The following is a 121896-nucleotide window of genomic DNA, read 5'->3' as shown; positions in this document are numbered from 1 at the left end:
AGCCCGATGCGGGGCTCGATCCCAGGACTCTGGGATCATGACCTGAGCCAAAAGCAGAGGCTTTGACCCACTGAGCCACCCAGGCGCCCCTGTAAACCACTTTTTAAAAAAGAGAATTAAATACATTAAACAGGCAAACAAAAGCAGAGCAGATTCATCACCAGCAACGTGATGCTGGTGTTTGGAGGGAAGATTAGAGGTCATGAAGGTGGGGTCCCCACAGATTGGGGCTGCGCACCCACGAGGGGGTGGTCACGGGAGCACACAGCCTGCAGCCACCCACGCGCCCAGAGAGGAGCCCCGGAAGGAAGCCGGTCTTGTTGGCACCTTCATCTTGCCCTTGCCAGCCTCCGGAACCGGCGTCTGCAAGCCCCGTGAGCACCCACGGTACTTGGTCACGGCCGCCGGACCGGAGACAAGTGAGTGTGTCAAACAGTGGCTTTGTGTGTCGGGTGGCTCGCGGGTGTAGAAATCTGGCACGAAGCCTGGGGGTGTGAATGGGACATCGGCTACCTCTGCCGTTCTTTCAAACTCCCTGGATGTTGTGTGTTCATAAACTAAGTATTTTGTGGTTATCACTCACGAGCGACACGCGTTCTCAGCCCGACAGTCCCTGCTCTGTGTGGGCCACTTGCTCGTTCACAATTATGGTGACTAGTGCTGGGTCGGGGCGGAAATCCACTATGTTATTTTCTTTTCATTTTCCCAGCCTCGTCTAGATTGATTTTTTCTCTTTTCTTGCGTTTTGGGTTGTTTAAAATCATGCTCTAATTTTCACCCTTGATTAGCTTAATCATAGACCCTTCTACTCTCCAAGTGGTGACTCTAGAGAAAACTCTGGAGTCTCACACGGCTTCGTCGTCCTGGTCCTAGGCCACGCGAGGGTCGAGGGAACGGAGCACCTCGTGGGCTGCCACCTGCTTGGCCTCCGGCGCGCCCCGTCCCCGCCGCTCCTCGGACCTGCCTTCTGCCCACCTGAACCACCTTTAGTGCTGGTCTGCGGTGATGCATCATTTCCCACGTTTGCCTGAAAACGTCACTTTCGTTCTCAAAAGGTGAGCTTGTGGCATTCCGCCTTCTAGGTTGGCGGCTCCTTTCCTTCCCCGCGTCAGCGCCTGCTGCCTTCGCACCGAGCCATTGCCTTCGGAAAGTCCTCCTCGGGGTCTGACTACGCCTCCTTGCAAGGGAACCTTTTTTTTGGCTTATGAGTTTTCTCTTTGCCCTCGGCTTCGGGCAGTTTTACTACTACTCCGAGCCCCGTTGCTTGGTTGCTCATCCTGTTCTGGGTCCCGCTCTCCTGGGGGCTCCCGCAGGACAGTTACGGGGACGTCCCCGCAGAAGCCCCGGGGCACCACTTCACGTAGGACCTCTTCGCCAGACACGATTTAAGGGACACCTTTGAGAACACGAGGCTTAACATGCTACTGACCCTCTACTGATTCCTTCCCTCACATTCCTCGTCCCTCGTTCTGGAAGAAACCCAAGGCCCACAGCCCTGACTGGTGGAGTCGCCCCTGGCCGCCGTCCTCACGTCTGTAGCTCCTTCCACCCCCGCTGCTCAGGTCTGGGCCTTACTTGCCTTCGCTGCTGACGGTGTCGGCCCTAAGGTGGTTTCTAAACTTCGCTACGAACCATGTGAACCTGATAAGAGATGCAAATAATATGCAAACAACTGTTATTTATTTTGAGTAAAAAAGTGGCCAAGAGGATACCAGTGGCTCCACATACAAACACGACAGATGCGAGGTCACCCCGTGATTACAGAACACGTTGCTAAGGGTGCGGCGCTGGAGGCCCACAGAGACGGGACTGGACTCAGCGCTAGAACCGGACGAGCCACGGAGGGGTCCGAAGTGGGGAAAAGCGAATGCCCGCGGTCTCTCCTTAACTGGGCAACCGGCCGACCAGCCACCTGCTGCAGCACCTGAGCACCTGTTACTTTCTCTTTGGTGGAAACTCGGGAGAGACTGCCCCGCGGCGCTGTCCGGTCACAGACACCCCCCTCCGAAGTCTCCATTTCATTTTTTCTATGATCTTCACTTGGAATGTTTTCCAGCAACCTCCGTCCTAGTATTAAAAGCTCACGACACCGGTGCGGGACCTTCAGGAGAAGAAGGCTAGGTCGTGCGAAGGCTATGGCACGGTCCGGTTCGACCCGGGACCCTCCGCTCAAACCCAGGAAGGACCCTGGCCCTCCTCAGGTCCTTAGTCTTTGCGGTTCCGAATGTGCTAGAAAAGGGAACCACGCGCCATGTTAGAGGTGGCAGGAGTGTCTCACTGTGTGAGTCGGGAGCACCCGCTCTGCCAGGCACTTTGCAGCGGGTGCTGCAGAGCGACCCAGACGACGCTGACAGCTTCCGCCCTCGAGGAGTAACGGCCGCTCTGTACAGACGCGCGACAGCGCAGGGAAGCGGCCGACTCCTCTGGATGCGGGATATTCCAGCAGAAGGTGCTCTTATTCCTAAAAGTTTTATTTAAACACCAAAAGTCTGAAACACACCACCTAATCCGATGGTGAGAATAAGAAACTCTCTCCTTTCTATAACCTTAAGTTTTCAGACGCCCGTTCTTTTTATTTAAAAAAATGTCCTATGTAAACATACATGTAATTCAAAGATTAGCACAGGTATCGGGTGAACATAAAATATCACTATACACAACACACACTTAGTTTTCTCTACAGTCTCATTTCTGTAGAAACAGGTTTAATATTCAGGCTCCTTTCATGAAGTACAAATCTGAGTCAAAGTCTTTAAAAAGACCCAATAATGCATTTTTGCTTTTAATTTTGAATTCGTACCAAAAACGATCTACCCGAGCCCCCAGCAGCCTGTTTGGCAAATGTGAAACGGAGGAAGCAGGAGGTGCCTCCAAGCCATCGCCGCCTCCTACACCCTCCAGTCCGGCCGCCTGACAGGACCTTTCCGTGACAGCGACAGGAGTTCACGGCGAGGCGAGCACGTTTTGGCTGCGAAATAACCGGATTTGGAGTTCTGCCACGTCCGTCCCCCCAAACCCGCCGACAGCGTCTCGCCCAGACGGCCTGTACCTTTATGCCGGCAGGAGACTGTCATCTTCCCTTTCAACTGTGGGCAAGCCTGGAAGGAAGGGCGCCCCTAAGTTGGAAAATCATATAATGCTCCGTGTACATGTTAGGACCCCCCCCACCAGGTGTAATTATAAAAAAAAACGCAAGGTAAGAAAAGCTGAATCACCTAACCAGATACAGAGACTGGAAGTCCGACAACAAAAGGACTAACTTCTTTACGGGACGTTTCTATAGCCATTGCCCCGTTAAACTGATCGGTCTCCCGCCAGTTTTCAGGAAGAGCCCGGCTCTAAAACAGAGGACACGGGCAGCTGGGAGGCTTCATCCTGTCTACGGACTCCGCTGACCGGTCTCGTCAGCGCCTTGGAGCCGAGCTCCCCATCTTCAGAAAAACCCCGCTGTCATCAGGATAGAGACGCTATAGGACCGTCAGGAGCAACTCCAGAGTCAGCAAACTGGACTCAACGCAAGGAGAGTCGGGTTTCACCGGCTCCGTGATCATTTTAAATAGCAGGCATCAGGTGAGCAGACGGGAAGCTCTTAACTCCAGAAGCCTTTTTAGCTTCAAGAAAGAGCAGTTCCAAGTTTACTAGGAGACCCGAGACACAGCTCACTCTGCCTGAGCTGCCGGCTGATGCGCACACGAGTAAGGGAAATGGGAACCATGGAGTCGGGCCTTCTAGACGTTTTTAAAACGGACAGCCGTGAGGAGAAAGGTTAGACGCTCCGTGGTCTCACTGAACGGCTCGCGTCCACCCCAGGGGAAGAAGCATCTGACGTAAAGGTGTATTCGTGATCCTTCACGGAAGCCGCGCAGAGGCCCGCCACGTCCACGGTGGGCTCGCTGAACACACTCACGATTGCTCTGGCTGTTCGTGCTCCCAACGCCTAATAAGAAAAAACGCAGAACCTACCTTTCCCTTAAAAAACAGGCCGGCTGGGGCCCCCGCGTGGCTCAGTGGGTTAAGCTTCTGCCTTCAGCTCAGGTCATGATCTCAGGGTGCTGGGATCAAACCCCCCATCGGGCTCTCTCCTCAGCAGGGAGCCTGCTTCCCCCCCCGCCCCGCCTGCCTCTCTGCCTACTTGTGATCTCTCTGTCAAATAAATTTTTAAAAAATCTAAAAAAAGAAAAGAAAACAAAACAAAACAAAACAAAACAGGCCAGCTGACTTAGCCAGCATTTCTGTCCGTCAGGAACAAGTTGGCATAGGGCAGCGGGTAGTGGCAAGGGGCTAAAATTCAGCAGACTCTAGCCCCAAAGGCCAGCCAAGAGTTACTCAGCACTCCGCCAGGGAAATAATGAAGTCTTGAAGAAAACCAGATATAATTTACCAAGTTAAAAGCTAACACTATTACCGTTAGAGAGAAAAATCACTGTGTGATCGTCTCTTCTAGGAAGGAGACCTACTGTGTGAGGTAATTTTTAGAAAATTTATCACTGATCTATTGTCCTTTCAAACGTGAAACCTGCTGGCTCTGGGCGTGTCCTGAAGCTGAGAAAACAAGAGGAAGGGAAAGTAGGAGGACTCACCAGGAAGGAAAAGCGCGAGAGCAGAGGGGCCAGGGGCGAGCAGGCTGAGCAGAGCCCGCAGGCGGGGGCCGGAGATCCGGGTTTCATTCCCGGAGCCTCGGCAGCTCAGCAAAGCGGGGCAGCTCCTCTTCAGCTGCGAGGGGGCTGCTGGGGAGCAGGGGTTTTGTGAAACCCGCGCGCGCCCCGACAAGCGCCAATAAGCACCAACTTCTGCTTCTTAGCTGACAGAGGTGTAATTACAACAGAAAATACCTTTCTATTTAGTTATCACCTTTTAACGTTCCTTTCACCTAATTAACCCCTGGCACTCGCGAATAGGTCCAACCCACATGCTTCCACGTCCTCTTAGAAGCAGAAAGATGTCACACTCAGCCACAAGCTTCGCCAGCGGTTCTAACAACTCCTGACACTGAAAAATAATTGGTAGCTTTGGCAGATGTGATAGTAGGCAGAGACGGCTTGAAGTCTGGGTGCTGGGCACATGAGGGTTTCAGAATGAGTATCAAGCGCAACAAGCTATCCATTTCTTATCTGGAGTAATGGGGACAAATTAAGCGCAGGCAGAGAGCGCGGGATACAGGTGTGGGTATCAGGCCCCCGGCACGCAAGCGTGTTGTAGCTGGAAAGGTCTAATTGCATCCGGTCTTCGCGCCTGACTCCCGGGCAGCGCGGCAACACGGCCTCCCCCATCTCTGCCGCTTCTCACCCAGTTCTTAGGGTGACAGCCGAGATAAACCTGAAATCCGCGAAACGGATCGGGCCATTCTAGGAAGCATGGAGAGCACGACAGGTGTAAGCCAGGAGAGCCAGTGGGCTGGAAGATTCTGGGTGTCAGCACTGCTTTCCCCAAGTCCCACTGACCGGCTCTCTGTGGGCAGGCACACCGACCCTTCGTGCAAGCAGAAGCCGGCTGTGCGCGCGACGTGGCCATGCACGAGGGGGGCGTGCGGGGGCGGGCGGGGGGGCGCCTCCCTGCTCCAGGCACGGAAATTCAGGCTGAGGTGGTGGGTGGATTTTAGAGTCTGCAGAATGCCCACCCCCGGGCAGAGAGAAGTCACGTTCTAGTAAAACAGTTGCCGTGTTTATTCCTACAGAGAATACACAGTAATTCAGGAGACCCTTTTAGTTAACTCCCAAGAGGTCCATCTCCCCCAAAACGTACAACTGCTTTAAATAAAAACTTAATGTAAGTTTTAAATGGCAGCGGCACAAAATTCCCCGTAAGAACAACTCAAACACTGACTCTGATAAGGAACAAAGAGTAAGTGAAACTAAGCAGCCATGGTCCCCAGGACTTGAGACAGCGACGGGCCACGTGACGTCTGAGCTGTGCAGCTCGCGATCCCCGTGCCGCCTGCTTCTCTTTCCGGAAAACCAATTCAACGTGCGGGCCCCCGTATCTGGATCAACACTATTCTTGAAATGACCAAGAAGAGAAAGCGAAGCAGAAGACTCCAGCAAAGACAGAATTAAACAGAGGAGACAAGACACAATCTGAACAGGAAACAGAAGCCATTTCAGGGCAGGCCGCTTGGAGGCGCCTCTGAAGGGCTCTGGGCGCCGGTGCCTGTGGCGGGGAGGCGGGGGGGAGGTGCCGGGGAGGGGGGGGCCCACAGCGGTCTATGGCTGTGTGTCTTGCCCACAGAGCAAGTGTTTCTAAAGCAAGGGCAAGCAGTCCTTCACTGAGGAATCACGACAGAGGCAGGAGCAAGTGTTAGAATAAAGGCGAAACAGCCATCATGTAAGCGGAGTGAGAATCTCCCATTTTGTACTTCCTTCCTACTTCCCAGAAGGACGTACCATTTCCACACGCGGGCAGCACGGTCCTGTTGCTTAGCACCGAGCTCTAGGACGCTATTTTCGCAATCCAAGAACACTGTAATTCCCGAATGTCCATTTTTAATTTTAGATTTTAAGACCAATTAATGCCTAACGTCTCCTCTAAACAGCCCACAGGAAAAAGAGCTACATTCTAAGTATCAGGGACCCTTGCTGGGAAGAAATTCCCGGGCTCTCATCCACAAAGCCACACGAGCACAAGCACTGGAGCACAAGCACCTGCACGCCGGGGCTGCCCGTCGCTTTCTGTGAGTTTTCTGGAAGTCTCTAGATGGCCTGCACATTCTTATGGTGGATACAACTGAAATGTCTGGACATGTCAACATTAAAAACACTAGAAGTTTAAAGGAGAAAATATTCTTTTTCTTCTGTGTACAAATATCTCATCTGGGCTACGACAGTCAGAAGCAGGAAGGTGACCTGGGTGGAGAGGAATTCCCGACCTCCTTGACCTGTTAAGAAGTCAGGACTGGGGATCCATCACGCGGGAGCTCGTCAAAAATAAGTCGCCATTATTTACTTCCAGGAATCACCTGATCTTCTGACACATCAAAACCAACTTTAGTCTTGGCCTCGACCTCTTAAAAATACCGTTTTATGACCATGTGTTCAGTACGCAGCAGAGACGAGAATCCGTGGGATACAGATCTGTGGCTGTTTGTGGGAACAAAGGATCGGGGTCAAGCGCCGTTTCGGACACGCGCCGCGTCTGCTGGCGCACGACACCCCGGGCCAGTGGTCCACGCTCTGTGGGGCCGCGGGGCGGTTCCCGTCCAAGGCAGGCATTAAAGCCCAACTCGGTCCAGCAAGGCCCTTACCCCAACTCTCCAGAAGAGATCATTCTGTTCCCAGAAATGACAGGGCGTTCTTTCCGTTCAAGTTGCTTCAGTCAAAACACTTGAACAATAAGTGTTCCTCACCGGGTGAGGAGTGGGGGCCGGCGCTCCTCTCACAGTGACTCACAGCCTCTGCGCTCGGCCGTTTCAGAGCTATCCCGTAGTCCCTGGAGACGAGATGGTACTTCAGAAAGGAGCTCCCAGGGCCCTGGTTCCGCTCCCGAAGAGGCCGGCCCGCGCGAAGCCCAGGCTCAGCCAGCACATCCCACGTCCTCAGCCCGAGGGTGTTGTCCGCGACCGAGCGCGCCCGTCCCAGTGCCCCCGCCGCCGCTCAGAAGACCGGAGAATCGCAGAAAGGGCAGGGGCTCTGCAGTAACCTCTTAATCCAGTCCGGATCTGCGAGAGAAACACAAGCGGCGCCAGCGTGAGCTTCAGAGGGCAGGCGGCCGGGCTGAGCCCTGGCCGGGCTGCCGAGGACAGGGACGCTCCCCCCCCCCCGCCCCCGCGCCCGGCTCTGTGTCCCCAGACAGCGCCTCCCTCCCACGCTCCAGACGAGGCTAGACGAAATCGTGCTTCACGAAGCTACATGTGTGAGGGCATTTTCATCCCTCTGCGAGGGAACGGAACGCAAGGACCACGAATGAGTGATTCACAAAGCTGTTTCTTTTGCTGAAAGGACTGCGCTCCGAGGAGACATCCTTCCTACGCTGTTCCCGTGCAAATCCTCTTTGATAAAATGATAGTGACGTCATCTTCTAAATGCATGACTCGGAGCCAGGCGTGACTATACTGGGTCAACACCTTCTCCCCGTCACCGTGACCGCCCTGCTCTCTGACCTCCCTCCAGGCCCCGCAGGTTCTCTTCTCTCCCAGAACTGCACGCAGCGCGACGCCGTGTCCGCCGACAGCGGTTTCTCTGACCCGTTTCGATCTCTTCCCGATTTCCCGTCTCATCAGCACAGCGACTCTCAGCTGCACGGAGTGTTTGTGCGTTTCCCGAATTTGTTTCAAAATAATGCAGTGAGAGGAGGGAAAGGAGTGGGGGACTACCGAAGAGATCTAAAAGGCCACGAGCTGACAAGAGCGGAGACCGAGTGACGGGCATGTAAGGGTTCTTACACGCTCCTGTCTGCCTCAGTACGGGATCGCGTGCTCCGTTAACAAGTCAGAACAAAAGCGGCCAACGCACCGCCTTCTCAGAGAGAGACCGTTCTGGAGTAAAGATAAAACGGCAGAGTTTCATGTGGAATGCTTTCTGTTTTAGTTCATCGAGACCACAAATCTTCCCCAAACACGTACATAACCGTGTGACGCTCACATCTAGTTAGCTCATTTGGTGGGGGTGTGATGTGACTGAGCCTCAGGTCATGAATCTGATGTTCATGAGACAATTTCAGTCACTAAGTCTTGGGTCATGTCTGTGATCTTATTTCCAACTCATCGTCTCGGAAACGGGGGCTTTGTCACCAGGGCTATCAGAAAGGACAATACAGACCAACCTGAAAAATCCCATCGTGGCTACTGGAAGAATGACTCCAAGTGCGTATGTGGCCACTCTGCCTTAGCAACTGTGTCTTTGTGTACCTTACCATTCGCAGAACTTCCGTCCAAATATAACCTCTGTCTGCCATCTGAAACAAGCTCTGGCATTTTCTTGAACGCACGCTCTGTCTGCAGGGACAGAAGAGCCCACTGCAGCCCTCCTTATGCACTAAAATGCATACGACCTACTCCAATTCTCATCTTTTAATGAGTCGTTGCTTCATGATCATCCCGTCAAGAGCAGAACGAGCCTGCTGCCCCCCGCATGGCCTTAGGCGAAGCCAGGTGAAGCTCGAAGCTGGGAAAGCACTCACCGTCCGGAGCTGGATGGCGGGCGATGCTGTCGTGGAGCAAACACCTTCTGTATATCAAGCTCTGGCAGGACTGGTAGGTTAAAAAGCACCTGAGAGAAGACAGACCCCATCATCAGGAGGAAGCCACAGACGACGGTTACTGTCAACCCATACACTAACCAGGAAAGCGCAGAAAGAGCTCCCAAGCCCGTGGCAACAGTGTGTCCCTCTGCACGAAGCTGGCCAGCCTAGCCCACATTTAGCAAGGGTCTGGATGCTGAGCCAGGAGATATAAAGCTTCCAGTCCGGTCGGGCGGCTGCTTTTTGGCCAACTGCAAGTCTGAGAAAGAGTTTATTCTGTCCATACTTTGCATTTTTGACATGTTAAAAAAGAGGAACATGTATTATACAGAAAATTATTCTTGTATGTGATGTTTAAGATTAGGTAAAAGCACTGTCTTTAAGAATCTGACAGTACAGTGGGGAAAACCTGAAAGATACAAAATTAATGGTGCAAACAACGAGACGGGACATGAACAAATGTTCACAGGCTCAGCTCTATGCTGTGACCACTCCCTGGGCATCCACGGGGACCAGGCTAGTGAGGGAAGGGGAGACGCTAGGCAATGGCAGAGTGCATGGTGGGTTGCATAGGTCAGGCTTCCCCACAGATCAGTTCTTCAGCCGAGTAACTAAGGAGCAGAGAAACAGAGAGGAAGAGGTTGAGGGGAAAGAGTCCAAGTAGGGGTACCTCGAGAAAAGACTTGGGTATTACAGGAAGAAAGGCTACACCTGAGTGAGAGCAAGCACCCATTCTCACATGGAGAAATTACGCCGAGACCTTCCGGCATTAACTCCATCCAGCAAATGTGAAGAGAATTTCTGTGAAAGAACCCATCGAGAGACAACGATGCACAGTGGTGACACATGTGAACTCTGGAGCCGGACTGCCAGGCTCTCAGTTCTGCGGTCACCAGCTGGGTGACCCTGGGCAAATTATTCATCTCCCCCAGGCCCCCCTTTCCTCACCTGTAAAAACAGAAACGACCGCAGTGCCCCCATGCATGCTTGCTGTGCTCAACAGATGTGTTAGGTGTTACTACTACAAGCCTACTACTATTACAAACTTGCTTCCCATTCGTCCCCTAAAAATCAAATTAGAAAAAAGCATAAGAACACAGTAAAATTCCGAAGAAATCCAAGTATCTATCAACAAGGAAGTAAATAACAGAACATCTGTACTATGAAACCCTCTACAGCCATTGGAAATGGGATCTGGGGGCGCTTGGGTGACTTGGTTGAGTCCGACTTGATTTTGGCTCAGGTCATGATCTTAGGCTCAGGGAGCACAGCCCTGCATCGGCTCCATGCTCAGCAGGCAGCCTGCTTGACATGCTTTCTCTCTCCCTGTGCCCCCCGACCCTGCTCACACCAGCCCCCTCTAAAGTAAATCTATCTTAAAAAAAAAAAAAAAAAAAAAGGGATCTATGTAGTAATGTGAAAAAAATGTCCACAATATTTTGAGAAGAGAATTGTCAAGTTGATAAGATAGGATGTATAGCAGGGTGCCTGGGTGGCTCTTGATTTTGGCTCAGGTCATGATCTCAGGGTCCGGAGGCTCTGCAAGCAGCACAAAATCTGCTTGAGGATTCTCTCTCTCTCTCCGCAACCCCCCCACCACCTCTCCTCCTGCTCACATGCTCACTCCCTCTTTTGAATAAATAAATCTTCAAAAAAAAAAAAAAGAAAAGATAAGATGTGTAGCACAATCCTGTTTCTGTTAAAAATAAATTAAAAAAATTAACTGGGTGGGGGCCCCGGGCTGGCGCAGCTGGCTGGGCGTCCAGCTTTTGGTTTTAGCTCAGGTTGTGATCTCAGGGGCGTGACACCGAGCTGAGTCTGCTTGGGCTTCTCTCTCCCTCTACCCCTCCCCACTAAGAGCACACATTCTTAAATAAATAAATAAATAAATAAATAAATAAATTTAAAAGATTAAATGGGTGCCTATCATGGACCAGGCATTGTTCTAGGAACAGCTGTGGACAAAACAACAAGCTTCTCTGTTCTCCTGGCGCTTTCTACTCCAGAGGAGAGGGAGAACCAAAAAGTAAAGCATCTATGAAGTGGTGATGGCCGCTTGGGAGGCCAATAAGGCAAGGAAGAGCAACGAGAAACACTAGGGCATGCCAGGGGGCGCTGGCGGGGCACGCCGGCCGGGTGCTATAGTGCTGGCAGTGTGGCCACGAAGGCAGGCTAACTGATAAAGGGGCACTTGAGGAAGCCTCGCGACCACCCGCTGGGAGAGCAATCCAGGCAGACTCCCTGAAGTAGGAGAGGCACCTTGTGCACGTGCAGAACCATGAGGCCGGTGCGCAGAGAGTAAAGTAAGCAAGGCAGGGAAATGGGAGATGAGGTCAGAGTGGGGCTGGGCCGGGTTGTGCAGCTCTGATCACTAAAGGGATTCAGGCTTTTACTCATCAGGAATGGGCGGCCTCCAGAGCGTTCTGAGCAGAGAGGGGTGGAGTGGGTGAATCTTAGCAGGCTCGCAGCCGTGGCCACGCGGCACCCGGGCTGGAGGGCAAGGGAGGCAGTGGGAACCCCTGCGGGGAGGGAACCATATAAATCTGGGCAAGAGAGTGTCTCACGCGAGGACTACCGAGGTGGAGGCAGTGAGGAAAGGCTGGATTCATATTTGGAACGCCTCTGAATCTTCCAAGCAGAGACAGTGAATAGGGGTCCAGCAGAAAAGCCTGGTTTGCCTGGGGGACAGAGTCAGGCTACAGATGTCCATTCAAGCCACCGGTGCGCAGACGGTCCACGACTGCCAAGGAGTGTTGACAAAAGAGAAGCAGGTCCACGACAGACATCAAGGAGACTGAACAGAATCAGGAAAGACAACGGAGAAAGAGGGAGAGGCAAGGAGAAAACCGGGGGGACTGTGTGTGGGAAAGCCAGGAGATGAAGGGGCCGCGGGGAGGAAGGGGGGAGCAAACACGGTGTCAAACGCAACTCACGGGTCTATAAAACCCGAACACAACTGAGCTGCCCTCTTACAGTGACATGGGACGGTAAGAGAAGGAAGACCTCCACCTTCAGTATAAAGTTAAACCAAAAGAAGTGCATTCGCTCTTCTTTTGTATTCCATTAGCTTATACAGGTACTACTTTTGTAGCAATTTTTAAAAATTTAATGCTACTTAAAAGGAAAACAGTATTATCAAAATAAAGAAATCCCTCTTGGGGTGCCTCAGTGGCTCAGGCGGTTAAGCCTCTGGCTTCAGCTCGGGTCCTGATCTCAGGGTCCTGGGATCAGGCCCCGCATTGAGCTCTCTGCTTAGTGGGGAGTCTGCTTTTCCCTCTCCCCGCTCATGATCTCTCTCTCTCTCAAATAAAATCTTAAAAACAAAAACAAAAAAAACCCCTATCTCAAGCAGTAAAAAAAAATCCCCTAAAAGAGTGTCCTCCTTACTCAGACTGATAAAGTCTACATCTTGTTTTCTAACAGCAGCATTTCTCCAACCCAGTGGCACAGGCAACATTATTCTGGACACACACTTCCCAGGGGCTTGCACTATACAAAAGTGGAAAATGAGCGAAAGCACGGGCTGGCTGAAAATGAACGGCTTACCGGAGCCAGATGTGGCCATTGGAGCAGACGGCCTGTTTGCGATCTGTGAATGGCAAGATCTCTTTGCACAGACTACAGTGCTCAGGGAAAGTCTGTTTGTTCATCTTCTTCGAGATGTGTCCAATCAGCACCTAGTAAGACAAAGCAGTAGCAACACTGAGCGGCGTTGAGTGCAAGACTTCCCGGAAGCAGACGGACGGACGACAGCAAACGCTGCGCGAACACGAGCTCAGAGGCCTGCATTTCCACGCAGGCTGGTCATACTGTCTGGACGCAGCAGAGTCGGACCCTCAACGTGTGTGGACCGGCTGAGTAGGATAAATTCATTTGGTGACCCTGTGACAACAGGGTGAACCCCAACAACTAAAGAAAAAACTTCTGAAAACCAAAACCTTATCACTTGCCTTGCTTTAGCAGCTCCTGAAACAAGGAGTTCAGAGTTCTACTGGAAGACAAAGTATTTAGGTCTTCTGTAACATGACTTTAAGAAGGAAAAGCATCATCTCTATGGGCCAAGTATTATGTGAAATTCTAACTTTGTAGAATTGTACAAATGTCCATTCTTATATAAAATTGTACAAAATGCTCATTCTAAGACAAGCTTGCAAATATAACCAGGATTTTAAAAGGTAATTCCCCTTTCTCACAGCCCCAAGACCCACGAGCAATCTAGTCCAGCAGCCCGCAGCTTGCGATCCACTGGGCCCCATCGCAGAGGCAGGGTGGGCCCCGTGTAGCGCTGGGACTGGCAGAGAGAGGTCGACAGGACAGGCTCTAGACCCTGGCCCTACTTCAGCATCGCTTTTCTCTGCCTTGTTTATTAGGATTATACCACTTTAAAAATGAAAGTATAAAACACGCTGCTCTACTTCATTATTTGGTTGAAAAAACCTTCACTGGCTACATCATTCGGAGGCACGGGGTACACCAAGCCTTAAGGAATCTCATCTTACGAGGAGACAACGTCCTTCGGGGTTCTTAAACCATTTATACGTAAGTTCTCGCAGAGGAACTCTCTACTACAACCATTCACTGAAATTAGTTCACTGAAGTTTTGAGAGTATCTTAATAGCTCAAACTAGTGTCTTAACTACGCTGTATATAATTTACAAACGTAAAGCCCATTGGCTTTGGCCTTCTGTTTTTTCAGCCTTAAGAATTCTAATTTATGATCCCTTCCAGCAGGAACAACCACCCTCCCTTCTCTTCCAGACAGCCCAAATATCCTGGTACTGGTGCCAGGACAAAATCTGTTCAGAACTGCTCTAGGAGAGATGCACTCAAACTTTACATGAGGAAGAACCGCTTCTATGTGCTCTTACCAGCCTCGACCAGCAGGCCCACCTGTGTCAGTGCAACTCACACATCCCCAGAGGGGGAGACATTCCTTCCAACAGGGCAAATACTGGTTCTTGGGGGGACAAAAATTCTTACCCTTTTTATGCAGAAAGTACACTTAGGCAGTATCTACCACAAATATATACAAAATATAGCTGTGGAACTATTAAAATGTCGCAGGCAGGAACAATTAGGAAAAAAAAGGTCTAAAAAGGCCGGGGGGGTGGCGGCGGCGGTAATAAACACCGCTGGTCTAGCGGCACTGACACACCAGGCAGAGAATCTCACAAACAGCGCGTAATCACTAGCATGTCCGTGCACTAGGTGTGAAAAGGTTCATTTCATGCACATGGTGGGATTTTTTTAAGACATGAAATGCAGTGTTTCTAATCAAAACTCGGTTCTATCGATAAGCAGAGGCACCATCTTCCCTTCTTCAAACTGGCTCTGCTGGCGCCCTGGGACTGCTGGCCGTCCCCGCACTCACGCCACACGTGGACAACTGCCTAAGCCATCACCGCCAACTCCCACCACCTATTTCCTAAAATGTTTTGTCAGTCTTTCACAGCCTCTTGTGATACTCCCTCTAGGTCCTGTGAAACAGTGATCACCAGGAAACTCTTCGCAATGGTCTGCTGTGTGTGGTCTGCACAATTGAGACCACAATGAAACAATTTTTAAAAGCTTTCAAAGATGGAAAATCAGTTACATGAAAAGTACCTCGTAACTATTCTTGCCATTACTCCAAATCTCCTGTGTGTAATGATTTTAGGGGTGGGGACACACACACACACACACACACACACACTTTCCAATAAGAAAATGCAACAAGGAATTTGTGAGTGGTTTAACGTTAGGCAGGAAGATATTTTCATTTATTACCTTCAATTTTAAGCAAGACTTTAGGCAGTGAGAATAAGTGTCAATCTTAACAGTAGTAGGGAACACAGGCTTTTGTGGTTTTGAATATTTTAGTATAAAATAAAGTATGTTCCTTGAAACACAAGTTCTTCAGGATTTTTTTGTTGTTGTTATTGTTGTACTTGAGAATTTTAGCGGCTGTTAGTTCACAAAGAAAGGTTCCCTGATACCAGGATAACAATGAGCTACATAAAGTTAAGTGGTTTCTTTTCTGCAGGAATTCTCAGAATCCTTAGAAGGATAAGGTACACTGGGACCCTCTAAGAGGAGGACAGAGTATATGGCATTTCCTCAAGCTTGGAACCCTGGTGTTCTATCAGGGAACTTGAATTCTGTGGAATACATTTTGGATAAGACTCCAAGATGCTTCTAAATCAAAATCAAGATTATGCCGTTTTTGTAAAAATAAACATTGTGAGTAATAATTTGCTTACTTGAACATGCCCTCCCTGACTGTATCAAAGATCTCAAGTCCTCCCAAGTGTGACCAGTCCCTGTGCTGCCGCCAGTGCTGACCCCCATGCCCCCAGAACCTTTGCAAACAGGAAGGAAAGAAAGCAGAATGTCACCCTTCCCCTGCTGTGACCGCCCAGTCACATACTACTCGCTAACTGAAGCCTCCGCCAGCTCATCCCGGCCTGGGGATCTCGGCCCGCCCGCAAGCCTTGCCTATCAGTGAAGGCTGCGGTGAACGGAAATATTCGTTGTGGGATCTGAATGTGTGCTCTGCATTAATCCGTGTTTCCTATTTATTCTCCTGCACTTCATGCCAATCAACTACCTACAAAATATCAAAGCGAAAGCTGGGTTAGGAATGCCACGTAGACCTTTTCTCCCTCATGAAGAAAGCAGACCTTTTACGGTTTCAGCGTTTCTGCTGAGAAAACACCTACCCGTGCCGTTCGGTCATCACACTCCTCGTCAGACATCAGGAAGTTACAGAGGCCTCGAGTGGGGATGCTAGTGTTTTCTGTGATCCAGGTATGCAGGTACACCTCCCCTAAGACCCGCTTCATGTGCTCCCTGGTCAAGTGCATTTCCACAGCTTCGATCTTCCCTTGGATCTCCAGGAGCTTCTCTTCCATCGGCTCACGGCCCCCAGTGTCTCCGGCCTGGGTCAGGGGGTCGTCGGCGGGGTCCTCCGCGTCGCCCTCTCTGCTCCTGTCCTGCAGGCCCTGCCGGTTCGCCTGTTTGGAAGACGTGCCTTCCTCCTGCTGTTCTTCCTCGGCATTGCCCGTCCCGGGGGAGTCAACCAATGAGATCTTGGAGTCCTCGTGGGTGGGCTTCCATAATGCTTCTGAAGGGGTTTTTTGCATGGACTGATATAAAATCCTCAGGAGGAAGAGTTTGAAACGCCAAAAATAGGTGGCTCCGCTGCTTTCAATCTTTTTTTCCAAAGCTTCTTGTAAAAACTGAGGGATATGTTTATCCTTTAAAATCTTCCAGCGCACAAGATCTATTAAATCCACCTGCTTGAAAAGATTTTGAACGGAAGATTCCAAGAGCTGAGCAGCTGCCTCTTCAAAGGTTTTGAGAGTAACAAACTGGACCTGGTGGTTCTTGTTCACGGGGTGGAGGCCGTTGACCATGCCCTCGGTGGTGAGGACAGCCAGGTATGCGCCGCAGGGGCTCACTGCTATCCCGTGTGTCCTCACCGAGCCGAACACATCCGAGAGTTTAATTAACTGGTGTTCAAACTTTAATGCGACATCGGTGAAAATGGGAATCAGCTGCCTCACCTTCCCGTCGCTGGAACAGGTATATACGGTTCCATTCTGCTTGTCTGCGGTCATGGAGACGATCGGCAGTGAATGAAGGCCCGTGACGTGGGAATTGTGGACATTGAGACCTGCTTTGGAGATCAGGAGAAGACACCAAAACACGTAGGATCCCCTCGCAGCCACCACTAAGCTACAGCTGCACTTCTGGTACGGGTGGTAGAGCGGAACACATTTAATGCTGTGCACGGGCAACTGGTCCATTTCTTTCCACAAGACAACGGGCTGCCTTAAGGTGAAATAGCCTTTAACTGCTTTGAGATTGACAGGAAGGATTTTCACAGGTCCGAAAGCGCTCCCCACGATAAGGCCGCTCATTTTCCGATTATTGTGCTCATATTCCCACCAAAACAAAACACTAGGAGAGTTGATTCCTGACTCAATCGTGTTGCACGAAGAGATGGATTCCTTCCCTACAAAGGGCAGCTGAAACTGCCACACAGCAATGTTGCCGTTCTCAAAGAGGACCGCCAGGAGCACACTGCCCACATCCCGGCACTCGTTGTTGTGCTTGACCTGCTGCGTGGTGCAGACGCCCGACCACTCCATCCGGACGGGTGTCTGCATGCTGTGCCTCCTCTGGAACTCCGCGAAGTCCCCGAGATTCCCCTCTGGAGCCTCATTTTTAGAGAGCCTGTAACTGGTCTCATAGAGTCGCTCTCCGTAAATCTCAGTCAGATCAACCAGCTGGACCCACTGCAGTCTGTTGAGGTTAGCCTGGATGGTCAGGCGGTTGTCCATGGTCAGTGCTGCCAAGAGGCACCGGCCATTTGCATCGCAACCCATGGGGGACCAGCTGGTGTACTTGAATCCTCTCATCGGTGGCAAGGCCTTCCCCTCAGGGTTGAACACCCTATCCAACATGAAAGTCTGACTGACGGTGGGGTCTTTGGAGGTGGCAAATTTCTCCTTACACTCAGCAACCTCTGCTTTTGAGCCGACCTGAAAAGAAGAGATACAAAAACTCTGAGATAAATACTGCACTCTAGGAGGAATACATTGACATTACTTAGGGTACTAACTGATTAATCAGTTTTAACTGGGCCACATTAATATACACAGAATTTTGTATCAATTCCGTTAATTTTGAAAGACATACATTTAAAAGATCAAGTACATGTCTGAAAGTAAACGAGTACTTACTCGGAAAGTAAAAATTTTTTCAAGGATTAGAATAAATCTCGCCATTATTCAAAGCCTGGCTCCCACACTCTTCTTAGAACTGCCATGAGCAACAGCCATCACAAGGATGTACTTGATCCTTAAGAGTCAACACAGCACTTAGCTGAACTAGTCACAAAGCCATAAATATGTGACATAGTCATGAAAACATATCTCTGTATACATCGTTGATACAACTGGGTATCTGGGTTTTTACAACGTCTTTGTGATACAAATGTGAGTTTTAAGTCTCTATTTAAAATTTCACTTAGCGATCGTGCTGAAAGCCTACTTCCAACTGCTCTGTCCACTGTTTCTATAGAATAATGTCCACTCCGATTAAACTACTTGCCATTCCTTGAGTACTCCCTCCTCGGCCTCCCTTGGGCCCCTTGTCTGGGATGCCATTTTCCTATCTAAATCCCATCCATCCTACCAGACCTAATTCTCTCTCTGAAGCCTTCGGAGATCTTTCTGGCTTTCTCCCATTTCTCCTTCTCCAATTTTGTGCCACACGCCAGCGCTGCTGTTTATTTAGTGCCTGGCTGTATGATGGCAAGCTCTTTAAAAGAATTTTAAAGGAACATTAAAGACAAAGGAAGAGACAAATGACCAAAAGAAAGTGATCTGGAGCCAGCAAGGCTAAGGCCAAAATAAAGTGTTAAGTCAACTGAACCATGTCTTCTGATATGTGCGAAGCAGGAAGAGAAAAACACTTGACCCTACTGTCCTTAGGGAAATTGACCCAGAGCAAGAAAGCAGAATCATACAGATTTAGTGACAACCTCCTTTTATGTAGAAGCTGATCTTCAAACTGGAAAGGGTAGTTATTACACAATTACAAAGGAATTCAAGCCTAAGACATATATGGATATAATGAAAATCACGTTAAATGAGTTTAAGTCCCCAAGCCCAGAGGAATTACACTCTAGGACATACAGGATAAACCTGGAAGATACTGAACTCCAAATGACTGACTAGTCCTTAATAAAGCTTGGATAACTGGGAATGTGTCAGGAAACCAGAGTACAATAAACACTTTTAAAATATCTCCTAAATGAAAAATAGGTAACAAATATTACAGACCATAAAACCTGCTAGGGAATGAAATCCCTCAGTTGTTAACAAAAGAAAGGTTTGTGAGGCGCCTGGGTCGCTCAGTTGGTTAGGTGTTTGACTCTTAGTTTGGGCTCAGGTCATGACCTCTGGGCTGTAGGATGGAGCCCTGTGCTAGGCTCTGTGCTCAGTGGGGAGTCTGCTTGGGATTCTCTCTCCCGCTCCCTGCTCCCTCATGGTCGTGTATGCTTTCTCTCTCTCTCTCTCTCAAGTAATTATCTTTTTTTAAAAAAAAGATTTACTTATTTGATAGAGAGAGAGTGCATGCACAAGCAAGACGGTTCAAGCGGGGGTGGGGGGATTCAGTGGGAAAGAGATATACAGACTCCCACTGAGTAGGGAGCCAAGACACCAGGCTGGATCCCAGGATCATGACCTGAGCCGAAGACAGATGCTTAACTGTCAGAGGCACCCAGGTGCCCCTAAACAAATAAATCTTAAAACAAACAAACAAACAAACAAACAAAAAAAGTTTGTGTGGACAGAAGTGATCATTAGAAACCAGCATAGGATAACTGGAAAAATCTAATCTTATTCTCTTTTCTGCTGGAATTGCTAAATGACATAAGAAGTACAGAAAGGCAGATATAAAGGTATCCAACAAATGAGTCAGATGACTAACTTTTCCTAAAGTGTGTTACGTAGAACATTACTCCCCTAATTTGTCTCTTGAAAAAGAGTTCTGTGGCCACCTAAGTCTTGGGAACATCGTATGTTACACATCATTTCTCCGTGAAGGTTCTCAGGAGCACATTAAATGCTTTGGCCAGGGAGCTGCTGACTTAACCAGAGTTTTCCAAACTTTTTAAAATTTTTATTTATTTATTTTTAAAGATTTTATTTACTTATTTGGCAGACAGAGATCACAAGCAGGCAGAGAGAGAGGCAGGCAGTGAGAGAGGAAGGGAAGCAGGCTTCCTGCCAAGCAGAGAGCTCGATGCAGGGCTTGATCCCAGGACCCTGGGATCATGACCTGAGCCAAAAGCAGAGGCTTTAACCCACTGAGCCATCCAGGCACACCCCCCAAACTTTTTTTTAAACAATAAAACTTTGTCAGGTGGTATCATCCTATATTTTCCTAAAGAATACTCTGGAAATGGTGTCTTAGGCAGTATATCTTGATTTAGAAAGGCATTTAAGATAGCCTCTTGGATACACCTATGGACATGCCAGTGAAATAGACTGGAAATCCCAATTAAACAGAGGTGCAGCTGGCTAGCCTGTTAATAAAATAATGCTAATCAAAGCCCAGAGCTTTGTATGGGTAGATAAAATCTGAAGTACTACAGAGAAGCACAGCATAACGACTAAAAATGCCAGACTACCTGGGTTCAAATCCTGGCTCTATCACACATGAGCTCTGTAACCCTGCACAAATTACTTAAACCTTCTGGCCCTAATTTTCTCATTCATAAAAAGAACACAATAATGTATGTGTCACAGAGTTAGGAAAGTTATATAAGTCAATATACATAAAGCATCTTTTACGAAGGCTTCATGCCCAACTTGGGACTTGAACTCACCACCCTGAGATCAAAGAGTCCCTACAGGCTAAGCCGCCCGATGCCTGTACAGCATCTATTAATAAGTGTCAGTAACTGTTACTGAGGAGGAGGAGAAGCAGGAGGAGGAAGATGGACACTCTCTGGGGATTAAGTACAAGTTAATGAGCCCTAATAAAGTATGTAAAATGCAGAGTAGACATGAAATTGTCCACCAGATAAAGGGTAGATACAAAATCACCAAATCTTATGACACCGAACGCCAAGCAATAATCCTTAGGACAGGTAAATGTCCTACAAATAAAAGTTACTCTAGAACTAGGAGTAAACTTGACAGGACCTATACCCCAGAACAGCAGCAGAGGATGACATAAAAGAAACGCTTGGTCCCGCTCATTGTAGGAAGAATCCTTGAAGGATAGAATCTTGGATCTCTACAGCAGGGAAAATGGTTTTGTGTAGCAACTGCTGATGTATTAGTTTGAAGGAGTACAGCGCCCCTCCTTTTAAGTCTCCATGTCACAAAACCAGCCATCAATTAAAACATGTACTCAGACGGCCAAGGAGTACACCACATAGCAGTCCAGTTCCCAGAGGACCACACCCAGCCAGTCATTTAATTACAGACTCCTGTTTCCAACTGGCCACTATTACTACTAATAGTTAACTCCTTCATAAGCACCTAATGAACAGAAATTCACTTGAAGCTATTCTACAGGAAGCTTCTTGAAGGTAGGAGTAAGATTCCAAAGATAGCCAATAGTTATTTAACTTAATGTGGATGGAGTTAATGCTTTCTAACAAGCCTAAAAATTCATGCAAAGTAAAATTAGTCACTCAAATTTTTTTTTTAATTTATTTATTTGAGAGAGAGAGAGAGAGAGATCACAAGTAGGCAGGGAGGCAGGCAGAGAGAGAGGGGGAAGCAGGCTCCCTGCTGAGCAGAGAGCCCGATGCGGGGCTCGATCCCAGGACCCTGAGATCATGACCCGGGCCGAAGGCAGAGGCTTAACCCACTGAGCCACCCAGGCGCCCCAGTCACTCAAATTTTATTAGAATTTGGAACTGTATCCAATTAGATGAGTCACTAAATCAGCAGTCCAATGGGCAGAAAAATTGCAAATTACTCTTAAATCACAATTTCACTGCTTTTTTGTATCATTCGCTTACATCATTCTCCTTGGTATCATGTAACTTCAGTGTCCAGGGCAGTAACTTGCAAATAGCAGATATATGAACTACTGTGAAACGGCACATTTTCCTGAAACTCATAATCTAAATAATGGGATCACAGAGCAAAAGCTTCAGAGGAGCTGAGCATCTGGCCTTCTAGCGGGCCCTACAGTGAACTGATCCAGGCTGCAGAATGGCCACCTATGTTTCATGTCGGAGCAAGGGCAAGCTGGACAGTACAGAGCAGCTGAAATCCCTAGGCACTGCCAAAGGGTAAAGTCACCAAAGTACTGATACAGACTTCTTTACATTCCTACCACTGCAGCCCTGATTTACCCGACAGAGGCCTCTTCCAGAACCGCAGGGCCAGCTCGGCATTCACTCACCAAACGCTCCTATTCTGGTGAGACTGCTAACTGATGGACGGTTTGTGTGACGCGCATACCGAAGAACGGTACACGAGGGGAAGGTGCCACTCATTAACTTCCAAGCGATCCACTAATTACAAGCAGCATATGAAAGATTTCCTATTACTTATTAGACAGTTGCACAACCAACGAGTCCAGTTTTTACCAGAGTATTATGGCCATCTTCATATCCACAGCTACAGTATTGACCGAGACCCTGCTTTCTTCATACCTGTGTGACCGAGTTTATTACTTCGAGTATCGACAGCCTGCAGGTGCACTCCCTCTGCCCCTCCACCCCCTTGTGCACACACATTCTCTTTCTCTTAAAAAAAAAAAAAAAAAGAAGTCTAAACAACACAGGTTTTATCATCCCCCTTGTACAGACAAGCCTATATTGCTATTTTGTGCCAAAGCCCAAATTTGTACCCTCTATTTTATACTAACCCTAATCATCGTCTTCTTGCCATTAGGCCCCCCAGATTCATATTCCTGAACCATTCCAGGCCAGTCCATGCTCATGAAACTGTTACAGCACCTTTGGGCTTCCTAGATTAAAGCCAACTTCTTCAGACCGACATTCGGAGTTCCTAAGTTGGCCTCACCTCACTTTCCCTCTCTAGAAGAGATTGTCTGTTGACCCATCATTACTCACACAAACAATAAAGTATGTCTACGACTTAATCATGTACGTGAGTCAGACGGATACCTCGTTCCTGCTACCCAGATGCCCCTCTGCTCCTCTTACAGGACAAATCCAAAGTTCTCTCGGGTCTCCTTCAGATTCACCACCAGATAACACTCCCTGATTAAGGGCCTCCCCTCACTATTCCTGCTATTCTTTAAATTCTCTCTGCTAGGGGCGCCTGGGTGGCTCAGTCGGTTAGGCATCCTGACTCTGTTTCAGCTCAGATCGTGATCTCAGGGTCGTGGGATTGAGCCCTGTGACAGGCTCTGCACTGAGTACGGAGCCTACTTAAGAGTCTCTCCCTCTCCCTCTGCTCTTTCCCCCACTTGAGAAATCCTCTCTGCTGGGACACCTGGGTAGCTCAATCAGTTAAGTGTCTGCCTTTGGCTCGAGTTATGATCGAGCCCCAGATCCTTGTCTCTGCTCAGCAGGGAGCCTGATTCTCTCCCTGTCACTCTGCCTACTTGTCTTTCTCTGTCAAGTAAATAAACAAAATCTTTTAAAAAAAATTAAATTGAAAAAATTCTCCTTGCTAAATCATTAAATCTGGACCACGTTGGACACACACACTTAAAGTTTTCTCTAGTTCGTGTACACATGAACATCCTTAGAAATGGTAAGGCTATACCTTTTAAGCCACTTTCTTCTGCCTCCATCTGTTTCTCAATTTCACAGTATTAACAATATCTGTCTACCTGATGTGGTTATACTCGAGCCAATTTGTTCATATTTTCTCCAAGAAGATTTTCAGGTTTTAGTCCTATCAGTCTACCAGTGATTGAATGCAACAAACTGTTTGTTTAAAACGTTTAAGTGTGAGACGCCTGGGTGGCTCAGTTTGTTAAGCGGCTGCCTTCGGCTCAGGTCATGATCCCAGCATCCTGGGTTCAAGTCCCACATCGGGCTCCTTGCTCGGCGGAGAGCCTGCTTCTCCCTCTGCCCCTGCCTGCCTCTCTGCCTCCCTGTGCTCGCTCGCTCTCTGACAAATAAATAAAAATAAAATCTTAAAAAAAAATAAATATAAAACATTTAAGTGTGCTAAAAAAATTAAAAGGTGGTGTGGGCTCCCTGCTCCCTAGCCACAGCTAATGATTCGTGTCTAAAATGGCAGTGCAAAAAAAAGTTTTAAAACCTTCCACTTTCGGGGCGCCTGGGTGGCTCAGTGGGTTAAGCCGCTGCCTTCGGCTCAGGTCATGATCTCAGAGTCCTGGGATCGAGCCCCATATCGGGCTTTCTGCTCAGCAGGGAGCCTGCTTCCTCCTCTCTCTCTGCCTGCCTCTCTGCCTGCTTGTGATCTCTGTCAAATAAATAAATAAAATCTTAAAAAAAAAAAAAAAACCTTCCACTTTCACATAAATACATTTGCTGGGCATAGATATACACCTTTACAGTGCTTATCACCGCCTGATATTACAGTCGTACTTGTTCATGACTTGCCAAAGAATGTACGCTCCATGAAGGCAGGCACTTGGCTTGGTACGCTGCTTTATTTCCAGAACCGAGGTCAGCACCTAGCTCATATACGGTGCTATTCAAGTATCCGGGGAACGAATAAATACACACTCCTTATAGATCACATACACGCATAAAGATTTATAAAGGAGACAGGAAACGTTTTTATACTTTAAAACCACTAATGAATGATATGACTTACTATCTGGGGAAAAAAATAAATTTGAAGATAGTGATACTAAAACAGTAAAACTAGGAACCCTAAAGTTGTGAAGGCAAACTTGGCTTATATGAAGCTGAAAGCACTAAATGTCCACAAAGGCCCTGAAATCCGAGAACCGCATTTATCTCCGGAAGCTTTCCTGTCCATGCCAATCCCAAAGATTTCCCGCTGTGAAAGGAAAACCCTGGAGCACCCAGCTGCTCAAGGTGAGAAGGAACATTGATATACTAAAGTCGCTAAGATAGCTGAGGCAACGAGAAGGACCAAATTGTCTTCTCCAAAGCAGAAGCGGCACAGGAGGAGGGTACGTCACGGTAAACAAAGCCAGACAAGGGCCCAGGGAGTCGGTTCCAAACAATGGGAGCAACTGTAGAGGCGAGGTCTGGGGTTGGGTCAAAGGGGGTGGAGTCTCAGAAGGCACCACCGAGAGGCATCAGCGCCAGCAGTGGGGCCGGCGCCGGGGCCAAGGAAGGACCTGGCTCCGACGAAAGCTCCGGGGATACCTGTGTGCATCGGAAGGGGGTGGGTGATCTGGAAAACTGGGCGCGAACGGCTGCGAGGTTTTCTGTTTTTAAATACGGCGACCCCGGCCCTCAGCCCCAAGCGCGGGATGCGACGAGGGGAATCCCCGGAGTGGGAGCAGGCCAAGACTCCCCAGGGACGGGTAACGCGGCCGTGGGAGGGAGGCAGAAGGACCCCCTGGACCTGCTGGGGTCCGGGGGATGACTTACTTTGAGGAGGCAGCTGTTGAGAGGAGCGGGCACCGAGGTGCGGTGGATAACCAGGTCCTGGCCCGGGTTGTGCACGTCGCAGATGAGCTCCAGCACAGCGATGCTCCGGGCCGTGGACACGGACACGCGGTGGTCCTCGGACCAGGCCAGCGGCTCCAAGCCGCTCACCGCATACTGCAGCTTCACGGCCGGCTCCCGCCGACTCACCAGGAACCGGAACGCGGCACTGGGCCCGGGGGCCGCGTCTGCCGCTGGCTCCTTCCCGCCCGCCTCGCCGCCCCCCTCGCCCTCCTCCTCCTCCGGCGGCGCAAGCCCGTCGGCCGCGGGCCCCACCCGGGCCTTGTCGGCCGAGCTCATCTCCTCTCAAGTGCAGAGGCCGGATTCCGGGGCGCGCCAACCCCGCGCCGCCGTCCGGTTGCCGCCTCTTGCGCCGCCGCCGCCACCGGGCCCCGGCGCCCTCCGCGGCCGCTTTCTCCCCTCAGGCCCCGAGCGCCGCCGAGCCAGGAAGGACCCCGCCGTTGCTAGGCGACCCAGCCCTGCCAGGTGGCCAAGGCGCTGCCTGTCTAGAAAACGCGCCTCCTCGGCGGGCGGGACGGAGGAGCGACAGGGGTGGGCGACGGGAAGGGGGCCGCGAGGGCTCCCTCTCCGGGCGACCGAGCCCCAGTCCCCTGTGGAGACCTCCCGGGCAAGTAAAGTGCCGAGGCAGCGGTGGCCCGGCAGCAAACGAAGGAAACGTTGGCTGGGCGGCACACGGCCCCTTGTTTCTCAGAGGCACTCAGAGAACTTCACCAGCATGAACCCCAGGGCTGGGTGTCATGTGGCATCGCCCGCCGCGGGGCGAGCCGCGAGGGACGCCGAGCGGAGCAGCCACCCTGTCCCGAGGCCCCCGGCGCCGTGGCCCCTGGGCTCTAGGGACCCGGAAGGGGCGCGGCCGCAGGAGCCGGCGGGGCAGCTACGCGGGGTCCTCGCGCGCCGCCCACGTGGGGCCAAGGCGAGCTCCGGGCCGGGTTCCGGAGGTCTGGCCGCGCCAGCGGGTGCCGGCGCCCGCCCGTGTCCGCCTGTGCCAGCGCGTCGCCGTGCGCCATGGCAGCCGCCGGCGGGCCGCTCCTCCACGTTGCGGAGTCCCCGGCCGGCGGCCCCGGGACGCTCTCCGGACCCCGCTGGGCCCAGGCGAGGCGGGTGAGTTCTGACCCGGCTTCCGAGCCGTCCGCCGCCGCGGCCCAGCCTGCCGCACGACACGAGCTGCCGCCTCGCCTCTGGGCAGGGTTCCGAGCTACCGACCGAGTTACGGGGGGAGGTGGGCTGTCTAGCAGCTTCTGGAGAAGTCGCTGAACGGCACGTGTCTGGGCTCGGAGCACTGCCCCGCCGGGACGTTCTGGGCGGCCGCGGAGCCGGGGTGGAGGGGCGTCTGCCGGCTCGGGCTGCTGGTCGGAGGGCCCCGAAGGTCGCGTAGGGGATGGGAGCTGATTCCCGCCCAAGTTAGGGACTGCCGCAGGGGGGTGCCAGCCGGGGGTGCCAGCCCGGCGCCTGCTAGCCACACCTCCTAACTTCTCTCACCGCCGGTGCCTCGATGGAAGGTCGTTCGGTGCAGGAACGGGGACCGGAGCCTAGAGGCCTCCTTCGAGAGCTTTCAGAAATGGCATAGATTCTCACCCACGTGCAGTGGGGAAGAACACGGAGCGCCCGTATAACCCGCTTCCTGGGGAGGGGAAAGATGCTTTAAATTTCAACCGAGCCAGAGCTGGGAACGGGTTTGATGGTTGACTTCTCGCCTGGAAGAGAGCAGGGCTGCAGGGCAGAAAATCTGTTGTAGAATCCCGAGTTACCACAGAGGCCAGAAATTATACCACCTCGTGCGGAGGAAGGTGTGTGTTTTCTCCAGAAAGCAACAGCTAATCCCAGCGTGTTGAAGCTGATACTCCTCGAGTGTGTAGAAGGATTGTCTTTGGTGACTTTTCAGTGATAATCAAGCTTTAGGATATAGAGGTTTGGGAGTAGGAGTTTTCAGCTAAGCACTGGGGTTGCTGCTTCTCTGGGAGGAGGAAACGGAAGTACCGAAGAGCCTCTGGGAGCCTGGGATTTGGAGTAGCAGACCTGGGGTTAGATGCCCACCTTGCAACTCGCTGGTTCTGTGAACTTGGGGAAGTTATTTCACCTCTCTGGACCTTACTTTTCCAATCTGTAAAACGATTGTAAAATGCAGGGTAGACATAAAATTGTCCACCAAATAAAGAGTAGATATAAACAAGTTTCTATTTTATACGAAGTTATTGTGAGGAGTAAATAAAATATACGAAGACTCTATTTTCTGGCCCATAGAAGCACTTAGTAAATGCCAATGGTAAGTAAAGTCGTGTTGGTTCCATTTTGAGTAACGGAATCGCTGTGTCCAGGGGTTATTGGGGTGCTTTTGCTGCGGAGGTGCCTGGTAACACAGGGGAAGCATTAACACCTCCTTGAGTGAGCTGAAGGGATAAAAACAGGATGTCTGGCTTCTTGATCGCTTGAACCGCCGCGTCAAAAGGTTGTGTGTTAGTGAGATGATGACGGGGGTCTACATTGCCTTCGTCTGCATCCACATTTTTTGTCTTGAATGGGAATTACAGTATGCCAGTCTCATTTGCCAGGGGCCTGAATTTGGGGCGGTTAACTAATACACCACATTTGGAAAGGCCTCGACAACTTAAGTGATGCTGTGCGTAAGAGTATATAGTGTTTTCATTCTAAAAAAATTTTTTTGATTATTCAGGTAATACAAGTTTATTGTAGGAAATAGGGAAATAAGGACCTTAAAGGAAAAAAACCCATAACTGCTATACTCAGAGGTAACTCTGGTTAACATTTTGGTGTATATCCTCATAGAAAGCAAACAAGAGATCAAGTTACACATGCTGTTTTCCAACCAAACAGGATACAGTTAATAAATAGTATTACAGCGTAACCATCCGGAACCCTGGCCGTAGAATCAGGGCCTGAGCAAAGCCTGGATCCCTCAGCGATCCTGGGACAAATTACCTCCTATCTCTGCCTCCGTGTTCTCATCTTAAAATGGGATGATATATTAGCTAATTCACATAAGTACTTAGCATATTTCCGGGGCTCTAGTGTATTTATTAATATCAGAAGCTTAGTATTTAGACTTTTAGGGCTGGATGGGCCATAGAGGTCATCTGCCAGAACCCCCTTGTCTTACAGGTACAGGAACAGAGGCTCAGAGGGAGGTAATTTGCTTAGTGTTGTAGAGCCGACTTTTTAGAAGTGCAGGTGCGTCCTTGCTCCTCTTTGCTCAGGCGCCACCTCATGAGGCATTTCTGTTTCCTGCCCTCCTTTCCCCTTGACGTAGGCCGTGGTGGCCTCCTTGTTTCGTGCTTCCTTAATCCTTTGTACAGACCTCTTCTGAGTACAAACACAGGTTTGGGTTTCTGGTTTTATACTTTTCGTCTCTTCCACTAACCTGTGAGTTCCTCAAGGGCTTGACTAGTTTTTCAGCCTTGTATGCTCAGAACCACGCTACTTGGCAGCTGCTGAGTGGTCAGTTTTGTTTTTAAAAGAATGTGTTGTGGATGCTGGGACAGAAAAGCTAACAAGCAGTGGAATAGCGTCCACATTATGGGAAGGGATAATTCCATCGTTGTCATTCATCTTACAAGTGTTTATTGAGCACTTACTCTGGGCAGAATTGAGCCCATACAGGGGGTGCAGTGCCATGCAGGACAGACTTGTCCATTTCCTTATAGAGGTTACAGTCTAATGGGGATGACTGACCCCACGTAACAAATTACATTTCATGCTTGTAATTGTACTGAATGCTACAGTGAAGACAAAGGGTGCCTCCTAGGAGAGCCAAGAGTAGGAGCCCTGGCCTGACTAGGTGGAGAGAAGAGGTCAGGAAAGGTTCTTCTGAGGACCCAGTAAGCCTAGATCTAAAGGATGAGTTTGAGTTAGCCAGCCAAAGGGTGGGGCGGAAGGGTGTTGCAGACATGGGTATGGCAATAGCATGTGCAAAGGCCCTGAGGAAGGAAGAAGCATGGTGCTTTCTAGGAACTCAGGAAGACCAGGACGACTGAGGCACAAGATGAGGGCACTGAGATGGGCAGAGGCCAGTTTCTAGAGGGCTTTATAGATCATATTACAGGTTTTCTATTTTAGCCTAAGAGCAGCGGAGAGCCTGTGAAATATTATGCCTAATTCTGAATGCTTGCTTTTAGAGAACAGATGACGTGAGAATAGAAGGTGACTGGGATGAGAAAGGATTGAAAGCTTGTGTCCTATTTGGGCTACTAAGTCCAAAGAAGAAACAGGCAGTTAGACGATGTGTGAAGGAATGGGATGCCTCAGACTAGCAGAGAGTTGATCAAGGTGGCAGATCCTGTCCAAGTGTCAGAAACAGCTTCCAACCCCTAGAATTTGGTGTCTCCAGCGATGGAGAACGGTAAGGGGAGATGTGTAGGCAAGGCATACCGCAAGGCCACCTGTCGAGGAGCTTGTAGTAGGAAGCCCATGCCTGGTGGGAGTGCTCCAAAGAGTGCATTGTTCCATAAATCAAGGAACGGCAACATGTTTCATTCTGCCTTGTAAATGATTCAACAGACCTGGAACGTGACTTTATCTCTTTCTTTAATCTGAACACTCATAAACTTGGGACTTTGTAAGGATAGATTTGTAAGATGGAGTAGGTCAGTACTTCCTTTGTTAATAGTAAATACTCCAAGGTGTATTTATTGAATTATTTAGATACAGGAGTTCTGTAGTTGTCGGGAACAAACAAGTGTTGCTGTTGGTGGGTTAGCCTGAAGCTGACAGCCATGGCCAAAGCAAGCTGATGTGTAAATGGAATCCATCATTTCAAGCGAAGGGGAAAATAGCATTCCAGGAGAAACCAAAATGCCAGGACAATAAGCCCTGGCCACTCATGGGATGTTTTTTATTCATGTGGAAATTGGAAGAGAAGGCCAAGGAAAATAAAATGTTTCTTCAAAGAAAATTGGATGTTTCCTCTCCTGGGAGAAGTGTGGACGTCGTGCGCGTAACCACATCCGCGTTACAGAAATAAGCAACAGGCCGGAAAACGCTGAGCGTTGTAGCCTGCAGTCGGCGATCGGATGGGGCCTGAAAGGCAAGGAGAGTTGGAAATAATTGTGGTAGAAGTGATGGATGGAGCAGAATTCTCATTTGGAATGGAAACGGCGAGTGGGAATCGTCTCCAAGCCATCTGAATCCGGGGAGCAGCGTGAGGGGGGAGGATGACAGCGATCCAAGCACTCTGGGGTAGAGCAGTAATGAAGGTTCCCGCTTCCTGGGCATGGGCAGGGCTGCGGCATCCCAGGTCTAGTTACCAACAGGCTTTGTTGGTGGAGAAAGAGGATGTGCTCCCCCCTGCCCTGTTCTTTTTGTGTAGGTGGACATCTAGAGGTAAGGATTGACAGCGCACACTCTTGACAAGGTGGGCTTCTCCTCCCTTAAAACAGACTCGCATTTGTTCACATTCAGCCCCACAAAGGCTTCTCCCTTCTTGATCCTTACCCTCATCTTGGTGGAGCTGATGGTGAAGATGGATGGTGAGGTCTAGTGGATGAATGAGCTGAGTGTTTGTGTTTCGAACTGTTTTATTTTGTTTGTTTTTTTCTTTTTGGGGAAAAAGGCTGAGTCAAAGAATCTGACTGCAGACCCTAAACTGTTGCTTGACATATGGGGCGTAGTGCTCTCTGCAGGGAGAGATGCAGTTCCGTGGGCGGTCAGGCTTCACTCCGAGGTCTGTCTTCATGGACTAATGCATCTCTTGCTGCTCTTGCCTTTTGGGAACAACGCAGCAAACAGAGGCCGCCAAAAGAAAACACCAGGCCTCCGGGGAGGCTCCCCCAGCCAAGCGGAGGAACAAGGCAGCGCTTCTCCTGGCCAAGAAAGCTGCTGCTGAAGAAACACAAAGGACTTTCAAGGGGAAGGCACAGAAAACACTTTCTCCAAGGAAATCTTTGGTCGGTGTGAGTGACGGAACCCGAGAACAGAAGCTGTGCGTTAGGACTTCATCGTTATTTAAAAACAACCCTGAAATCCCAGAGCTCCACAGGTATGTTCAGGGGCAGGTGCGCTCAGGAACAGGAGGAGTTCAGTGTTTTCTGCCTTTTTCTCTGTCGACGGGAACTGATGCCTGGGTTTTGCTCGTCGTTTGCAGACCGGTAGTAAAGCAGGTGCAAGAAGAGGTGTTCACTTCAGAAGCTTTCCATGAACTGGACCTCCACCCGCATTTAGTAAGTGTCTCTCCATTCTTTCAGTGTGGTTCTTCCTTGGGAAGGTCTGTGAAATGACAGTTCTAGGAAGAAAAAGCAAAGGCTGGTTACTTTGCTCCAAGTTACCTGAATGAAGTCAGATCGACAAGATGCTCTTCCAGGACAATCCCGGTGAGTTTAGCTTACTGTTCACTGCCCTTCCCTCCGTCCCCACCCCCTTTCTAAAGAACTAAACACTTTCCTCACCTAATTCAAAGTAGGCCTGGGGCTCTGTTTATGGGACTCTAGGATAAGCTCCTAATTAGTGGGTGGATGGGACGTGGAAGCTGATGTGGGTGACGGGTCATAATGACTGTAGGAGAGGGGACGGAGCTGGTGTCTTCATATCAAGGGTAGTCTCTTGTTACAAAGAATTGAAGGAAGACGAGGCTATTTTAACATACATTGTCTACAAACAAATGGGTGGGGGTTTTTTGGTTTGTTTGGACTGTGAATGAACTTTCCGCTCTTATTTATGAGTAAGAGAAAAAAATGCATTAACTTTTAGGGAGTCTGGATTTCCTCTGTTCCTATGGTCACAATTTACTTACCCCTTTCGGATGGCTCACATAAGCCGTTTTCTTACCTATGGGTTTGAGCGAGGACATCGAGCAGGTTCATGCTGTGGCCATTTGGGGATGGATAACTCACGGGCACTGTCCTGTGCGTGACAGGATGGTCAGCAGCCCTCCATGACTACTCCCTTGATGCCAGCGGTGTCCCCCGCCCCACTTGGGACAACAAAAATTTCTCCAGACATTGTCGCACGCGCGCGCGCATTTATGTGTGTAGGGGAATGGGGAGTGGGGGATGGTGAGCAGGACCACCCCCAGGTGACACTCACTGGTTGGAAGAACACGGGTTGGAGGAAGCACAGCCATTGTTTTTATCCCAGTGTCTTCTCCTTCTTTGCATCCTCATTTGCATTAAATATATTTGTGCCAAAAAGTCAGTAGTTAAAAATATTTTGTGTGTTCTCTTTTAGATTTCCACAATAAATACGGTCTTAAACATGACTAGTATGACCAGGTAAGGGTTCCAGGCCAGCCTTGCTTTTGTTAAGACTTGAATGTGTATGACCAGCGAAATCGGAATTATCTGTGGAGCACTGAGCAAATTTGTGTCTTGGTGTTAGAGAACACTGCTGGATTGTTGCCCATTGAGGGCTTGAGACAGCACTCACCCACCCAGTTCCCCCACTTGTTAAGTGGAGAGACTGAGTCCCAACTACTTCTGTTCTCAGCTCTGATCCGATCCAAAATATGTCTGCATGGGATCCCACTGGTGTCCTTGCCACATTGAAAATCATATGTCCACTATATAGAATTTGTCACGTCATTTTTTAGTAGTAAGAACTAGAGGCAGCAAAAAAGAAAGAAGTAAATATTTGGTCGGGTATAATGGGATACAGAAAAAAAATTTTTTGAATGTTTAAGAGTGATGATTCTTGGAAAATAGAATAGTAAAAGGTACAGAGAAGAGATGAACTTCCTTTTTGTGAGTGTATATGCTTTATGGTTTAATTTTACTAACCATCACATTTAAGTCATAGGTATAAATTAGTAAGGGTCTTGAAGAATAAAAGGAGAACCCCTCTTACCCATTTTTTTTTGTTGTTCAGTTTTACCGATCAAATTTAAATGAATTCTGTGCCCTTTTTGTTGTTTGTTTTTTAAATACACGTGTGGACACACATCTTAGTGTGCGTGCGTGATAGTCACACCTCGGTTTTTTGGAAACTGGGAAGTAGCTGCAGGCTGTGTGGTTGGCTCACAAGATTCCTTGTACTCTTTTGCTGGGAATCTTCCTGTCACGTCTTACTGGGTCCCAGAGCCTGCCACGGGAGGCGGGGGTGGGAGGACGGGTATGCTCTCATGGTAGCTCGAGCTTGTCATCATGCCTGTGCCATTTTTCTTTCTAATCCGTTTGCTAGAGTGGCCAGTCCTGGCTCGCCTCAGTATTTTCAGCTGAGTTCCAGAAACTGAACTGAGCTCTTATCCCTCCATTCATCAAAAGTTTCTCAGTGTCTTCGTTTGAATGTTTAGGTGACTTTTAAAGCAGCAGTTGGCAGACACAGCAAAGAATGGGGGCAGTTGTGGTTTGTGTGTCCTGCGTCTGTGCCTGTAAACAGGGGAGGGTAAACTGTTACAGCTCAGCATGTGTTCTTTCTTTTGGGTGGCCCAAGCGTTCAGAAGCAAAGTATTCCGGCGTTGCTGGAAGGCAGAGATGCTCTGGTGAGATCACAGACGGGCTCAGGTCAGTCGCCACTTAACTTCTGACCCTTTTCCCTGACACCCAGGCCACACTCACACGGTAGGTTCCATAGTGAGGTGTCTGTCTGTGGCAGCGGTGGCTTTCCTTTGTTGGGGGAAGGAGGGAGGCCATGCCTGCTCTGGAGGAGAGCCCTGAATTTGTTCCCCTAGTGAAAGGGAGGGGAGGTTGGTGGTGCTGCGATCAGGAATGATCAGGAGGTGGTCAGCCTCTGTCAGGGCTGTGCCCAGTCCCACATCTGTGGCCCGAGCTGCCCTCCGCGCTCCAGCGGGGCATGAGTATTCTCTGATCCCAGAGCACAGTGCCGGCGTGAGCACACGCTATTCAGATGCCAGTTCTGCTCCAACACAGAACACCGCTTTTGCGTGTTCCAAGATTTTCTGTAGACTCGTTCTTCTGCCCCTCTTGTGCCCGGAATGGCGGGTTGGCTCTTCACCACGCCCCACCCCCTCCCCAGCTCAGGCACCATTCGGGTGGGTGGAAACCCGAAGCTTTTGCCATTCCTTGGTTTCTCCATGGTCTTCGGAGGCTGGCTCGGGGTTCAGGCTGTCTCCCAAGCACGTCAGCGCCGTGCAGGTCATTTACTCAGCCGTGAAGCTCAGGTGCATGGTTAGGGGCGACTTTAAAGGGGTTTTCTAGCTTTGAGGGGCAGTCCTCAAGTCGAGCCTTTGTGTAACTTGTGACATGTGTCATTGTCTCCCTTTGTTAGATGGATGAAGGATTTTAGCGGCAGGTTTTTTGGGAAGTACTGGATTTACAAACAAGATGGGGACTTGGGGCAGATAGGCAAATTCCGTTCTCGCCTCTCTTGGATGTTGGATGTGCACTTTCTCCGTCTCCGGAGTTTAGTGCTATCCAAAGGTAGAGTCCATTTTCTTAACTTCCTTTGCTTTTCCTACATCTTTAGGGTCTATGATTTTAATTGCTTTTGTAATTTTTTAAAAGGTAAAACTCTAGCCTACTGCATCCCTGTGGTCCAGTCTCTTCAAGCAATGAAATCAAAAATACAGGTGAGTATAGTGTTTTTCCGTTACTGCTCATAGTACATAAGCAACATCCAACTGAACCGAAGTAGTGATACTGGGACCAAAAGAATCTGTTTCCATTTAGCAGTGTTTTTTTCTTTTTGACTCATTTATTACATGAACACTTTGTGTCTGAGGATTGTGTCCAGAGAAACTAGAAAAACTATACTTTGTAATCATCATGGCAGGTCTAATAGGAAACATTTGTAAAGTACATGCTCCTTGTGTTGGACATTGTGCTGGATTCTTTGTCTGTGTTTATCTTCTTGAATCTTAAACCCCACGCCTCGTTCTGGTGAGTTACAGGTATTACTGTTAGCCTGAGTTTACAGAAAGAGACGGAGGCTTGGGGAGCAGCGGAGGAGTACTTGTCTTAAGTTGGGAAACACAGGTAGTGCCCGGGCCAGAGGGGCCGAAAGTGGGGTCCCAGGGTCCTGTAGGAGGCGCATTAACCGCCGGGCTCTGGGGGCACAGGCACCCTCTCAAAACCCAGCTCAGAGTCCCCACAAATACATCCTGGTTATCCTCAGTGGAGAGGACATGGTGAGATCTGAACTAGGAAGTCAGGTGGGTGTACAGCAGGTGGGAAGAACTCCTTGGTTACTTTTTTTCCCCTCAGTTCGGGCAGACAGAATTAGGTGTGTGTCCACCCCACCCGATACCGAGTGATAAGCAGGCAGTGGTAGCATTGCATTATAGACCACAGGTTACAACCAGCACCCATGAGTACAAACTGATAGATTATTGTAGATAGATTGTATTGTAGATAGATTATAAGTAGATAGATAGTACAAACTGATAAATTATTGAGGGAATAGATAAATCGACGGGAAAAGGAGAAGCGGGTCTCACAGTATTGTAGGAGAGCAGCACCATCGGCCAGTGCCTAAGTAACACAGTGTCGCACGTCATAGCCGCCAAAATGAGGGCTGAAAGTCTGATGAAAAATGGGATATTTACCTAGTCTCAATAGATCTCCCTATGAAATACCTCTTAACCTCAAAGGGACAAACAGTCACTTCAGGCTGGGGAGGCCTGGCTGCCACCGCCTTACCCAGGCAGCCAGCGTGGGCCGCCCCAGTGCCGGGACGTGTCAGCCTGCGCGTCTCCAGAGAGGTCACAGCCCCACTTGTGTGGTTTTCCTGCCCCACACGCGTCACCCGGATTTAATCACGAACAAATACCAGACAAACACAAATCTAGAGACCTATAAAGTGACAGGCTGCTAGTGTTCCAAAGTATTCCAGTCACCAAAAACAGAAATGCCGAAGAACTACCCCTGGTTAAAAGAGACGAAGGAGGCGCGACAGTTCAGTGCAACACGTGGTCCTGCACTGGGTCCTGGTCTGGGGAGAGGACACGGAGAGGTCAGTCAGTGAAGTCAGGATATGGGCTGTGGATTAATTCGGTCTCACATCAGTGCTGAGTCCCTGCTTTTGATCATCGTACTGGGATTTTGAGACTTGAGAACCGTAGGAGGAAGCTGGGAGAAGGTATAAGAGAGTTCTTTGCACTGTTGGTGTAATTTTTTTCTAAGCCTTAATTTATTTTAAGATGAGTTTTTAAATTATACTTAAGTTTTATTTAAACAATTTTAAATCAATAAAACGAAATCCTACACAACATCCAAGTGGTGGGACCTTACATAGACATTAAAAGTGGTTTCTGTTTGTGAACTTGACAAGTGTTCTTGCATGTTAAAACGAAAAAGGCAGGGTACAAAGCAGTATGTACAGGATGATCTGATTTCATAAATAATGCCCTGCGTGTGTGCATAAAAAGACGAGGAAGAAACTATTCATACTGGTTTCCTCTGAGGTGGGTAAATGAGGAATTTATTTCCTGCAGGTGACTGATTTTTCCCTTCCCATTGGGCACTTTTCAGTGTGATAACTCAAATAAAGGACTTAGCATGGGACTCGTACCTAGCTAGAGAGGGAGAGAGGCTGAGTGTTGCCATAACGTAGGAAAGTCATCCATTTATAAATTCTAGGAGAGTTTCTTACTAGCCATGGGTTTTGGGGGGGGGTTTTGTTTTGCTTTGTTTTTTGTTTTGTTTTTTATAAGGTTGTAGATTCGGGGAATCCTTGAGCAGGCGTGGGGCCCGTAGTTCCAGCGCAGCTGTCTCATTTCATAGGTCAGTGACCTGAGGGCGGGAGAGATTGGATTACATACCTAAGGGCGACCGTGCGGTGGGCAGCTCTGCTCAAAGCCCGGATCTGAGTGTGTCTTTAGGCAAACCATTTCGTCCCTCTGTGCGTCAGTGACTTCGCGTGTGGTGTGTGGCTCTAGGGTTGCCGTGAGGCTCCTGAGCTGACGCACGTGGAGGGCGGAGAGCGGCTGGTGGCCAGCTTCCGCGGCAGCACCTGCTCACGCGGCATGGCCGCCGCTCTCCACGGCACAGCTTGTGGCTCGTTTGAAAGGCAACGATTTGATTTGCTTATTATCTAGAAATGTTTACCAGCGCGTGGTCGTTTTTATTCATTCCGTGTATTTTAGCGTCCATAGCAGTTCATTCTATTAAAGATTGAAATATTCTGTAAAAGAGTTCTCTTAAGTCCAAATTTAATTCATTTATTTCAAGTAATATTCAGTAGAGACCCTTGGAGTTCATCGTAAAATGATTTGACCTGTGAAAAACCTATCTGGAGGGAGCGGCGAACTCAGGGCACCCAGCAGAGTCGTAAATTACTTTGGTGATGGGATGAGAACGGATTGCTTTCCTGCGTTTTCACTCTTCCAGTTATGTGGGCTCTGATTTTTTTAACAACACATCCGTCCTTCTTTACTCACTTCTGCCCTGCGAGGAATTGATTTTTCTTTCTTCTTCTCTGTGTAGTAACACCTTTTGAAATGTCAGAATCTCCTAACGTCACACCGCGACACGTTGATATGTTGTACTAACATGTTTACTGTTCCTCGCCTCGGCCCCGCAGACGTGATATCGAGTACAGATGGCTCTAGTTCGAATTCCAAATCCTTTTCTCCTTATGGGTAAATGTTGCCTATGCAGAACATAAAGACCCTGCTTGGAATTGAATCAGCTTGAAACCTGCACTTAGCTCCCGTGCTAACGTCGCTTTGATTAATTCCTAAGTGTCCGTGAGCACTCTAGAGATGCAAGACGCCACTGACCGAGGCCTTCCCCGGCTTGCTTTTTGTTTTCTTATTATTATCTTTGTTATTATTTTTTAGATACAATGTACACGTTAAAAAAAAAAAGTACCCGACAATACATGGTGGGAAGTAAGTCTCACACTTCCTCTCCCCAGCGGCAGGGCACCGCTCTTTCGGGCGCGAGGGTCTCCTGCCAGTTGGGTGGTCCTCCCAGGGCTCATCTCCGCTGGAGTGAGTGTGAGCACGCGGATTCCCCTTCCCGCTTTCCTTGGAGCTTCTGTGTGTGTGGTTTGATGCACAAGTGGTTGCGTGCTGTGCGTGGTGTTTTGTACCTTGCTTTGGTTCACTTAATGTGTTCAGGGATATTGTCTTAGCAGTGCCCCACCCATCTGCCTTGCTTTTGTAACGGGCCCCTAGTATCCCGATGCCTGTCGCCTCCACAAGTTACCACATCAGTCGCTCATTGGTGGAATTTACATTATGTCAGTGTTTTGCTACAAATAAGGCTAGTCTGCATACTTCACGGTCTGTAAAATATTTGACTTTTTTATGCGTGCTTACGAGGGGACATCGTTTAGAGAAATCCCTGGAAGTGGAAGTCGCATGTTTACTTAGTAGATAAACACAGTTGAACTTGCAGTGGGCGAAGGCGAGGTATGTGCCCCACAGCAGGGCGCCCAGGAGCTCCTTGCCCACGCCCTTGAGAAGCTACCTGCTGTGCTGGTTTTCTTGCTCCTGTTTTCTATTTCGGTTGTTGTGGTCTTTTTTATTTTTATTTTTTATTTGAATCACAGACCTTTGTCAACCAAGGAAATTGGCACTTTCTCTTACAAGTGGCATGTTTTCCCCTCATTTTGTCATCTAGTACTTGATTTTGTTTGGGTATTATTTTTCCATTCTGAAGTTAAAAATTTTTATGTAATAGGATTTATTAGTGTTTTGTTTGACAGTTTCTGAGTTTTGCGTCATCTGTAAAAAGGCTGACTTAATTCCAACTTGACTTTCCTGACTTCGTTCTTGAAGTCTGAATAATTTGTCTTAACACCACTGATGCAAGACGCTGCTTACTTCCTCCCATTCTGTGTAAACTTGATTCTGTTCTGGACTGTTTGCTGTTGTAATCTCAATTTATATTCCAGTGTCAATTTTTTTTAATTAGAGTAGTTTTAAATTGTTTCAACATCTGATGTTTTCAGACATATTTTGGTTATTCTTACACATTTATTTTTCATAGACGTTTTTAATCAGCTTGTCTGATTGTATGTATTTTTTACATAAGCTGTGTGCACATGTACATACTTGTGGCAGTTTTGTTAGGTTTATGTCCCAGTTGTGGGTTAACTTTGAATTAGCTTATTTGTAATATGGTACCCTCTTATCCAAGAATAGGATACATATTCCCATTTACTCAGATTTTATTTTATGCTCCTCAGAAGTGTTTTAAAATGTGTGTCATGTAGATTTTGTACATTTTTTGTCAAGCTTGTTGTTGCTGCTCTGGTGTGTTTTTTCCCCCCTTCCATTGTATTTTGTAACTTTTGTGTCAGGCTATAGATTTGTGTACTATTAATTTTACATTCAGCTACTTGACTAAGTTGTCTTTTTTGTGGTAGATTTTCAATTGATTCTCTTCAGGTTTTTGTTTTAGGCTAAAATGTCATCTGCTAAGAATGACAGGTGTACCTCCTACTTTCCAAATTTATATGTATTTCTTTCTCTTGTCTGATTGCGTGGGCCGGAGCCTTTAGAACAAGGTTGCATAATAATAGGATAATAGGGTAGTGGACATCGTAGTCCCCTCCTTAATGAGACTACCGCTGACATGTGCAAGGGACCACCCTCAAGTTCTGTCCACCTGGAGTCCTGTGACCTTCGTCCATCCACTCATGGCATTTCTTTCCTTCTGTACTGATAGCGCAGTGATGGCCCCTACGCCCTGGTGCTGGTGCCGACACGAGAGGTAAGCTGTCTCACCAGAGAGGTAAGCTGCCTCACCTTCGGTGGGGTTGTAAGCAGGTACTTTCCTTTTGGAAGTAAGATCCTTTTGAATTTAGAAGTGGGTTTCTTCCATTTTTTCTCCCTGCTGCATCCTTACCTTTGCCTGGGACCATCCTTTTGATTCCCATCAAGGAGAAAAATTCAAGTACTCTTTGAAAATCGTAAGCTGAGTATGGAAAAGCATTTCCCTATTGTCTAAAAACTAATGACACTATAAATTTCTGTACTTTTAAATGGAATTAAAATAATTACATTTTCTACTTTTTTGGTTTGTTTTATAACTTAATTAAAAATTAGAGGCTGCTGTACTAAAGATTTTACTTGTTCTTCAAAGTTTAGCTTCTTGATGTTTTTCTTCTTTCTTGGTGGAAGTCTCTTCCATCTGATCTATTTTATTTGCCTAGAGAGGCGAGTTTAGATTAGGGTATCTGTTTTCTATATCAAATGCTGATTACTTCCTTGCAGAGAGCAGATCGTGAAGACGGAGGGTCGTACTCAGCCTGTCCTACAGCCTGCATGCCCTGTCTTGTATCAGTCCTGTGAAGGAGCAGGCGTGAAGCTATTTACATTTTTACAGCAGCAAACTTGCTACTTCCCTAGGATGCACCATGAATACTAAGCATGTGGCAACTGTATACATACCCTTGGATAAAGGGATTATGTTGAGGCTTCTTGATGGCTGTTAGTGGTTATAACCTTCATTAATTTTCACCTCCTCTGGTTTCCACTAGGATTGTTTGACTTTGTTCCCTTAATAAACTTGGGGAGTGACCACCTCTCAGTGCCCTGTTTGCCATATTTGAAGGGTACCTCATACCTCCTTTAAAGGAGTGTGCCCAGAGGCTGGCCCGTTGAGCACTGTTCCAGGTGATTCCCTCCCGCGGGTTCTGTTCTCTCTTCCCAAAGGGAGGCACATTCAGGGTGATGCTGTTCCGCTTCTCCATCCGTGTGCACCATACACTTGTGCTTCTCTGTGTGGCACTCTGGGAATTTGAGCCAGCAGAGGGAGCACAAGACACTAGTTTTGTGCATGTCCAAGGAGTGGACGCAATATCTCTGTCCACAGTCTCCAAACTGACAAGTTCCAGAAGGAATATAAGAATAAGATGTTCTGTTCTGAGTAGATGCTGTGTATCCGATTTTGTTTTTCATAAATCTTAACTTAAGGTCCGAGTTGGAATCCGAATCACTTTACGTTGTCTGAAGGTTTTTAAAAGTTGGGGGTGACGGGGTGCGGATGGGAGGAGGAACAACCTCGTTTATTATCTGTAACTTTTCACTCTTTACAGCTGGCTCTGCAAAGCTTTGACACTGTCCAGAAACTGCTTAAGGTGAGGTGAGCCATGAGTTCAGTTTTATCTTTGTTTTCCTTTTTGAGAAAAGATAAGTCTGCCAGTCTTATCTTTATTTTCAAAAATCAAGAAATTCTTTCAGGTTTTCTGGATTCCCTGGGTCTCTCTGCTCTGCCCAGGTATAATTTGTAGGATTTTACTTATCTAGACTTTACTAACTGCCAGTTTCCAGCTGAGATGACAAGTGTTTCCTGGCACTTGCTATGCCGTAGTTTGCTCCCCGTGGTCCTTGGCAAGCCACATGCGGAGACTCAACAGGGACAACCACGAAGGGATTGCATGGAAAGCTAAAGGACTTAAGAAAGAAGAGAGAGGGCTTCAGATCCAAAGCCTGCCAGCCTACCAAACTGATCCAGAATTGAGCTGTCCTTTCTTTTGTCTAGGGTGGGGAATAAGGAAGGTTTGTGCTTGGGTTTTATTGTACCCAGAAAGGAAGAAGAGGCAGTAGACTTAGTGAAATGTGTTTTCAACTCAGGCTCCATGGGGAAAGGCAGAGAAGCTACTGAAATCATTTAGAAAGCTCCCATTTCTCTTGCTGTCCTAGAAGCTAGTTAAAGAGCTGTAATTTAAGGGAGTACTGCTGGTATCTATCCACATGGCAGGGGCGAGGCCTAGGAATTGTGTCTGCACAGTCGTACCTCCTACAATGAGAAGCCCAGGTCTTCTCTCCCAGCTTCTCTAAGGAAAAAGAACTTGGAATCAGTCTCTGTATCTTCAGTAAAGGGGGCTTTAATGGGGCGCCTGGGTGGCTCAGTTGGTTGTGTGTCTGCCTTCGGCTCAGGTTGTGATCCCAGGGTTCTGGGATGGAGCCCCACCTGAGGTTCCCTTGTCCATAGGGAGCCTCCTTCTCCCTCTCCCTCTACCATTCGCTGCCCTCCACTTTGTGCTTTCTGGCTCGCTCTCTCTTTCTCTCTGTCTCTATCAAATAAATAAATAAAATCTTTAAGGAGGGCTTTGCAGTGATTTTTGTCTGCTATTTTTCCGTAGCCATTTAACTGGATTGTGCCTGGAGTGTTGATGGGAGGAGAGAGAAGGAAATCAGAAAAGGCCAGGTATGGATGGGGACCCTTGTTTGTTACCCATTCCTGATTGGATCTGTCTGTTCTGCCTTCCTAGTCACTGGGATTTGGTCCTTCTAACCCTGGAGAGAGCCTTATCTCAAACTGTGCTTCCTCGTCCCTCAAGCGCAGGGACCAGTTGAGGCAGCAGGGAGTGGTCACCTCTTGATGGTGTTGTCCTGACAAATACTGATGAACCTATAAGGGTTTTCCTTCTGATGTGGTTGGTAGTGGTGCTCACTATCCTCTCAAGTTCTGTCCACCCCCCCGGCACCCCTGAGTCCCCCTTGTTTCGTGTCCACCCCCTTGGCGATTCTCTTTTGTTTAATTGGGAGTTTAGGGTCTTGTTTGGCTCCACAAAAACAAGGTCATAAACTTACGTAACGCTCTACACTTTGCTTCTTATATCTAAAACACTGGTTCGGACTTCCGTATTGGAAGTGGTATTGGGGGTCAGGAGAAAATGTTGCAACAGGTAAATTTGTCTATATTCTTTTTGAAACGTCTTTATTGTATCTTAGTGCGCGGTAGTAACCCCCAGTCACGTGTGTGCAGTTTGTAATCGAGGAGTAAATACTAAACTTGAAACCTAAAGGTATTGGTTAGGTTTGATTCAGCCATAAATAACAACAAAACAAAAACAGTGGCACAAACATGTGGCCGTTTTCTTTTTCTTTCACATTTAAGAAGCCTGCTGTAGCCCATCCCAGGCCGGCATGGTTCTCTGGGATCAGGATCTAAGTCGCTTCTATCTTTTTGTGCTGCTAAGCAAAGCTTCCATTTTTAAGGGTACTCCATAGTCTTAGGGTTGCTAGAGCTCCAGCCATCACATCTTGCTCCCTGCCGGCAGAAACAAAGATAATCCTACGTCCTCCCTCCAAAGATACTTGTGGTCTTTGTCCTTCTGTCCCATGCTCGAATGTAGGCACACAACCATATTTAACTTCAAAAGAGGCTGGAAATAAACTCAGCTAAAAATTGGAACCTTTTATTGCTATGGAAATACGGGATAAAGGATGTCTGGGAGTAAGAACTTAGATTTATTCTCCCTAGTCTATAGAACAAAGCTGGGCCCCGTTGTATGGAGGTCTGCTGATGCAGACCTTACCAGTATAAGTAAAAAGATTCAGTATAAGTAAACATTCTAGCCGTTGGGTCACATTTGTGTGGGATAACTCATTAGGTCCCTGGCACAGAAACCTTCAAGAATAGGCTTAGATGATCATCGATCTGGACTGTTCTAGAAAGAAAGGATACACGGATCAGATAAAGGGCATTGATTTATGTACTACAGATTCCTTTCAAATATAAGGTTTTATGAATTTAATGTAATTTTGGATCTTAATAATTACATTCTATACAAGAGAAACTTTGGAGGAAAATGAAAACTCAGCTCTCTCTCTGCATCCAGCCGCCATCGTGTTTGTCGTGGCTTCACACCGTGCACGTTGGTGCTAGACATGAATCTGTCCCCCGTGCCTGTTTGCGGTGTTTTCTGTTGATAGAGCTGGCCCCATGTGATTTACTTTCTTTCACGATACATAATTTTAAACAGACTCCGCAAAGGAATAAATATCCTTATCTCGACTCCTGGGCGGCTGGTGGATCATATCAAATCCACGAAGAACATTCATTTTCGTCGGATACGGTGGCTGATTTTGGATGAAGCAGACAGGTGAGCCTCACCCAGGAGCATGAAAAGTGGGGAAAAGAGCTGCTTCTGCTGGCTTACTGCAGTCTTTACTTCGCGTGCAGAGTAAAATTCCCTCTCTTGAAACCGCAGAATCCTGGATTTGGGTTTTGAAAAGGATATCACGGTGATACTCAATGCTGTAAATGCTGAGTGCCAGAAACGACAGAACGTCTTACTGTCAGCGACACTCACGGAAGGTGAGTTGAAAAGGAGTGCTCCTTTTTCTTAACCAAGAGGGCGGACGTAGATGTAACAGGCGTCATTTGTCTGCGGTGGTTCTCGACGCTGGGGACAGGCTGAGGAGGGAGGTGTCCCTAAGGCACTGCCTTTTCGGACTCCTGTCCTGCCCTCCTCCTCTAGTCTTGTTGGCGCTCCTGTGCTCCCTGTGCTGTGGGAGGGGGGGCAGGGCAGGGCCAGAGCCACGTCTGTTAGGAGAGTGCTCCCCAAGCTCGTGGCAGGGCGAAAGGAGAGAACGGGCTGACTCCCATCCGTCCAGAGGTGTCATGAGGGGTTTTTGTGGGTGTTACCAGCCTACCTTCCTCTTAAAGAGCACTGACCCTTAAACAGAGACTTCAAGTTCATTTCTGTCTTTCCATTGTCATGAGATGGACATCTCGAGCTCTTCTTCATAGACGGGGCACTGGGGCTTGGCAGAGTTACCCTCTCAAAACAACCCAGCTCGTGTGCTCTCAGGGCTGGTTCACTCGTTTTACTGGCCCTATGACAGTGTGCACATACCAGTTCTCAAAATGTATCCTAAGTCATGTTAATTTTGAGAGATAATCCATGATTCTGTGCTCAGAAGTTTGGGGAATGCCACGCGTTTCCTCGTGCTCTTAGATATTCCTCGTGTGGGGGCACCTGGGTGGCTCAGTCGTTAGGCCTCTGCCTTCGGCTTGGGTCATGATCCCAGGGTTCTGGGACCGAGCCCCTCATCGGGCTCCCTGTTCGGCAGGAGGCCTGCTTCTCTCTCTCCCACTCCCCCTGCTTGTGTTCCTTCTCTTTCTGTCTCTCTCTCTATCAAATAAATAAAATCTTTAAAAAAAAAAAAAAAAAAGAAAGGAAAGGAAATTCCCTGGTGTGTGTCAATACAATAAAGTTTCTGAGAAGGCCTGTAAACCTATAAAACCCATGACAGAATCCTGTGACACCCTTTTATCAGTAGATAGAACCATAGAACCCTTTGAGGAGGGTGGGGGGCAGGGAGAGACCTTCATTAGTGACGCTTTCAGTGGTCTTGCCCAGGTCTGAGCTGAGAAATGCTGGTGTGGAGTCATTGGGCCTCCCCCACCAGCTCGAGCACAGGGCAGGCCTCTGCGGCCCTGGTGTTCCCATAGGGAGCCTCTTCATCAGCCTGGACGTGTGGTGTGGGGGGTTGTATATACAAGATTAGTCTCACAGTGTGTTCCCATCACCGGTTTTGCCTCTCACTTTTGCTCTAAGGTGTGACCCGGCTAGCTGATATCAGCTTGCTCAATCCGGTCAGGATTTCTGTCCTGGATGAACACTGTGCCCAGTCTGAGCCACAGGGCGGAGCAGTTCCGGAGGCCTCCCCTCTCCCAGCTGGCAGTGAGCCGGACAGCTTTGCGATTCCGAAAAGTCTCCATCAGCACGTGGCATTGGTTCCCAGCAAACTGAGGCTCGTCTCCCTGGCGGCCTTCATCCTGCAGAAGTGCAAGGTGGGCCCGCACCCGAGGCCCGCACAGGAGGCCTGGCTCAGTCGAGGGAAGAAGGTCGCGTCTTCCCGTGTCAGGTGTTGATGGTAGCAAACAGAGGGGCCCTCACATACACACACTCACAAGAGTCTTCCAGCTCACCCGTGTTCGCTGATGCAGACCTCACCAGTCAGCGGTTCCAGGGTTGTGGCAAAGAACCAGAGGTCAGAGCCAGCTGCCACGCTCGACACAAAATCTGCCCGAATCCTCTTCCGGGCCCGAGAACAGGAGCATCACAGGCGGCAGAAACATGCTGAATGTGGGCAGACAGAGTCTTGTGCTCGAGGTTTTGGAAGAGTGCCAGTATTTCTGTGTTTATGAGATCTTGTGCCACCTTTGCCTGGTCGTGGCAGAGTAGCGGGTGCAGGGGCTGGAGGGCGAGGCCTCGTGACTGCTGCCCGCGCGGCGATCCCTGGGTGGGTGCAGGGAGCCTCCAGCGTGTCTGTCTCAGATTCGGGAAAGCCGGTCGAAGTTACAGCTCTGCTGTCTTCCTCTCATCTCCGCTCCATAGCATGTTGTATCGGGGTTATTTTTGTGAAATAATTCAAAGCTGTCCGTCACCGCGTTTCCAAATCGGGGCCGGCAGGACTGTGTATTTTAGAGAAATACTCATTTTAGTGTCACCTGATCTTAAAAACATGTGGTGGTTCTTTCCCCCTCTGTACTGATGTAGTTTGAAAAAGACCAGAAGATGATCGTGTTTTTCTCGAGTTGTGAGCTGGTGGAGTTCCACTACCACCTCTTCCTGCAGACCCTGCCGAGCCGCTTCGGGGCCCCAGTGTCCAGGCAGCCGCCATCTGCGTCCACGCGATTAAAATTCCTGCGGCTGCATGGCAACATGGAGCAGGAGGTGAGCACCGCGCGGGGCCCGGGAGTGGAGGCGGGAGCCGACCTGAGGCCCAGGAGCGGGAGCGTGTCCTCGGGGATCGGGGCCGCCCTCCCTCTTGGACCCCACCGGGCCGGGCGGGGACGCGCCTCAGGTGGGCGAGTCGCCGGCCCTGGAAGCAGACCCCACGGCTATGCGGGCCCAGGCAAGGGCGTCCATTGTTCCCGGTGCTCATGCTCCGGGAGCTGCCCTCTTCCACCTGAGAGAGCTCGCAGGCCTGTCTTGGCCCGAGTCTGCCTCAACCAGCTGTTAAGGCAACAGAGTACCACTAAGTAGCTGGCACTGGGCAAGGGTTTTGCCTTTTTAGTACCCAGTGTGTAATTAGGGCTTGATGTCTTCAAATTAAGAGCATTAATGGAGCTAAATTGTGGCTCCCATATGGTACTGCTGAGCGCGACTGCTGTCACCGTCAACAAGATACGGCGCTCTCACTCTTAACACCTTGGTCGGGAGAGGGGCTTCAGGGTCTCCGTTCTGTCTCTGCTCGGAGTGATATGTCGCTCAGGAAGAAGAGGAGAGCGGCTCCCTGATTGTGGGTTCTGGGCCGCGAGGCCCTCGTTCCGTTGAGGTGGTCGGCAGAGAGCAGACTGAGGGGGGCACGCTGGCGTGGAAGGGGGACAAGCTCCTTGTCCTAGAAGGAGGTGACCAAGCGCTCAGACAGGGAGAGCCGACCAGGAGTCAGAGCGAGACTTGACTGGAACCAGCCCGAAAACACACAGCATCTTTAGAACCGAAGGAGACGTTAAAGTCGAGTCCAGGCCCCTTCTTGTGCTCGCTTTTGTTGTGTTAATAATTAAGGATATGGAGCCTCAGAGGGGAGCTTGCTCAAGGTCACTCAAGGACACAGCTTCTTATTTACCGCAAGATTGGGTAGAGTTTCCCGAACAGTCCAGCTTTTGTGCATTTTATACACTCTTGGTTTTCAGTTTCAAGGCCCCCAATCCAGTTGGATTTGTTGATTTCCTAATTTCATGCCATTTACAGTGTTTGTTCTTCGTCCTCTCTGTCTTGAATTCCTCTGAGACCCTCTGCGGGGTGGGCGTAAGGATGACAAGGGAACCAGCGCTGGGCCCGGGAGGATCTAGGAATTTGCAGAGGCCTTGCGGAAGCTCTGCGTGAAATTATCTCAGACCGTTTGCCTCACACTCAAAGGGCAGTGGTCCGGCAGGGCGCTCACGGCTGCATGCTCTGGTCCTGCCTCTGCCTTTACTGGCTGTGCAGCCTCAAGAGAGCGTGCCACCTCCCTGTGCCCCAGTTAGCCTGTCTCTCAAAGGGAGGTGACACTGGTACTTACTTCATGGGGTCAGTGCGGTGACGCACCGAGTGAATGCAGAGCACGTGCATGGTGTAGGACCTGGTTCGTGCGTGCTCTGGGGGTGTAGGTGCCCTTACTACTGTTCTCACTCTTTCCCAAATGGTCAGCCTGCCCCTTATTGTTGTTCTGTTTATTAAGTGTCTAGCCTCCAGGGCCTTCTCATTAGGTGGGTAGAAGATGGGAGGCAGGACCTCTAGATACCGTTTTACTGGCATTCTCGTCCCACAGTCCCAGTCCCATCTGCCTGGCCGCTGTTCCGCATGACCTTAGTGTGTTCCCGCTGGGGTCGATGTGGTCCTGACCGCATTTGTAAGTGTTAGAGAGGAGTTGCCATTGGAAGAAGTTGTTGCCTGATCGCATGAGGAACGCTCCGGGTTTGGCAGTTTTTTCCTTATCCCAAATCTGAACACATTACGTCTAGTCCATAGGGCATCTCACAGGCTTTTATGAGCTTTCCTGATTTTTTTCTAATTTTCACTCTACAATGGGTCCATTAAACATGATCCTTCTAAAAACTACAGCACTCTGGGCAAACGCAGCTGTCTTCCCCGAGGCCTGGGTGCCATTCGGGAGAACAGCCCCCTGGGTCCATGTGCCAGTCTGAACCTCTGCGGTGTACGTGTCCCTTGGACAAGAAGTGACTTCATCTTTCTGTGCCTCGATGCCTTCATCTGGAAATGGGGGAGGTGATAGTTCCGCTCATGGGGTTTTGTGCGGATCAGGCGACGTTCAGGCCTGTGGAGCGTAGGCCGCCGTGTAGGACGTGCTCGTGCTCTGTGCATGCTGATGTCGTTACCCGCTGTGCCCAGGGCCTCCAGTCAGATGACACAGGAGATGCATGCTAAGGACTGGTGTGAGGGAGTCCCCATTCCTGCTCCCGAGCCATCCACGTTTAGTGCTTTGGTTGTATTCCTTTTCCGTTGCTGATAGACGGACATGGCCAGGTCTGAGCTGTTCGCCGTGCTGTGGCTTGGGCCACATGGGGCGTGCCCCTGGCAGGCCTCTCGAGTGGACATGCCCTGTGGTGCAGCAAGACCGCCTTTAGAGTTCCACCCCCCGGATTGATGAAACACCTGTACAACAAATTATCTATGAAGGTGTTGATCCCAGCCCTGGGCGTACCAGCAACCAGTGGGAGACAGCCCAGGTCCAGTCATGGAGCACTGACTGAGCTGAATGCAGACGTAGTGGCACGACAGGGCATTCGTGTTCTCTTGGCATGAGAGCACGTTAGTAGGAGAGGTAGCACACTGCCATTCTTGAAGAAGCCACATCTTGGGTCCCATGCCCAGAAGGGATTGCTGACAGTGGTTGTTTGTTTGCTTTGAGTGGGGGAACGATTTGGTTTTCTTCCTCTGACTTGAAATATATAATTTTCTACAGTTAGAATATATGGTTTTTATAATTTTTCAATTTTCTTTAAAGTTCAGTTTTTTAAACATTGCCCTGTAGGAAAGGAAAGGTTCTTGACGCCTATGGACCACCTGTAGAAAAACGTGTTTAGAACAGATTCTCAGTTGGGAACCGGGAGTACAGTCACTTGTGGCCTTGGGCCTTGCCTGCTCCCAGGATTGGCCGTTCCTGAAGGCTGTGCCAGCCCTGGCCCTGTGTTACTGAGATGCGCCGCCCCCAAAGCTCCACTACCTTGTCAGAGTCCAACAAGTCCGGTCCTGGAAGGACAGGGTCTGATGAGAGGATGGGAACGGCCTACTTCTTCCTCTTTCTCAGCAAAGCCTCTCAGGGCCTAAAAACAGATCGAGCAGGAGGAAGTGGGGGAGTTATGGGGTCTAAGCATACTGTGCTGGGTCTGACCTCAGAGTTGTAAGACTGTGTTTTTCCTTGTTTTTATAGGAAAGGACAGCAGTGTTTCAAGAATTCTCGCATTCCAAGACAGGCGTCCTTCTTTGTACGGTATGTACCCCTCTGTACTCGACCGGGAGGCTGGGCCCCCCTGCCGTTCCTCTCGCCAGGTCGCCCCGCAGCCAGCCCCTCAAGGTGTGGCCGGTCGCCTTGCACTTCTGGCATGTCACCTGACTGTGCCGCCGCGCACAAGTCTTGCCGATTTGCTCACTAATAGTGGCAGCTGTTGGTCTGAAAATGTGTGAATCTTGGTGATTTCTATCCACCAAAAACGTGTAAATTACAGCTTTCGGGAGTAATTAGAGCTGAGAAAGTCTCTTCGCAAGAGAACCCCTCTCCTGCCTCTGCTCGCCTTTTTGAGAAGGAAAATAGATGTGCTTGCACAGACCCTCTCTGCTGCTGCCTCACACTGTCGTTTGCCCTGCGGTTCTCAGGACCAGGTCATCCGGCCTCGGTCATGGCGGGCTTGCATGGCCGCTGCCTCCGGCACAGAGCTGGCCTCTTGGATGCACCTCTAACTTGCTCTTTTGAGGCTGAAAACTCACACCTTCAGTGTCCCCGCCTCTGGGGACTCACTTCACCATGGTTGTCGCCAGCTCCTGAGATTAAAGTATCTTCCCTCCTTGTGCCATCTCAGATGATGCAACTTAACCCCCAGCTGGGTGTCTGAGACGTCCCTGTCTGTGCGGTCCCAAGGTTGCCCTGAAACCGGCTTGTCCCGGGGGCGAGTGCTGGGCGGTTTATTTATTTATTTGACAGAGAGAGAACGTGCACACGCGGAGGGGGGGGGGTGGCAGGCAGAGGGAGAGGGAGAAGCAGGCTCCCCGCTGAGCAGGGAGTCTGACGTGGGACTCAATCCCAGGACCCGAAGGCTGATGCTTAACCCGCTGAGCCACCCAGGCGCCCGTGCAGTTACATTTGAAGGAGCCTCTGCTCTGCCTTCAGTTTTCAAGGCAGCGGGCATTGTTCCCTTCCTGAAGGCAGGGTTTCCGAGTGAGTGCAGCTTTGCTTCTCCTGTAGGAGGGGGCCACCCAGTCACCCGTTTTATCACAGGGTGCCAGTTCTCACACGAGTGTGGCAAGCGGTGGCTCTGTGACTCGGTCGTCCCGATCTGGGAATGGTCACTATTGGCACGCCTGCCTCCTGAGGAAGGCCGAGTCCGACCAGTGCCCCCCCTTTGCAAAGCCCATCCGCAAATCAGATGCAGTGTGAGCCCCCCCCGCCCCCCCAAAGGACGAGTCTGACGCGAAGATGAGTCCACGGGATCTACCTGACAGATTCGCCAGCGGTCCTTACGGTGTCCAGTCAGACTTCCTGGGTCCTGACCCCTTCCTGTTCCTTTGGTCTCCACTTCCTCCCTTGCTCCCTGCCCTCGGCCAGGCAGGCTCCTCTTCCCACCCCCTGAATGCAGCATCCGTCCTCTTCCTGGCCTTGGGGCCTGCGCACGTGCATTCCCTCTGCCTGGGAAGCCCGCCCTGTCTTGGACGAGTCCCTCCCAAGACCCCCACTTCAATTTCAGTTTTTGAAGAACGTGAGCTCCGGGAGCCCGTGTTTTCCCCCGTCCGGCATTCCCACTGCGTCCGCACTTACGGTACTCATCACGCCTGGTCTAAGTGTCCTCTCCCCATGATCGTGAGCCCCTAGGGACGGACTGTGTCTTGTCTGCGGTCCCATGTCAGTGTCTGGTCCTGAGCAGGTGTGCGCATATACTCGGTGTTTGTGAGCCGGATGCGTCAGTATTGGGGCCTGAGAAACACAGTGTTGAAAACCACCAGTGTTTGCCTGCCTTCTTCTGAAGACTGAGAGTGGCGCCGTTATGCTTGCTCGTGGGAGTAAGTCCCCTTTTTCATACGCGTGGTGGACCTGAGGGCTGAATGTTACAGGTTGTCCATATTGAAACAGGAACAGCAGGAGCTTTTGTGGGGGAGTTTAAGACAGGAACAGAATGTTTTATCTTTGACCTTTAAGATGTTGGGTTTGTCCCTGGTGGAAAATTTTCAAATCTCCTGGTGTTTCTTACAGACATGGGTCAGCTCTGGGTCTCAAAGTGGGCTCTAGGGATATGAAGTTCAGTGTTTTGGTTGGTTTTGATTTTGGTCTTTTTAGTAGGTTTACGTGGAAGTGAAGGTCATTCTTTTTTAAAGGTAATTCTCAGTGGGGTCGGAAGCCTGTGATGACTTCCCTTGATTCGGGTGGTTGACACCTGCAGGCAAAAAGAGGTCAGCCAGCCAGGGAGCACCCCTGACTTAGCAGAGCACAGCACCCCCACCCCTCTGCCCCCCGCCAGTCCCGGGTGCTGCACAGAAAGCCGACTCTCACTTGTCCGCAATCTGATGTCACTAAAGGTTCTTGGTGTGTGCTCGCTCGCTTGCCGAGGAACCTTCCAGTGTGCTGACCTTCCGCCAGCTTCACGTCGTCTTCCTTGTGCAGTGAAGATCACCAGAGAACACCCAGGGGTGGGAGGGCTCATTTCCGGTCATCTCTAAGCCCAGATCCGAGCATGTGGTCTCTGGTGAGAGGAGCTCTTCCTTCACCCTCTCCGAATTCCTGCTGGTTCTGCCATGTTCATTTGCTTCAGCCTGAAGCTTCTGGTGCCCGAGAGCTTTAGGCACAGGAGACCCACTCCAGTAGATCGTGGCGAGGATGCGGAGATGCTGTCACTCTGTGTCCTTTTAAGCAGCCTGTTGCTTGCCAGGCCCTCTGCATGCTCTCCAGGAGCCTCCGTAGTGTTAATGAGGAGCGGGGGCCACGGCAGGACGGGGCAGATGGAGAACGGGCTTCTTTGGGTAGAGCGGACTCATGCTGTCTGTTGTGGCAGGGGCGTTTTCCCTCCTCCTTATACCGTACCTTCTTCCATTTTGATTTATCATCCCAAGATCTTTATATATATTTTTTTTTCTTTTTTTTTAATTTATTTGACTTAGACATAGCGAGAGAGGGAACACAAGCAGGGAGAGTGGGAGAGGGAGAAGCAGGCTTCCCGCTGAGCAGGGAGCCAAATGGGGGGCTTCTGTCCTAGCATCCTGGGATCATGACCCGAGCCGAAGGCAGACACTTAATGACTGCGCCACCAGGCGCCCCTCATCCCAAGATGTTTTAACGAGCTCAGAAGACTGGCTCTCTGTGTATGAGAAGTTGGGAACTGTGCTGGAGCCGCTCAAAAACTCCCAGTGTTGCTCGTTTCGACTTGAAAATCCCTCCCCCGATCCATTTTCCTCCCTGCCGACTTTTCTGTTACTAGGAACAGTTAAGGACGTGTGTGTGTGCGTGTTTTCTTTCATCTTAATTACGAACAATCTTAAAGCAAGGATCTTTCTCATTTTATGTGGCCTTTCAGGACCCGGTTCGTGGCTTTGTGTCCTGTGGGTTCTTGGTGACTGTGTGAGGCCTTGCAGATGTGAAGCGTAGGCAGAAGTGAGAGGGCAGTGGGGGCAGGACAGACCAGTCTGTGAAAGGGCGCTCCTGACGTGTTCCCAGTGTCAGCTTGCGTTCTCCGGAGAAGTAGATCTAAGAAGCCGTGTTGAGAAGGGAGTAGGGATTAGCAGGAAGGAGCTGTTTGAATGTTCCGAGCCCACTTTCCTAAATGGAATTAAGAAATCAAAGGAATCTGATGGGAGATACTGGGTTACCTACAGAATATTTCCTCCTGCTTCTGGTGAAGAGCTCACCCTGAGCCAAAGGAGGGGACAGTGGGTTTCATCCCCATTGTCGTATGGATGAGTCAATAAAGGGAAGTAGCGCGGAGTGACTGGAAAATGATATTCCTGCGCCGCATCCGGCTGGCAGTCCAGCCCTGGGCTTTCTGTCGTACACAGTGTGCTCCCTGGTCGTCTGTGGAAGAAAGGAGCGCAGTCACCTTTCTCCCGGCCCGGAGGGGCACTCCCAGCTCCCCTCGCTCTGCGGGCTGGTTCTCCGTGGGCCTCCATCTCGGCTGTCCATCAGCACGTGCTTTCTTTCGGAAGACACCTGAGCCACCTGTGCTGCTTTCCTCCACCTTCTCCATTTTTTTTGTCTTGAAGCACACTGTTCTGTCTGTGTGGTTCTTAATCTCCCTTCCTCCTGGGGAATTTCCACTGTGCCAGGAGGCTGGGAGACAAAGGAGGCTGGGAGGTGAGGCCATGAGAGTCACGGGAATGTCACTTCACCACCAACAATAAATGTAGACTTTCTTGGTTTTCTCTGGGGCGTGCTTTTGAGGTAAAGTTGATCTTTTCCACTTTATTTCATTTGTGTTAATGGCAAGATCATTTGGAGATGGTTGGCTGTTTACTCAGTTACGCTAACTCATGTTGCCAGTTTTTTGGCGGCTCCAGCCAAGATCTCTCGCCTCTGACAGCTTCTGCACTCTCTCCTTCCTCCTCTGATTACGCAGCCCAATCTGTCACCCGGACAACGGGGGCCTGTACCCCGCTGATGGCTTTCCACACACGGCAATAATGACTTTTGGCAGGCCGGGAAGGCGGCAGAGGCGAATTTGCTGCGTCCCTTGCTCAGAGAGCCGGCAGGCCCCCTCTCCCTGTTAGTAAAAGCACTTTGTGAGGTTCTTGGGTAAATAAATGAGTCATTTTAATCCAACTGACAGGCTGGCACCTGAGCAAGCTGCCTTCCATCTGTACTCCTTGGTCTCGTGGAGGCAGCCAATTGTCAAGCCCTGGGCCTTCAAGGCCTCACTGTTGAGTGTCTTTCAGAACTGACTTTAGCAATTCTTTTGCCCTAATTAGCTCAAAGGAATACAGTTGGGCTGGGTCTGAGGTTCTAAGAAGGCAGAACACCGAAGCCTTTGCTGAGTCTCAGGCAGGTCAGTTTCCTGTCGATCCAGTGCCACTGGCTGGTGGCCGTCCAGACCCTGGCTTGCTTGCTGTCCTCTGCCCAGGTCGCGTGGTAGGTGCAAGGAGAATCCCACCACCGCCCGTTTGCCACTGTGCCGATTCCTGCCTCGTCGTGGGAGGAGATCCTTGGATTTGGAATTCTCCGTGCCCTTCACACGAGCAGGCCCATTCGGTCTTCGCAGCAACCTCATGACATGAGATTAACAGGGGGAATCTTACAGCCGTCGTATAGGCGGGTAAACTGATGGTCAGGGAGCTGCGTTGACTTTCCCGGGTGGTATGGCTGTACCGGGATGGTAGAGTCCCATTCTCTGTGTTCCTGGACCATGGAGGTTATCCCTTTGTCCCATTCTCTGTGGCACCCTGGGCTGAGAATAGGAAGGAGGACTTTCAGAAGTGTCCAGGTGATAGCTGAGCTAGGGTGGCTGTCAGTGAGGGTCCCCACCCTGAGACAAGAAGTGGTGGGAGATGGGAAGATGGTGTCTCGGCCAGCACCCCCCACCACCGCCCCGAGCTGGATCAGCCAAGCGGGAAATGGAGCTGCGAACGGTCCCGAGAAGGCTGCCGGCATCCTTCCCCACTGCTTCAGCGTGTTTGTGCTCAGTGAGCCCCACGAACGTCATATGCTAGTTTAGAGTTTCATCGGTGTTTCTTGGTTGAATTTACGAAACCGATGAGCATTAAATTTTTCACAAAGCCTGTCTGTAAAGCTTAGACAGCCCATTGTCTACATGCATCTCCCACTGCGGAACACTTAAATAAAATAAATCACTTCTTAACAAGAGCTTACCAGATTTAAGAACCCGTCAGGTTTTCTAAAGACATCAACTGTGGTTAGTGTAGAAAGTAGTGCCTGCTCCCCTTTAAGACAGAGAACTCTCTAAATTGTGTTCTCAAAGACTCCAGCTCTGGAACATCAGCCCTCCGCTCTCAGGGCAGTGGGAGCTGCCTGAAAACACTTCGTGGCTGGTTGATGCACGTAGTACCTTAAACTCCCAGTTAATACTGAATAAATGCAGCCTAGCCACCGTTCAGAGGAACCCCGCCGGCTCGGGCGTAGTTGGAGCAAAGGCAGTCCAATCCCGACCTGCCCTGCGTGGTCCTCCCACACCGGTGGCTTAGATGACGGTGGCCAGTGTCCTCCTCGGCTTCTGCCCCCAGCACCGGGCAGCACAGCACAAGGCTGTCTCAGTGAGCTCCCGTGGGGACTTTCTCCGGGTTATTGTTCTCTGGGAAAGTTCTTTGCATGCAAAGGGGGGAGGAAGGCAAGCTATGTTTTACCAAAAAGTGCCAGCTAGTAAATGAAAGAAGGAGGGGCACCTGGGTGGCTCAGTGGGTTGGGCGACTGCCTTCGGCTTAGGTCATGATCCCGGAGTCCCAGGATGGAGCCCCGCATCCGGCTCCCTGCTCAGCGGGAAATCTGCTTCTCCCTCTAACACCCCACCTCCCATGCTCGCTCGCTCTCATTCTCTCTCTCTCAAATAAACAAAATCTTTAAAAATAAATAGATAGATAGATAAACAAATAAGTGGAAGAAGGGAATGGCAGACTTCGGAAGCCATCCGTTTGTTGCCACTGGGGCAGCCGTAGATGCGGACAGGCAGCGGCAGTAGACACCGAAGCCCCTGGGTGAATGGTTTTGGGAAACAGTCTCAAAGTTTTACTCCCTAGCTTACTGGTTATTGCAAAGGAGAGAGGTCCCTTCACAGAAATGCCACATCCTTGGGGGGTCATGCACAACTCCCCCCAGTGCTGGACAGGCTGCCCTCGGTCTCTCCTGGCATCCAGTCCTGGGAAGCACACCCACAGGAAAGCTTCACCAGGATCTTACCACGAGGACACAGTTAGACATGGATTCTAGGACGTCCTTCAAGACACCTGGACTCCTTCAAAACTGAGTTGTCAAAAAACCAAATAACTAAATATTAAGGGCAGGGAAATCATTCTAGATTATGGAAGTCTAGAGGTGAGAGGGGGCAGTAATAAAAGCAGAATGCATGATCGATGAGTCAGTTCCTGAGTTGGGCAAGAAAAACAACTATAAAAATCAATCTTAGGTGCCTTTGGAGAAATTTGAATATGAGGTGATCATTAGGAAATAATGTTATTTGGGGCACCTGGGTGGCTCAGTGGGTTAAGCGTCTGCCTTCGGCTCAGGTCATGATCCCAGGGTCCTGGAATCGAGCCCCACGTCAGGCTCCCTGCTCAGCGGGGAGCCTGCTTCTCCCTCTCCCTCTGCCTGCCTCTCCCCCTGCTTGTGTTCATGTGCTCTCGATCGCTCTCTCTGTCAAATAAATAAGATCTTTTTAAAAAAAAAAAGTTTAATATTTAATTTCTTAGGTATGATGCCGGTACTGTGCCTGTGAGGAAGAAGGTCCTTTCACTTAGGAGGTAACATGCTACAGTAGTTAGGGATAGAACATCAGTGGTACTTGCAACTTTCTTTCAAATGGCTCAGAAGAATATGTGCGTAGAGAAAAAGAAAGTGGATGTGCACAGACTAGGGGTTGCTGGATGTGGATGAAGGATTCATGGGAGCTCATTGTACTATTCTTCCAACTTCGGGGTTTAAATTTTTCTAGATAAAAACTTGGGAGGAAATAATGGGCAAATAATACAGGAAAACACAAAGAGAACCATGAAAACCACCGCAGTCCTTCTACCCAGAGACAGCCGCAGGGGATAGTTCCGGCGAGACTCCTTCCGGCCATGGGCCCCCCGGCCATCTCTCCATTCCTCTCTCCATTTATCCATCTACGCATCTAATGTCTTGTTTTCTGGTACCCTCCTCTTTTTTTTCTTTGGATTTTTTTCTGGAAGAAACAAGGCTGTCCATGCTTTAAAATACTCCACATTCCAGATTTGACTTCTTGTTGGGCCAACGTCCTCCTCCCTCCCCCACCCTTCCTGTGGACTAGGAGTTGGGGCTCCGTACCTGGTTAGATTTGCTCTGGTTTTTGGCAAGAATACCCCATAGGCAGCACCGCGTCCTTCCTGTGGCACGACAGCTTGTTGCCTCTCCAGTGATGTCAAATCGTTTACGTCGTTTCACCGTCAAAATTACTAAAGTCCCTTCAAGGAAGTCCAGCTTCCACCCTTGTCTGCCGCCCCCAGTCCCGTCCCCGACAGGTAACGTTCTGTGAGCTTTTGGCTTTTCTCCTCCATTATTTCTTTTCAAAATGTGAGCAGATACATTTGTATTTCCCTCATTTCTCACACAAAGGCCTACTCTGCACACCAGAGTAGATGGTAGCGATTCTCCGTTTCCGTACACTGGTGCCTCGCTCCTGTCTCAGCTGTGGGACACGCTGCTGCAAGGGGTCAGTGGGACGGTCTTTCAGTCCGCCCGTCTCCGGCCAGACGCTGGGGCTTTTCCACACCTGCAATTACAGATTTTGCCAAAATGAGTAGCTTCGTGCATGCAGTGTGCTGTATTTTTGAAGTGTGTTTGGGATGGAGTCCTAGAAGTGAGATCGCACCTGGGTCAGGGGGCAAGTGCAAATGTAGTTTCACTGGGTCCTGCCGGACTTCCCACGGGAGGGTTTTATTTTATTTATTTATTTTTTTAAAGATTTTATTTATTTATTTGTCAGAGACAGAGGGAGAGAGAGTGAACGAGCACAGGCAGACAGAGAGGCAGGCAGAGGCAGAGGGAGAAGCAGGCTCCCTGCTGAGCAAGGAGCCCGATGCGGGACTCGATCCCAGGACGCTGGGATCATGACCTGAGCCGAAGGCAGCCGCTTAACCAACTGAGCCACCCAGGTGTCCCCCACGGGAGGGTTTTAGACGATTTTGCGTTCCCACCGAGAGCTAATGAGGGATGCAGCATCTTTTTCGATGAAGGAATAGCACAATACGGCCTTGGAAAAGTAAAGTGGACCTGGATTTGAGGGCTGCCTCTGCTTCTTAGTTGTGTGTCTCTGGACAGATTACTGCATCTGTCCGAACCTTGGTTTCCCGTCCGTCAGGTGGGAGGGGTCGTCTTGCTGTAGAGTCACTGGGAAGAACCTCGTGGTAGTACAGTGAAGCACTCGCGCTGCCGGTGCGGAGTCAGCACTCGGGACGCGCCGACTGCGGGTAACCGTGTTGGGACTGTCGTGCTTGGACACGAATGCCCCGCATCAGCTTGTCCCTAACCACCGGAAGATACCCGTTCTCCAGTCCCGGCCAGAAAGGCCAGGCAGACGCTCAAGAGCAGAGAGCCTGTGCTCCTCGGGTGGCAGCGAGCTGAGAGAAAAAATACACCTCCTTTGCATTTACAATGTTCGTGTCTGGTTAAGTAAGTCTTTGGCTGGTGTTGTGACGTAACTGGCAGAAGAGGTGGGATGTTACTTGGTCTCTGCTGCTCTCCGAGGCTGAGAAGTCCTCAGTAAGACTTTGCAACTCCCCTCCACAAGGGAATACTTCGGGGTGACCTTCCACCCGTTTCAAAGCCATGTCTCTGTCAGGCGTTGCCGGTTGTTAAGGGGCGGGGGGAACCCACGAACGCATTGATTGTAGAGTGGTTCTTCAGAGCAAATGTGAAAGTAATAATACATGCTAGAAGTTTCCAGAGTTCTTACGTGACACAACTGACCGTGACTCCAGTTCTTGGACTAATAATTTATGTTCTAACAGAGTGAGTGGTGACGCCTAACCAACAGGTTCTGGAGAACTTACCCCCGAGTTCGAATTTCGAGCACAGATGGACTTCAGTGGGTCTCTGAAGTTGTATGCCACTTTGTGTGTGTGTGTGTATGCGTGTGTGCGCGCGTGTGTACGTACACCCGCCTGTGCACCCTGGGGGGTGGTAAGCCCTCATCGTTTGCATTAGATTATCAGAGGGATCCGTGGCCCAAAAACGGTTCAGAACCGCAGTCCTGAGTCATATTCTTTTCTGTTTTGCAGGATGTTGCAGCTCGGGGCTTAGATCTCCCTCAAGTCACGTGGATTGTTCAGGTAATTTTTTAGTTGTTAAGGTGTGAGCTCAAGGCGGGAATACATGATTGCGAATAGATGCGTTGGCTTTAAGTGGAATAATTATTATTAGCCTCTTGGGTGTTGCCCTGGTAACCAGGCAGCAACCAGCCTTCTCTGCTCATTGCTCCTGGGAGCTTTCCCGAGCCCAGCCAGCCCACCCCACCGCTGCAGGGAGCCAGCCGGACTGAGCAGTCGTGGTGGGGGGGGGGGGGGGGCGGGCTGCCTGCTCCCAGACTAATGCGTGTCACACACAAAGTTCCAGCAATGTGAGAATAACAGGAATTACCAGGGCCCTTGGGACGTCTCATTGTGTCCAGAAGGAGATGGCTCAGCTGTCCTGAGAGCCGTGTCCATGTACATTGACCTGCAGGGGGCAATTAAGTCCCTGACAGCGTCTTACACGTACCTCTAGCCTTAGACGCTTTGCCAGAGGGTACAGGTGTTACACTAGAGTCTAGTGGTTTCAGTCCTGTTTTTTCTTTTCGTTAGTCTGCAGAATGGTATTTTTATGCCCTTCTGTGGGGGCCGGAGGACACGTGCCCCATTTACGTGAGTCATGGGCAGTTCACGTTTTAGTGGAATCGCACGCCTGTCACCGGCTGGGAAGTCTGATCTGGTTGCCGCCTCCGGCCGTCTTTCCGCTTGGAGGCGTTGTGTCTGCTTTCCTGATGGCCGCAGAGCGAAGTAAAGATTAAAAGGCAGGATAATTTCAATACGGGGGGCAGGAGGCGGACAGGAAATTGCTCATTCAGAGCTTTTCTGTATCGTGAGATTGATTAGATCCAGGCGCCCACCCCTCCCCCATACAGTGTAGTCCTTTCGGGCCTCGGTCTTTGAGTCGTGTAGCAGCAGAACAAAAAGGAAGGGCGGTTCGATGGTCAATTGCTTTTCATGGTGACGAAGTTAACGCCCTAGAGAATCGGAAATAAAGTGTTCTGCCCAGTTGGAGTCTGCCTTGTCCCTCAAGTCAGGAATGCCGTCCTTAGGAGCGGGAGCAAGTCCCTGTGGGAAGGGAACCGGCCTCTCAGCTGCCCCACAGCTCCGTGCCTTTGGGGTTGGGTGGAAGTGCAGTGAGGTGGCACGGACCAGCTCCCGGCGGCCCGGCCACGGGGTGAACTCTGATCCGAGCAGCCGGCCCCTTCCGCCTGACCCCGTCCAGTCCTCTGTGGCCTCTGCCCACTGCTGTGTCTGCCACGGAAGCAGGCCAAGGTCACGCGGCTGTCCTGCAGAAGGGTGCCCCGCCTGCCTCGGACTTCACCTTGCACGGTCACCGCAGTGAAAAGATGCAGATAGGAAAGTGAAGAGACCTGTGGAGAAGTAAAATTACAAAGGAGATACTGGGACAGGAAGGCGGCTCGCTCGTCGGAAACTTGGCCGCTGTTAACGTTTGCGCGTCAGAGCCTCGTTATTTCCAGTGAAGTCGGGGGTTTCAGGGTTGAGTGACTTCTCCTTGGGATTGCGTGAGGGTAACCATAGCACCGGGGTTTAATTCTTGGGATACCTGCAGACAGGTGAGGGGTATTGCACTTCCAGTCAATGGCAATCCCTTGATCTGTGAATGCTTCGTTTTTGTTACCCTTTTTAGTACAGCGCGCCGTCGTCACCTGCTGAATACATCCACCGGATCGGGAGAACCGCCCGGATTGGCTGCCGTGGGAGCAGCCTGCTCATTTTGGCTCCTTCGGAGGCAGAATATGTCAACTCGTTGGCTTCTCACAAAATCAAGTGAGTCAGAAACCTGAACGGGGTTTCGGCTGATCTCACCTAATTAACTTTCTGTCGCCTTTACAGTGGATGGGGCTTGTAAGCTGACGGAGAGCCATTAACCCTTGTGATCCCTAAATGAGTCCCAGAATAGCCAGTGGCAAAACCAAAACCCTTCATCCCGTCAGCACATGACAATTTCCATTGTGTTGCCAGACTACGTCACGGAGCGATCTGTTGCGCTTGGCTTTTCTGTGAGAGAGAGGTCTGTGTTTCATTCCCCTTTCTGTCAGGAACGTGTGCACGGCCCTCACAGCCAGTCTCTTGAAGACCTTCCTTATTCACAGTTTTTATTTTTACGCTCAACATTTTGTACGTTTAAAGGGGATTTGTCTTTGAAAAAAGTAGTATTTTTGACTCATCACACAGCACCCCCTCCCCCAGGAAAATAAACGCAGGGAGGAGACATTTTCGGGACAGCCCAGACGTGCGCACCCCTTCACAGCCTGGGCTGTGCGGCCACCGTCTCGTGCGCAGCTGCCACACTGAGCGAGGCCCCGCTCCCGCCCTGGCCCGCCAGCTCGGCGACTGCGGGAAGGGCAGTAGGGGCCTCCAGCAGACCCTGACCTCGCCCAGGAAGGACAAGCGAAACAGAGATGGAGAAGAGTGTCTCAGCCTGGCCGGGAGCGAGTAAGTCACCTGCGTCACAGAAGTGAGCGTTTCGTCGTGTTTTCTATTCACCTTCCGGCGGCTGAAGTAGCAGGCCCTGAGAACAGGCTGCTGAAGGCGTGCGGTTTTCACGCCGTCGACTTACAAGCGTTTCTTCTGCTCACACGTAGCACAGTGATGTGGAAAGTGTTTCTGGAGGCACAGAAGAGTCCTGGGTGTGTGCCCAGGAGGGTGGGACACGATTCCTGCCGTGCCCGGACACCTGCCCGCCTGCTGCTGGGAACCGCCATGGCGCTGGCACCCGAGGACCTTGCCTGGTGGCGCTTCGCCTTGCCCAGCCCGGTGTTTCAGGAGAAGCACCGAGTAAACGATGAGGTCTTCTCTCTCTCAAGTATAGGGCTGGCAGAATCCCGGCATTCTGCATCTGGACTGAGATTTCAGACAGGTGGCATGGAACCTGGTCTGGGGACCAAGTGCAGGCCACCCGCACGGAGAGCTGCCTGTGACCATCCCCACCAACCTGCCGTAGTCCCCACCTGCAGAGCTGTCCCTTTCCCTGTCTCTCTCAGCACCTGCAGAGAAAGTCGTCCTCCCTCCCTCCTTGCACCCGGGGCCGACTCCGCAGCACTCCGCTGTCTCGGGGTTGCTCGTGGGAACATCTGTGGGCTGGGGCTTCCTCAGAAAATGTGCCTGCACACACCCTTCAGTGGTAGGGAGGCAGGACCCCACTTCTGATGAACCTGGTGGTGATTTTGAGTGGGTCCAACTAATCCCGGCTTGGGTTTTCCTGTCCTTTAATATCTTAAAACAATTTCACTTTGAAAGAGTGGTTTCTGTTGGTTTCGGGAAGACTGCAGATTCTATCTCCCTTGTAAGAGGAATGCTGACCGTCAGTTCAATCCCCTCTCACCGAGAGCTTCCTCTCCAGCTGGTTTCCCAGGCCTTTGGGCGGGGGGCTGGCCGTCCTTTTTGTGCGTGCTTTCAGGCCCGAGGACAGCTCTCCACTGGGCAGCTGGACCCCGGAAACACCGAGGAATGGAATGAAAACCCACGGACGTAGCCCCTTCTCCCATTTTCCCTTACCGCGTCCTCACAGGCTGGGAACCTGTCACAGCACTGCGACTGTCTTCCTCGGGCACGGGAACTTGTCGACCTCCAGAAAGTGTTTTCAGAGCCGGGTGTCAGCATCCGCGGGCGAATTTGTCGTCACTACACCCCGGCGGTCTTTTACCCTCAGCTGTCTTCCCCCACCTTCTGTTCCAGACCTACGGGTTCGTGTTCTCCACTCCTTCCTGTCATCAGCTCCTGGGTGTTCTCCTGGGCTCATTCCCTGGGACCCGATAAGCTCAGAAAAGTGGGTGCTCGCGTCATGAAGTCAGGCGATCATTGCCCAGGCCCACGGCGCGCGCCTGGGCGCCTCTGCCTCTCTGCTCTCAAGCTGCCTTTAATAAACATGTTCAGGCTGATGGCTCTGAAAGGCTCAAACGTAAACCTAAATTCGAAAGGGGAAAATAATAGCACCAGCCTGGATATCAGTGAGCCACGTGTATTTTAAAGCTACAAGAAGTACACTCGTTCTCTGTGACCATCTCTGGAAAAAACTGTGCCAGCGGTATTCTGGGGGACCCAGCACAGCCGTGTGCCCATTCCGGATAAGCACCAATCCAGGGGGTCTGAGTGTTTGGGCTTGCAGGGGAAGCTCAGAAAGATCAAGACAGAAGTACCCAGAGGAAGAGCGTCGGGTCTCTTGTGGAGAGACCATCCATTCCCGCGGGAAAGAGTCCTTTCATTTCTGGCCTGAAAATACCCCCGCTGAACTTTGTGCCCCTCATCCACTGACTGCTCTGTGGGCCTGATGTAATCACCACCACCACCCCCGCCCGCCCGAAATACTAGTCAGAGTTACGCTGTAGCCTTGGCTCCTGCTTCTTGATTTCTGAGGAAGGGCTGGATGTTGGGTATCTTTACTTAACACAAAAAAATTACACGTAAGAAGACCTGATTACAAAGTGTGCCATGGAAGGAAGCCGACTTGAGCATTTTTGGAATACAAAAGGTACACTGCTAAATAGTAAAAAGAAAAAAAAGAAAAGAAAAATGGAGAAGAAAGGGTGTGTGTGTGTGTGTGTGTGTGTGTGTGTGTGTGTGTGTGTGTGTGTGTGTGTGTTTTGCCTCAGAACCTGGGAGCCAGGCAGCAGGATGCTGGGACGGCTGATGAATTAGAGTGGAGATTCAGGAAGGCAGGCTGAGGCTCACGGCAGCAAGGGCCATCACAGCAAGTTGCCGCCTGCCTTCGTACACCGCGCACTGTGGAACTCGCCCTGACAGTGTAATTTAGCAGCTGGGGCAAGAGACAGGCGCCCTGGGCCGTTGCCACCTCTGTCTAGATGCCCAGGACTTTGTTTCTGCATCCTTCTGACTTCGTGGTGTTTGCCAACTTCTTCCCTGTTTTCCGCTTCTCCTTTAAACGTGTTTCTAATGAAAGTCGTCATTGGTTTATTAAAATGTAAATGCTTCATCAAAACGTGTATTTCTTAGATCAGGCATGAGACAGTTCCCTGAATTTATTTTTCTGTCTCTTTTTGTAGTAAGGCAGGGTAGATCAGATCTGTTGATAGAACCATAAACAAGCAGAGTAGATTGGCTTTGCTCCTCAGAAGCAGCGATTTCTTAGAATAGGAGGGAGGCCCTTTTAAACTGTAAGTCACTCCAGTCCGTTGTCCGCTCCCGCTCACTCACGGTGCCTGGGCGCCCGTGCTGTCACATGGACACACACAGCAAGGCCGGGCCCTGGCCGCAGGGGTCAGCGCCGCCTCCTTTCAGAACGTGCGGCCTCGGTGGTGTGTGTAGTTCTTTGTATCCCCGACTCTGAATGACCTTACTCTTTGTTTCCTTCTCCCTGCTTCCAGAGCTCACCCCCAAGTCCTTAGTTCCTTTTACTTTTCCTTTTTTTCCCCTCAAGAAAAGAAGTGACGAATAGAGGCAGGTCCGCTAGGTAAAGAGAAAGAGAGGCCTGGCCGTTTTCACCTTCGGATTTCCAGGCATGAACAAGAAGCAAGCTCGGCAGCCACAGCTTTGCTCTCTCACATGAAAAACAGATTTTCCATGAAATCATGAGCCCTTTCCCCCAAACTGCTACCCTCACCTGCCTGCTCTGCCTTCTCCGGTTGACTCCTCCTGCTGTAAAAAGATTTCACTATCCGTAGGCCTGCGAGCTGGCAGCGGAGAGAATGTGGAGGGGCGGGGGCCGGGGGTGTTCGGGGGAGCCGTGACACGTTTCAGGTAAATCGCTGTCAGAGACGTGGCATTTTCATTCATAGCTTTGTCAGAATAACCTTTGGGGGAAAGGCGGGGGTTGTCTTCTCCCACGTGAGAAGTTGCCATTCATGTATTAATTTGCTGTTACATTAAAAAATAAGAAAAGAAACAACATACAAGGAAATCATTTATCTTTTTATGATCTGTTTTTCTCCCCAGAACTCCTCCTTCCCTTTTTTTTTTTCTTTCCCCTCCCTGAGAAGTATGTTTTCAGCAGCTCCCGCTTCTTCCTCAGGCCCTAATACCTGAATCTGCGCGCACCGCCCGAGCCTCCGTGCCGTGGAGGACGCGGAGGCTTCCCCATCCCGCCACGAGGCAGGGTGGGCCTCCTCGCCTGGCTCAGGGTGGCTTCTGCTCACAGCAGAAGCCCAAACTGTGATCTCCGCTGTTTGTCCACAGCTCTGGGTCTATCAGAGGTCATTTGTCCCCCACCCCTAATAATTAAGAGGTGAGAAGGTAGACGCCCTTCTGGGTGGAGGAGAAGAGAGCTCTGGTGCTGGGTGCTGGGGTCACTGCTCAGCCTTCCCTGAGGAGCTGACCCCAACGGTTAAGGACCTTTGGCCACCTAGACTCACTCCTGGCTTTTTTTAAAGTTTAAAACTAAAGAGACTATCAGAAATGTTTTTTTTTTTAATTTCTTCTTCTCCCCAAGTCAAGGTAGTCTAGAAATAAACAGGCCTCCGTGTTGAGACGTATTAAGAAACAGTGACGCGGGGCGCCTGGGGCCTCAGCGGCTTCAATCTCTGCCTTTGGCTCGGGTCATGATCTCAGGGTCCTGGGATCGAGCCCCGCATCAGGCTCTCTGCTCCGCAGGGAGCCTGCTTCACCCTCCCTCTCTGCCCGTCTCTCTGCCTACTTGTGATCTTTTTCTGTCAAATAAATAAATAAAATCTTTAAAAAAAAAAAATAATGGCGTGATCCCTACAGAGGAGAGTCTGGATGTAGGCTGTTTGCAGGTCAGCAGAGAAGATGGAGAGTGTTGGAAGTATGACCCCATCTGTCCCTGACGTGTCACAGAGGTCCCTTCATTCCAAACTCCTTCTGAAGGCTCAGGAAACTATTTCCTGTAAACGTGTAGCTTCTGCTTTATACCCAATTAGCTGGAGAACAGGCCATTTTTATGCATCAAGATTCCAGATGTTGGAAGAACAGAAAGTTTACCTTGATGTGCTCTTCCCTTCACAGCGTTTCCGAGATGAAGATGGAAGAGATTTTGTCTGTTCTGACAAGGGGTGACTGTTTCAGACGGGGCCGGTGCAGAAGCCAGGTGAGTTTCGTACTTACGGTACTTGTGAACAGACGTCACTCGTTTCTTGATTTGGGGTGACGGAGACTGTGTGCGTGAGGTAGTTCGTTCCTCTGTCAAGCAGGCATCGAAGGGACCATGAACGTTAAGGGAGGCCAGACCTTGATTGTGGTTTTCTCTCTCTTTGCCTCCGGATGCGTTTGCTGGTCTCATCCGGCTAATGGGCTGCCGTCCATTCCGGAAGTCCGCCGGGCCGCAGCAGGCTTCCCCGAAAGGAGGGCTCCTTCTGGCCTAGAGTGAGTTTGGGGCAGGGTTACATGCTCGGCCCTGGTGGTCCCTGTCCAGATTATCAGCAAGGACAACTGACGGGACCCATCAGCCCAAGACGACATGGAAGAACTAGGTCTCTCTGTGTCTCCTTTCAGACACACTTAGCTCATCCATTTTTTAGTGTGGGTGCCACACTCCGAAGAGGAGTAACGTTGAGATTTAGGGAGAAAAATCTGTGTTATCCAGGCAGTTCCACGGAGAGACCCGGGGCATCCTTCCCTGCTGCTTCTCTGTGGCTGCTGTTCCCCACCCCACCCCACCCATGCCCAGGACGTCACAGACACGTGTGTCTAATGTTGCCGGATGCAGTTTTGTCTGTGAAATATTAATTATTTGAATATTTTTCATTTGTTTTTTAAGCCTAAGGATAGACTGGAAAATTAGAGCCAAGTAGATGAGGGGTAAGAGTTTCTTTTGTGTGTCAAGAGATGTCTTTATTTGGATCGATCTTCTCCCTGAGGCTGGGACCCGGTTTGACAGGCCCTGACTTCAGTCCTCTTGTTCCAGAGAGAACCTGAGGAAATGTATCCTAGTAGAGGCAGAGGGACACAGTCCAAGCACGTGTCCTGGGCCCTGCCGCACCCTTCACACACTCGGTCCCATGAACTCCTGCCGGCTACCCCGGCAGGCGGGTGCTCTTGTCCCACGTCCTAGGTGAGTGGACAGGGCCTGGAGCGAGGGGTGAGGGGACGTCCGCAGGGGCAGCCTGACTTCAGAGCACGTGGTCGGCCCACTGTGGCAGCATGCTTCCCTTACCGTTCCCGAGACCGAGGCAGCACAGCTAGACGGCTGTTCAGCCGGGTGACGTTAGCCATCGTCGCCATTGGGGTGAGACTTGGTCAGTGAGCACCACCGCACCAGAGAACCCTGCAAGTGAGAGAAGCAGTTAAGCAGGACCCCGTGGATCAACAGTCGCTTTAAGCGGTATTTCATCAGGAAACATCCCACAGTAGTCGTTCGTTGTCAGGGGAGCGGACCAGTCAAAAAACAGACTCTCATTGGTCCTGGCACACTTCTTCTGCAGCTGCTTCTAGGTGGGGTTTTCTCATATTCCCCTGGACACTTCATTACAGGCGCGGGACAGCACGGGGGAGGCAGGGAACTGTTCCTGCAGCCGGCGTAGCGGAGAGGTTAAGGGCACGGCCTCGGGGTCGGATTCCTAATCCCCGTTCCCAGCTCCGTGGCTCCGGGCAAGGACTAGCGCCTCCTAAGTATTAGTGTCTTCGTACGTCATGTTCGTATTCTCGTGAGGAGACCGGAGGATTGAGTGAGAAAGACCCTAAAAACCCTAACACAGTTCTGAAGGGCGACCGTCGTCGTCGTCAGCGGCAGGTGCGGGATTCAGAGTTCAGGCTAGGTGACGCGAAGCCCGGGGCCTTCTGCTGCGTAAAGGCAAATGCAGCATTAGCATCTCTCTGCTCCCCAGGAATAAGAGCAACCGTAAAGCCACAGAAGGAGACGGTGAAGGCGTCTCATCTTTACTTAAACTTCCTGGGACCGGCTCTGGTGTTGGTGTTTGTCCCTGAACCGGGCACACACCAGTTCTGTCCAGGGAGCTGATCATCAAGTGCTTCTGTGGATGGGGCACACGTTCCCCCCCCCAGGGGGCAGGGCAGCCGCAGTGCCCTCTGCTCTTCCAGGAGCGAGCCACACCGTTCCTCCACCTGTGCCCTCCTGTGCCTCGTGCGCTGACGCCTCCCCACCCCCCACTCCCAACCCTATAAGTCCCTTCCTGGGCATGAGGCCAGCCTTGAAGCCATGCTGGGGCCCAAGGCAGGCAGACTTGGGTTTGAGTCCCTGCCTCACAGCTGGTGGTTCTGCAGCCTGGGACAGGTTGTCATCTCTGCGGCCTCAGTGTTCCCATCAGTAAGCTGAGAACACAGTTGCCCATCTTGAAGGTTCCTATGAGGTTGACCTAAAATTCAGCAGGAAACACTCCATGCACTTCTGGGCCGTGTCGGTTTGTCCCAGCCCCAAGCTCCTGCCTTGATGGAGGGGGACAAATAGCATATTTTTATATTTTTAAGGTGTGGTGGACTTCATTTTTAAAAAGAAAAAAACACTTAGAGCACCTGGGTGGCTCAGTCAGGGAAGCATCTGCCTTCAGCTCAGGTCATGATCTCAGGGTCCCAGAATTGAGTCCCACATCAGGCTCCTTGCTCGAGGGGAATCTGCTTCTCCCTCTGCCTTACCCTCCCCCGCCCCGCCCCTGCACCTTCTGTGTGCTTGCTTGCTCTCTCTCTCTCTCTCTCAAATAAATAAACAAAATCTTTTGAAAAAAGAAAAAGGGCCCAGCAAAGTTGGGTTTCACTGACACCAAAATAACTGGTTAGCTTAGAATACTAATCATACTAGGTCCCATGTGTCCCACTGATGCAAACCTGGCTTGTTTAACCACAGTTAACTTGAATTCAGAAACCAAAGAGAAACTAAATGAAATTGACTGTATTCCTAATTATCACACAGATCTACAGCCTGGAAGAGGGGTTTACGTGTGTGATCCGTGTGAATAGTAAGATGAATAAAGTGGATGCTAGGTACAACTTGTAGTTCCATTTCTCATAAGAAATACAGTATGTTGGGCGCCTGGGTGGCTCAGTTGATTAAGCGACTGCCTTCAGCTCAGGTCATGATCCTGGAGTCCCGGGATCGAGTCCCGCATCAGGCTCCCAGCTCCACGGGGAGTCTGCTTCTCCGTCTGACCTTCTCCTCGCTCATGCTTTCTCTCACTGTCTCTCTCTCAAATAAATAAATAAAATGTTTAAAAAGAAAAAAAAAGAAATACAGTATGTTTTAATTGCTGTTCGCAGTCTGGGCAGTTGTGTCTAGCACATGAACCAGCATCAGACAGATAAATGTGAGCTCAGTAAACAGGCCTTTTACACACGTAGCCAGACGCCTTATATTAAGGCCCTCTTCTCCACGCTCGGTTGAAGTCCATTGTAAATGTCCCTTTGGCACATACATTTTTGGGCTTCTGTGAACAGAAAGAGAGTGAGCGAAGCATCTGTAAAATGTATATTTCATATTTAGGTGTATGAAATATATATGGCTACGTCTGGGTGTGCGAATGCTCACCCACCTACAAAGAGAATAAATTTGATCTTTCAACTTTACTGGGAAGCATACGGAAGGTTCTAGGGAAGCGTGAGGGTGAAACTCCACTTGGCATCAGGTGATTAAAACAAAACCGTTCCGTTTAGTTTTAAAAATACTTTAGAATTTAGCAATATCAAGATGTGCTTACCAAAAAAAGAAGAAGAAAAGCCACGCTCCCCCCGCCCCGCTACCACCTACAACTTTATACAACAGGAAAAAAAAAAAAAAAAAAAAAACGCAGCCCGAGTATCTTCAGCTCCTCTGTTGCCTCTTGATAGGTGTGAAATTTTCATCTTCAAAGTATGCACACAATCCAAACATGCTTTTTCTACAAGTTTTTTTTTGTTCTATGAAACATGCCTGTAAACGGATCTTAACAAAAAAATTGGGCCGTGGAAGATACTAAAATGAGATCAGCAGCCCCTTCCGTCAGTCCCTTTGATCGTCTCTTCTCTCCGGGATCAGTAGGGCTTTACGGACGAAGGAATCCTGAGTGTGGACCGTTGGAACCGTGTTTTCCTAAGCTAGCCCTGGTCCACTAGTTGCCAGTTAGCACCATTAACCAGCACTGGGTCTGTGCTTCTTTGAGGGGTGGGCGCGCCAGTCCCGCAGGGCACTCGGGCGCCCTCCGGGCTTTGACCCACTCTCATTACGGCAGCGTTTTCCCTGTCTGGGACCGAGCTGGTGCTGCGTGCATGGCTCTGCCCCTGTCTTCAGTTTAAATTTAGACTGTCCTCCTCGGAAGACAACTGAGAAACACCTCATTCTCAAGAGGGGTAATTTTAAAATAAAGTATTTCTGGAAGTGGGGGTAGAGAGAGAAAGACATGCTTTTTCTTGAGTATATTATGTTTTCTGCATTAACTTTTCCTCATATTTCCCTAAAACTGACCTCCTCATTTCAAATGCGTGAACCTAGTATTATCGCCTTTTTTCTACCTATTTCACTTGTACACACACATTATATATGTGTGTGTATGTAATTTTTTTTTTTTTGGTTGGGAAGAAAAGATGCCTCATTTTGAAACCTAAAGGGGGAATAAGAAAAGCCCTTTGTAATATATTGCCATATTATCACTAAATCCCCTGACGGTTGTGACACAGAAGCAAGTCACCTGTCACTTAAGCTTGAGGTCTCTTTAATTTTCTCCTGGAATTCGCACCAGGCTGTCTTTAATTTGAGGCCTTTATTGGAATTCTGAAACCTCTCTGCCTCCCTGGCTCTCAGATCTATTCTGAGAGCTGTTACAGAATGTATACAATAACCAACAGAGGGATTCGAGCGGGCTGGAGCTCTGTTTATCTAACACTCTAGAGGGATTTTTGTGCTCATTCGGTCCTGGCTGCCCGGCTTTCAATATCGCTTTGACAACCATTCTGCCCTTCTCATTAATTTTAAACAGTTAAAACACAGGAAAAAGAGGAAAAAGTTTTCATTATTAAAGTGCTTTACTTTTTAATAACAGAGGATTCTGTCCGCCAGGGGAAAGGGCATCCTCACTAATTTCACATTCATATTAAAAAAAAACACACACACAAGGAAGGTGGCAGTTGCATTGCTGAGGTGGCTTAACGAAAGGAGGGCAGCAAAAAAGAAAAAAAAAGTTTGCATTTCACATCAGTTAAGAGGGTAAAAAAAAAAATCCTTGTTAATGACGATAGCAAATGTCCACTTTCATAACACCGCCCCTGCGTGACTTTTCTCTTGACATTTGAGTGGATAAAACCCTTAGGGGACCATGTACTGTGAAATCAGCTAGACTATCATCAGCCAAACAGGTAGCAGGAGTGATTTGACGAAGCTAAAAACATTTTCCGGTTGTTAAAGTCTCTATTCATACAGAGAGGGATGTGGACCCAAAGAATGAGGCTTTTTCTTCTCTCCCCTTTGTTCTTCCTCTGGCAGCTTTTAAAAGGGAAAGAGACTCTGAGCCTAGGTCAGGCTCCAGACACAGGTGTGGACACCCTGTCTTCTGCGGGGTTAAGGGAAGCGGGGACTGGGGCTCACACTGTCTCCTGGTGACCCACGTGGGCAGTGGGTGTTGGTACAGGAGAGACTGGGTAGCATCTCTGAGAGCATCGATGTCTGGGGGAGGCGTATTAGCCAAGTTGAGTTTGGAGAATCTGGGTTCTTTGGATCTCAGATTCACGTTCAGTAGAAAGCACCCGTGTTTCCAGACATAGGAAACGGGTACCTAGCTGGCTCAGTTGGAAGAGCATGTGACCCTTGATCTCAGGGTTGCGAGTTCAGGCCCCACATTGGGCTTCGAGTTTACTTTAGGGGGAAAAAAAGGGATATAGGAAACAACACTCAGTTTTAGGGGGATATAAGGAAAGGAAATCTTTTCTCTGGGATTTTTGAAGAATGAAAAGGATATGAGTTTTTATTAACGTTTTCCGTCTGTAGAACCTGAGTGCGTACAGATGTCATGTTTGCTACGGAGATAGTGTGGTTTTCTCTGAATGTGGTGTGAAGGAGCCCCCCCCCCCCACTCCGTGACAGGACCCTGGCGCCCAGCACTGTGGTCCCGGGCTGAAAGAGAGGATCTGAAACACTACAAGTCTGTGCCTCCCCAGGAATGAGGGAGCATGCTCTGAAATTCAAGGACAGGCTCAGTGTCAGGCAGGCCCCTGTGGGGCCCTCTTAGAGAGAAGGTCTCATTGTTCCTCTGAGGAGCTTGAGGGAAGGGGAAGATTTAAGGCCTTGGTAGGACACACAAGTCGTGTGAAACCTGCCTGTGTTCAGTGATGTTTTAAATGCCCAGATTGGACTTGGAAAATTCCAGAGTGTCTCCAGTGGGCATTCATTTTGAGCAAGAGGCCAGGAGGACGAGTAAGTAAGTAAACAAGTAAATAAATAGACCCGATCTTCTCCCTCACAAAGCCATCTTCATCTCTGCTTGACTTTAACATCCTTATAGCTCCCGTTTTTCCTCTAGTAATATTGAAAGGATTACCCTTGTTGGCCCCTCAGTGGTTACCGGGTGATTTTACTGTTATTAAATCTATTATAAAGTGCTTCATTATTCCTGACTCTGACTCTGTCTCTTGTTTAATCCTTCCACCACCCTCCCAGAAATCCCGTGCTGCCGGCCCCCAGGAAATCCGAGAGCGAGCCACAGTCCTGCAGACGGTATTTGAAGATTACGTGCACTCCAGTGAGAGGAGGGTCTCCTGGGCAAAGAAAGGTCAGTGGATTTCGTAGGTGCTCGTGGACGGACAGCCCCCAGGACACCGTCCCACCTCCACCCGCAGACCCCCGACAGGCTAAGAGGCCAACTGGGGGTCTCTGCTCTCCAACAAAAGCCTTCGGCCTCCTTTGTTCCACAAGGTCTAGAAGCAGGCACAGAAGGCTTTAAAGCGATATTAAATGCTAATTTCATCCTTCCCCATGTTTCACACAAATGAGGCTTTATCTTGGCTTACATAGGACGAGAACTTTGACCCAGTGACTTGGATCTCAGGGATCCATTTTTGTGTTTCTTTGAAAACTGGATAGATGAGACGTGACATGTCAGCAGAGACGGTTGTAGGCATGGAAATTGGAGATGAAGGTAAGGACCAGAAGCATTAGACCTGAGCAGTCTTGGTTTGGTCATACAAAGGAGTATGAGAGAGAACAGTACCAAGGGAAGGCCTAGACCTTGAACCCAATTCCTAGGGCATTTCCAGGAGAGCTAGGTGTTCATTTACTATTCAGGCCCTCTTATTGAATAACGTGGCTCCTGGGATCACCAGGCATTAGTGGGGACTCAGCAGTTCACACAGGAAGGGGCTTAGAACAGCAGGATGTTTCTTATGGCGGTGTGCCGCGTGCCATGGCTGGTGAGTGTGCCGCACGTGCCGGTGAGATGCAGTCCGTGCTGGGGCTCCTTGCTGCTTTCTGCTGGTTACCTGCTACTTTGAGAAGAATGTCAGGCTGGCTTACCGGTATGTGGACGCCACAGCATCAGCTTTTCCTTTTAGAAATTGAAAATTAAAAAAAACAAAAAAAACAAAAAACCGTTCATTTAACAAATAGTTATTGAATTAGTCACCGTTCTGGGTGCTCAGGATACATCAGGAATCAAAACAGAAACCCTAACCTCTCTAACACTCTAGTGGGGGGGCAGACAGTGAGCATAGTGTAAATAAATAAATAAATAAATAAATCTTTTCAAAGGTGTCAAGAACTGTAGGAAACACAGCAGGCGAGGGAGGTGAAGGAGTGAATGGTCAGAGTGCCTTTTATACAGAGGGTCAGGGTGAGCCCTGCTCTGAAGGCAGCTCGAGCAGATTGAGGATCACATACTACTAACAGAAGGGATGTGGACAGAAGGGCGTGCTAGGCCCAGAGGAGTTCGGGGGCAGGGAGGGAGGCCAGTGTGGCCAGAGGAGGGGAGGGCCCATGCAACAGAGGAGACTTGGAAGCTGTCAAGGATTTGGGGGGACCCCAAGGGCAGTGGGAGCCATTGCAGGACTTGGAGGAGAGATGTGGCATGGCCCACAGAGGTTGGAAAAGATGGTCGGTGTGAGAACAGATGGGGGGCAACGGTGAGTGCTCGGGGACTGGTTCCAGATAGTTGTGGTCATCAGGAAATCGAGCACAAGAATGGGTTGGTCGGCACATGTTCTGAGTGCCTCCTGTATACCCTGGCACACTATGTAGGTAGCCCTGGGTTGCTGCCATCACCCTGGAACAGACCAGAACTGTGTAGGGCGGAAGATGAAATCCTGGGGATGGCCCCGTGACCAGACATATAACGAGCGTGCAGCCTTCCGGACCGCGTTCTCCTAGTCGCCTGTGCTCACATTCCCTCCGGCGAAGTCCACAGTTCCTGAGGGTTTTCCTCCGGAACCACGTTCAGAGAAGCACCAGCTCGCGCCTTTCAAGAGGAGTAGATGATCTGTCACGGCGGGGCGACAGATGCTGGGTGTCTGTTCACAGGCACAGGGAGCTTGCTGGGGGTGCGCCACAGGGTGTCGTGCCCAGGATTTCTTGGTTCGTGACCGAGTGGCAATGGAAAGGAAGAACTCAAGGCCACGCCGTCGTTTTCGTCGTTGGTTTTGAGGTCAGAGGTGGTTTTGGATCTCCTGGAGACACTAGGACTGTCTCAGCGCGTCTGGCCGTCAGTAAAGCGAGGCGACCTGAGCGTGGTCGAGCGCTTTCGTTCGCGGCGCGCCCGCAGCGGTCGGTCATGCCAAGAAACAAGCTGAGTGACCCGAGGGATGTCAGGGCGGGGCCGCTCGGCTCGGTTGAGGCGCCAGGAAGGAAGGAGATGGGCATTTCTCTCTGCCAGTTGACGCCCACCTCAGACTGGTGATGGTCCGGGAGGAAGCCGCCCGTGGCAGGGGCCGTTCAGTTCACGACACGGGACACCTCACAGGTCCAGACCGTCTCTGCCTTTCAGTCTGCATATGCAAACTCCCCGCTACTGACCGGCCTCCCTTATGGGCTGTTCCAGAGCCCACCTCATGAATAATTAACAAAGCAGCTGCGTTTTGCCTTTATGGCAGAAAACTAGTTAGAAACTGGGCCAAGTACGTGTGCCTTTGTTTTCCTTTTGCATTTCCTGACCCAGTCATTGTTCATAACCAGCGTGGGATTGTTATCCGTTTCCCGAAGCAGTCACCCTTCCCCCTCATCTCTTGCCTCCTTTAGCTAGAGTCAAGTGGCTAAAGACTGTGCCGACAGAAGTTTGCACTCCGGACTCCTGAAGACAAGTTTCAGAAACGAGTTCTTTACCTACGAACCTCTGCTTTCCTGCAGTGAGGCCCCTCCGGCTTCGGGGGCCACGTGCAGAGGAGTCGTGCCTGCCCTGGAGGGGCTGCTTCTCGAAGTCAAGAACACCCAAGCCACTGAAGACAGATTAGCTCCTTCCCTCCCTCCCTCGGCGTGATTGCAGGCGGGCAGGTGCTCAGACAAGCGCTTTGTACCGTGTGTCAGGAGGGCTGGGACAAGTGTCTCTCCTCCCTTCCTCTCTGACCTCAAGTATCATCCGTAAGAGACTGCTGTTCCTGACCAGATGGCCAATAACTCTGACTTTAGGAACAAGGCTGAAGTAGATTTCCCTTACAACTATGAGACAAGAGCCCGTGACTCCAGGGCACCCCTCTCAGGGACCGCGGCATCCTGCGGCGTCCCCATTGAACGCCCTCTTCTTCTGCTCTCCGCTCCTCTGGGCCCCACAGCCCCTGTTCCCACGGCACGTTGTCGACATTGCCCCCAGGAAGCCTCTGCGAGCAGCTTCTGCAGGAATTCCTGCTTCCCTAGACCATCCAAACATGGGAGGCCATTCAGGGATGTGAGGACAGCCAGGTGTCGCTGGCCCCAGGAAGACAGGAGCTGCGAGGACAAGGAGGGTTAGTAAAAATAGGCAGCGCCAAATGCTGCGTGAGCAGTGGTGGCGGGAGAAGACCCGTCTGCCCTTTCTTGGCAAACTCGTTCCACCTGTAGAGCTGTTGGCTGGGCAGCTGTGTGTCTGGGGACAGAGGCTCCCCAACCTCAGCTCTTCCGTTTGGTGCAGGAATAGGGGGCTGATGGGCTTACTGGGGAGAGTGGTATGCATGAGGGGGCCTGGGCCGGCCCTTGGGCCACTGAGACTGTACAGGTGCGGAGTCTCTGGCTTGGCTTGATGGAGCTGCTGTCCGCTTCGTTAGACCTCGAGTCAGGGTTGAGGCTTGGGAGGGAAAGGGGTGGGGCGTGGGGAGAAGAGGCCTGCTCCTCCCGGGGCGGTGGCCGTGGCGCTTTCCCGAGGACAGGACTATGCAGCTCTTGTGTCTGGAACCCAGTGTCAGAACCTGTAGGCCATGTGAAGTGTTGAAGATTTCTCCTGAAAAAGCGAGTCCCCGGTTATTAAAAAGGACAGTGAGCACAGACGGACGGCGGGGTGCAGGGGAGAGTGCACACAGGCTGACAGCGGGGTGCAGGGGAGAGTGCACACAGGCTGGCGGCAGGGTGCAGGGGAGAGTGCACACAGGCTGGCGGCGGGGTGCAGGGAGTTGCCTTGGTTATTATTTCTCATCGATTGGGAAAAGGAGTTCACTTTACTCAGTAAATAGAGCTTTCATGGATTCCCAGGATCCTTCCAGGAGCTGATCTGCTAAAATGACACTTTTTATTACTGTTCATAAACGCCAATCTCCAGGTGCTGCTGGGATATTACGTTTAAGCTGTGGGCAAACTTGCCAGTCCAGTGGCTCGACAGGCGAGGGCGAGCGAGGCTGGTGTTTAGCGCCCGCTTTTCCATGCGACGCGTGGTGCTGGGCTCCGGCTTGGCCAGCGGGAGAGCCGGGCTCGAAAGGGAAGGGAGCGGTGCTGGGCTTGGGGCCCCTCGGAGCCCCCTCCTGCCCCGTTGCAGTGAGAAGGGCAGACACTGTCATGGGAACGGCGGTACTTTCCAGAGGAACTGGGTATAGGAGCGTCTCCCTTTCCTCAAAGGAATACCGAGATAAGGTGTAGCCCGAGCTCCCCACTCCCAAGAACCAGGTCTGCCTGTTCTCTGGGAGCGCCAGGCTCCTGAACAGGGGCGCCACTGCCTTAACTTTAAGACAGGACCGAAACCTCCATGATGCACCGTCGGACGGACGTCTCTAGACTGTTGGCAGTGCTTCAGGGAGGAGGGACCATTTTGTGGGCTGTTTTAGGAATTTAATAATTGCCTTCCTCCTCTTTAGGATTCTGTTTTCATTGCCTTTTTTATGCAGTTTTCAAATGGGTAAGGAGCACTGTATCAGTAAATCTTAGGTGCTTTAGAATGAATTTGGTTTCAAAATCCTGGCAGTCCACAAGGACATGGCAGCCGGCCCTGTGGAGGGGCGGGTGGAGGCGGGGCCTGCGGGAGAGCAGTCTTACAGCCCCGGCAACACGGCGTGGCGGTAAGCAGAATGACAAGCGCAGTAAAGCCTTGGGAACCTTTTGAATTTTATAACATGGGCATGTATTAGCTATGCAAAAAAATAAGTGAAAATGAATTAGGAAAATGTTTCTGTGACGTAAAGTTCTAATGATCTCGTTTTTCATGAGAATGCCACACTGACCATGTCCTAGTTTCTTCACTTGTTCTGCTTTTCATTCATTGATACAACAAACACTTACCAGCTGCCTGCTGTGTCCCAGCTACCATGCAAGGAAGGCCCCAAGCCTGTGACGGGGGAGAAAACGGGCCCCCTGCCGTCCAGGGTGGGGACACGCTGCACAGTAAAATCTGAAAATAGATTGGGTTTAGTCAACAAATACTTGTGTCCTCTCGGTTTATTTTTTGAGGAATTTAAAAAAAAAAAACAACAAAAAACACAAGTTAAGATTTGGGTGGTTCTTACATGTGGCACCGTCTGGGCTGTATGTCGCGCATTGTCCGGCAAGATAAAGTGGGTAGGACGGCCGCCAGGCCAGGGCACATGGGGCGCTCCGAGCCCCCATCCTGACGGCCTCTCTGACCCTTCTTCCTCCCAGCTCTGCAGGCCTTCATCCGTGCCTACGCCACCTACCCCCGGGAGCTGAAGCCCATCTTCCATGTCCGGTCACTGCACCTCGGCCACGTGGCCAAGAGCTTCGGGCTGAGGGATGCCCCCCAGAATCTTGGTGTCACAGCTGTGAAGAGAAGGAAAGCAAACCTGAGCAGGTAAGATGAGTGGAGTCTGCCCTGCGACAAACGGCTGGGAGTCAGGTGGGTGTGGAGAGCTCCGCGCACGGCGGCAGCCGGGATGGGACGGAAGGGGACGTGCAAGGCTGCTGTGCGCTCGGTGTAAGCTCCTCCCTCTTTGGTCCTTGTGGTAAATCATCACCGGGGTCTGCCCCTCTCTCAGTGTAGTCAGTGCTTGGACCCAGAGGAGAAACACCTTTTCTGAAGGTTTTTAAGGCACCCGCAGAAATGCAGTGGGGTCTTCCGCCGGGTCCAGATGTTGTGGGGATATTACTGGGGCAGCAAGACAAACCTGTGGGGTTGTCCTCCCTGCCCACCAGCAGAGTGACTTGGGGACTCGCTAAAGTCAAAACTTCAGATGTGCTGTGTGGTTCACCCTGGAAAGTTCTCCAGGGCTTGTACGAAAACTTCTGGCGTGTTCTGTGAAATCTGCCTGGCCCCGTCCTGGTGAGCTGGGAGGAGCGGCGTGTTCCAGCTTAATGCCTTTCTCCTGCTGGCTGGGTGGGCCCTGAAAGGCAGGCTCCAGGGGCCCCCACTGGATGCCCCACACCATGTCACTGTCCTTGGTGCTGAGCACACGGAGGGGCAAGCGCCAGGCACGCTGGCGGAAAGCATGTTCCCAACTATCCGGAGGTCCTCCGGAGGAGGGAGGAGGGCTGCCCTGTAGGGTGAAGCCTGGGCTCCACAGTTTCAGGAGGTCCTGAAACTCCACGAAATACCTTTGCAAAAGGTCTTTCTCTGCTCAGAGCCAAGGTGTGCCTTTAATACCAGCCCAGCCACTTTGCAGGAACCAGAATCCTTCAGATCCCACGGGCTGCTTTTAGGGGGAGTTTGTGTAGCACGTGGGTGGGAAGATAGATGGAACAGACACTGGGGGGGGCCGTGAACCCTTGAACGCTCTGGGCAGTTATTTTGTGTGGAGTGTCATTCTTTTTGCTTATTAATTACAAATGCCAAGTCCACCTGCCCTCACGGAGAACCTGTGCACTTTTCCTGCGCGTCCCGCACGGCGGCGACTTGCGCATTGGCCACCACTGTCCTCGCCCGCACCTGACTTCTCCGGGGTGCGGCGACAAAAGGGAGAGAGGACCGCCCGGTGCGGGGACGTGATCGCTGGCCTTGCGTGCAGGGGACTTGAACTCAGCTGCTGTGCCACTGTGATGTGAGCCACTGGGCTTTGGGCCGCATTTCTGCGTAACTTCCCACAGCCTCAGGTTCCCCAGCTACAAAAGGGAGAAGGAAGTCGATGTTTTTAGTGATTGCCCAGGACTGTTTTGAGAATCAGCACAAGGGCGGGTCCTACAGATGAAGCACCTTAGAACGCAGACCTGGCAACCAGGTGGGCTAATAGCCTGGAACATCCAGTTTCCTGCTCCGGGACTTGGCACCTACAAGGCTCTTTGTAACGGATAAAATTCACCTAATTCTACTGCCGGCCTGGGGATTTTTAGGAGGGTTGCTTTTTTTCTTATATTAACACCTCTCCTATAGGCCTATCCTCCAGTAATTCTGTGAAGCAAGTCGTTCTCCTCATCGCTGCTTTCATCCATGCCCAGACAAGACTAAGACACACCGGCTCTGGTTTCTTCCAGGCGGTTTTGAGGTGCAGGGCGCTGCCTGCCACCCCTGCTACGTGTTCTGGGCAGGGCTGCAGCCAGCGACTTCTCTGCCCGTCCTCCTAGAGGGAGAAGACGCCTCACATCCACTCCCAGGCATGATGGTGCGCCGGCCTCAGGTTGCCTCAGGGTTGGAGGCAGCTGCTGGCTCTCCAGGCTGACTTTGATTGTGAGTGTGTGAGGCCTGTGGTCGGGTCCGAGGGTGACCTCCCAGTGATCTGGAAGCCAGGCCATCTTACCACAGTCTCTAAGATGTCGGCACTGCGAGAAGATGGGAATGTGCCTGCCAGCTGATTACTGGTGGGAAACGCGTATTTTGCTGCTTCCTCTCCCCGCAGATAAACGTGGTTCCCGTATTTTATTGTTTGCAGCTGATGTACCTTTATGACCGGGAATTTCATTAGCAAGTGTTAATCCAGATAGCAGCTCTTCAGACTGGGATGTCCTCAGCTCTTCCCCAGATCCTAGAAAACAGAGCGGCAAGGCAGGGAGGCAGTTGGGAGGGGGACTTGGAGCCAGCATTGTCCTTACCTTGAGAAGCCACTAGGGAGAGAGCAAGCCGCCGCCTCCTGCTTCGGCTGACCCTGCTAGCAGATGGGCACCAGGACTACTATACCCCTGTGAGCAGGGGATTTAACAGGGCTTTATTTAGGGAAGAATGGGCTGATTAACCGATAAAGAGCATGTAAGACGGTATGGGGTGGCCTTTGATGTCTGGCTGGCGCGGCAGGGAGCCGGGTGGTGAGTGACAGCAGTGTGTCACAGGATTACTCCGCCCGTGACAATACAGCTCTCTGTTCTGGCCATGTCACCACTCCGTTACAGCTACTTTTGGGGTTGTTATGCCCTTCTTTTGAAGGCATTTCTCTCCACACTCTCACACCCTCGCACCCCACCCCTGCCTCGCTAACGCAGACAGACACTCGGGGGTACGGCAGTCACCTTTTCTCATTTGGGGAAATCTTGTCACTCCCAAGAAGAATGACTTTGCAGCTAATCTGCACACGGACCGTATAATCGTGGTCAGGGTAAGCGGCAGAGAAAACGTGACAGATTTTCCACACCTCAGTCAGGGCTCAAGCAACTGCCAGTTGCTGCTTTTTGAGCGCTGGGAAGAAAAAGTCCGTCAAAGCCCACGAAGTGCAGAGAGTTATGCTGTGGCCACAGTGATTGTTCTGAGCTCAGGCGTCTCCTCTGAAGTCCATCTGTCAAGAAAGAGAGTCGTTCCCTGTGCTTTGTGTAGATGGATCAAGTAATAGCCCTAAATTCGCCAAATTATGCCACATTCCACTTGATGGGGTTTACTGCCTGGAGTAGTTCTGTGTTCGTGCGAACCTCGGATACCTGCAAACCAAATCCACCTCACGCTGCACAAAATCCTGTCTTGCTTTGCCGTGCACCAGACGAGGAATTTGGGTGTTAGAAATGCAAACCAAGGGCCTGTGAGCTCAGGGACCTGTTTCCCTGCCACGGCACCAGGAGGGTCACCTCATCTGTGCTTCTGCTCCTCCACTTGACCAGTCTTCAGGGAAAGAAACGGTGTCCCCAAATGAGATCTTAATCACCAGGTCTGTGGCTCCTTTTGCGTCCTTGCCGGTGACAGGGAGCACGAGGCGTTTCTCCCCGGCACGCAAATACAGTCATAGTTACAAAACTCTCCTGACACCTACATGCGGACCTGTCAGAGCCGCCCCCCACCCTGGACCCTGACACACACAGCTGCACAGGGAGTCGTGCTGGTGGTAAAATATTGAGTGGCCCCTTAGCAACATCCGTCACAAACACAGCCTTTCCCCCTACAAAATGCGGTTCCGATTTGAAGCTTGGTAGACTCAGCACTTGCTTCAGAGAAGCAAAGGTAACAGACCTTCCAGAATTTCCATCTTCCCCGGAGACACGGAGGCCCGGTACTGTCTGCTGCGGGAGGGCGGAGCTGCCGTGTTTGCCAGGGTGTGTGTCTGTGAAGGCAGCCGCACACCCGTCGTGAGCAGGCGTGCCTCGGAGGGCTGCGGATCCCTCACCTGTCTGACACCGTGGAGAATGGTTCAAGAGCAGAACGAGCGCCTTACGGTCTCAGAGCCACCCTGACAATATGGAAGAGCGAGTCTGTGGGTTGTAACCACCCTCTCTCGTGTGAGTTATGTGCAGGAACCATGAAAGCGCTCCTCTTCCCCAAACAGTTTAGTCTGTAGCTGCCTAAGACTTGTCTACCCGGCTTTGCCACCTGTGTCTTTCTGATGTTTTTCTTAGTGCCTAGAAACATCTGGGACATCGCCTTTACCAGGAAGCCAGTAACTGCTTCTCTGTTCTCGCCTCCCTCCTCTTAAAATTGGTCGAGGAACGACAGTCTGAATTGTTGACTGTTCTTAAAGGAAATGCAGTTTTGTTTTATTTGTATACGTTTTCTCTCACCAGCCTTCTTGAGCGTTACCTGATCTTACCAAATGGGCAAACGGTCTGAAACGAAGGCGCTCTTAGCCCTGGCTGCTGGCCGCTGGCTGTGTGCGCGCGGCCGGTGCTCGACGGGCTGCGGTCAGTACCGCAGGGGTGCGCAGGGGCTGGCTCCCCTGGGTCCTGGCCTCGGGGCGCCCCAGAGCCAAAGTTCGAGACACAGTGCGTCCTCTACAGCAAGTAAACATCCTCCTGGAGAGGGTGCGTGCCGGACCCCCCGTGTGAGTGGTCACAAACGCTTTACCCCAGGCTTGACTGGGGGCTTTGCAGACTCCGTCTGCGGCATTTTTTCAATTCTGAAGGCCTCTGCCCCGTCACTGGCTGTGCCTGTCGCCCCCGGCTGTTCAGCGGTTGTTAAATAACTACCGAGAGTCCCTCCTGGCTAGTACTCTAGTGGCCCCTCGTGTCGTCAGCGCCAAGCCAGGGAGGGCCACACGGTGACGAGGAGTCGGTGATGCGCCACTTCCCCTGCTCGTGCCCTGGGTCGGGCGACTCAGGCTCTCTCCCTGCCTAGTCCCCTTGCCTTCCAAATGGGGGAACTGGAGCTTCATGGTGCCGCCGTGGGGACCAAACCAGGTGGTGAGTGCCGGACCTCGACACGGTGTCACACGTGAGCGCACGGAGCACTTATTGCCGGGGACGACAGCGACAGTACTGGTGGTGGCTCTTCGCGCCCGCCTTCCCCGTCCCTGCGAGTGTCCGTGGGATAGGGAGCGGAAAGTGTGGCCACCCTTGAACTTGTCTTACCAGGAACAGCCTTGAAGACACGGAGCCGGTCCGCTCCGAGACCCGCATGGGGAAGCGGCAGCCGCCCCTCCCCGCAAGGCAAAGTCGTCGTCAGGAGCAGCTTTCCTGCCAAGTTTTTTTTTTTTTTTTTTTTTTTTTTAAAGTTTTTTTTATTTTTTTGACAGAGAGATCACAAGCAGGCAGAGAGGCAGGCAGAGAGAGGGGAGGAAGCAGGCTCCCCTAGAGAGCAGAGAGCCCGATGCGGGGCTCGATCCCAGGACTCTGAGATCATGACCTGAGCCGAAGGCAGCGGCTTAACCCACTGAGCCACCCAGGCGCCCCTCCTGCCAAGTTTTATGTGGCGTTTACAGCCTCCCTGATATCACTTAATTAGCTGAAGGCAAGCCCGGAAACTGTGAAAATTCTCTGGATTTCATGGAGCCAGTGATCCTGTAAAAAAGACAGATCGGCCAAACATGAGATCAGAGGTGGACAAAGCCACGCTTGAGAACATGGGGATCTCTGTGAGAAGCCCCTCCCCTGCACATGGCCCAGACCTCTCCTAACCAGGTCACACCGCTGGCCGCCGGCTGCCTTGCACTGGTCTCTTCCTGCCACCTCTCTGCCACCTGCCCCCCTGCCGCCATCGGTGGCAGCTCTTGGCCCCTCACCTTCCTCTGGCCTTCTGGAGTACTCTGCGGCCACTCGGCTCCCCTCTGACCTGTGCTCCAGGCCAAACAGCTGCACACCCCTCACCCATCACCCTTGCAGCCAGCCTTTTGCTGGGTCTCATGGCTCTAATGACTCAGGCACGCGACAACAGCAGACCCGCTCTTCCCAAGGACCTGCATCGCACAGCCCCCGTTTTCCCCATTCTCTCAGGGCCTTTGCCAAGCACCCTGAGGGCCTAGGCCGCTGGCCTAGTTTCCCTGGCTTCACAGGGGGCCTAGGCCTGGGGATCAGCCCACAGAATGTCGGGACAAGCCGGTTCCAGAAGGTCAGATCACGCAACAGCCTGAAGACCAGAGGGAAAGAGCTAAGGACCACCCAACAAAGCCTTGAGGACAGATGTGCGTGTCCTGCAGAGCAAGGGAGCAGAAGCTGCTCTCACACTCCCCGGGAGAGCTTTATACACTCAGAGGCCCAGGCCCCAACCCAGGCGACCCTGGTTCAGGGAAGTCTCAAGTCATGGAGTGGGGTGGAGGTGGTCACAAACTTGACTGACAGGTAGACCCAGGTCCTTGGAGCAGGTGATGGAGTGCCCTTCACACAGGAAGGCCGTGATGTGCCGGCCGAGTGTATGCGCGCTCTGAATGGGAGGCAGGATAAATCGATGCTAATTTAACGCGGAACCTGGATGAGCTGCCCCGGTTGGAGATGGGACCGTGTCCACCTGGCCTCTGCTGCGGGAGAGAAAGTGAGTCGCTTGGAAGTCCGCCTGGGTCGTTGCTTCGGGACGTTTGTACGGAAGAGGATGCAGTCTGTGTGTTGTCCAGGCTGCAGCAGGGACGGGAGAAGTGCTGCGGACGGTGGCCGGGTCTCTTCTGGTGCAGCACGTGGCCCCGCCCAGCGTTGTCGCCCAGTCCCCTGCAGCTTTTGAGCTTACTGAGTTGCATTCGTAGGCCGCTCCAGGTGGGTGGCCTGGGCGGGCACAGACTCCAGTGGAGGGCTCGCCCCTTCCCCGCAGCTCAGCCGGTACAAGACCAGTCTCCATTCCCTTCCCTTCTCGCCCGTCGGGGACCGTGGGTCCCGGCTTCATTACAGGGGTGCACGCGCAGCTTTTTACATTAGGCCTTTTGCTTCTACTACTATTTTTTTTCTCTCTGACACCATGCAATTACCAGCCCTGTGCCTCCTCGTGAAACCAACACCCCCTCATCCCCACCAGGCTAATGAGGCGATTAGAGGGATTTCACAGTGACCCTGCTCTTCCTCCACACCTGGGTCACCTGCAGGCAGCGGCAACCACGGGTGTGCTTTCAGTCAAGCAGTCAGGGCTGACGACAAAGAACAGGAGCCCAGCCAGCCTCTCCTGGGAGGGTGCCGGGGCGGTTCCGTTCACTGTCGGAGACTTCCAGGCACCAGAGTTAGCAGAGGCGACCGGCCCGACGACTCGGCAGACAGCGTTGAGGTGGTGTGCAACAGGAGGGGCCCGGCCCTTTGTTCGGTTGGCCTTGCTCGAGGCTCTTCTGGTTCGCGCCACTGGACAAATAGGAAAGGACGCCATGGGCCCCAGCTTTTCCCTTGCTACCCATGGTTCAGTTCCGTTTTCGTCATCCTGGGCCTGTTCTGACTCACTCCTGTCATCTGTCCCCATGGTCTTTGGGCTCCCTTCCTGAGTAGGGAGGCGTGTGTCCCCAGCCCTGCTGTGCTCTCCTTACTTGACGAGGCCAGAACCTTTGCACCCTGTTACGACCTGAATGAAATGGCTGCAGGTCTTTTTCAGATACGCTCTTCACTCTGGCCCTGAAGGTACAGCCACAGTGCAGAATGGAGAGCAGTGTCTTCCCTACGTAGTGACCCAGAAAAGGGATGCGCCCAGAGCACCACCCTGGAGCTCAGCGTGGGTCTGTGGGACTCTTCGGGGCTTCTGCATACCCGTGGCACACACGCGCACGTGCGGATCCCATGGAGACTTCACCGGGGCCCTGTGACCGAGGCTGGTGTCCAGTAACCCAGCAGGATGTGGGCAGGCCTGGTCCCATGGCCCCATGTCTGAGAGAGCCTGGAGCCCGTGCTCTGAGCACTTGGACGCTGCCTTGCATACCCTTATGTGGAAGCTTCCAGGTTCTAGAGTTGATAATTGGGCAGAGTAATGAGTATTTGGAACTTGCTGCACATGTTTTTCTATGTGAGCAGATAGTTGTTCACGTAGCAGAAGGAACAGGCTTGACGCAAGAGGTTGTTGGTTTGCGTCTGTGGAAGGCCGGTGTGAACCAGCAGAGGAGCAGCCCGTGGCGTGGGTGGTGGGAGCTTTGTGTTGGGGGGGGACGGTTACCTCAAAAGCTGCCTGAGGAGATGGCAGAGAGGGTCTGGATCCCACTTTTTCTCTGGCGTCCTTCGGGGTCCAGAGGCAGAAGGATGCAGTGCAGTGGGGAACCGGGAGCCAGTGTCCGGTGTTCTGAGCTCGATTGTGGCCCTGGTGATAGCGCATCCGCACCGTGGGGCCCGTGGGGCCTGTTGCGCCGTGTGGAGTGGGAGAAGGTACTGAACGGGGGGCACCCGGCCTGGAGCTGGTGCTGCTTTCTCCCACTGTCCCGCTTCCTCTCTCTGAGTCTGTAAGTGATGGGCGAGTGCTTCCTGGAATCCTCCGGAGTGCTCCCACCGCAGCCGGCCCTTGACTTGCCTGTTGTGTGGCTCCTCTGTCCAGAAGGCCTCTGCTGCGGGCCTCCCAGCCGTGGGGGCCCTCCACCTCCCCAGTGGACCCTGCTCGCTGTTAGAGTTCCTGGAGATGAGCCCCGACAGACCACTTTCATTTCCCCACTTTGGTCTTCTTTCCATTCTGTGGTCTCTGTGAGATTCAAATGCTGAATGCGCATGATTTGCAAACACAAAAATACAAGGTGTTGTTATCATTGATCAAAGCCGTCCCTAGGCCACATGACATGTGTCACATATCTGATGATGGCTCCTTCTCTCCCGCCTTTCCTCTTTTCCATACTGTTAATAACAATAACAGTCAACATTTAATGAGGGCCTTCGCAACAGGCACCGTGAGAGGCGCTTTGATTCATTAGTTCACTTAATCCTTTTGTGGGTGAGCAGACTGGCACGAGGAGAAATCGGGCCTTGGCCAGACTTAGAGAGTCGCTCAGCCCACGCGGGGCAGCGCCAGGGTCCTCCCCCTCAGCCCCCAGCTCTGGCCCGTGGCGCCTCCACCAGGCCCTGCAGCCCAGCGTCTCCAGCTGCTCCGTGGCCACAGTCACCCCTCAGCCCGGGTTCTTTTCAAAATCGGGCTCATGAGATTCCCCAAACATGCAGCAGAGACTGGCCAGCATGAAGAGGACAGTGGTCACATCTGTTGGTCTGTTAATGGTAAGAGCCGGGGCTGCGGCTCCTGCTCATGCCCAGCTCCCCTGGGCCAGGCTATCAGTGCAGCAGGGCGGGGGGACCTCCCTGTGTCCTGCCCCTCATAGGCGGGGCTTCACACGCACCCAGACCTCCGGGCCCATTCTTGACATCTGGGTCATCCTGGGGCTTAGATTGAAACTGGCCAACTAAGCCCCTGCTTGTCTGCACGTGTGATAGTTCCAACCACCCAGCTGCTCTGCCTCTCGAGCAAGACGTTGCCTGTGCCCCTGTTCTGTTTCACCTTTCAGCTGAGGCCTGTCCCTCTGGCCTGCTAGGGTGTGGCAGGCATTCCGTCACCCCGTGTGTTAGCTGTCCCTGCAGGTTGCTTTTTGTCAGCAGATGTGATAAATATGCCTCACGATATCACCCAGGACATCCATAACACTGTCAGACAGGACAGGCCCGGAGGGCTGAGCTCGGGGGGGTTGGTGCTGAAATTCTGCACTGAGCCCATCAGTCTCAGACGGCGTTTTCAGGGTATAGTCTCACCCGTTACAAGTGCACTTAATTGTTTCCGTGTCCACTCGGTATTTCTCCATCTTGGTATTTTCGCAGAAAATTAAAACGTGTAAAGCACCCTGACATGCTTGTAGGCCTCAGTGTGGAAGCACTTTTTGACATGGGGGAGACCGAGCTTGGAGGAACCGGTTGACTCGGGGGCATCAGCTAGCTGAGGGGCAGAGCTGGGTTCCAGCCAGGGTCGTCAGACCTCTCGTCTTCAGCCCTTTCTTTCTCCCGCACTGCCGCCCCGCCCAGCGATGTCTGGGCCTCGGTCCTGACAGCGTGTCTGTCACTTGGGTACCTAATCTCGAGAGTTCCCATCCATTTCCAGGATTCTGATTCCGCCCTTTACTTCCCAGTCTCCCCTGTCGCTAAAGATGATCTCTGTCCTCGCCTTCAGTGCGCCTGCCCTGCCAGGCGGCGGACTAATGCAGCTCCTGTGTATCGGTCACCTGAGGCCAGCGTGGCCTGGCGGCGTGTGCATTCTCAGCCCAAGGCTCAGAGCTCCCTTCTGCTTTTCACTGGGTATTATTCTCAGTTGTAAGTCAGGAAACCCACTTTTTATCAGTCCTTGTGTCCACAAAGCCACTCCCGGGAATTTTCCTGCAACGTCCACTACCACAGCAGGGCTCCCCTGGAATGGGGTGTCTTCTGGGACCCTGATAGCTTCACAGAAGCTAGAGTTGGTCTGATCCTAAGAAATCACAAAGGAAGCATCCCTTATGTGGTCTACCCACCAGCTTACATCTCTACCGAAGAGCGTACATCTCTACCGAAGCAGAATCCAAAGGGTGAAGGAGTCTTGGTACAGTTGCTCCTCCTCCAGTGACCGTGGAAGGTTTGGGTTTGATAGTGTGGAGGCTAAATTGTCATCCCATGCTGGCTGGTTCCTTACCTGAACCACTTTGTTGCACCAGAGGGACTGCTTGTCAAATTCTCCCTGGAGTTGTTTGTTACTCTTACTGTCATCTGAGAGCCACCAAAACCCCCGCTTAGACACTGTTGCCTTCCTTCATCCACAAGAGCAAGGCAGGAATTAAAACTTTTGAGTCTGCCTCAAGCCGCCTGAAAGCATCCCTGCTTCCTACCGGGATCACTTAGAACATGGGCTTTTCTTCCAGCTGGGGGCTTGCCTCCCTGCAGAGTCCTGGGGAAGGGAGTGTCTCACTGTGGCTCTGGGTCATTCATTTTCGTGCAGAATCTTTCAGATCAGAAAAGTAAGTACACTTGACTCCTCCCTCTTCTGTATGTCTGATTTAAGAGAAAAATCCCTCACAGAATCAAGCAAACTAACAGCCAAAGGGAATGACATTTTGATAAGTAAAGATTAAAATATTTTGATGTTTCAGCATAGGGCAAAAATCTACCATTTGATTTTTCTTTCCTAAAATATGCTTTTTTCTGATTATAAAAATAATACATGTTCATTGTAAAAATTCAGGAAATAGAGGAAAGCTTAAAAAACCCCCCATAAACCCACAATCCAAGTTAACCTTGACTCACATCTTTTATGCCCTTCAGACTTCCTCTGCAAGTGTATGCATTCGGGTCTCTTCGTATCTGTAATGAAGCTGAACAAACTGAGTTTCTAAAGTGCTGTTTTTTACCTGTTATCCAACCATAAGATGCACTCTATCGGGGGCTCTAAGAGTCTCTGAGATTTTGAGATAATGTGAACGTTGTCTTGTTACTGAAAGTATTTTGGGACTCTGGGGTGGCTCAGTCTGTTACGCTTCTGCCTCTTGGTTTCAGCTCAGGTCATGACTGGGACTGAGCCCCTCACTGGGCTCCGTGCTGGGCGTGGAGCCTGCTTAAGATTCTCTCTCCCTCGGGGCGCCTGGGTGGCTCAGTGGGTTAAGCCTCTGCCTTCGGCTCAGGTCATGATCCCAGAGTCCTGGGATCGAGTCCCGTATCGGGCTCCCTGCTCATCAGGGAGCCTGCTTCCCCGCTCTCTCTGTGATCTCTGTCTGTCAAATAAATAAATTAAAAAAAAAAAAAAGATTCTCTCTCCCTCTCCCCCTTCCCCCACTTATAAAAAAAATTTCACATAAGAGACTTCTCATTTTGATGAGCACAGCACTGTGGTTAAGTGTGCACGTCATAGGGTCAGATTTTCGGGGCTGAACCAGCAGCTCTTCTGTCCTGGTTCATGGCCCTGGGGCGCCAACACTACCTGTGTCGTGGGCTTGTTGGCGAAGTCAGTGAGTTAAATACCTGTCAAGTGCCGAAAATGGTGCCTGACCTACCCTGAGTGTCACGGGAGCGGGAGGAGCAGAATGTTTATTACAGTCGCGTGGCTGGTTCGAAAGCCCTGGATTTAAGACTTGTTTTACCTTTAAATCCCTTCACTGCCCATGTGAGTTACATGTTGTTCTAATCGAGTTGTAGACTGCGTTAATGCTGCCGTCTTCGCACGTCACCAGCGGGAAGTGTTCTGAACATCAGAAAGGGGGTGATGGCTGCATTCTGAGTCCCTGGGGGGCAGGGTTATTGTCCAGTGACTGTCTTGGGTAACTGGATAGCTGCTGGGGAGGAATTGTTAAACCAGAAGAAAATCTTGATGGAATTAAGGCGGTAGCAGAGGAAAAGAAAGTATGCCTGAGCGTTTTTCAGTGCAAGGATGAGGAAGACTTCCCTAAGCCTGGCCTTAAAGCGATAAAACAGAAAAGAAAACATCGATGGGCTTGACAGCACCTAAACAAAAGAAGATAAAGTGAAACCCTCCGTCCCGCAAGAGGACAGACTGACACAAGCCCGGGCTGGGCCGGCTCCCTACCTGGGGTGGCCCTCTGGGAGTCTGTCCATAAAACTGGGAGGAGGGCCCGAGGCCCCTCTCCTGCAGCGGTCACCCTAGCGGCCACATAGATTTCCTAATTAGGCTGTGATTTCGCCTTATTGGCAGCGAAAGTGGCATCTGCCCGTCCTGCCGGGTGATCCCGGCTGGTGACCGTCCAGGCTGCTGACCGAGGGGGCTCTTCAGCCTTCACTACAAGGGAGCTCCCCGTGGTTAGATAAACTGATCTGTTGCTTGGTAACTGCCGGATTACTCGCAGCCCCGGGAGGGCCACTGGAGAGGGGCTGGAGTGTTTGGAGGGCAAGGAGGGCAAGAAAGTTGGCGGGTCCCCAGGAGGACTGCAGCTTGGCAGGAGAAGGAAGCTGGAGCCCGCATGCGCCCGGCGCGGGCCTGGGCTGAGAACGTCCCACCTTCCCATCTGCACTTCGCCTTCTCGCCCCGGGCCTCAGAACAAAGGAACGGCAGGCAGCGAGCCGGCCAAGGGGGAAGTTGGGTCCTGCTGCTCCGACAGCAGGGGAGGCTCCTGCGGGTGACCCTGAGGTCCGCGTCCTCAGGAAGGGCTCTGGGTCTGAAAGCTCAAAGCCCGCTCGCTCTCCAGGCCACCAAGAGCCTTGGAGTTTGGCTGTGGGCCCCGACTTGGAAGTACGTTCATTGACTAGAATGAGATCATGACACAGCCGGGAGGTTTTGTGATCACAAGCTCCAGGCTTCTGTGCAGGACCACCTCCAAGACGGCGCTTTCAGGGGCGGCCTCTTCCACGGCGCAGACTTGAAGCTGCTGGTCAGCGCGCCCCCACGCACGCCCCCCACCCCCCGTGCCCAGCAGACGGGGCCTTCCGCGGCCCGGAGCACCCAGCTGTGCGTGCGCCCGCCCGCTGTGTGGCACCGGTGGTGGCGCAGGGCACACCGCCGAGCGCCCTGGCCGGGAGAGTGTCACTTCTGCAGATCGCCGCCCTCGGACACTGGCTGTTTATCTTGCATTCGCGGGTGGCAGGAGCGGTCTCTGAGGCGGCAGACACATTGTGTGCCGGGGAGGATATTTTGACGGAAAGTTTGCATATTTTGAAACTCGGTTGTTGCGTTTAAAATTATACACATTGTAAGTACCTGGCGTCAAAAGAGAAGAGGCAGCGTTTCTTCCTGTCAGAACCTTTCCACTCCGTCTGTCATGTAACCCGTCTAAAAATAACCTCCAGGCACCAGAACTGGCAGCCCTCGGTGTGCAGCAAGCCGAGTGCTCCCAGCTGCAGGCCTGGCTCCTGCTGCTTCCCCGCTTCCCAGCCCCGCTCCGGCCCCCCGAGCTGCAGCCGTCCGCCAGGGCACGGGCGGGCCCCCTTGGAGTTGGACGGCGGGCCCTGGAGGAGAAGGGGGAGCAGCCAGAGGTGCCCTGGCCTGCCTCAGCCTGCGCGTCGTCCCTCCCCCTCACGGCTCCGTGAGCTTCGTCCTGAGCGTCCTCCCGGTTCGGATGAGGAAGCTGGAGCCCAGAGAGCCTCGGTCCCTGTCGTTCAGCTAATGAGCGAGGTTCCAGGCCAGGCACCTCCATCACCCCCGGCCTTTCCTCTTCCTCCCCACTTGCCCCTTCCTCCTCGGCCATCCAGATTTGACCCCCATGGTCCCCCTGCAGCATCCCTGTGTGACCCTGGGACTTCCCCATGTCATATCGTGGTTGTCACCCTTGATGCTGCTGGGCCTTCCTGATCGCTCACCCCGGGCCCCGCGGCCTGGTTGGAAGCACGCCAGCTTGAGCCCCTCTGACGTGTGTTTGCGTCTCTGCTTCTGCCCCCCGTGAGCTGGATGGTCCTGGGCAAGGTACGTGTGCGCCTCCGGATTAGGTTTCTTGTCTGTGGTGGGAGGCTGCTGCCATGCCGCCCTCATCCCGCGGGGGCTGTGTGGGATCGTGTAGAACCTCTGTACCCCTCATCTCCAGGACACAGCCATGCAGCCCCGTGAGAAACTCTAGCCCTCAGGCCCTGGCCTCTTGTCGTCCTCAAGTCTTCACTCTGCCCAGCCAAGGGTGACTGTGGCCCCCATGTGTTGTGGTGGGAAACCTCACTCTACTGGCGCCACGGGCTCAGCTGCACCCCGCCCGCACCCTGCACCCTGCCTACACCCCACCTGCACCCCACACCCTGTGCAGCGCGCCCGTAATTTGGCGTGGCCGCCTTTGTCCAGGGACAACACCGTCACACGGCTCTGCGGCCTTTAATCATCCGTTTATTAGTGTAACGGTCCTGTTGCCGGTTCTGGAGTTTCACAGGAGTCCCAATACGTTTGCGTGCACCACAGCCCTGGTCCACCTGAGCTGCGGTTATTACAAAGAAAATGTAACTGTAAGTCACAGAGTGTGACATGTGCCTTCCGTAGGAGCCCCAAGACACCATGTTACCCTGTGACCCTGCCATCGGGGGGCTGAGGGAGCGGCCCACCTAACACTGTGGGTTTCTGTTGTTTTGGTTAAAATCCTGTCTTAGGAAACATTCACTTTTCCATTTTCGTAATCGTTCTTCCTGTGTACAACTGAACTTTTACAGATTTCTCCCTCTGATCTCCGGATCAAATGGTAAGGCTGCTGTCTTTTGGAACAGTTACTAGTGTTCAACGTCCGAGGTGGATTTTCAGACTTTGGCACTTACTTTCCGAGTGGGTCGGGCAGGGAGACCCCCCTCGAGCCACAGCTACAGCTGTGGTCCGCGGAGAGCCACTGATCCAGCTGCCGTGTGGACGCTGACCGCGCTGGCCCAGCGCACCCCGGGCTTGGGGCCTTTAGGGTCAGAAGTGCTTACTTGAGTCTCCTCGCTCAGTGAAGAGGTGACTGTCACTGACACCCCAGCCGTCCCTATTTGGCCCTGTCGGGAGGAGGCCAGTGGCTCTGCATGGTGCGGGCCTCACCGGCCGGGAGCCACTGGTGAGCTCTCACCACTGAGCCTTGTGGAGTTTCAAGGTGGGTCTTTTCCCTCATCCTTTGGCAAACTGCTGTGTCACACACTTCATTTGCCATCAGAGTGTGAGTGTGTATATCGTTCTTTTTTTCCCATGAAAACAACGTAGAACAAAGCCTCACTTTTTAAAATGCCATGATATTTTGCCACCGTTATGAAAATCTGTCAGCGCCGGATCTAATCTTCTGGTGCATGGGATATCAAAACAAGCACTGTTGAAGGCGTTGTACTTCTGTTAATACAGAAATGTCAGTTCCGCAGTCTCCGAACCGGCTGCTCTCAGGCTCTTTCCAAACGGGAAGGAAAAAAATAATAAAGTTTCTTTTCCTCTCTGCTGTTACTGTTCTTCAGGCCTGACCTTCATAAGAAGACCCGGAGTAAACACTGCCTCGCTGAAATCTTGCGTTCGGAATACTCAAGTGGGATGGAGGCCGGCGTCGCCAAGGTCAAAAAGCAAAACAAACAGGCAGAGCCCGGCAGCCAGCCACGCAGCGCTGTCTGCTCCCGGCGCCCAGCCTCAGCCGTGGGAAAAACTAAGAAACGCTTCCCGTGAAGCAGAAGAACCCAAAAAGACTTAACTGGGGGACAACAGGACTTCCCCCAAAAAGTTTTCAGTTGTTCTTTTTTTTAACTCTGCCTCCACAGGCCCTGTCCTTGTCGGGAGCCTTGTGGGAAGTAATGGTGCCACTTTTCCCTGAACACCATGTCCCCAACCCGGAGAAGCCACAGCCCTCGTCCTGGCAGAGGCGGGGTTAATGCTTACCTTCGTGAGAGAGCTTATACTTGGCATCTCTTCCACCAGAACCATCTTGCCGCCCCCCCCCCACCCCGCCCCAGTTGCAGGCACTTCTTGACCTCTGCGAGGACCTGGTGGGGCCGGCATCAGCGGGAGGCCTCTTCCTGCCTCGGGACACGGTTCTGAACAAGTCTCAGTTTTCATTAGCTGCCCTGTATCAGCCACATGGACTAGCATGCATTTTGGAAAGTAGGATTTTAAAAACTGGAATGCAGTTTGTGAAAGTGAAAAAAAAAAGACATCAGCTCCTTTTCTTGATGTGCAAGTGCTTTGTGGAGAAGGACCCAGCAGGTTAGGGTGGGGGTCAGAAGGCTCCTGGTCCTGCCCGCGAGCTGCTCCGAACCCGTTGCATTCCCACGCATGGCTGCCTTGTCCATGTCCACGGAAAACTCTCAGGGCTGATGCATGTACTGGTGCCTTTTCTCTTTTTTTTTTTTTTCTTTTTCTTTCTTTCTCTCTCTCTCTCTTTTTTTTTTTTTTTTTACTGTTGCCTTTGAAGTCAAAGGGCACCAGTCTCCGACTGTTTTCTCCCATCGAATCCCACCTTGTCTTCAAGTTTTGTGTCTGGGTTTGTAGTGTGTGTAGTGTGGCCCAAGCCTCAGTCACCCCTCCCCCCACGTGTTTCCCTGGGAGGCTGAAAGCCCCGCCCCCACCCGACCCCACAGTGATTTCCCAGTAAGTATCTGATTGGGACCCAGGACTCCAGAGGGGAGTCTGCCCGGACTGTTAGGACTCAGTCTGTCTGTTCCCTCCACTTTCTCTGTTCTCTTTGCTGCCTTCCTCCTCTTCCAGCTCCTGCCGAGGGAGCTGAGGCCCCATTTCAGTAAACCCTCCAGATCCACAGGAACTAAGTGGCCAGGAGCGGGTCATGAGAGTTGCAAGGTGGCTGCTTGTGGGGTCCACGGAGGGGTCGGCTTCCTCGCCACCATCCCTCTCCGGTAGCCAGGGTAGGGGCCGGAGGCAGCCGGGGGAGAGGGCCAGTGGGAGCCCAGTGAGTACTAATCCTCCATGGAGGGGGTGACCTCCTCGGATCACTTGTCACGTACGCATTCATAGGGACGGTTGGTGAAATTTCTAACAGTAATAATAATACTAATAAATTCCTACAGCACGTGTCAAGCTGACTTGGGGAAATCCGCCACCTTTCATTTACTTCTGTGTGTAACGGTTCACAGGAATTGGATGAGAAAAGGAGGCACTGAACTTTAGAGACAAAACCCAGCTGTGTGAGAAACGGGATTAATGCCAGTGATTGGGGAGGATCAAAGAGAAGGCCTGCTCCCCGCCCCCGCCCACCCCCAAGTACTCGTTCCAAGAGAGGTGCAGGCCGGGTTCTGCATTCCTGCGGCCCTGATGGCCCTGCCCCTGCAGAGCATAAAGGACCAGAACTCTGAGGTGGGACTCGGGCTTGATTTGCCGACACTGAGGTCAGGGTTTACTGCCATAGATGCTTCGAGGGCCTGTTTCTAAGCAGAATCAATATATTACCCCCAGTTAATAAAGAAACACGGATTTAACAGATTTAGGGTTAATATTATCTAAATTTAAATAACCTTAAAATAAATCTCTCTCCTATTCTGGCTCCTGACAGATTATACATTTCAGGCCTCAATTAGGGGAAGCTTTAGCCTGATTCCACTGTACATATTCTAATTTCGTGTGTGTTTTTAATCGTGTCCCTTTTTCTGATTTCCCAAACTTACCTATTTAAAGTCACAGAGAATTTGGGCACATTGTGGAGTACTGCAGCCTAAAGCTTTTTCCCCTCGTGGGCTTGTCGAATGCTGGTTTTGCATCCAAAACCTCTCCGCGTTTGCAGCTCCTCCGGGGGCCCGTTCCCACACACCAGAGGGCAAAGAGCCCTTGGCGAGTGACGGAGTCAGTCTGGTGCACACGGCGCCTTCCACTCTCCGAGAAGCCAAGAGGCCACGAGGTCTCGGCAGAGGACATTCTGACAAAGCCCAGTGGGTTCCTCTGATTTTTTTTTTCCTTTCCTGTAGTGAAGGGAGGTGAGATTTAGGGAAGAGGGAGTCAGGGAGAGCCCCTCAAGGCAGGTGCATCCCACACTGCTAGGGACCTCGCTAGTCACCACTTCGGGCCCTCAGCAAAGTCAGGGAAAGCCATGTGAGTCCAAGCATCGCTTCCATGACACGGGGATTTAAAGCTTTTTCTACTGGAAAAGCTTGGACAGGGCACTTCGCGGGTCTTATTAAATTGCCTGTGTGACCATCTCACCTTATGTCTTAATCCGCTCCCACCGTGAGAGGACCTCCGGGCAAGGCCTACCTGTGTGGGGGCAGTGGGACACCCTTCAAGTCAGCTAGGCTCCTCAGAAATTTCCAGAGCCCTTGTAACGAGGCTCACAGGGGAACCTAAACTTCCTTTAAACTTCACTGCCCCGACCCCGCGGAGCCTAGGTTCTTAAGAGAGCGGGGTGGACCGGTGGGGGAGCGGAGAAGACGCCTCCTGGGGGCCTCTGCCATTGTTCGGCCCACTGGGTGGGGGGGGGCTTGCATTCATTCTTTCTTTGTATTTTGAAAAGAGTTCACACCCAGTCGCAGGGTTGGGAACAGGGAAGCCAATTTAGTCTTCTTCTAAGTGGATGAGAGCAGAAGCCCACCTCATCGCAGAGGTTGTGAAGTTATTATTACAGATGGGAAGTGCAGGACAATTTAAAATATTGTAATTATAAACTTGTAGGGAAGCCTTGTTCTTCATTAATGTAAGATATGAAATCGCCTCTGAGGTACAAGGACAATTACATAGTTGAGAATGTGTCTGCGGTTTACACTGCCGCTGTGTAAACGGAGGGGTGGTTGCTCTGGTCTACCTCCTTCACTTTCACAAAATGAAAAGCACACCAGTGCAAGTTGTCCTTTGATAGATTTTTAATATGATTTTAAAGAGTTTTGTTTGGTCTCATTCTTATTCAATGAGATTAATTTAAAGCACTTATCCCCTGGGCTTAAGTCAATCCATGTAGGATTTCGGCTGGGTTTGTTGCGTGGGGGGTTTTGTTTGCAGGAGGCTATGAGAGACTCCTTTCCCACTTCATTAACCCTGAGTTGGGGACAGTCTCCCCTCGCCCCCCACCGCAGCCAGAGCTGGGGATTTACCAACCCCCATTCACATGCAAAAGAACTCGAAAGCCGAGAGGCTCCTTGACTTAATTAGCTGCTGTGCATTTTGCAAAATTAGAATAATACCCTCACCATCCGGGGAAAGAAAAGCGGTGGGGGGGGGGGGAGGAAACAGTAGCAGGGTCCGTTTGGGGGGGTAGTTTAAACATGCCCTCCACCCCTCCCCCAGGAGGCAGCCCTCTCCCACAGCCACAAAACTGGCTCTGCCACAGAACTGGAGGGGGCCCTGCTTATAGGGCCCCAAAACTTCCGGGCCCTCAGCCTGTCTTCTGTCCTGAGAGTCCGAGCTGCAGGTGGTGTGTGGGAGGGAAGCACCTGTGCCCACTTCCCCTGAGAGCCACCGGCCTCAGGAGGTGACCTTGGCCCTTTGAACATGAACTGGAGGCCTCCAGTCTGGCTGGAGCCTTAAGCCCCCCTCCCCTGAGATCCTGGTGCCGCAGGCTGGGGCATGGGGCAGACGCGGGGATTTGGCTCCCCTCTGGGTCTCATCTGCGTGCTCCCAGGGTCAAGGGGGGAGGTGAGAAGATGCGGGATTGGGGGGTTACCCATGCAGCGTCAGGCTCCCAGCGAAGGCTTGTTGGGTCCTGGCGGCGCGGGGCCGGAGCCCGATCTCGGCCGGAGCGCGGGGCGGAGGGGGCTGGCGGGGGGAGTAGCCTCGGAGCCCATCTGTCGGCCCCGCGCCCGGCGGGCCGGTCACCAGCTGCCGGCGCCCTTGTTGCGGCCAGATGAGCCGGCTCAGCGAGGGCACCGCAGCCCGGCCCGCCGCCGAGCGAGACCAGGCGCTGACCCCCGCTCCGGCCCCCGGGACCGGCTGGGAGCCGCAAGGAGCCAGATGGAGAGGGAAGGGGGGCGGTGGGGAGAGCAGTAGGCTCGCCTCACTGTAGAGACAGGAAGACTGAGGCCAGGGAGGGGAGGCCCCTGCCCGTGGACCCCAGCGAGGCCAATGGGCCCCCTGCCCCCTGACCACAGCGCCAAGGAAGAGAGGGGGACAAAAATATTCCCTACTGCGGATGGAAGGAGGCCGCGTCCCAGAAGGGGAAAATGAATCTTAAGGAGGGGCGGGAAAGAAGGGCTGAGCGCGGACAGGCGCATGGTCATTTGTAAGAAGTTTATTTCGACATTTAAAAAAGAGAGAACCCGAGGGCCTGCCTGCCCCCGGAAAGGAGGCTGGGGGTCGGGGTGGTGGACAAGCCCGACCCCTTCCTGCCTCACCTGGGAGGGAAGAGGGCACAGGCCACAGACTCACTAATTCACGGACACGGTCACGGGCTCATGGGTCACGAATAAATAACTTCATATACACTTTGCACACCTTATGTACAGCTCTGCTGCGGCCCAGGAGGAGGGCTCCACACTCCCCTCGGCCTGTCGGGGTGCGGGGAGAGGGCCGGGTGTACAGCTGCAGCATGAAGGGGGAGCGGGAAAGAGTGCAGCGTCGGGGTCGCCCCCCACCTCCTCCCAAGAAGGTGCAGGGCAGGGCGCCTTGAGGAGCCATGGGGGGCGGGGTGTATGTACACCGGCGGGTGGGAGTGGCTCCTTGACGGCGTGGCCGGGACGGAGCACGCGGCGGGGTTGGGGGGGGGGGGGTTAGGGGGACTCAGTCCGGGTCCGGGCCTCGGTAGACTTGGCACAGGGCCCTTCGGGGGACACTGGCTGGGAGTCCAGGGAGGGCCGGCCAGGGGGCCCCGGGGAAGGGGCGTTGAAACCCCGCGCCCCGCGAAGGGCAGGCGGAAGGAGCCCACGCGGAGCCCCAGGGAGGCGGGCGGGCGCTTCACCGAGGCTGCGCGGCGCGCGGGAGGACGCCGGCCAGCGGGGGCAGCGGCGGGGGCGGCTCGCTGGCGCCCTGGAGTCCGTGGATGAGGATGCGGGGCACCAGAGGTCTCTGCAGGGCCGGCGGCGGCGCGCTGGGCCCGCGGTACAGATACAGTGCGGCGCCGGGATCCAGGTTGGAAACTAGACTCTGCGGGTAGAAATAAGGCGACGGGAACATCCGCTGGAGCGCTGAGTAATTGCCCGCCTCCGCCAGCAACTCCAACCCGACTGCCGTCTGTCGCTTCCATTTAGTCCTGGGGACCGAAATAAACGCGGACGGCGAGGTCAGGGCTGTGGCGCCCAAGGACCCCTGCCGCTCACGAGTGCTTGGCCCAGAGCGCCTTCAGGGAGGCCAAGAGGGATCCCACGGATTCGTTAATAAATAACGGGGTGCCAGGCACTGTGCTCCGCTGTCACATGCATCGGCTCCTGTCATCCCCCAGCCTTCCGTGGCTGTTATCTCTGTTTTACAGATCAGAAAACTGAGGCCTTGGCCATTTTTCGAGATGGTCTCCAAAGAGGCAGAGCCCAGGCTCGAAGCCAGGCTGTCTGACCCCAAAGATGGGGTTCTCACCTCACCGCGCTGGGCTCTGGAGATCACAGGAGACACTCGGAGCTGGGTGTTGGGGCTCCCCTCCCCTGTGTATGCGCCCCCTGGGAGGATTTAGGAACTCGACCCCCCCCCCACGATGATGGGGCGGGTGGAAGAGGTTGGTCCGCTAGCTAGCGGTGGAAGAGGGCCCGTGGCCACTGAACCACGGACCGGGCAGATGCCCCGTTGGGCGAGCTTCTCTGGAAGCGCGCAGACCGGAGTCGGCAACTGGAGAGTATGAGTACTAGCCGCACACCCTCTCCACCCGCACCCGCTGCCCTCAGCACCCAGCTCCCCAGCACAGGAGGAGCCTTGCAGGCTGCGGGAACCCCAATTCGGAGACAGCCAGCCGAGTGTTAGCCTGATGCTGGAGGAGGCAAGGAAGTTGAGGCTACGCTTCAGCTGGGACCACTGGGTGCGCCTGGCCAGTGAGGCTGGGCCAGCCTGCCCCAGTCCCACCGAGGCGGGCACAGCCACACCAACCGCGTTTCCCTCCCTGAATTATTCATCATCATCATAATTGTGTAATTACTGTAACGGGCCTTAATTATTGATGCCCCGAGCAGTAATCGGTATTTATTATTAATGGGGAGATGTGTTCTGAGGCTTGTTTATGGAAAGCACCATTCCAGCTCACACTGAGTGTGCGAGTGTGAGTGTGGGTGTGTGTGAGCTGTGTCAGTGTGTGTGGGGGGGTGTCTGTGCATGGGTGTGAGTGATTTCATCCTGTGATGGTGTTGGGGAGGCAGCTTCTAGACCAGTGCCCACTGCCAGTTTCCCAATCGCCCTCTCCCCAAGGAGCCGGAGCTGGGTCTGTTTCTTCCTCCAGTCCGACTGTAAAGGCTGAGGTGTCCAGAGGAGCCCCCAGAGAGCTCAGAGAGCCCCCCAACACACACACATCAGGGCTACTCCTTCATTCCCGGCCCCGCCCCCCGCAAGACTTTCTGGATACTGAGAGCACCACCCCTCCCCCAGCCTGGCATCCATCCTGGAGAGCTCAGTGGCCCCAATAGGAGCTAAGGCTGGTCCCGGTGCGGAGGGTAGGACCCTGGCTGAAGTAGGGGCAGACTCATGAGTCTGTCTGTCCTCCTGTCCTGGAAGGGGATGACTGGGCGCTGGAGACGAGTCCAGTCCTGTCGCTGTCCCTCACTGTGGTCTTTGAGCAAGGCCTCCACCCCGCGGGTCCTGAGTCTTCTCACTTTACAGAATAGGGAAAGTGCAGGGGTCCTCTCAGGGTCAGGCCAAGGCTTGCGGGTCCCAGGGAGGGGCAGTTAGGAAAGGAGGGGGGCCCTCTGTCCGCTGCCACCCCGCAGCCAGGGCTCACCTCCGGTTCTGGTACCAGGTCTTGACCTGCGTGTCGGTGAGGTTGAGCGAGGCGGCCAGCTCCATGCGGTCCTGCACGCTCAGGTACTTCTGCCGCTCGAAGCTGCGCTCCAGCTGCGCCAGCTGATGGTCCGTGAAGGCCGTGCGCGCCTTGCGGGGCTTCTTCAGGCGCACCGGAGGGCTGTCCCGGGAGCTGGAGATCTCGCGGTCGCCTTCCTCCTTCACTGCGGAGACACAGCGGTGCGTCAGGGCCCGGCCTCGCCTCCCGCCTGCCGGCGCCCTCCCGCCCCAGCTGGCCGCCGGTCCGCTCCGCTCGTGTAAACGCGGCTCCCGACGGCCGTGGCCCCGCCGCACTCAAGCGCTTGGGGCCGTGGCCAAGTGGCTCAAAGGCGGGCTCCCCGGCTCCCCGCCCCCCCGCCCGCCCCAGACCAGGGCGTGAGCCCTGACGGAGGAGGAGGAAGAGGAGGATTGACACCTCCGGGGACAAATGACCCAAAGCGAGAGGACCGACCCGCTCGCTCTCCGCCGCGCTCCCTGGAGGGATGAACGGAGTAACCGTTCCGGAGCCCTGAGCCGACCGGCCAGGCGGAGACGCCCGGGGAGGAGGGAGGGGGTTCCAGCGGGTGGACCGCGTAGGTGCGCGCTTCAGGGGTGCGGGTCTGTGCTCCGCATCCGCGCCCCGATTTCCTGGCCGCGTGCGGACCCGGAAAGGAGGAAGCTGAGGGCCGGCATGTGGGGAGAAAAACCCGCGTGGAGAGACAAAAACCTGTTCGCCCCGCAGCGAATCAGCGTCCCGAGAAGCCGTCACTGGCCTTGTGAGATGCGACGCCGTAGCGCCGGCCTCCGCGGTCCCTGAGCTGCCTGCAGACCGCGGGGCGGAGGGCGGAACGCCGGGCGCCCGAGCCGGGAGCGCGAAGCTCTCGGAGAAATACCCGGCGCGATTGCCCCTCGGCTGTGCGCGTCGCCGTGGCCCGCGTTTCCTTGTCAATACACGCCCCACGGCCGCGACACCCCGGCAGGGGCCCCGCTCCTGAGGCCCAAGAACGGACCCGACAGGGGACCGTTTCTTTTTTCCCCCAGACGCCTTCGTTCAGAGCCGACTGCTCCGAAAACGCACACTTGATAGTACAAGCTCCATGATCTCCTTCCTTCCCTCCCTAAAGTGACGATATAACCCACAAGACCATGTCCCCAAAGTTGGCTGCGCCAGCTGGGGCTTTCCCCCTCTTTTTCCTCTATTTTCCTTCATGGTGAGTTTCATTGTGCCTGGCATGTGCAGTGACAGGGTTCAGCTGAATGCAAGTTGATTTCTCTCTGTAGGAAACAATAATCCGGTTAATTGAGCCACTAGGGAGTGAGACTTTTCAACCAGAAAGGCAGAGGTTCTCGGCCGGGAGGGCTCCGGCCCTGGGTGCGTGGAGGCAGACGGGCAGGGAGGGCACCGGCTCGGCGGAAACGTCTGGAGATGCCTCCCTCCTGTCTCCACCAGGCTGGTGCACCAGGCTCTCTCCCTGCCCTCCCTGAGCCGGGGCCACGCTGGGGTATGGGCCACCTCAGGAGGTGCGTTAGGCAAAATCTGGGTTGTGTCTGTGCCTGAAGGCAGAAGTTGAAACGAGTGTGAGAAAACAGTTATTCAAACCTCAAACTTAATATCGTGGAAATCTGACTTTTTGAGGGAGCTGCTGGGACTGACTTCAGAAATCCCCAGCTTCTTAGGGCTGAGGTGGGAGATTGAGTTTGTGGTGTCAGGAAGAACGGGTTGGAGACTCGAGCGTTTCTCTAATCCCTCTTTGACTCAGACTGGTGCCTTGAGGGGCACGCGGTGCTGCTCAGCCTCAGCCTCCCGGACAGTCTCAGCCCAGTGGGGCCTCAGACTCTGGCCACATCTCAGTGCCCCAGAGTCCCGGGCCCACTGACCCAGCCTGCTCTGAGCAAAGCGCTGGCTCAATTTCTCCATCCGATTTCTCCGCCGACATCGACATCGGCTCTAGCAAGCAGGACCCAGCGGCAGACCGCCTTACGTCAAAGCCTGGTTTCAGTTTCTTTCAGTGTGACCCTTGAGGAGCCTTTGATGCCAAAAACTCCCGGGTGGGGCTGGCCTTCCCTCTGTACCCTCCTTGGAAGAAATTATTCTTAGCTTGGAAGGTGGATGGGGATTTGAATTGCTCTGACGCCCACCCCCGCTGGCTGTCTCACTGGCTCGCTCCGTGTGTCTCTGTCTAAACAAGCCTTCCTAATTCGGGCCCTGAAAAACTCGCTTCCACGTTGGAGAAACACTCCTGACATTGTCTCAGCGGTGGATGTTTCCATTCTCTCTTCCACCTTGGAGCTTTGTAAGTGCAAAGGCAGCGGTTCCTAGGGATGGGGGTAGGGGAGAACTTCACACCCTCTGCTCCAAACCTATTTAAGTGATATGTGGACAGCCGGCCCTCATCACCTCCCTGATCAGATATCATCAGGGACAGGAGAGGAAAATTGATATTCCAATTATCTTAAACGAAATCATGCCTCAAAATCCCACCTACGGGCAAAGAAATGAAAGGAGACAAGAGCCAAACTATCTTCCACGTCCACCAGCCCCAGCCGTTGGCATGCGGTGTGGGAGATGCTCGCCCCTTACTCTAACCATAAAGCTGGGGTGTTGTTGAGAATTATTAATAATAAACCGCTATCTTATAAATACAGATAGACATTGCCTACCCCTGCCCCCGCCCCCAGCACCTGTCTTTCTCCAGGGCAAGTCTTCTTCGCCTCTCTAAACGGGTCCCAGGGGGAGGGGCAGGGGTCTCTGGGCCACATGCCTCCAGACCTCCTTCCTGTCTTCTCTAGCTTAACCGGCTCAAAGACACTCTCTGGCAGCTTGTGTGGGCAAGCGGAGGGCAGTGGGATGAGGAGTGGGGCCCCAAAGGGGTTTTGGTTTGTGGTCAGGGCCTGTCCACGAATGAATTCTTGGTTGGGAGGAGAGTGTTAAAGTGAGGTTCCCTAAATTCTTGCGAAGGTTTAGTGCAAATAGGGGGAGCAGGCACAGGGCTCCCAAGACAATAAAAAGGTTGCTTTTATTAGGGAAGTTTTGTCTCATGAAAAGGGTTCCTGGAATTAATTGTAAAACTGAAAGAGCTCTGAGCAGCCTCTGCCAGCCCCTAGTTTTCTGCTGGATGGGGACACAGGGCTTTACTCCCTCAATATCCCCAGACTCCTTCCCATCCTGCCTCTTGACTTCTTCCTAGAAAGAATTTTGCGCCTCTGGCTAGAGTCGAGGTAGTGGCTGGGGGTGAGAAAGAAAACTAGGGCCTCTTTTCTTCTTTCCTTCCCCCTTTCCTCTTAATCCTAATCTCATCTTCCTGGTCAAGACGACAACAAAAAAAACTCCCGGAGGTGGAAAGGCAAACAATTCTAATACTGGGGAAGCGGGGCTGGTCACTTGCGAGTTTCTGGGTCCCACACACAAGCTGAAGTTGGCTGCTCGATGCACTTGAAATCAAATTCAGTGAGAACGGTGGGGTGGGTGCAGGGTCCTCCCCTCTCTGACCCAGACCTCTGAACCTGCTCCCGGTCAGCTGCCTGGCTGATCTTTCTACTTTGAAGTGAGCCTTTCTTTTGAATGATTCCCAGGGCCCAGGTCACACTGGGCCCAACGGGAGGGAAAGCTCAGTTCCTCTTCCCGCCTGCAAGTTCAGATTAAAGGGGAAAATTCTGACTATTCTTAAGGCTCCGTCTGAAATATCCTGCTAGGTTTTCACCCTTATAAAAAGACGTTCGAGCAGAACCCTCTGGACCTTCTATTGCTTCTGCAAGATCTTTTCCCAGAGAAACTCTAGCTGGATAAGAACCTGCTCCTGCCCACCAGTGCTGCTGGGAAAGTGGTCCCAGGTGAAGTTTAGAAAGTTTGCTTGGTGCATTTTGGGGAATCTTTCCTGGAGCACACAGTGTCCCTCTTGCACTTTCTCCACTGCACTCTGCTGCTCAAGGCATAGCCACGGGGCCAGCTGAAAGGTTCAGACAAGACCAAAAGGTTCAACCTGGGCCCCGGGGAACTCCGAGTGAGCATGTACATATCCCTATATGCTTTTAGAAATATGGCAGTTCTTAGAAATGTAGCATGACCCCCCCCCCAAGTTTTCTCCTCCTGTTTTCTTACCTTTATACTCGGAGTCTGACGAGGCGTTACTGCCACTTTTGTCCAGCTTGTCTCTAAAGTCCTCCCCAGCCTTGGCCACAAGACGGCCCCCAGGCTCGGGGGCGGCCGACTGCCCGCTGCTAGAGTAGGGTGCACAGGCCGCTAGTGGTTTGCAGTCGGCAAGGATGTCCCTGATCAGAAAGGAGGAGGTCACGGTGCGCGACTGGGCTGGGGCCGAGAGCTGCCCAGGCTGCAGGTGGGAGTCCAAACCTGGGCCTGATGCCCCGCCAGGCCTCGGGGTGCCCGTCTCCAGACAGTCCCTTCCTGGTGAGGCTGGTGAAGAGCAGTCGCTGCTGCTCCCCGAGCGCGGACTCAGCTCCAGGGGCGAGCGGCAGTCCCCAAGCAAGGGGTCCCCCTTGGGAAGGGCGGGGCTGCCCGCACGGTGGGAGAGAATGGAGTCGATCCCAAAGCCATTGGAGCCTTCCATAGCCAAGCTGCGACCTGTCCTCCCCAAAAGCTCCCCACCCACCCCCAACCCCAGCCGCCGCTGCCCCTGCCCCTAGCTGCGGGCTGGCATGGGGAAGGCGGGCAGGGAGCCTGCGGGCACCTTGGACGGAGTTCAGCCTTGGGGGAGCCGGGGAGCTCTGGGCCAACCTCCTCTGCGCATTAGATCCAAAAGGGCTCAGCGCGTCTTCTGCAGCATCGCGCCGAGCTGCCGATCCGAGGGGGGGTGGTGGGAGTGTCAGGGAGGAATGGGAGGGAGGGTGCGCCAAGTTGGGGAGAGCAAAGGGGGAGATGGACGGCCTGAGCGCCCGTTTGGCACAGAAGAGATGCGAGGATGTTGGAATCTAAATAAAGAACGGCTTTAAAAAAAAAAAAATCCAAACCGCACGCTTCCTCCAGGCTAGCAGCCGCCGAGGGCAGCGGGGTCAGTACCGCGGATAGCAGCGGGCCGGAGCCGCGCTACCAGCCGGCGGAACGGAGCGCACCTGGCGGCGTCAGCACCGCGGATAGCGGCGGCGGCCCGCGGCGCATGACGCTCCACCTGGCCAGGGAGGTCCTGTCGCCGCGCTCCCACCGCTCCAGGGGCCCGTCAGCACCGAGGACAGCGCCTCCGGCTCCGCCGCTCTGCTCTCAACGCGTCCTCCGCGCGCGCCTTCGCCTCCCCCCCTTCCTTTAAAAAATGAACTTGTGTCACTTTTACTTTGGGGCTGGGTTTTTTTTGTTTCTTTTTTTTTTTTTCGTTGTGTTGTGTGTGTGTGTGTTTTTTTTTAAAAGGGGACTCGCCCACGTGTCCCCGGAGTGATGACGCTGATTGGCTCCGTCTGATTTTGGGGGTGATGTCACGGTTCCACAAGCCGCTGCCCGATTCCCTTTCAGTTTGATTAAAAGAGACACTGAATTAATTACACCACAGACCCAACTGTTTACCGGCGATTTCCACACGGTTTGCTTTCATTAGGCTGGTGATGAGGCTCCTAATGAGGGTGATTAGCCGAGGGGGGCACGGGCTAGCGGGGAGGGGTCCGGAGCCGGCTGCTGCTGCCTGCCGCTGCCGGTGGGTCGGGTTGGGAGGTTTTTAAAGTTTTCCCTAACCTCTTCCACAGTTATTCAAATTACTCGTCCTCGGGGCTGTCAGAAATCCTTTCTTCACTTCCCCCCGCCCCCAACCTCCCCCGTTTTTTTTCCTCCTGCGAGAGAAAGGGACTCAGACTAGCGGAGAAAGAGTGTGTGTGTGTGTGTGTGTGTGTGTGTGTGTGTGTGTGTGAAGCCCTGACCTGGTGTGGGGAAGAGATGTTTGTTTAAGCGACATTGTTTTGGGGCGTTTTCATTGGGCTTTAGATGTTTCCCGTGTAGGACATTTGTAGCCTTCTGTCTGCCCTCTTTGGACCCTGCGGGCCTAGCAGGGGCTTGGGAAACCCTGGTTTCGGCCCCGAAATGGGGCCAGACCGATGGCTTCGTTGTGGGGCGGGGGTGGAGAAAGTGGGAAGATCGTGTCTGGGACATTGAGGACCCCGGGAAATCTGTGTGGTCCCAGGGAAGCAGCACACGGGACAAAGAAGACGGGACCTCCTATCCAGCCGATCGCCCCAGCTGTGGCGCTTGTCCCAGGCACTGGGTGTCTTTGTACTTCCAAACAGGGACGTGAAAGAGCTTCCGTATGCGAGTATAGACGTCTGCAAATGACTTAGCTTCTTACTCGTCGAGGAGCTGGAGCTCGCCGGGGGGATGTGTTTTCAAGGCAGCTCTGGAAACCCAGCGTTTTCATTGTGAATAATGCGCCGCCTCACCCTCCCCACTCCCCAACCACGGTGCTCTAGTTCCGCACCTTTCAGGGGTTAGCCTTCAGTGTTGGGGCCCAGAGCAGCGGCAGAGCTGAAGCGCATCCTTGGCCGGGATCCTCCTGGCACAGCCCCAGGGACCACAACCGTGGTCGGTGGTCAAGGGTGGAGACAGCCGATGAGCCGGCGCGGCTGTAGGCAGGCCCCGCGAGCCTCGAGCACCCCTTCGTCAGCTCCACGCCAGGAGCCCAGGCCTTCCCAGGCGGGCCCGCATGCTGCCATCCCCTTCCCCAAAGGCCCCCAGAGAACTACCTGGACCCCACGTCCGGCTCAGCGTCCCAGACCACAGCAGAACTATGATGTCCCCCGCATCCCCCCAAACCCAAGACCCGGCCCGTAGAAGCCCCACGCGACCCGGCGAGCAGAAACTTTCTTCTTCCTCCGGTGAGGTTGGCGGTGGCCTCACGCCTGGCTCCCCGCGCTCTCCCCCTGTGCCCGCCGGCAGATTGGAAGCGGCCTCGCCGCCGGCCGGGCTGGGAGCGAGGACGGGCGGCTCCCCGGGGACCGCGGGCCCCGCTCGGCTGCAAGCTGTCGGGGAGGCAGGAGGGCGGGCGCCGAGGGGCCGAGAGCAGACAGGCCCCCGCCCCAGCTCGGCCGCGGTTGCAGTGGGTGCCTCCCGGGCTGACCGGCAGGTGGGTCGTTAAATTTTCGTTGGGTGGTTGGGGAGGGGGACATAAATCACAAGGGCCGCAGGCTGCCCTGGCCCTTCCCAGGGCCAGCCCCAGCTTGGGCCTGGTTTCTCCTGCTCTGGGTGCCTCTGGAGGCTTTTTCTCCTCCACTCTATCGCTCCACCCCTGCTCCTTCCCGCCTCATGCTGCGTCTTGGAGAACCCCACCTCCACCGAGCCCGACAGGTCCCAACTCAGTCAACACGAGCCCCCATCCTGGGCCTCTTAACGATGGGGATGCCCCCAGGGCCAGGATCCATGGACCCCGCCAGGTCATGAGAAAGTCATTGTCCTGCTCTTGCCCACAGGTGGGTCTTGAGCAGTGCCTGCCCTGGGCAGACCTCTTTTGGCCTCTTGGTCTTAGGCTGGGGTTTGGATCCCGGACCTAGCGAAAGCAAAGCTGCCGCTAGCGCGGAGCCCTGAGCCCTGCGCCCGGCGATGATCAGAACTGCAGCGGGCATGTGGAGTGTGTGTGGAAGAACGGATCTTTTACAGTTGAAAAGAACAGCATGAATCCAAACTTCATGCAGCCCTGGCTGGCTTCTCAGCACTCCTTAGAGCCCAGGAATATCTAACGAGTCGTTAGGGTTCGATCATTGGTATTGAATGGTCACGGTCTATTCTCATATAGAACATGCTATGCGATTTATTTCATTTGGAAATTTCTCTGAGATTCAGCGTCTCACTAACCTCATTTTATTCCCATCTGGGTGTCTCCAGCTCGGCCACCAGACCTCCTCCTTCTCTTTTCTCCATCGCCTAGCTGCTTCTTACATCTCAGCCCGTCCACAGCCTGAATGTGTGTGTGCTCACCTGGGCTCTTGTTTAGCCGGGAAGGTGCCTGAGAAGTGGCCTTGGACTAAGCATCCAGGGGTTCCGGGGCAAGGGGGATCCACCCGACCTTTTGAGAAAGGAGCCTGGTCAGTCCTGGAAGGATATAGAGGCTTTGAGGTCCAGCAAAGCTGGTGTGGACCATAGCAAGTGACCTAACCTCTGAGAGCTCCATTTACACAGCGGGAGGCAGACCTCTTTCCCCCCCCCACCAAGGAGGAAGTGGGCCTGCTGGAGGGGCTTTGGGGCCCCAAGGAAAGCAAAGTGAATAAGTGTCAGGCTCCCAGGGGCCAGACCAGGCTCCAAGGGCTACTCAGTCTTAACCAAGAGTTGGAACTGCCACTCCAGCGCCCAGGCTCCCTCTTCTGGACTCCAAACCCTCCTCCCCAGCCTCCCACTTCCTCCTGGAACTTAGAGCTTCAAATTCCTGTCCCTAGGCCTCCCCAGACCTTTGAGGCTGCTTTAAAAAAAAAAAAAATTCAGCCTCTCCACGGACCCAGAGGCCCGGAAGGTCCCAAACCGCTCACCCACAGACAAAGAGACAGCCACAGAGGAGGAGCTGTCACTCTTCTCCAGGGGCAGGAAGGGCAGCTGCATGGACAAGTCTTCATAAGACCTGGGCTCTGGCTCTGACCTTACTCTGGACAGGCCATGTCTCTGGCCTGGACCTCAGCTCGCCTTCTGGTGCAAAGATGTTAAACGTCAGAAGGTCTGTAGTGAGGGCCGTGGGTGGCAGAGGCCCATAGTTGGTGACGGAGATGGTGTTGAAGGAGACCACATGTCCTCTTGCTCCCACCCCGAGGCTCTTGGTTTGGGTTTGGCTTTGCCCTCAGAATGGGCCTGGGAGTCTCTGGGCCTCTGGCTGGGTCATGGTTCTTATCAGCTTCCTTCTTCCCAGCCTCACCTCCCCCTCCCCCGAATGCCACCAGGCCCCAAGCATGGAGGGAGGGGTGTTCTGGCCCGTTTTGTTTGCCTGGGTCAACAAGCAGAGCCCCGCAGGGGGTTGTGCCCCAAGCTTTCTGAGAAGGATCCTCAGGTCTTCTCTGATCTCGGAGAATTGTAACTGGAATGCCATTCAAGGTTCTGAGGACCTAGGACCAGGAGCAGGACAGTGCGGCCGGAGCAGCTGGTTGGGGTTGTGGACTGCAGAACTGGCTAGACTTGAAGAAGCAGAATCCTGGCTCCGGAGTCCAAGCTGGGACCTAGGGGAGGCCGGTGAGACATCTTTACTGAAACTTCACTATTCTGCTCATCAGGGATTTTAAAATTTTGATTAAAACAGTATTGCATGAAAGTATTGTTTGTCTCGGTTCCGAGTTTGGGGGCGGTCCTAGAAATGCGCCTTCTCTGCTTCACTGTGGTCCCAGCCCTGCTCTGTGGCCTTGAGCAAACCCTTTCTGAGCCTGTGATTTTTTTTTCAGCTGTTAGTTGAGGATAATGTTGCCCCTTTACCTGGTCTTTGTGAGGACTCTGCACCGGGCTCAGATCCCAGAGCGGAGTGATTATGTAGTTCATGGTACAATTGCCGCTAACAACAGCCAAAGCTTTTTCTCTGGCCGGTTACCTGGCCTCACCAGCCCCCACAGCGGAGGTCCGCTCCCTGGCCTTGGCCCAGGGCCTTCCCACTAAAACCTGTTTGTAATGTGGGGTGGGCAGGGGACTTGGATGATAGAGGCCAGGCCTGGATGCGAATATCTCTCTGCTCTGCAAACAGATGGGTTGGACAAGGATTTGGACACTTTGTGGGCCTCAAGGTCATGCTGTTCTCAACCATTTGTGTTAGTTGAGCTCAAAACCCCATGGAGCTCCTGAAACCAGAAAGAGAGCATATTCGTTATTTTCCTGCCCTCCTTCCCACCCACGCCCCCCTCCCTTCCCTGCCTCCCTCCATTTTTCCTGCTGAGTGTGCACTCTGCTCTGGCCCGTGCACCATGCTAGACGCTGGCCAGGCCGCGGGGGATTATGATAGAAAGGACCCACCTCATGAATCCAAGAAGGACAGTGGTCCCCATTCATCTAAACCCCCTTTCGCAGATAATTTCTCATTTGTGGATTCAAGTTTAAAATGTACCTGCTTTCAGTTCTGGGAGCCTATGTAAAAAGCCAACCTATGTTTTATGTTTTTTCTTTTAATGATGATTTCAAACATCAGAGCATTTCCCAGGTAAAAAGAAATGCAGCAAAAAGACTGCTTGGGCCCAAAAAGCCAAACGCAAGAGAAGATACTTGATTGGAAACAGATCTGTCTGGCTTCCCCGAGACCCGCCTGGGCATCTGAGCCTCTGGCCCGCTCGCTGCCATGGAGATGTGCCTTCTCTCGCCCCTCTAAAGCTGTGATTTCTAAGCCACCACTGCTTGAAGCCCAGGGATAGGCGAACCAAAACGCCAAACCATCTCTGTCCTGATCCCAGGCCCAAGCCCAGGGCCTGGATTTAGAATATGCGGCCTCCCAGCCGGCTTCCTCTTCAGCCTCTAGCACCGCCCTGCCAGGCAGAAGCAGGAATCTTCTGCCATCCCTGATAAGGATTCTGCACGACCCTGAGACTCCAGAGTCTCTGTTCTTCCGGCCTAGAAAACAATCACCTGGTTAGGTCAGTGCGAGAGACAGAGAAAGAGAGGCAGAGCGACGGAGGAGGAGGGAGAAGAAGAGGGAGAGGGAAGCAGAGGGGAGGGGAGGGGAGAGAAGGGGAAAGAATGAATGAGGATGAGGTTTGGGCTCAGGTTTAAAAACCTGGAAGTTGGAGTGCCTGGGTGGCTCAGTGGGTTAAGCCTCTGCCTTCAGCTCAGGTCGTGATCTTGGGGTCCTGGGATCGGCCCCGCATCGGGCTCTCTGCTCAGCAGGGAGCCTGCTTCCTCCTCTCTCTGCCTGCCTCTCTGCCTACTTGTGACCTCTCTCAATCAAATAAATAAATCTTTAAAAAGCCTGGAAGTGGACCCAAGTCCGTGGGGGTTGAGCAGGAAGAGAAAGCCACATCTACCACCCAAGAGGTCTGTCCCAGTCCTCGTTTGGTGGCTAAGTCACTCTGCAGCCCTCTGTCTTGGGTGGCAGGACTCGATGATGTTTTCTCAAACCCCTCCCTGTTCCCCCCCAAGTCTTACACCCACGCCTGAGCCCCCCACCCCCACCAAGGGCTCTGCAGCGTGAACCTCACAGGGCACTTCAAGAAATTTCAGGCTGACCAGGTGAGGGTCCAGCTGCTTCCCTGCGGCTGGTGGAAGGCAGTGCACATGGACCTCTTTGGTGAAATCTCTGATGGGATATTGCCAAGAAACTCAACCAGGATGGAAAATGCCAACCAGCAGGGAGAGGAACAAAACCAGGGACATACGGCAGTATCTCTGGTGATGGCTGTCCTTGCATGGCATTCATGGGTGGTTGACTAGGAGGGCTTCGGATGCAAAGCCACACGCTCCCGTTCCCGCCCACCTTGGAGAAGTAGTTTTGGGAGCAGGTTCTGGAACGCATGGGTCTTGCTTATTTTCCACCTGTGAAGTGAGGCGGTGGTGGTAGAGGGAGGTAACTGGCGGTTCCCAAGGCCCCCCTGGCTAGAACCTCCAGGGACTCTACCCTGGGTCTTGAAGGGCAGGCAGAGCCACCCCAGTTGTGCTGGGGGGACCCTCAGTGGGGAGACCCCCGGTCGGGGCCAGTGCAAGTGAGCACAAGTGTTTGCTCTGATGTAACTGGACACCCAAGAAGATGGAATCGACCGGAATCCGACCCCAGGCTTTGTGCGGATACGAATAATTAATGAAGAGGGAAGGACCAAGCTGGGGAGCCGGACTGCGGGAGGGAGGGACCAGGAACTTCGGCAGCCTCTGACTCGGACTTGCCAGACGGTGGCGCTGTAGGACAAGGAGCTGAGGTGCTCTTGGTCGGAGCCGCACAGGCCCGCCGGTGGGTGGAGGGAGCACCCAGAAGCTGGGATCTCCAGGCCAAGGCAGAGGGTGCCGCTCCCCGGGGAATCTGCCGCAGTCCCAGCAGGTCTCACGCAAGCTGGAGCACCACAGGCTCGCGTCAGCCAAAGAGATACCCCGTGGCTACTTCTGTCCCACTCTGGACTGACCCCCTGGCCCAGGTCCTTGAAAAAACAGACCCGGAGGGGCCACTCAGGGACCTCGTGTCCCAGCAAGATTGCCCACCCTTCTGTGCATAACTTCCGGTCCCTCAGGAAATTCGGCGTCCTGGTGTGCCCCCTTCCCTTTTTGGGGGGGACTTAAGAGCAAAAAAGTGGGTTAAATTCAAAATATCTTTACTTTCTTGAGGTACCTGGACACAAAGGCTTTCATTCCTGTATTGTTTGTTTTTAAGGGGGAAGGGGCAGAGGCAGAGGGAGAAGCAGGCTCCCTGCTGATCAGAGAACCAGAGATGGGACTCAGTACCTCGACCCTGGGATCATGACCTGAGCCGAAGGCAGACGCTTCACCACCTGAGTCACCCAGGCGCCCCAGGTTTTGCTCCTAAAATCACACCCTCATCCCGGAATTGTTCCCAGGATTTTGGTTGCCCCCTTTCAGTGTGCTTTATTAATAAGAAGACAATAATCCCCATTAATCTATTTCTTCGAAGTGCCAGCCCCTGTGCTAATCCTGGTGTACACGTTCTCGACTGTAATCGTGGTCTAATTTAGCTTGAGGAGATGTCCTGTACCATGCCAGGGTCCTGTGTCACAGGTGAGGCCCAGAGGGGCTAAGACACTTGCTCGAGAGCACACAGAAATTACTGATGAGGGCGGGCTTCATGCTCTTGACCACACGGGATGGCCGCCAGCTCAGTGGCCAGGCCCTTTGGGCTCTCCTGTGCTCCCACACCAGGCTCCCTGCTCCCTGCGGGCCAGAAGGCTTCAGGGTGGCTTTAGCCAAAACCAGCGGGGGTGCTTGTTTCCCTGCGGCTCCCGTGGTGGAAGGAGGATCTCCAGCCCTGGAAGTAGGTTGGCGTCTGAGGGGTGTTAGCGTGTGTGGCATTTGTGTGGCGTTGGAAGGCACGCGCGTGTCGGGGCGGGGGTGGACGGCTGATCAAGGAATCCCGCCAGACCTGTAAGCCCCGACTGGGGCTTGGGTACGTCTCCGGGCCTCGGCCTTGGCCTGTAGGGGTCCGTCCACAGTTACTGCTGGTGCTTACATATGCCGGGCCCTTGGGAGCTCAGGTCCCTGATCCCGTGCAACCTCCCAGCTAGAGGAGAGACGGGCAGTAAAGCAGCCATCATTGCTCTGTCGAGGATAAAACAAGTTGATGTGAATTTTACCGGTGGCTATTTCGGGGACCGCGTTTTGAGTTAGGGTACTTGATTTTTGAGCTAAGATCTGAATGACGAGAAGGGGTGGGCAGGTGACAGGCGGGGACCCAGGTGTTCCAGGCAGAGGGACAAGCAAGCGGCAAGCCTAAGGCAGGAGTGAGGGCTGTGGCTGCGGGTACCCAAGAACAGAACGACACCAGGGGTGGGAGATGAAGCCAGAAGGGACGGCCTCACCTAGGGCGCCGTGGGCTGGGTGAGGACTGTGGAGTTTCCTTCGAGGGCGGCAGAAGCTGCTGGAATGCTAAGGGGCTGCTCAGTGGAGAACATGGTTGGGAGGGCAGCGGGGAGAGGGGACGTTCTCCAGAGACATGGTGGTGGCGCTTGGAGAGGAGGGCCAGGAAGGGGTCTTCTGGGAGCAACGCTGACAGGCTTGTCTCTGGATTCGAGGCGAGAGGACAAAAACGGAGTGATGAAGACTTTTGCTTCAGCGGCAGGGTTGATGGTGGATCCCACATGAGATGCAAAAAGCTGAGGGAGAAACAAGTTTGGTGGGAAAAAGTCAAGTGTTCTGTCTCGGCCGTGTTGGTGAGAGGGCAGCACCCGCCGCTTGAGAGGACAGGTGGGAAGAGAGAGTCAGAAGTCCTGGCGGGGTCGGGGGGCCGCTCTGGGTCCAAGATCAGCAGTTGGGATCTTCAGACCAGCGTGGATTTAGAACCTGGAGGCTGGGCCTGATTTCACGCGGACACCGCTGGGAAGTGTCAGGGAAGGTAACCAGCCTCGAAGGGCGTCCGTTTCGGAACACCATCAGACGGGAGCTGGGTTCTCACACTGGCGGTAGGTTTAAATAAAGAGACAGCGGGAGGAGAACAAATAGCAATTTTAATGTAAAATAGAGCAGCATAGAGTTTGCGGGGAGAAGGCGAGGACGCGGGGAGAAGGCGAGGAGAGGACGAGGACGAGGACGAGGACGTGAAGAATGCTTGAGGGGAGAAGTGCCCAGGAGCTTGGCTGAGAAAGTTCCTCAGCCTGGGTCTCATCCGCCCACCTACGGGCCCAGAGAGCTCTCTCCGCGGCCGGGCTTGGCCTTCCCAAGGTCCGTGCGGGTGGAGGAGCCCCTCTTGGTCTGCTTGATGGACAGGCGCCTGGCGTGGGGGGGGGGGCGCCCTGGGTCGTTGTCAGGGGTCCCTGAGAGAGAGTACTGGCCCGAGGAGGCATCAGGCATCCCCAAAGCACAGTGACACTCATGCTCGGGATATAAAACGGGGACTTTCCGCAGGAATCACAGGGGTGGTTTGGCTGGAGTCCGGCAGCTGCCAGCGGTGGGGGGTTGGGTTCGCCTTCCCGCGGGAGGGCCGGACAACCGAGGAGGGTGGGCTCCAGCAGGAGGAGGAATCCTAGCCGGAGGGTCCCTGGGGCCACGTTCGTTCTGGCTACCCTAAAAGGGGGCGGGGACTCTTACCAAATAGAACCAATCAAAGACCTGAACCTGAGGTCCTCGCCGAAGCATGGGGGCGGGGGTGTCTCACGTGAGCGGGCGGAGAAGGGGAAGCTCCTCGGGCTATTCTGCCCGGCCTGGCGGGCTTTAGGGGTGGGTGTAGTTGCCCATCCGCAGGGTCCCCTGGCGCACCGCCTGCTCGTCCTGGTGGGCTCTCAGGGCCCTCTGGCGATCGGCCTCCGTGGGGAAGGTGCTGAGGTGGGGACGCACCTGTGGACGGGAGAGGGCAGGTCAGTGGGCTCGCGGCTCCTTCCCGGGGCTCCACTGCTCTCCCGGCCCCCCCCCCCCCCCCCCCCCCCCCCCCCCCCCCCCACCCCGCCACCCCGCTTCCATCTCCAAGCAGCGACAGTGATACGAGTCACGGTGAGAGGGACGGAAGTGAGGAGTGAGCTCCCCTCAGTGACGAGCCCTGGGTGGGCGGAAGGCCTCGAGGGCAATGCCAGCCTTCCGGAGGACACATGGGGACAGATCCAAGAGTGTTTCTCCGTTAGAATGTGAGGCAGTCAGTACTGGTCTTGTCTCCCCTGAGAACGGGTGCGGAGTGGATGTGACCTGGCCTGGGACACCGCCAGGGGCCCCCCAACCCAAGATCTGGGTCACCACTTCGGGTCCGCCAGACTCTTATTGTGGGCTGTCTGGCCTCAGGTCCTAGGAGCATGTGCTCACCATCCACGTACCTGAGGTCCCAGTGGAACCCAAGCTGAATGTGTTCACCATTTTACAGATGAAGAAACTGAGGCCCAGAGCAGTCTGTCCAAGGCTGGGTGCACGGGGAATCCGTGTCAGAGAAATTATTTTAGCCTCCACCCCCCACCCCTGGACACTAAATTGTGGATTCTTGCTAGAAAATTCTGTTGCACCCACAGCTCACACTGTGTTTGGGTGCCTCCCCCAACCCCTTCAACTCGAGCATGAGGTGAAAGGGGGTAGGGGCTGCTGAAGTAGGAACTCGTAAAAGTCAGATGGCAGTGGGTTGACTCGGATGTTACTGTAGGACATAAACCACGTTCTTCATTCTTAGGCAGGTAGACTCTTTGGCGACTCTGCAAAAAGTCATGGACCTTCTCCTCTGGGGGGAAAAATACCCCAAGTCCTAACATACAAAATGGTGTGGGTCACCACTTAAGATCTGTGGACCCTTTATAAGTCCCCCTTGGGCTGTCTGTGTGTGGCAGCACTTCCGGAAGCCACTGCAGCCCTAGCCTCAGGTTTTGAATTTCTTGGATGTACATTAGGATCATCTGGGGCCCTTGTAACCCAGGTAGGGCCAGAGCCCAATTCCAAAGCTCTTGAGTCCTCTTAGGGCAGGGTCCTTGCCGCAGTCACCTGATGCCTCCCTGGACCCAGGGCTCCACACCTGTGCTCAACTCCTTTTGGTCAATCAAACCATAATCCTGTTCTCAGCTGCATCTCCAGCTTCAGAAAAGTCCCCAGGGGGCCGCATACAAGTTATTGGGAAGAAAGAAGACCCTACACTTTGTGCGGGAATAAAATAGCCAGCAAACAAAAGGCTTCTAAGGTGTATCTTTGTGTCCCTTCTGGCAAGGGATGGCTTGATTTTTACACTGTGATACAATTTTCCTGACACCTGTGCTTCCCAGAAGGCAGCTAGAGGTGCTCAGGAAGGCTGGCACTTAGGCTCTCCAGACACCTCGTGGGCTCCCCGGCTGATTCAGATGCCCGCCAGCTGGGACTCCTATGTGTTCAGGGTCTCCTGTGGCATTCAGAGTGGCAAGGCTCCCCGGAGGCCAGGCTTCTGCCAGGGAAGCATAGCTCTGCAGCCCACATCTCTGCTAATTCCACACATCCCCCCTGGCCTTTGTAGAGGTCTGAATGGTGACCCCCTAAAAAGATATGTCCACATCCTAACCACTGGAACTGAGGATGTGACCTTTTCAGATGTAATTAATTTAAGGATCTCAAGATGAGAACATCCTGAATTATTCAAGAAGGTTCTGATTCTGCTGGCAAGAATGCTGGAGACAGAAGACATAGACACAGAGGACAGGACCACATGAGGCCATAGTGATGTGGCCACAGTTCAGGAACGCCAAGAGCACCAGTAGCTGGAAGAGGCAAGGAGGCATTCTTCCCTAGGGCCTTTGGTGGGAGTGTAGCCCTGCTGACATCTTGATTTTGGGTTTCTGGCCTCCAGAACTGCCAGAGAATGGATTTCTATTGTTTAAACCACCAAGTTTGTGATAATTTGTTATGGTAGCCTCAGGAAATGAGTACAGCCTCCAAGCCATTCCCTGGGCAATTCAGTACGCATCAATGGTACAGGGTACTGTTGCCATTTGGTGGGTGGTGTTGGTTTGGTGGGTACTGTTGATGGTGGGTAGTACTGATGGATGGTAGTGTCGCTGATGGATGGTGTTGATGGTGGGTAGTGTTGATGGATGGTTGGTACTGATGGTGGGTAATGTTGATGGTGGATAGTACTGATGGATGGTGGTACTGATGGATGGTTGGTACTGATGGTGGGTAGTGTTGATGGTGGGTAGTACTGATGGATGGTAGTACTGGTGGATGGTTGGTACCGATGGTGGGTAATGTTGATGGTGGGTAGTACTGATGGATGGCGGTACTGATGGATGGTTGGTACTGATGGATGGGAGTGTCCCTGACAGATGGTATTGATGGTGGGTAGTGTTGATGGTGGGTAGTATTGATGGATGGTTGGTGCTGATGGTGGATAGTGTTGATGGTGGGTAGTACTGATGGATGGTGGTACTGATGGATGGTTGGTACTGATGGTAGATAGTGTTGATGGTGGGTGGTGCTGATGGTGGGTGACGTTGATCTGGTGCTGCTGGTGGGTGGTGTCGGAGGGTGGCAGGTGGTGTTGATTAGATGGAAGCAGGCTCAGCACTCACTCCTGTCTCCTAAGGAGGCGGCAGAAGGATCCAGCCCCAAGGAGCTGCTCAGCTTAGAGATAATCGTATGAAAACCAGCACACAGACAAAAGAGAACCCTAGAAGAAATTTTCTTTTCTGCAGTCCCCTTTTACTTAGAAACTTAAGTGGGAAAGAAATATTCACTCATACATTCATCTAAAAAATTCGCATTAAGTGCCTACTGTATTCCAAGGATGACTGGGACGTTTTGTACTTTAGCATTCAGTTCCATTTTCCCTTTGGTTTTCTAGAGGGACGTTCTGAACGTAGGAGGCTCACCCCCGTGGCCAACCACACACATTCTGGCACACACTATGTGACCAGCCGCACTGGGGGACGTGGGAGAGGCAAAAGGCATGCCACATGTGGTCTCTGATGTCATGAATTCCCATTCCAGCTGGAACCTTATGGGATTAAGTCATCCAAGACAGGGGAGCTCAAGCCAGTACCCAGCCCGGGAGCCCTGTAAAACAGGGTGTGCACCTGTCCTGTGCGAGGACCCCCAGTGCCTGGCACGGGGCCACGTTTAAACAAAGCTGCTTGGTGTGTGTGTCCCAGATGAAAACCAAAGGAGATTTGTGTGACTGGGTCTGATAGGCTCTTCTAAAGCCTAACTCAAGAAAAACCTTGCACCCAGCGCGGGAGGGGTCTTTAGAAAGAAGGGAACCTGGATCCCTTGAAATCCCCAAATTCCCCAGCAGAAGCCAGGAGTCCCTGGAGAGGGGAGGTCCAGCTCTCAGAATGCCAGGAAGCAGGGTGCCCCTCTGGACCCTTCAGCTGTGCCAGCCGCAGCACACGGATTTCACACAAGCCCCAGACTGTCCAGACGTCTCCATTTTACAGATGGGGAAATAGAGGCCCAGAAAGGTTAAGTCGCTCACCCCGGTCGCACAGAAAATCCAGAGCTGTGGGACTACCCCAGGTCTTCACTGAGAGACTCAACTCTCCTAATAAATGCTCGTGAAATGAATCGAGTGAGTCACCGCTGGGAACGTTGTGGCTCCTATCCCGCAGGCACACTCCCCTCCTAAAATAGCAACTCAGCCAGAGATGAGGAGCCTAATTACAAGTCAGGCCTCAAGCCGCGTGTGGTCACGACCCCATGGACCCCTGGAGCCCCAGGATGAAGAGCTTCAGAGCAAGGAATTCCTTTGGAGACGCTTCTAAATTAAGCCATCCGCGGTCTGCCTCTGCCTGGAGCTAGGAAATTGTGACGGCGTTGGCAGGAGGCAGCTCTGCTCAATAGAGCCGAGTCGCTCTAGGGTCCACGAAGGTAAATAAGAGGCGAACAGCCGGCCTGCCAGTAGCCCCGGGAGCGGAGCGGGCGGGCACAGCTCTAGCCCCATCGACCAAGGCCCTGCACCTGTCCAGATGGGCAGCATCTAAACAGCATTGCCCAGACAGGGACCAGGTGCCTCCGCCATGCGGCACATGAGGGGACACGCCGGTGAGGGAGACAGGCAGTGGCGTGCACCCATGGGCCCTGCAGGACGGCAGGGTGGCGGGCGGCGCGGAAAACTACGCATGTTTAGTGGCAATTTATTAGGACCGTGGATGGGGATTTTATTTTATCTTAAAATTTTTAAAGATTTTATTTATTCCTTTGACAGAGAGATACAGCGAGAGAGGGAACACAACCAGGGGGAGTGGAAGAGGGAGCAGCAGGCTTCCCGTCGAGCAGGGAGCCTGATATGGGGCTCGATCCCAGGACCCTGGGATCATGATCTGAGCCGAAGGCAGTTGCTTAACCACTGAGCCACCCAGGCGCCCATGGGTGGGGATTTAACTCCAGCTGGGGGGTGGGAAGGCCTTTCTAGAGAAGGTGAGCAGGCTGGGCAGGGGATGATGGAGAGAGAATGTCCTAGATGCGGGAACCTACTGAAGCCCTGTGGTGGGAAGAATCTCGGCAAATGAGAGGAAAGGAAAGCGAATTGGTGCCCCTGGGGGACAAGACAAGGCAGGTCGCTGAGCAGCCATTGGATCTCAAAAGAGATTAGTGTTCACCGCTGATCCTGGGATCCCTAATCCCCTGCAGACAATATTTCTTGACTCTCTGCCATCGAACCGGAATAAAAGATTCCCAGAGACCCAGGGTTGGAAGAGAACTTGGACGCCATGGAATCCACATCTCCCGGTGAGAACCCAGGTGGGAAGTCTCTGGGCTCAGCCCCCGCAGAGTGAGCCAGCAGCCTGCCCGCTGCCTTTTCCGCGTCCACCCCTGCTGCCTGTGACCCTGCCTGGCCCCTGATGGGATCTAGATTCCTGGATTCTGTTTCCCATGAGGTTGAACGCATCCATGCTCTTCCAATCCACTTCCAACGGATCGGCTTTTCGTTTGAGCCCTGCCTTGTTGTACCTTCCCTCTTCATTAATTTTGCTCGTGATTTCTGATTCCTTCTTTGAGGCCACTCTGTCCTTCTCTTTCCGGCATCTCGAGTCATCTGTGATCTAATTACCCTTCACTCCTTCTTTTTCTAATAACACCATTTATATAACACAGAATGAGCAACTTCTTTGCCCTCTCCATTGTCTTTGATCTCTCAGTTTCGAGTTTTGAGGATATTTATTTTTGTTCCGTTCTCTTTTCATCTAATTTCTATCAGATTTCTGTTTGGATTCCTTCTTTGGTCTTTTAGTGATTTATAAATGTGCTTTTAAATTACCAGGCAATTGTATTAGTTCCATCTATGACTGATTTCTAATTTAACTTCTTTGTTGCCGAGGTAATTTGCATGAGTCAGACCCTTTGTATTTGCTCAGTTTTTACTTTTTTATGGTTCCTTGAAAAGCATGATCTGTTTTCAACAGAAAACCCCCAGTGGAATGACAGTTTGCCGTCATGGAGCTGGTGCCCGTGTGCCCTGGCTTTGGGGGTTAGATGTGGCCATTGTCCTTTGGCTTCTGTAACAGTCGTTTGCATCTCCATGATGTCCTGGACTCTGTGCTGGGCACCAGGAGCCTGGAAGAGTTAGAAAGCCTCTGCTATCACAGACCCAGAAAACAGTGATAAGA

At 52.5% G+C, this 121896-nt stretch overlaps 4 protein-coding genes across 5 annotated transcripts in view; 1 reads left to right on the top strand and 3 right to left on the bottom strand.

Moving 5' to 3' along the window:
- Window positions 1-6167: 6167 nt before the first annotated feature.
- Window positions 6168-25576, bottom strand: LOC111145581 (general transcription factor IIIC subunit 4). Its single transcript, XM_022500544.1, has 5 exons — window positions 25208-25576; window positions 15870-17696; window positions 12718-12848; window positions 9112-9200; window positions 6168-7651 (listed from the first exon to the last, which is right to left on the bottom strand). Exons 1-5 carry the CDS (start codon window positions 25562-25564, stop codon window positions 7587-7589), a joined length of 2469 nt encoding a protein of 822 aa, XP_022356252.1. The 5' UTR covers window positions 25565-25576; the 3' UTR covers window positions 6168-7586.
- A 657-nt stretch (window positions 25577-26233) lies between these two features.
- On the top strand, window positions 26234-94449 carry LOC111145582 (DEAD-box helicase 31). 2 transcript variants are annotated; one of them, XM_022500545.1, is made up of 20 exons: window positions 26234-26386; window positions 31018-31274; window positions 31380-31455; window positions 32459-32502; window positions 33659-33729; window positions 34690-34754; window positions 39802-39846; window positions 41174-41215; window positions 42224-42288; window positions 43850-43969; window positions 44078-44184; window positions 45431-45666; window positions 46376-46552; window positions 49755-49814; window positions 59480-59530; window positions 61137-61276; window positions 66428-66509; window positions 72993-73104; window positions 78351-78519; window positions 93990-94449. In XM_022500545.1, the coding sequence occupies exons 1-20, from the start codon at window positions 26291-26293 to the stop codon at window positions 94189-94191; spliced, it is 2217 nt and encodes a 738-aa protein (XP_022356253.1). In that variant the 5' UTR covers window positions 26234-26290; the 3' UTR covers window positions 94192-94449. The 2 variants fall into 2 exon arrangements, with proteins under 2 accessions (XP_022356253.1, XP_022356254.1); XM_022500546.1 differs by lacking the exon at window positions 26234-26386 and adding an exon at window positions 28035-30393.
- Window positions 94450-99345: 4896 nt separating this feature from the next.
- Window positions 99346-105905, bottom strand: LOC111146433 (BarH like homeobox 1). The gene is made up of 3 exons (XM_022501986.1): window positions 105440-105905; window positions 101303-101525; window positions 99346-99640 (listed from the first exon to the last, which is right to left on the bottom strand). The coding sequence occupies exons 1-3, from the start codon at window positions 105903-105905 to the stop codon at window positions 99346-99348; spliced, it is 984 nt and encodes a 327-aa protein (XP_022357694.1).
- Window positions 105906-116074: 10169 nt separating this feature from the next.
- LOC111146436 (cilia and flagella associated protein 77) overlaps window positions 116075-121896 on the bottom strand; it is a 123022-nt gene continuing 117200 nt past the window's right edge. Inside the window, exon 6 of the mRNA XM_022501993.1 lies at window positions 116075-116197. Coding sequence (XP_022357701.1) covers window positions 116075-116197 — 123 coding nt within the window. The remainder of the gene's footprint in view (window positions 116198-121896) is intronic.

Source organism: Enhydra lutris, unplaced genomic scaffold (genome assembly GCF_002288905.1).
Source record: "Enhydra lutris kenyoni isolate GAN:26980312 unplaced genomic scaffold, ASM228890v2 scaffoldscaffold13, whole genome shotgun sequence".
Lineage (NCBI taxonomy): Eukaryota > Metazoa > Chordata > Mammalia > Carnivora > Mustelidae > Enhydra > Enhydra lutris.
Note: the sequence above shows the minus strand (reverse complement) of the source record. Positions and strands in the feature narration are given on the sequence as shown.

Excerpts from the sequence above, each read along its gene's own strand:
- LOC111145581 (XM_022500544.1), bottom strand. The coding sequence starts at position 25,564 with ATGAGCTCGGCCGACAAGGCCCGGGTGGGGCCCGCGGCCGACGGGCTT. Across the intron at positions 17,697-25,207 it reads TCAACAGCTGCCTCCTCAAA|GTCGGCTCAAAAGCAGAGGT; the intron begins GTAAGTCATCCC and ends TCTTCTTTTCAG. Across the intron at positions 12,849-15,869 it reads GTGATGACCGAACGGCACGG|GTGCTGATTGGACACATCTC; the intron begins GTAGGTGTTTTC and ends TTGTCTTACTAG.
- LOC111146433 (XM_022501986.1), bottom strand. The coding sequence starts at position 105,905 with ATGGAAGGCTCCAATGGCTTTGGGATCGACTCCATTCTCTCCCACCGT. Across the intron at positions 101,526-105,439 it reads GTCAGACTCCGAGTATAAAG|TGAAGGAGGAAGGCGACCGC; the intron begins GTAAGAAAACAG and ends GTGTCTCCGCAG. Across the intron at positions 99,641-101,302 it reads ACCTGGTACCAGAACCGGAG|GACTAAATGGAAGCGACAGA; the intron begins GTGAGCCCTGGC and ends TTCGGTCCCCAG.
- LOC111145582 (XM_022500545.1), top strand. The coding sequence starts at position 26,291 with ATGGCAGCCGCCGGCGGGCCGCTCCTCCACGTTGCGGAGTCCCCGGCC. Across the intron at positions 49,815-59,479 it reads CAGGCGTCCTTCTTTGTACG|GATGTTGCAGCTCGGGGCTT; the intron begins GTATGTACCCCT and ends TCTGTTTTGCAG. Across the intron at positions 66,510-72,992 it reads GGGGCCGGTGCAGAAGCCAG|AAATCCCGTGCTGCCGGCCC; the intron begins GTGAGTTTCGTA and ends CCACCCTCCCAG.